This window comes from Pipra filicauda, unplaced genomic scaffold (genome assembly GCF_003945595.2).
Source record: "Pipra filicauda isolate LSUMZ 115617 unplaced genomic scaffold, ASM394559v2 scaffold68_size4259465_pilon, whole genome shotgun sequence".
Classification (NCBI taxonomy): Eukaryota; Metazoa; Chordata; class Aves; order Passeriformes; family Pipridae; genus Pipra; species Pipra filicauda.
Window position 1 is genome coordinate 2,589,112 of NW_024104853.1, and position 121,896 is coordinate 2,711,007.

The following is a 121,896-nucleotide window of genomic DNA, read 5'->3' on the forward strand; positions in this document are numbered from 1 at the left end:
CTGATACAGTGTGGGGTCCCCTGGGTGTGTGCGTCACACGAGCAAACTGGGATTATTGGCAGCTGGCAGGGGAGCTGCTTATTCCTGGGCGAGCTGGAGTCTCCACACCTGGCATTTCAGTGGAGGCATAATGCGTGCGTTGTGTCCTGACTGTCAGTATTGATTCTTCCTGTTTGTCTGTTTGCACTCCTTTGGTGGTGGTTTTTTTTTTTTTTTTTTTTTTATTTTAAAGCTAGAGGAAGTAGAACTAGCTTATCAGTCTCTAAAATGATGGATGAAGACAAATCCTTCCCAGTGCTGCTTCCTGAGCTGCTGAAGGCAATCCTAAAGTCTCAAGCAGGAAAGTGTTTAGATGCTGGATTGAATGTGTTTCTTCCTAGCCTCATTTCAACTTTCACTTCCTAGATATATCATGACATCACAGCCCTGCTAGGCCTCTCCTCCTCTCTTCTGCAGCTGCTTTCGGGTGGAGGAAGGAGAAACTGGAGCAGGCCATAAACTTAATTGATGTGGTTTTAACAAACAAAATCCCCAAAGCTTTAGGTCATATTTTACAGGTATGAAAAAGAAAATGTGTGAACTTATTTGAATGTTTAGCTTGCTTGTTTTTTAAACTTGGCCAGGTGCTCTAGGGTGTCTCTTAAGTCTTCCAAGTAGGTTAAGACAAGCTCAGATGGAGATGAGCTAGAGAGCATGTGTGTGGCCCGAAGGAATCAGTTCCTTGAGGATAAAGATGAGTGATCTGTGTTGGTCTTGTTGCTTTGACTGGATATGGATATTTACAATGCAGAGAGAGAAAGGGAGGATGGCAGCCTGTCACTTATATGGAGCCTATTCTCAGAGGGAGAGGGCTGTACTGAAACCATAATTTAGAGTGGCAGAACAAATTTTAGTCTGTCTAAAAGTGAATTACTGAATCAGCACTTGGAATAATATTTTTTAGTTTTAGAGTAAACTCATCAGCTAAAGCTCAACAGGTATGAGACTTTTTACCCAGTCTACTTATATGGCACTAACTTTGAAAACTAAAAGGAGGAAAGTCAGGATATAGAAAGACTTGATTCAGAGAATAGCCAGCCTTGTTGCTAAGGAGGTGACTGTTTTTAAGGTGCTGGAAGTAGGCTCAAGCTAATAGACGAGGCTATTACAGCATCAACAATCTATCTCTCTGGAGTAAAAAAAAGTGTGTCGTTTTGTGTGTAAAACTTCTTCCTTTTCTATAAAAGTCTCTTAGAAACCAGAAGAATCAGTGAGTTTGGGCTGTGCTAATGAACTGTGTAAGCCATCAAATTAGGCGCTTAATTTTGTACTGTACAGCCTAAGAATGGCTATTTAATGTTTAAGACCATTTCTTGCTCTTTGCAGCCTTATCTTTCACTGGGCTTTTTTAGTATATGCTTAATACATTAAACTAGGAAAGCATTAGAGTCACTTCATCTTAGGTAAAGGAATACTGAGCATTTGGTACACTAAACTTGTTGATTCCAGTTTGTACTGAGTGAGACTAAGTGAGCATTAATGCAGTAGCTTTAAGTGTTGTCTCTGATACCTTATCCTGTTGTCTGTTGTTTTCTCATTTCTGATGCATCACATATACTTACTTATTTTACAATGTGTGTTTGTACACAAAGTTAAATTGAAGTCAGTTGGAAAACTTGTGGCATGAAGACTCCTTCCTGTTCATCGAGTCCATTGAATTGTATTCTGAAGCCCGAAAACCTCAACTCTGAAAACGGATGTGCTAAGTGGTCTTTTGATGTTAATTTCCACCATTTGGGTTGGGGATGTGTTTCTGATTTTAGGCTTTCTTACTCAGTGATGCAATTCTGGTTATATAGTGCAGTTTTGCAAGCAGGTTTGGTAATTGTCTGTAGTTCTTGTAAACTATCCTCTGTATCTTCTTACAGGTGGGTACATCTTGCTGCTCAGACACTCCAGCTGTCTTCCTGTAAACTAATGCCATTCTGACATTCTCACTGTAGGCAGAAAAATGTAGACACACTTGTGTGCATGTTTGTCTGATTAGGGATGTGGAGAGAGGTGACTGCTAGTGACAGCTGTGCTGGAAGAAGCTCTGAAACGGAGGGGTTCCTCCAATGAAACTATTTCTTCTGCTTCTATTTCTTCTTCTTCCACTTCTCAACACCATCGCTAGTTGAGTCTATTTTAATTATGTTCTGATGGCAAAATATAATTACTATTGATACTGTCTGCTGGTGTAGACCTAGGCAAAGAGTAATATGATGATATCCTAGGGCCCATATAACTCTTGTGTAATAGCCCCAAAAATGGACCACGTGGTAGAAAACTCTAAATAGAAAACATTATAAAATTCTGATAGTTGAACTGAAATTAAGGAAAGTATATGAATTTGAGGGGCCTTTTCAGTTTTCTGCATGAATTTATTAAGTGAGGACAGAAGTTTTAAGGTATGCAAAAATTAATCAAATTTAGATTGCATTGTAAATCTGCTAGAAACTCTGTAATGCTTGCTAACCCTTAGGTTTGGAGAACTGTGTGAAGATTACTTGTGGTGCAGTAGAAGAACCAAAGGATCAGTTTGTCTTGAAAACAGAAGGGAAAAGGATGAATATTCAGTTTCTTGGTGCTCTAGGATTCTTAGTCCATGAGAATAAGTAGAGCATGATTTATTCCAGTTTGTTATTACTGCATCAAATCCTGAGGACTTGTTAGGTCTTGTTGTGTCTTTGGGCCATCATGAGAGTCCCCTTCTGACCAAATGTGGGAGAGGAACTTGGTGATGCTCAGCTCGTCTCAGCCTTCTTCAGCTAGGTTTTCACCTGGAAGATAACACTATGTTTCTGCTCCTGGTCTCCCTTTTCCTTTCCTACCTTACTGCCTTCTGTATGACTAACATTGTTTACATGTGTGACCAGAGCAATAACTTCAGCAGTAACTGAATATGGGTATGTACAGACAGGAACTCGGATTTTGTGTCTTGTGATGGCAGATACGCTCATGTGCTGTGACCTTCTCCGCACAAGAAGAAACGCGAATAGCTGCATCATCTTTTTTGCAGTTGTCTCATGTTTGAAGAAGTAGGATTAGAATAATTATTACCATAATGGCATTTAGAGCTTAGAGGGACTTTCCTTCCCAGATGATTTTTCCTTTTAGAAGGAACAAGTAAAGTTTTGTGTTATGTCATCTGAGTTGTAACTTAACTGCTTTAGTTGATAGGAAACATGCAGCGATCATTGTTATATCGCGCTGTGATGACCATACTCAAATGGTTTAAAAAACTCAGAGGTTTAACCTTCTACATAAATTATAGATAGTTTTTTCTTAGTTACCTTACATTTGAAGATCCTTCAAGAGTGGTCTGAGCTGATTTGGACATGTTGAACTGTCTAGATATTGTTTAGGTAGTCACTTTGTATTTTATTTTGGAATATGAGTAAAATAACTTTTTTTTTCTTTAACTAAGTGGTGAAATATTCTGTCCTTAAATCCAGTTCCTGGTGCACCAGAAGAACTACCACAGTATTTCTCAAAACGTAGTTGATCAACTGAGAAACAGTCAGCAGGTTCATATTAACAATATTTCCAGTTAAGTCAGGTATAGGCATGTAATAGCTTCCTTTCTTCTTCCTCTTGTCCTGTCTGTAGTATTTGGCAATGGTTTGCTGCTCAGAAAAGTATGACCATTTTATGCTATTATGGGTAGTCTGGAAGAGCAGGAAGATTACCAAGAATAGAATGAAATGTGGATTCAGACTCTTATATTGGCCAAATTTAAAGTCAAGGTGTGCAGGAGATGCTCCAAGATGAGAAACTGTATGCTAATGACTGGAACCTGCACTACTCTTTCCACCTTGTCTTGTTATGCACAAATCTCGAAATCTGCTGGAGGGTAACTTCAACAAGCAGTCTCCAGAGGATGTTGCAACTCACTACTTCAAGGCACCAAACCCATGCAAGTATGAATTTGCAGAAGTGTCTAGGCCTGGGAATGCACTTTTCTTTCTTATTTCCTTTCTGTTAATTCCCCTGCTGACAAAAATAACATTTAAAGCTTCTTAAGTTTGTGTGCCTGCCCTATAGCTGCAGCTTTTAATGTCACTGGGTCAGCAGCCAACTCTTGTATGTTATCATCTGTATATAAGTTCATAACTGAACTGCCATCTGTTGTGACTTAGAGAGATAGGGAACAATTTTTTGAGAATTATATTTTAAAGGGAAGACCTTAGTGTAAGTGGTTTAGAAATACTTCACAAACTATTGTTTGCTCATCAACCTAGACACAGGTAACTAGGGGAGAACTGTAAACTGTTAAGAACAGCAGTACCTTCTCGTATTTGTGGAGGTGTATCATTCTTGACTGAAACTCCTTTCCTGATGGACCCTGTGAAAAAGCCTTGTTAAAACAGGAACTCATACCAGAAAGAGTTCAAGATGTTGGGATCCTTGGTGATTCCAGGCACAGTTACCACCAAAAACTCTGAAGGTCTAGTACTCCCAAGTCTTCTTCCCAATGGCAGCTGCCTAGTTTTGATGCCAGTAAACTGGATGATGGTTGCTGAAGAGATATATGTCATGTGCAGCTTTCACGTCTAGTCTCTGACCTTCTTGCAAGGCAAGTGTTTGCAGGAAGGAAAGCTGCCTAATACGCCTTGCACTTGTTGCAACAGGGTGTCCTAGATTTCAAAACAACCATGACAAACTCTTGTTTGCTCTCACTTCTCTCCTTTCTTTATTCTTAAAATCCTTGCTCCTTAGGATTTTTCCTCTAGTCCTTTGTAACAGACTTCTCACCATTGTTATTGCTGATAACCAAAAATGAGACTTCTGTACCTGTTTTGAGAGGGAAGAATATTTGTGTAAGCGGGGCTTTTTCATCATCATATGTGGTTATTCTGTGGAGTAATTTCGGAACCTGTGCATAATCACTTCTGTTAGAAGGTTTCAACTCCTGAGCATGCAGGACAACTCCTGCATGTCTGTAAATGTATGGTTCTTACCTACTCCAAAAACTCTTTACATTCATCTGAAAGCATTAAAAGATGCCTCTGTGAATCCTGTCATCCTTTGAACTTATACCAGCCTGGGGGGAAAAAAAGGCATTTAAAAATCTGTTAAGGGCTGGAGAGTAAAGCATCTGTCTGGGTGAGATGGGTGAATTTGGACAGAGTTTTTTGAAACTTTATCCAAATACAAAGGACAAATAGATGAGTTATCAAATAGTTGATTTTTGCTGACCTGCCAACTGCTTAAGATTTTATAGCCAATGATGCACCAGATGAATGGGTAGAGAAATTAACATAGCCCTGGTTATGGTTACATGAGACTGCAGATGTTACCTTTTTATGGTGGTGTTTTTTGTTTGTTTGTTTGTGGGTTTTGTTTGGTTTGTTGTTGGGTTTTTTTTTTGTTTTGTTTTGTTTTGGTTTTTTTTGCTATGTTGCTAAGATAAAGCTTAAGAAGCATATAGGGTTGACCATCAGGATAAAGAAGGTGGTTGCAGTGATTTAATATTAACCTGTCGATGATACCTGAAGACTTTAGAGATGGTGAGCATGAACTAAGAAGGCCAGTGGCATCCTGGCTCGTATCAAAAATGGTTTGGCCAGCTGGACTAGGCCATGAGCTGTACTTGGCACTGGTGAGGCCGCATCTCGAATCCTGTGTCCAGTTCTGGGCCCCTCACTTCAAGAAAGACTCTGAGGTGCTGGAGCGTGTCCAGAGAAGGACAACAGAGCTGGTAAATGGTCTGGAGCACAAGTCTGATGAGGATCAGCCAAAGGAGCTGATGTTGTTCAGGCTGGAGAAAAGGAGGCTCAGGGGGGACCTTATCGCTCTCTACAACTACCTGAAAGGAGGTTGTAACCAGGTGGGACTCAGTCTCTTTTTCCAAGTAGCAAGTGATAGGACAAGAGGAAAAGGTCTCAAGTTGCTCCAGGGGTGGTTTAGATTGAACACTGGGAAAAATTTCTTCATAGTAAGAATTGTCAAGCTCTGGAACAGACATCCTGGGGAAGTGGTAGAGTCGCCATCCCTGGAGGTATTTAAAAGATGTGTAGATGTGGATTTGTTTAGTGATGGACTCAGCAGTGTTAGGCTAATGGTTGAGTTTGATGGACTTAGAGGTCTTTTCCAATCTAAACAATTTTATAATTCTATGAACATGTTAACAACTGTTGGATGCATCCTCAGAATCATAGTTCTGCCTTTATGCCTCTTTCTCTGGCATATTTCTTTTACCCAGGGGAAGTGATATATTCATATCTGCTACAGTCTATTGGGTTACCCCCTTATCTCAGGGGCAATAACCCAGTGAGGGGGGAGAGTGTTAAATCTATTTCGTCAGGTTTCACCTATCATTCAAGTTGTGTCAGGGCAGAACTCTTAATTCATGTCAGGGTAATAAAATGAAGCTCCTGAATCTGATAATAAACTGAAATTTTATCTTTAACTTTCTTTCTCAAAAACTCTCATTTGAAACTGTCTGTAAGCTGTGAGTTTGTTGACTAACCAGTGTTTTTCGCCTAGACCTAAATAAAAATGCAAAGTGAAGGTGAAGTTTCACATATATCTGCAAAGGCTACTGGAAGGTAAACATATGTAAGTATTCTTCCCAAGAGTGCCAAGGCAGTGGAAGGATTAAAAAAAGGTTTATTTCAGATGCAAGGACCACTTTTTTTTTTGTGATGCTGCATGCATCGGGCCCCAGGGGCAAAAGGCAAGTTCCCACCCCCTCAGGGGCCTTTTTATTCTCTCTCTTTCTCCCGACGTTCCCAAGGCCTCGGTGTATCTCTGTGAGGGCTATCTCTCTCTTCTCACATACCAGAGAGCAAGGTTGAGAACTTGTCTTGCTCTTCGGGGTGGGGGAAGCATTGAAACTGCCTTTGAGAAAGAGTTACCATTTAGGCAGAAAGCCTTCCTAGCAAAAACCGAGTTCTATCTTTCTGTTACAAATTCTTCTGGAAATGTATCTATTCCTACGTGGCTGTATAGGATGAGCTGGTGCTGCTTCAGAGGCTTTGTGGAGCAAAGCAATTTAGAAGGACATGCTTAGGTTCCAAATTTCAAAAAAAGCTGTAAGCTCTGGAAACACTGAACTTCTCCTTCTGAAGAGAAGGAACTGTTCCTCTGTGCCTTGTTTTGAAGGCAGTAAGCCTGTCTCCAAGGGTAATTTAAAAAAATCTCCAGCATACAGACATACACAAACGTACATAAATGTTCTAGGAGTTGTCTGGGAAGAAGGTATCCAAAACCAATTTTGATACTTGTATTCTCAGGTATGAGAGAATATGAATGTAAATATCTTGTATGTGGATCAAATATGTAACATTACATGAGGCTAAAGACCTTGGAGAGTTTGAATCCTAAGCATACGGTATGACTGAGTCTCCATGTTGTGTCTCCCAATTTTATTTGTAACTCTTCCAACTAACTTTCCTAGATGTGTACTAGTGAGGAGAGAATTCTAGGAAGCTATCTTCATTGTCTCAACTTCCATTTTATTTGGAAGATTGATCAGCTGAAAATCTCCTTTCCTGTCTGGATGTCAGATGTGTTGTGTACAAGGAAGTACATTTTATCAGGTGGTAGACACTTCTAGCTTCCTTTAGCTGCTCTGGCCAAAAGCTATGTAGGCTGAGCTGGTTTAGTGAATGTCTGGCACTAGCCCATCCTGGTTTATGCCTTTTGCTGGTCTCTAAGTATCGTCTGAATGTTTGACATGCTGGGGAGGAGGAGTTTCTTTCACAGAAATTGTTGTAATGCATGATAACCGATTATGGTGCAGCAAACTTTAGGGCCATCAGGCTGATATTCAAATAGCATGTTTGTGGTCTTGTGTCAGGCTCGTTCAGGTACTTGTATACTTCCAAGTGCTATTTTAATAAGCTTTCACAAGAGGGCGGAGTAGAATTTGCTCCAGGAATTGTAATTGTCTGGAGACTTAACGTGTAACTAGAAGTGAACCAGCTCAGATTCCTTCAGTGTTACAATATGGGCTGTATTATTCATGCTTTCCACCTGTATCACATACAATCCTGAGTGCTGTGTGGCTCTTCAGTCACTGCTCCCCAACAGAGTGTCCCAGGGACAGCCACAGCCTCTCTCAAGTGTTCCTCTGTAGCGCGGCAGATGCTGCAGTGTGGAGGAGAAGAGGTCTGTAAACATGCCCCCTGCACCACCACTGCCAATTTTTGCTTCTTGGACATAGCTAAAACAATCTCGTATTTGTTAGCACAAAAATCTTTTCATTGTTAGCACAGGAAAATGCTGTGCTTTAGATAAGCAAACACTCTGTAGTTTGCAAACATAATAGAGGAGATACTGCTTGACAGCAACAATGTTTCCATGTTTCCTTGCAACATGTTGAGGTGTTGTTAAATATGATCAAGAAAGCTACTCAAAAAGGAAATACTGTGTATCCCCAGCTTTATGAATCTGTATGTTGGACAATTTATTTATTACAGTTACTACTCTAAAACCCAGAACCATCATCCTTCTTGAAACAGTTCAGAGTCCATAGAAAAAGCTAGCTCACCCCCCCTTTAATAAAGAAAGGACAAAATTATTTAATTGCTTTGTTTTGTTTTGTTTTGTTTTTTCCCTGGCAAATCTCAGAAGTATAGTTTCAATTCTTTGTTGTTCCTCAGTACAGTGTATTCCAGTAGTTTAGCTAAAAGAGCTACTTCTGATCTTTCATCACTCTTTGAAGAGTCTTCTGGAGTTTGTCCTGCACAATTCAGTCGTACTTCAATTAATGCAAGTCAGTTGTCATTTAGCATTGTCATATTTTCTGTATGTGAAGATTTTAACCTTCTTTTTTTTTTTCTTCCTCCCTCAGATTGACCCCAAAGATTACACTTTTTCCGGACTTAAAAATGAAACTGTGGGTCGACTGCCTGGAAAAGTAGCAGGGCAACAATTTGTCATTCAGGACTGTGAGAACTGCAGTATCTACATATTTGACCATTCTGCTACAATCACTATTGATGACTGTGTAAATTGCCAAATCTTTTTAGGACCAATAAAAGGCAGCGTGTTCTTCCGTGACTGCAAAGATTGTAAATGCATAGTTGCCTGCCAACAGTTTCGCACTCGGGACTGCAGAAAGCTGGAGGTATTCTTGTGCTGTGCCACCCAGCCCATTATTGAGTCCTCCACGGGTATGAAATTTGGATGTTTCCAGTACTATTATCCTGAGCTGGCTTTACAATTTAAAGATGCTGGTCTGAGTATCTTCAATAACACATGGAGCAACATCCATGACTTTACCCCTGTGTCAGGAGAAAACAATTGGGGCCTTTTGCCTGAAACCGCCGTAGTCCAAGATTATGTTCCTCTGCCCAGCTCTGAGGAGCTGAAAGCCGTCAGAATTTCTACTGATGCTACAAAGAGCATAGTACCAATAACTCGAGGGCGGAGACAGAAAAGCAGTGATGAATCATGTTTGGCTGTGTTTTTTGCTGGTGACTACACAACTGCAAACGCCAGGAAGTTAATTGATGAGGTAAGCAACCTTTGTCTTCATTCAGCTTTTTGAATTCTTCATTAAACTTTCCTCTGGACAGCCTTTAATGCTCCCTGAAGGGGAAACACACAGGCTCTGTTTGTTTACTGACCGTACTGATCAACTGCACTGTTTAAAACCTTAAAGTATGATAAGAGACTGAATCTCATTTGATCAGTCAGTTGCTTTACAGCTGACATCCTGTGAGTGGCACCTCTATCCTCTAATAGTTTCAGTATATTTTTCCATCGTGGCACAGCAAAGCAATGTTCTGAAGAAAATGTGTAGTTGGTCAAATGGTGAACTTGGTCAAATCAGTAAGTGATTGACAGTGCTTGTGAAAGGGATGTAGCTGATTAACTTGTTAGCTTACTGCCTTACAAAGTCACAGCTAACAAAAGTCTGTCCTAAAAGTTTTTCTGTGCTAAGAGAGACTCTGAAAAAATAACGTGTTAAAATGTGTCTCCTGTGACATCTAATGTTGTAATTTTTTGTTCTGAAAGAGGCCGTGAGTGTTTGTCATGGCTAGTCAGCTGTCTTCGATTACTTAAATAGCTGGTGTGGTCTTTTTTTTTTTTTCCCCTTCTGTGTGAGGCAGCAGCTTCCAAGCTCGGCTGAGTTTGTACTTTCCTGGGGCTAAAATTTGAGTGTGGCTGGCTGCTTTTAGCACCCTGAAGTGTCAGGGTAGCCATGTAGCCAAGTAACCATGGGCTACAGCATCTGAGAGAGGTATCTGCAAAAGCTGCTGATCACAGTGTTGTATGATTCACTAAACAACTGGTGGAGCTCTTTCCCTTGGGTTTTTAGCTGCAGGGTGTTTCCTTGCCTCCCCTTTGCCCAGTTGGACTTTTGTGGAACTGAGTTACTAACAGCTTCTTGAATGAAGGGAGATAATGATACTTATGGTGGGGTTTTTTTTCTAGAAAAGGAATAGCTACAGTAAAGAGGATAATAGATGTGTTCTCCCATATTAGTAGTTCTATAGGTATTAAAGTTAAGAAGATGCTAAAAGACTAGTTAGTGAGATTCTGTAGAAATCTTACTGCTCTGTAGATTAATGGATGCTTTGGAAGTACAAATGTATTTGCTGCTTTTCCACATGCTTCTAGTTTCATACTAGATTTAGAGTAAAAAGGTATGTGGAGTGTGTGATGTGTGCATGTGTTTTCAAAAATTTGTAACTATTTTTCCAAGATGGAAAGCTTCAACAGTGGATAGATGAGAGGTTGAGCTAATGCTTGACTGAACTATTGCAGACTAATGAGAACTAACTGCTTGATTCCAGATGCTGAATGCTTTTAATTCCCATTAGTTTCAGCTTCTGAGGGATTGTGGGGAAAAACACACAACCCTGAGCCATAATATAAAACAAAACCATTCACATTTATTCCTTTAGGTGCACTAGGGCAGAGGAGAAAATCTGGATGAATGGAATGAAAATAAACAGAAATGTAGAAAAAGAAAATGGTCTTTGAAAAGAGCAGAAAGGGTCCCTTTGCTCTGTGGTTTAATGTGTATGGGAAAACTGGGTATATTCCAGTGTAATCTGGATAATCAAGCTGAACTCTCTGCCTTAGAAGCATTTTTAACATGAATTCTTTCTCTGGTAACAGATGACTGGTAAAGGCTTTCAACTGGTACAAACTAAAGAGGTCTTAATGAAGGCAGAGGATGCGCACAGAGTTTTCCAGCAGCATGCATCAGAATTCATTCCACTGCTTGAAAAAGGTGAGTTTGTGTTGTTTTCTTTCTCCTCTTGATATAGGAATCTATCACCAGAGAGTTCTGGAGAAGAAAGCGATGTGAAGGAGAAATTTGTGTTTCAAAGGCATACTGTAAAACCTGTTGAGATGAGTTCTGGAAGCCTCAGTGAGGCCCTAAACCGGCAAAAACTCCTGAAGGCATCAGAAACGTGTATTTTGTGGCTCTGCTCCCCCTCTAGTGGTCCCACCACATAGCTCTGGAGCACTGGCAATGCAGGTCTGCCTGGAGTGGTCAAAAGAAGCTCATGCTCTTAAACTGTTTTTAACTTATCATCATTCCTGCTCGACTACAGAGATGTTCAGAGTTTCTGTATAAATATTTAAGTGAACCAGTATAGATGTGCATAGAGCAGACAAGCATTAAATTCCTGTTTATAACTGGTGTACTGTCAGAGTATTTCAAAAGCCTTTCTATTGATTTAACTGCAATTGGGTTTTGTCTCTTCTTGCAGAAGTACTGACATCTTGTTATCTGTTATATGTTAAAGATCAATATTCACTCCCAAACTTGGCAGCAGCTTGCAGGTTTTTTCATGGTGAGACAAGGGGTCTGTGATATTCATTGCAAGAATAGGACAAAAGATGAAAGTCTAGTTTATGGTCTGTTTTGCAGCCATGTGGGAAGAAATACCATGTTCAGAATGAAACCAGAGAAAGGGGATGTGCAAATAGTGGGTGAGAAGAAGTCTAAAAATCAGGCAATTTGCTATCTTGGGACCGAGGCAATAATGCCTGAATGACTCAGTCCTACTCCAGATGTCTGTGAAATGGCTCACTATTTGAGCAGTATAGTCTGACTCACTTCCACGATGCCCAGCTCTCCTTAGTGTTTTTGTGCTATTGCTGTCTCTCAAGAAGTAAAACTGGAATCCTGCCAAAATCCCTGCAAAAAATGAGCATGGAATAGCTGATACTTTTTTCTCAGATAACACTGTGCTTTTTTTTTTTAACGTGTTTTAAGTGTTTTCAATTCTTTATCCAGCATTATGGGGCTGCTTGAGCAAAAATTATAAAATGCTTCTTGTGAGCTTCACAATTCCCTATGGATTGAGAAATCTGCTGTTTTGATGCCAGGCTTAAAAGTAGTATTGATTTTAGATGAAACTATTTTCTAGGTCCGGTGGTTGCTTTGGAGTTCAATGGAGATGGTGCTGTGGAAGGATGTCGAAGCACTATAAATGAAGTTTTTAGTGGGACCAGGGTAAGCTGACGTATTGCTTTATCGACAGAAAATATTACGGAATGTCTGAGCTACTTCATGGTCAAGATGTAGTGTTGACATACTAAAAAATCTTTTTAGGTTCATGAGTAGTAAAATCTGAATACCCTTTGGTGGTTGTTGTTGTTTTGGTTTTTTGTTATTTGTTGGTGGCAAGAAAATCTTGTCACTCCTAGGAAAGCAAGTTTTAAATCCCCTATCCATTGAAGAATAGACAATTTCCACTTAAAGTGACAAACCCTTTGCTTTCAGGCAGCTGTTCAGAGAACACTAGAATGTCTTTTAGACAAAGTGTCCATACAGCTCCTTGTTGTCTTTTGGTTCCTTTCAAAGACTTACTTGGAACTAGACTGCCCAGTTTCTGAAAAACAGTCTTCTTGTAGTAAGTCGTCTCATTCAATTTTTTGACTGAGGCTATTGCTTGCATGATAAACAGCTACAATGCTATCTTTTACACTGAACTGTTTGGGTATTGCCTAAGACAATTGTAGTTGATCTGCTGAAAGCTTTCAAAGGTGACTCTCCTGGAGCTTGGACTTCACATGCATTGATAAATTTTGAAAAATGCAAATGTAATTGAAGTTATTTCAAAAAAATAGTCATCTGCTGAAGAAGCAACTAAGTTTTTTTGAGAGGAATATAGCACAAGAAGTCTTTCTTACAAACTCTGCCTTTCTGTTAAAGGAAAGTGGTAGTCTAAGGATTTCGTGTATTTATTTTAATAAATACACTTCTCCTGGACAGAATTGACTTTACCAATCAAAATACATCTAAATGGACACTAGCTGAAGCTGTGACCCCTGAATAATCAAGCCTCAAACTTGTAATCAGTAGAAGGCAAGGGTTAATGCAGCTAGCATGTCTGCTAGGAAGAGGTGATGGTAACAAACCTCAGGGCTGAGAGAATTCTAGGACTGTTCTGTCATACAGTGGAAACCAACAGAGTTGTGCCCCTCATGAAATGCAAAACTAAAAATTAGCATTACTGATTCCAAATGAGCAACGACTGCTTTTAGTGATGCATAACTATTTTCTTGTTTAACAAAACAGGTTTTTGTATCGGAAAGCAAGGTATCAGCGTCTCAAGATGTAGACAATTTCTACAACTTTGCTGACATGCAGATGGGAATGTGAAGTTTAGCATGAAGGTGTCCACGTATGGTTTGTCTTGGCACTTGGATGTCACTTGGCTTGAATATTGAAGTAGTTTTGTCATTTGGTTTTGTATTTCTCGTATATCCTTTTTATAAAGCTACTGGTGGTTTTAATACCATATTACCTGAGCTGGAGTAAATGGCATAGCCCTCCATGTGCATTGTGTTTGAAACTTATGTTTCAACTCCAAAAACAATTGAGCTTTTCTACTAACTTTTTTACAGTGATTTCTAAACATCTGTCGACACTTGAATGTTTCTTGACAACATCTAGTGGTTACAAGTATTTAAAAGTGCAATGCTGATCAAAGTTTGATGCAGTAGTAATTGTTACCTTTAACTCAGACACATTGTTTAGAAAGTGCATTTATGTGAAACTTGACGCTCAAAACTTTCCCACATGCAAATTTGTCTTCACTGGGGGTCCAGGAAGGAAGCTGTAGTCATTGACTTTTTCTGAAAGCTTAGTCTGAAATGAATTGTCCTTATAGCACACTTTCAAAAATGGTTTTTGACTTTGGCTTACTCTGCTTCAGCATATTTTTTGAATAAAGTTGTTTGCAGCAGCATTTATGCCGAGCCTTGTCACAAAAGCATTCTGGTAAGTGAGCACTTGCCTGGCTTTTCTGCTTTGAGGTGAATTCTGAGCATGAGTGCTCTGCTGAAGCTATTCTAAGGTCCACTCAGGTTTTCTGGTGATACAGCTGCCTCTGGCATTCCCAAGTCACATATGAGATATACATGAGGTTCCCTTGGACTCAGAGCAATAGGTCTCTGGCACCATTGTTGCTTGCTAGAAGGGACACCCAGTAATCAGTAGTCAGAGAAGAGCTCTGATGGCATTTAAAAACCCCTTTTCTCTGCTATACCCCAGAAGGCTTTTATATTCAGCAGTACTAAAAATTGGCTGTAAAGTGCTACACACTGCTGTAGGGTTTATTTTATATTAATTCTAAAAACAGACCGAAGAAGTGCTACTAGCATTTTTTGAGATGCATTTGAATAGTCATCAGTAAGAATCCTTATTGCTAAACAGTGGATAGGAGAATGCAAATCTATATGGATATTAAATACATGATTGATTTATTTTTGCATATTACATCCTTATGGATTTTTCTACATGAACTTAAAGCTTACGTCCTGGTTTACAAGCCCTCTGTAATACTTGAACAGAGTGTGCATGCAGACACATAAAACCAAATTTCATAATCAAAATAGTGGCTTGTCAGTTTGCATAGCTTTTACAATTCAGTGAATGGATTTGGACTGTGTTGAGGTGCTAAACCATTTCCTCATTACGGTCATCTGTCAAAAGGGAAGATCTTGCACATCTTAACTGAAAATGAGTCCTGACTCATCATTTTCACAGCTCTGGAGCTCCACAGTGGGTGGCTAAAAACACGTCTAATTTTTTGGAATTGGCACATGAAAGAATCTGTTCTTCTGGAATTCATAATACTGTAATGCCGAAGAGAGGTCCTGAACTATCATTTTGTTGCTACTAGGCAAATGCTTGCTATTAAACTAGAAAATATGTCCTTAGGACTTCTTGTTACAGTTATGCATTGATTAAATAAGGAAGAATATCTCCTGAATAAACTAAACTAAACCAAGGTAAGAAAAATGCTACTTCTCTGAAATGTTTTTATTTGACAAAATGAAATAAAATCAAGCCACTACCAGAATCCAGCTGGTAGTAGAAATTGCCATTTATTTACACTTAGCCAGCCAGGATTAATTTATTTTTATTATATGTCTGAGGAGAGGCTGCGAAAAGAACTAGAAATTTTAGATTGATCTCTAAAGTACTAGCACAACTCATCAGTCAACATTTGCAAGAATTAATCTAGATACATACAGTAAATGTATTATTTTGGTATGGACAGTGCATTAAAATTTTGTAATGTACTAAAGAGCTGTCATTGTATAATTTATCTAAGCAGTGCAGATATTGGACTGTTCTAGTTTCTAAACTTTTACATATAATATTTCCAAAGTTATACCTTGACACATGATTATGTTTATAGTTTACTTTTTATATCATCATTGCTCTGGAAACAAAGTGCTAAATGGATTTTTGTGACTATTTTTACTGAAGGACAGGATGATTAATTGAAAATTAATCTAGGCTTGCAACAGTGGAAAAACTTGTCTATGTGCTAGGAAAGAGCACAGTGTTGCTTTTTTTTAAAATATTGATAGTCTGCTTATAAACATAAAGAATTGTTAATAAAAAACCCCTAAATAATGAAGGAGTTTCTCAATCCAATTATTTGTCTTTTGACTTCCATTTTTTGCTAACAGGTGTCAAGAACACTTTTATCCTAAGAGTCAGGTATTATATGCATTACAGAATGGTACGTGTTTCATGTAGTCTTTGTACATTTCATGTAGTCTTTGTACTTGTCATTTGTATAGCTTTTTATGTAATTTGTATTGCACTGTGAATGTGATTCATAATAAACATGGGAAATATCTAAACTCTGGATTGTGGAAGATTTTTTAAAATTATAGTATATTGTAAAACATAATGTAATTATATTAAGTATAAAAACTGATTTCCATGTTTCAGCGGGGACTTTAATTAGATACTTACAGCTTATTGAAAATAAACATGAACTCTGTAGTCAGCCATCCTCCAGAAAAGGTGATTTTTTGACAGCAAGGATTTTTCCTTAGTCACTGAGGACATGATTAACTGCACACTTCAGTTTTCCTAAGAAAATATAGAAGGTATTCATATATCAACCTGTACAGATACAAGTACAGATATTCCTGGATGGAGGCTGTTAAAGGACTTCTCCCTGATCTCTGTGTACATGTGGTGGTTTCTTTTTGTTTTGTTTCTTGGCTTTTTTTTAAAGTTGTAAAAGTTTTGTGCATTTTAAATGTTCTTACCTCTTTGGGTACTAGATGCATGCTAGTGATGTGGTCATAGCAAAAACAGATTGTGGTGGTTATACTAGTATAGTTGTTCATTTAGAAAGCAATTCCTTTGTATATCCCATGTAACATCTGAAAACAGGTAAACATTTAATAAATTTCCAAACTCAGCTTTAAACTGGTCAGAAATGAGAATCTTCCAAGTAGACATGGTCTAGGGCAACCCTCAGGAAGTTAAATGTTTGTAAAGAACATGAAGTACTGTATCAATATAATTTTCTTCTGAATATATTGAGTTAAATTGTGAAGCTTTAAAGAATCAAAGCTTTTGATTTACTTTTAGCTATTATTGTACAACTTTACCATTTAAAAAACCTCCTGTTACCCCAGTTGGATCCATGTTCCCTAGCAGTCTTTTTTATGTAGTGTCTAAGTCATAGCAAAGCTGCTCTTGAGTATTTTCACCATTTTTACCAATCACATCCTCAATTACTAACATGCAGAAACTTTGTATCTGTGCCCCAGTCTGTGTTAGAAGATCACCCACTTTTTTTTGGTCATATCCAATATACATGCATTTTATGCGTGATTTTAAAAGTAATCCACATACCAGGCTGCACTTTTGTAACTGGGACAGATTTTATTTTTTTTTCAATTCCAAAAAGCAGCCTAAAACTTTTTGCTACAAAATATGTGTATCAGTCATTTTGACTAATAAGGGTAACAAATGAGTTACACTGACTTAAGCATGAGTTAGAATTCTGTGGCTGCATATTTTCTTAAAGGATGTTTTCTAAGTGTTTAGGTTTACTCATGCAGAATTCAACTTTCTGCACAAATTTAAATTAGCATTGATGATAACATCTTCTAGAAGGTGTTGATTTCACAGGCTTTTTTCCTAAAGATTTAATGCAAATCATTGTGAAATTAATCTTTTTAAGACCTAGTAGCAGCCCAATTCCCTCCTGAGTAGTTCCTAAATTCTAGGTCTTTTGCTATCAAGTTCCACACTGACTTCTTTGCATCTTTGTGCCATTTGATTTTTGATTTAATAAGTAAGCCTTCTGAATCCATAAGGGTGACATAGGTCTTTGGAGGTCTGCAGGAACAGCTCTTCCAAGGCATGTTTAAATCTGATCCAAAGCATGTAAATTCTAGTCCAACAGTTTTAAAAGCTATGAATAAGTGCTGATTATAAGTATTGTCTCTAGCATGCGTAGATTTGAGTGGGATGGTGCAACTGGATGTAGCACTTCATTAAGCTGCATGCTGTAATACTGCATTTTGCTGCTGTATATGTTGGAAGGCAGCTGTCTCTGGTGGTCCATCCCTTTCCCTGGACATCGATTGCAGAGCTCGCAGTACAAGGTATAGTAATTTTCTGAGGATAACAATTTCTGAAACATAATTATTTGCTGTATTGCTGGCCTGGAAGTTTTTCTTAAAGCTATCAAGTCTGAGCTCTGTCTCTCACCACAGCCACTAAGTAGGGGGAAAACTTTGCAAGCATTGAACCTGGTAAAAGCACGATGTACAGGAAGATTAACTAAATGGTTGAGAGTCACGGTGTGTGTCCAATTCGATAGAAGAATGCCTGTTATTGCTTTCATGTCTTCAGAATGCCTGGACACGGTAAGACTGTTGCTGGTAGTGTTTGTGGTCACAGAGTCTTCCTGGTGCACATGTAGTCATCACTGCTTCTGAGTAAGAGAGAAGAAAAGGAGGGGGAAGTGAGAGAAGTTGTTAAAAAAGCTCTGAAGTTTTCTGAGTACATAAAGAAAAATGTTCAACTGCTCATTCCTTTTTTTTTTTTTTTTTTAATAATGCATCTAGTGATAATTCCCAGCTATGTACAATTTCATGGCCAGGGAGAGTATCTGAGTACTTTTCCAGAATGTATATTAAAAAATGTGACCAGCATCTGTCAGATAGAAGTCATCCCCTTTCTGGAGGATTGCTCAAGGCTTTAGAATTGCCAGTGCTGCAAGAGTCTAAGAGATTTTTGAAATACGTGGGGATTTCACTCTTATGCTTTTGCTAAAACAGCTGTTTTAAAGTTTGTCCTTAAAACATAAGGTAAAGTTGATAGATAGGAAATTACAATGAGGTTAAGAGGCTCTTGGACAGTGTTTAAATGTGTGTTTGTCTGATGTTCCGAAACTGCAAAGGCTAAAAGCAATGCACTGTTAAAAATTCTGTCCAAATGATGAGGCTAAATTTAAGGCTAGGCATCTCTGGAGTAGTAAGATCTCAAAGGACTCTGTGTCTGGATGATAGTGGTATGTGTCTCTCTCCTTTTCCAACTCCATTTTATCACAAGTATTGTGGTAATGAAATCCCAGTTCATAGTCATGTGGGAATCCACACTTTCGCTTTTTCAGGAATGAGGAAAGGTGGAGTGACCATGGAGCTGTGATTTCTGGGCACTGAAGGGAGCAGCAGCCCTACTCCTCCTTACTTATGTGGATGCTGTCTGTTGTATGAGAGATTTCCCCCAAACTGCATGTACGGAACCATAGAGGCAACAAACTTTCCAGGTCTTTTAGGCAAGATACACGGTTTTTTCCTCACTAATACAAGCATAAGATGTATTCTCTGATTCTTTTTTTTTTTTAGGTACTTCCTTCCATGCATTTAAGGTACAGAGCTATAATACTAATCTGTTCTGAAAGTTACTGGCAGCCCTCTCCATTCTGTGCTACTGTCTTAGAAGGAGAAAGATAAATCAAAGATCTCCCTAAGCACAAAACTTTGAACTTGTCAGATCCTGGGAAGTGAAGCTGGCACATTTTGCTTTTAAGAGTGTAAATGGCTCATGATTGTGGAAGTACATTTTTTTTTTGGTCTGAATGTGCTGATCTTTTTAAGAAGGGAGACCTTCCCCTCCATTTCTGAAGTACCTCCATAAAAAAACCCAAAAAACCACTTCAGAGGCTTCTTTTTAAAGGGTCCTGGAGATTAAATGGAAGGGCTGTGCTATGACCTGAGGGCATCTTTTGATAGCTGCCCCAACAGGTGCTAAAGGACTGGATTCAGTGTTAAAGACAATCTTCTGAAGCTCTGAGTGCTCTTTTCTTCTATTTCTAATAGTGAGTAAAGTTTTTAGTCGTTATTTGAGATTCTGTTTTGCATTTTTTTCTGCAGAAGAATGAAAGTTTCTCCGCAGTGATAATTAGTGCTCTCATTTGCAGGTGTGTGTGTGCTTTATGGTAACACTTCAATAATTTTGCTCACTGCGAAAGGAAAATAAGGGAGGTAAGCTTTCCTGTCTCTTGCCAGTAGCTGCCAATGCTTGCTATGGTTTCAAGAACGTTGTATTAAGGTTTCCTCAGTGGTATCTGCTCTGCTGATGACGTTTTATGCAGCAGCTACACATTTCAAAGAAAGGTGGTATGCCAGGGTTTGGTCTCTGTGTATTTTATTAGAGTCAACTAGAATTGCTGGCCGTGGACGCTTCTACATACAGGCTGGGAACACCACAAAGACTTGAAGGTAAGGCGTGTGAATTAACCTCCTAGGCCTTTGCAGTGCTTATTTCCCCCTTCTACTCCTTTCTGATACTACAGTGTATTTGTTGTCCTTTGCTTTTCTGGCATCTGATCATTGATAGCAGTAGTAGTGCAAAAAAATACTTTTGTTGTTGTTGTTGTTGAAATCCACTGAAATACTTCTAGATATTTCAGTTAGAGATGCTTCTTTTGTGGCTCAGATCCATGTTAAACTCTGCATGACCCTACTTCACAAATGTTAAACGCTACTTCAATGTAACTTTCTTAATATCCTAACATACCACGGGCAGTTTTTGTACAGCTGAATAAGGACTTGGTTCGGCTTGGGTATGGTGTACATGTATATATTATTTTACCCTGATCATACCTCTTCTAGTTTCCAGAGCTTTCTACCCTTGGGAAGACTTCCTGTTTGTGCTATAATTTATCAACATGTTAACATCTGGCTTTGTAAATTCCTTATATTCCTTATATTCTCCAGGTGCATAAGAGCATCTGTAGTTCATCCTTTTGGGAGCAAATGTGGAAACTGTGTTGCATATGTCTTTAAAAAGAACAAAAGTGTACAATCTGCTTCCTATTTATTCATGTTGCTTGGTGATCCTATAGAAATGCACAGTAAAAGTAAAGCATTTATTGAAATTTGTAGCCCCACAGACTTCCTGCCATAGACTTTCCTATGTCACTTATCTTTTGGCTATGAGCCCACCATGTAAAGCTGTGGATTTACTATAGAATTAGAAGTTTGGGTGTCATCATCTCCTGACATGTGACAGCCAGTGCAGGGAGGTGTGTGTGATCCCAGGCATGGGAAATGAAGATAGCTGCTAAACACCTTCCCTGGGTTGGGCTGTGTCTGCTCCTGATGAGGTCATTCATATATAAAGTAATCTGGCAGGAAGCATCTCATAGGAATGTTTCCTTCACTGATGGGAATATACATTCTTTATTGTCCTTCAGAATCATGGAGACTTTAAACACCATATGTTTCATGGACACACAAAAAATAGAAATTGTTTTAAAATCTGAATGAAGATACTGATACTTGAAAATGGTTTTTGCTTAGTTTAAATCAATTGGACTTTATTCCTTTTATGAGTTGATAACAGATCTTTAGTGCATGAATGTGGTTTTATCACTCTGATTTCCTTTCGTTTTGGACTTCAAATCTCTTGTCTAAAAATCAGTTTTGCCTGCCCTGCTGCCTGGTCCATCCAGTTTGATACAGAGGATTCCACAAGGGGCAGTGGTAGGAGGAGCATTCTTGGTATTTTACTTGATATTGTGATTTTCTGATGCTGCTCAGAGTGCTTTCCTGGCAGGTAAATATTAATGAAGAGAAGGCAAATGAGGTGATTGCTGGGGTGTGAAGGAAGTCATACATGTCAACACTGCTGTTTGGTTGTGGTCTAATTGCATTTGTAGAAAGCTACATTTCATATTACACTAAGAAATATTAACCAGTTATTCAAAAGAAAAAAGACTCTATTTTTTTCTTTTTGCAGCAGGTAGTAGATGCATGGAAGTCCTTGCCAGCAGTGATTTACAGGCAGAAGCTGCCATGGATTCAGTGAAAGCTGACTTGGAGAAGTGCTTGGAGAAGTGATCTGTTGAGGGTTACTAAGCAGATGCATCACATCCTGTTTGGAAAATCTGATTAAGTAGTTGGAGGTTTGTAGAATACTTGGGGGAAGCATCTTACTGTGAATTCCCACTTGGGCCAGGAGGAAGTCAATGCAGGGAGGCCGTGACTTGGTAGAGCAGGTAGGAGGCTAGGTTGAGCTAGATGGAACATATGGCCTGAAGCAATGCCTCCTTTCTTATGATCTGTTTCTCCTCATCTTATGGCTGCTGTCTGGAAACACTACAGAAGTGCAGCTCAGGCATGCCAAACTATCCCTGCCATGCTTGCTGCTCATCTCTTCATTCCTTTTCCTTTGTACTCCTTACTATAATCTTGCTGTTTCTTCTCTGTGCCTGGCCTAGAGAGAAGGCCTGTACCCCACATTTGAGTCCCCAGGTTCCATTTTTTCTCTGCCGAGTTTCCATAGTCCTCCCATGCTGCAGTTAGTGTGTGCATGGAAAAATGGGGCTGCAGCAGCTGAAGAGTGACCTGCAGCTAAATCTCTTTGCAGCAGTCTTTCTGGGAAGGAAGGCAAAAGGGGTTTCCACTGTGTTTGACACAAGTGATACTTGGTAATAGCAGTATGGGAAATGAGCGTGGGTGTGGGGCGTAATAACAGAGGTTTGCTGAATTTTTCCTTTATTCTGATGCTGCCTACTGTACTTTCTATCAAATACTGTTTTAATGAGAAACTTTGTCATGGGCCAAATGATTAAGATTGATGGTTGGCTAAAAGCTGCCTTAAGATAAACTTTATGCTCATTTTTTTTTTACAAGTTGTGCCACTTACACAAAATGTTCTCAGTTTAATACTGGACTGGGCAGAGATGGGTGTGCTGTGCCCTCGGAAACTGCTGGAAGGCAGGAGGGATGTGGTGAGGTGCCCAGCCGTCTCTGCCCTTGCTGCCAGCTGCCCAGCCCAAAGCTGGGTCTTGATAGCTGGTGGTTTCAGGGGTGCAGACCAGGCATTGCCCGTTGGCTTATCATCTGTGCTGGGCAGCTTGAAGCAAGAGGTAATACCCAGGAGCAGCAGGAGCCAGCTCTGGCCTCTCACTCGGTTCTAGGTGCGGTTCGCTCTCCTCAGCCCTGATGCCCACTGGAAAGGCTGGGAGTGAGTGGGGCCTTCCCCTGGGGCGCCTTCACAGAATCACAGAATCAATTAAGTTGAAAAAGACCTCTGAGATCATCGAGTCCAACCTATAACCAAACACCACCACATAACTAGACCATGGCACTACGTGCAATGTCCAGTCTGTCCTTAAACACCTCCAGGGACAGTTACTCCACCACCTCCCCGGGCAACCCATTCCAATATCTAATCATCCTTTCTGTGGAGGAATTCTTCCTGATGTCCAACCTAAACTCCCCTGGTGCAGCTTAAGATTGTGTCCTCTCGTCCTGTCACTGGCTGCCCGGGAGAAGAGACCAACCCCCACCTGGCTAAAACCTCCTATCAGGTAGTTGTAGAGAGCGATAAGGTCACCCCTGAGCCTCCTCTTCTCCAGGATAAACAACCCCAGCTCCCTCAGCCGCTGCTCACAGGACTTGTGCTCCAGACCCTCCACCAGCCCTGTTGCTGTTCTTCCTTCCCCTGCGGCCGCTTCCCGCTCGCTCCCCGGGCAGGGGGCGGCTCTGCCGGCGCAGCTGGCAGGAAGGCCCGGCGCGGGCAGGGAGGGAAGGGGAAGAGGCGGGGCCTGGAGCCCAGCAGTGTCAATAATACAATAGGGCTCTTGTGCGGCCGACGCCGCCGGAGGAGGAGCGGGCCGGGCTGCGGGCGCGCCGAGCACCCGGCACGCAGGGCGGGAGGTGCCACCGGCCACGGGCCCGGGCGGGCGGGCGGGGGCGATGCGCGGCGGCGCCGGACGGCACCAGCAGCAGCCGCCGCCACTGCCGCGGCGGGAGCGCCAGCCCTGACGGCCGCGGCCGCCCACGCCGGTGAGCACGGCAGGAGCAGGAGGAGGAGGAGGCGGCGGCGCGCCGGGCCGAGCCGGCGGCGGGAGGTGAGCGCGGCCCGGGCCGCCCGCATGGAGGCGGGGCGGGGGGCGGGCGTCGGGGCCGCCGCGCCGGGCCTGTGCGCGGGGGAGGCGCCGGGCCTGCGGCGGCGGCGTTTGGCGCCAAGGCCGGGCAGGAGGGAGGAGGAAGCGGCGGCGGCGAGCGCGGGGAGGCGGCGGGTGCTGCGGGTACGTGGAGCGCCGGCGGAGCACGGCGGAGGGCGGGAGGGCGGGCGGACAGCATCCCCCGGGGCGGCGCGGCGGGCAGCCCGTCCGGCGTGGGCGCTGCGGCCCCGGCCGCGTCCGGAGGGAAAAGTTGCGGCGGCTCCGGAGCCGGGCGGGCGCTGCGCCCGCGGCGGGCGGCAGGAGCTGGGCGGCCACCGGCCAAGCGCCCTTTTGTTCGCCGCAGCCCGGAGAGGCGGCGACCCGGCGGTGCCCGAGCCGGCGGGGCCCTGCGGAGCGCGGCTGGGCGTGGCGGGCGGGCAGACAGACAGACAGACAGACAGACAGACAGACAGACAGCCGGGCGCTTGTCCGCCGCCGAGCACCGCTCCGCCGGTGTGTCGAGGAACTTGCTAGAACTGAGTTTGACAATGAAGCGCTAGCGCAGCCCTACCGCCTGCCCGGCCCGGCCCGCCGCCCCGCCAAGGTAAGTTTTATCCTGGGCGGCAGGGGCGGATGGCGCCCCAGTGCCCCCGTGCCTGTAGGGAGAGGAACGGGAAGGTCCCGACTTCAGTTCTCCAAATCAAACCTTCCTCCCTTGCATCCTGTTTGCTTTAATGCTGCTCATCTTTCTGCAAAGGCATGGCTTCGTCCTACGGACGTACAGCGGCCGGGGATGTATAATAAGTAACACTTGCAAATAATAGTGTGAATGATTAATGGGAGAACTGGGTACAGGGCATCTTAAAATACATCCTAACAGGTAAATAAGCACCGCTTTTCCCCTTTTTTTTACTATAGTTATTTTATGAAGAGCATTTGTAGTTATTTGAGGAGTTCAGCTATTGTTTGCAAATTGTTATAATGAGTGACTATGTAGTTTAATTAAAATATCACTAAATTAGCGCTGTACTTTAAAGCCCTGTGTTTTTTTCATGTTCAGGAGGAATGGGATGCTGGAGACAACATCCAGTTGTGATTAGAAAACCTGTGATTAAGATACACTAGATACTTGAAAGCTGTTGTGCCACTCTCATAATGTAAAAGAGCCTTTGCACTAAAACTGAAAAATTAGGAGAACTGTATTTTGTCGCGGTGGTTGCAAAATGTTTTATCAGCAGCCAACTTTTTATGTCAGGTCGGTGCTTGTTGTGCGCTGTTCTGTAGAGCATCTCGAAGACACCTGCTCATCTCTACACAGCGAGACTGTATCTTAGTGATGGTTAGAGAGCTAACCTGAGAGTTAAATGGGCTAAGAGAGGAAAGGATAATGCGGCTGAAGGCACCTTTGCATAACTTTCAAGCTTGCTACAGAGTTCCTTAAGGAGACAGCAGAAGAGCCTTCACCTGCACTTTACCAAAGGGAGAAAATGCAATTTGAAGTTGCTTTACTTAAGAAAGTACCTTTTCAAATTAGAGTCAAGTTAGTACTTTGAATATCCCAAGTTGGTGTTGTTTTTTTTTTTTAACTGAACTTCTGACCTCTTTCCAGACTAGACATGACATGCCCTGTTTTTATTGCAAAGAGGAGGAGAAGAAAGCTTTCTTTAAAAAACTTGGACTTTAGATGCAGTAAATGTAATCAAAATAATGAGAACTGTTTCTATTACCTGTCCTTCGTTTGATGTTTCCTCTTTCTAGGTTCCTATTACAGAACAGGCCTCCCTCCCTCCGCCAGCAGGAAAAAATCCTCTGAGTTGGGTTAGACTGTAGGTCTTTCTTTTGTTTTATTTGTTTATGTACATGTAGCAGATACCTGCAAAGGTTTGCTAGGGAACATATGCGGTGGCATTTATTGGTAAGGACGCATGTTCATTTGGGATCTTGTTAAAACCATGAAAATCCACTGTGAATGTAAAAGCCTGGGACAGAGGATTTCAGTGTAGTGATAGAATAAACTGAGCTTTTTCCTTCTGTGCCATTCTGTGGACTTCCTCTCAGCAGCAGAAAATCAGGAAGTTTATGTTTGGGTTTTATTGGAATACCTGAGATTATTGTGGGCTTTTTGTTTTGATTTTCAAAATACACATAGTTTTCACAGAACCGGGTGATTCACTTATGGAGAAGAATTTACAAAGGCTTCTTAGCTCCAGTTGAGTATTTTTACCTGTACAGCTTTATTTAAATATCTATACATGTGGGCAGGCACGCATGTGTGGTCACTGTACTAGGTACCGTGTGCTGAGTGCTGTAGAGCATTTTGCCAAAGAGCTTGCTGCAGCTGGCCTGGGGGATGTCTTGACGGGTGAACTGAACTCTGCTGGTGTGACAGCAAGCATCCAAGACCATGGAGAAAATGGCTGGATTTGTTAGACCTGTTGATGAGAAGTGAAGTTAAACCCTGTACAAGCTGCCTTGAGCTTGAAATTGATACCCTGTGATCTATTAGGTAGCTTATTTCAATCTTTGAAATTAATCTCTGGCCATCATGGCCCAGTGGGTGAGGAGTGCGGCATGGTGTCTGGGCATCTTTGGTTAGCTTGGCAAGACATGGGATGTGTCTGGAGAATGTGTACCCATTTCTGGACTGCATCTTTTATGATCCGTGAGTGAAAATGTCATGTAAACATCCATTTCTGTGGTTTGTCTTTCTCCTTTAGTCCTTAGAAATCACCTTCAGAAGTTGATATGTGGTTTGGGGGGCTATTACCCAAATAGGTTTGGTAGTGCAGATGCTCACTTTTCAGAAAATACCAGGCAATTTAATAGCAAAGAATGTTTTACTCAACTGAAATTTAAAAGTTAATATTTTGTTAAGTATGGGTATCGTTCTCTCAATGCGTTTTATAACCAAAAACTTACTGTTTTGTCTAGATCAGTGGTGGTGTTGTGTTTTGCTTGGTGCCTTCTTGCATTATGGACAGAAATGGACTGAGCCAAGACTCGCTATTTGCATGTGCTGCCTAATCTCTTCCCATTCCCACAATTTTTATGGGAGCTACAGCTAAGTGGACGTGAGGGCTTTCAAATTCTATGGAGAGGGGAACCCTTCCTCTGAAATCATGTGGTGTTTCTCTTTTCTGAAGACTTGAAGTGCCCATAGCACTTAAGGCTTTGTGTAATTGGAGACATAAATGCAGTTTTTACATACTTTACTCAAAATGGAAACTAAGAAGTTAATAATAGCTCTTTTCAGGGATATTTATGTAATGGAAGCCAACAGATGCTATTTGCATCTTGAAGAGCTGATGTACAAAATGTTATGTCAGGGCCCTGGCAGGTTTTGTGCTGGCAGAGGCTAGGTCAATGGGAGTGGGACATGCCAGAGATCTGTAGGGCTTGATGGCACCTCTGGAAAGTGAGATAACTATATGAAATTTTGCATTTTAGCACACAGCTGATTTTAATTAATCACTGACATTAAAATGTGTGATAATTGATTTCTTTTATATTTATTCATGTTGAATGATCAATTACACCTGTCACTTTAAAATTACTTTTCTTAATAGTATCTTCTAGCTGCAACTGCACATCTGATGTTCACAACCCCTAAAAAGCCTGTCTACAGAGATAGTATTTTTCATTGATACTTTGACTTATTTTGGCTACAAGAAGGTACCTGGCAAAGAAATTTTAGAAGTGTAGTGTGACAGTCTGGATGTTGCCTTCTGTGTAAAGATGCTGATGTAATTACCAAGCACCTCCCTGTTTCCCTGGGCTGTTCACACTTTCATATTTATTTGCTTCCAAGTCGCTCTTTTCTAGATGGCATCTGAACTTTTTCAGCACTTAATATTTTGTTTCAGTGTGTAGGAGACCAAGAATGTGGGGGTTAGAGCAATTTGGGATGTGTGATCTTGGACCTAACGAAAGCTCCTCCATTTGTAGAGCTGTAATGCGAGTTTTACTTGGACTTAAAGAAGTGGAAGAGACCCTGAGCTGTGAGTGTGACTGCGGAGGCTCCACTGGCACTTGCTAAGTTGCCCTCTTCAGAGGAGCAGGAGAAGGTGGGAGGATAAGCTCATGACTGCTGATGTTGTTTGTTATAACTTTCTCCGGGATTAAATGCTGGGATGCTTGCCTTAGCTTGTAAAACTTTGTTTGAAAACTTTGGAGTGTTTTCCTTCTTTAAAGTACACCTGTTACAGCATTAGATTATGGAACTGTGTTTCTTGCTTATTGGATTGAATGCTGAACATAACATATCGTATTGTTAATGCCTCCTTGTGTTTTAATTAGAGCTGTACGGAGATATTAAAAAACAAGTTTATACACATGCCTGATTGGTTGCTAAACTGAATATGCTTGTCACACAGTCTTGAGGGAATTGTGTAGTATTTTGCTAATCTACTGTCTAGGGCTTCCCCAAGCCCTCTTTCTTCTCAACCTTGCTCTAAACCTTCTTCCCACCTCGTTCTAAAAAATTCTTGCTTCAGTGTTTTCTGAGAGTCTATCTTATCTGCTTAAAGCTCCTGACTGTGTGGTAGCCTTTGCTGGTGAAAGGCTCAGGCCCTTGCTCATGTCCTACAGAGCAGTTTCACGCCTGCACAAGTGGTTTGATGCACAGCAAGTCCAACAGCTTCTGAGGGTTAGTGGTGTGCAGTGGGTGAGTAAAGGGTGGGAATGCTTGGGATCCTCCAGAGGGATGGGTGGTACTCCACACACCAAGTGGTGTTTGGTTAGTGCTTTTTCACCTTTCTGGGCCAAAAAAGAAAGGAAAAAAGATGAAAAAACCTGTGGGATGAAATAATTCCATATTTTTATATGAATAGAAATTATGCAAGATGATTTTGTGTATTCACCAAAGTGAAACAACTGACCAGGAACATTTATGAGAAATAGTTCTGTGTGACTCTTAGGAAGTGTTTTCCAAGCTGTGTTTTACATTTTCAGGCAGTTCTTGATCTGGAGTATGCTGTTGGGTTGATGACAGGATAGCAAGAGGAAAACTTCTGCATAGAAGTTCTGCCTGTGTGCTAACTAGCTTTTAATTGTGCTATATAGTTTATCACATAATACTGGATGACTGAAATTCTTTAAATATGCAAATAAATTATGTATTGGCTACAAATGTTAGACAAAAGTGGTTTTTGCCAACGATATTTTGGCCTTTTTAGCCACCAGCGCGCTTGTAACAAACGTGGGTAGAGCCCTTCCCAAATCTTCGTTCGCGAAGCCATGAATGAATTTTGGTTGTTAAATCGCTGCAGTTTGGTTGGTAGGCTGATACAGTAACACGAGTGTTCACAAGCACTTGAAAACTATAACTAAGATATGACCTTTCATTCATTCTGCTTAAAAAAATGTAGGTATTGGCTTAACAGACCAGACAGTTTTTAAATAATCCTTTCTCTAAAGACCATGGTGGTATTGAGAAAATGATTACTTTTAATGTGCAAATATTTAAATCTTCCCGTATGTATCAAGTGTAGCAGTATAAAATGGCAGTATTTTCTACCTGCTGACGTGTAGAAAACCTGACGTCTTGAACTGCAGGATATGGAAATGTATAGGAGAAATCTGCATCCTTTCAAGGGAGGAAAAAAATGGCCCTATTGGGATTCCTTGTGTTAATTCTCTTTATTGTTCTGCTTTTAACTGCTTGTATGTATTTAATATTCTTTCAGTGTCAATTTGTAGGCTTTGATATCAAAGTGGCTGTAGAGGACTCATCATTGGAAACAGTACTGTGTCCCACCCAGGTTTTGGCTTCAATGAAAAAAAAACCCGAAACCAAAGACCTTGTGGAGCTCAAATCCTCGGAATGTGAGCGAGTTAAGAGACACGCAGGAAAATGGTAGGCTCAGCAATTGTCTGCTGAGGAGGAGCCTAAGCAGAAGGAGAGGTAGCAGTAATACCTCTCTCACTTTTACTAGTACTTGCATGGGAAGAGGAGTAATAAACTGGTACTCCTCTTCCTGATTTCATACAAATAGACTTTTTCCCAGCCGGAAAGTAGCGACTGATGTAGTGATTACTCAGCAGTGCAATGTAAATCTTGTTAGATGTTATTTGACAGGAGAGAGAAGAAATGGAAGAAATGCTCATTTCAAGCACAGGAATAGCTGCCTTTTTTTTTTTTTTTTTTTTTTTTTTTTGGTAGGAATCACTGACCATTTCTCTGAAAAGGGAAAGGTTGTTAGTGTTGCTGCTACGCTTTGATAGTGTTAACCTTATTTGGGGGAGTTCTAGCAACTCTTCAGCTTTGGCCTAATTAGAGAGCAGTTGTATTCTTTTACAAAAATCAGATTGCCTGTCCTTTAGGCAACTGAAAGGCAAATACTTAAACCTGATAATGAAGTTGCAGTCTTTCCTATGTTAACAACATAATCATTTCCAGCGTAGCATGAAATGAGCAATCTTAAGAAGTAAGTGAAGCATTTTGTCTGACAAATTTGAACTTGCAGCTTTGCAACAGAACGTGCTAAGAGTGAAGGAGGAACCAAAAAGTTGATCTTAACACAAGGTGCATGTTTATGGAAAACCAATATCGTAATGACTGTTGGCATATATGGGAAGTAAAATTCACTCCTGTTTAATGGTATTGATTCTTTTATGGAAATTATTTTTTCAAAATATTCTGCCTGGGTTACAGATACTACTTTTCTTCACTCTGTTTGGTTAGTGCTTTTTCACCTTTCTGGGCCAAAAAAGAAAGGAAAAAAGATGAAAAAACCTGTGGGATGAAATAATTCCATATTTTTATATGAATAGAAATTATGCAAGATGATTTTGTGTATTCTTTGCAACTGATATCTATCACTTTAGGTGATTTCATTTTGGTTTTTGTTGGTTTTGTACTTTTTACAATATCATACTGTAATTTCCAGTGACATTTTATGACAGTTGTGGAAATTGTAGAAGTTTTTCTTTATTCAGGTATTTTTCAGATGCCTAAGTTTGTTGAAGTTAGTAGTAGGCATAATCTTGATACAGATACTTATTCATACACCTTGGGTACAAAGAGTTTACTTACAGTGGCAATTAAATGAGATTTTGCCAGTGACTGGCAGGTTACATCTATGTATGTTTCTGCAGTTTTGATGGAGCTCTGACTTGTTTTATTTGGTTGTATACACCTATACAGAGACAGAATAACTGTGGTACAACTATTGTAGAATGTCAAGACTTCTTTGTTTCAGTACTTAGTATTGCGTCTTTCCTCTGTTGCTTAAAACTGAATACATATGGTTCTTTGCTAGATCTGATCTGTGGTGTTTTCATTTTTCTTCCTTTATAAATGCCATAAAACTTCAGGAGGTGGGACATAAGTTATTAGAAAGCTTACACTCCAATCAGCTCAGTATCAGTCAGAGCCCCGTGACTCCCATTATATGGATTAATCTGGCTTAAGTGCTGTCTTAGATGCTTTTTTTGGTGTCCTCTATGTACTTGTTTTAGATTTTCAGAAGCCTCTATATATAACAACAAACAGGGATGTGCATTAATTTAGGTTACTGAAGTCTAATAACTTTTGAAGATGACATTTTATTCTCTTTTTAAGGTTACTGAAACAATTTTTTTTCTGTGTGTTCACTTCTGTGTGCTTGACTTCCACATTTCAAACAGTCCATTTTTGAGGTATGAATGAGTTGGAAAAAATCTCTGAGGTAAAATAAAGAAGAAAAAAAAAAAAGCCTAAACTGCAGATGATAACTTGAATGTGATTTGTAGTTCCTACTTATCTCTCCCAACCATATCTTTGATGCCTTTGTAGTCTCCCGTCGACTGTCTCCTTTTTGCCTTAACTTTTCAATTTTTTCCCTGTTGTTGGAGAAAACAGCATTTCTAGTGAGTTCCTTGCAGTCTTCTTAGGACCCTGTAAATCAGCTAGGTCGAATTAAATTTGTCTCCTATACCAGGCTACAGACACTATAGACTTCTACATCATTTGCAGTTGGCCTGAATGTATTTTGGTGGACTTTTTGGGTTGGTTTTGTTTTTTAATAAGATTTGTGTAGGCTTGCTTAGTCTGATGAAGGGAGCCTTTTCCTTCATCAGTGTTTTTATGTGAGGCTTTATTTTTTCTGTCTGGTACATTTGTGGGGGGTTACATATGTGTAAATATAAAAGCATCATCCACTGAAAATCAAGTTGTATTTTTTAATATTCATAAAAATAAAGTATTCCTGTATTTTTCTGGTGAATGCTGATATTGGTCTGATGGCTACTTAGCTAGTGTTTAACAAAAAAACTTCTGCGTTATTACGCCTGTACATGTGCAAGTTGTGCTTGGTTAAGTAAGTTGAATCTGTGTCTTTGGCTTAAACACACATCATCAATTGTATTTAGTTTTGTACAAATAATAAGTATGTTTAAAAAGCAAACTTGCTTTTAAGTATCGAGGAAATGCTGGAAAAAGCAGGACAGTGACAAAGCATTGGTTTAGTGGATTTTGAAACATTTCAGTGCATCCTGATTACTTTTATCAAATCTTTTTTAGCCATTTGATACCCTATGATAATTTTTTTGACAAAATGCTTTTGTTTCTTTCCTACTTGAAATAATTTTAGGGAGTATATATTAAACTCTTTCTATCAAAGAAACCAGCTTTTATGACAATTTGAAGGTGTTGCACTGGTGTAACTATTATAATGATCTGAGTGGTCATATATGTTTAATTCTGAATAAATGATGTTAGTGCCAGCTCTTTGCACAAGGACTGTAGAAGTTGAGCCTGTTCACTCCTGTTCAAGACTCCTTTGGCCATAATAAAGCATCTTTAGATCTATCTTTTAGAGGTTTTAATGCCACATTAGGGTGCTCTATGGCACCTCTGCCTGTTCGAGGTCTCTTATAGACTTGTAAAAATCTAATCAGTCAGAATTGTGGGTGTAACTGCATGATGGCAAATCTCAAAGGAGAAAATGCTCAGCTCCTTTGTTTACTTTGCTTTCGAGCTTTCCAGATCTGAGAGGATTATAGAGGTTTTTGTGCTTCAGGTAAGCAGAAGTAATGTAAAACTCTCAGGGTGCAAACCTATTAAAGTAAGTTTTCTCTTCTATTTTTTTTATTAAATACCAGTGTGTTGTGAGAGGCAGCGTTACCTGCTGTCCTCCTTGGAACTGGTGGAAACCCATCCATAATGATATGAGTGGCAGACTCTCTATTTTTATCCCTTGCTATACAATGTCAAAAGCTTTACTTCCATAAAGGCATCAGCTTTATGTAGTAGAAGTCTTAATTTAATAAACTACAAGAAATCATAAAGGTCTGAGTATTTTAGACTATTCTATTAAAGGTCATGTTTTTCCTTTTGACAGTAAGTTTTCCTGGCAGCAGGTGCTTTAAAAAGGAATAGTTATCTTGCAATACGACTTAATCTTGCAACACCCCACCCTTCCCTAATATATTTGCATCAGGAAATTTTGAGAAGAAATAAACTCAGTTTTGTCATTTACAAGTTCTGCTCACAGATTCTTCAGATAAATGCTCTACTAGTTTCTGGCCTTGTTTTGGTGCTGACTTTAATTCCTATTGACTCCACCAAGACCAAAGTTTCCCTGCTTGTTTCTCAGAGCTTGTCATGTGTTTTGTCTGACTGAGTGGGAATGACTTTGGAAAAGGATTAGTTAGTTGACACAGGTTTTTCTTTCATAGCAGTAAAAAAACTGCAACCCTTTCCAACCATTTAAGATCACCTTCAAGGAAGAAGTCATTTTTGATTGCTGCTATGGAGTTTGCAGGCACAAAGGATGAAGTCGATAAAATCTTGTTTACTGTGTTTTCATGTCTGCTGCTTCATTAATTGTCATTAAATTGTGCTCCAAACCTTGTGTTTTGTGGTCTAAGTGCAAAGCTTGGATGCTTTGTTTATTTATAGAGTTTCCCCCTTCAGGAGAAGGTAACAGTTTGAGTCCTGGTGTGATGTCTGACCAAGAAAGAACAGAGGAACTTTCCTTATGAAATATCACAAATGCCAGTGTCCCAAGTTTCATAAAGGATGTCAAAAGAACTTTAAATCACTGCAATGAGCAAGTGAAGTTAACATTGTTACTTTTTTCTTGCCCTTTTGCTTTTTTTTCTCGGGGAACTGTTTTGATGTGAGGCGAGCTGTTAATGAGGGTTATTTTTCTGTGGCCACTGAGACTCCCTTCAGGGCCAGGAGTATTCAGTATATCCACACTGTTTTACTCAAATTCTGCATAGCCAAAGCAGTTGAAGAAACTTGAAATTGCATGCTTTGTGGGCTGTGTGAATCCCTGTATTGTACATTGGTGAGTGTCACAACTTAATATAGCCAGAAAAGGAGACAAGTTCTTTCCTTGACTACTGTCATCCAACTGCGAGATAAAACTGAGATAACCTTCCTTCTGTAATCCAGACATATATTATTCTTAATCTTTTTTTTTTAAGGTAACAGATGTCAATCAGTTATAGGTGACATTTTTGGTTTTGGGGTTTTTTTTGTGTGTATGGGGTGGGTTTTTTTTGTTTTGTGTGTTTTTGTTTTTGTTTGTAGTTTTCTATTTTTCCTAGTTGCATTGACCGTGATGGGAACAGAAGCTCAGAAGGCTCATTTGTTTTGTAAAAGCTGGTAGTGGTTTGAGGCATGAGCTCCTCCTGGCACTACCCAGCAACTGGTGGTCATCCTACAAGTAAGTGGTTGAAGCAAAATAGCACAACATAGATAGGAAAAGCTTGCGCAGACCGGTCTTCTGGCGGAAGTGATGGGAATGACCATAGGTGTTTGTGTGCTCTATGTAGGCAGCAGCAGTGTCCTGTGATGGAAAGGGGTTCAGAAGAAGGGAAAAAGCATTGAGGCTGAATCTCTGTGGATGGGAGAGGGCTGGAAAGATGAGGTGGAAAAAGAAGGATGGCCTTTGCAGGTGTGGCAACCACTGACACGTTACACGATGCTGAATTTGATGCCTGAAGAGTGCATGTGAGGAGAGGAGGAAGAAAGATCCAAGCATGTATCTGATTCCTGAAGGTATCTATTTACAGGGCTGCAAATCAGCAGTTGAATCTGTGAGAGGAGAGATTTCTGGCATCATTCTGTCTTCGGTCTGTGAGCTGGCTGTCCTGAATGTGCTGGGCACTTGGAATCTCACTGTAAAGACCTTTCCATTTGATGCATGGGGAGTTCAAAGGCTTATGAGGTTTGCTGTTTCTTGTTCCTGAGCCAGAGATCTAACTTGAAGGCATTGAAGTGCACAGTTTGGTATTACTTCAGTCTGAAGTTTAAATCTGTCCCTTCATATTTTATATCGTCAGTGTGTGGAGGATCCACACACTGCTTTTAGCATTTGTGACTCTCTTGTGTTTGTGGTGGGATCATGGGACTTCCTGTGGAGAGTATGAGAGTGGCATGGCTGTGCCATCAGAAACATAACATCTGTTATCATACCGTGCTTTAGAAATTCTCACACTTGGTGAATAGTTTTGTTTTCTATTTTAAGATCTCCACTAAAGGTCTGTAGCTGCACAAATAATGGAATTCAGCTGTGGAAAAAGATGCTTCTAGGTCATCTAGATTATGGCTTCTGAAATGTTGAACATCCCTTCAGAAAATAGCATGAAATAGTACTGCCATCAGTCAGCTGTAGGAAAGGCACACGAGCACATCTGTTTAGTACAGGTAGTACAATTGGAATGAGGTGGGTTGGTAGTTAATATCCAACTGGACAACATGTGGCTGTGGCTAGTTTTCAAGCTCCTTGTAGTAGGTATCACCAAAATACATTTGTTCTTTCTGCCTGTACCTCATTCCAGGTTTGTGGATCAGAAAGCATCTTGCCAGTTCTGATATTTTTATGTCAATTTAGGCCTTCTGTCACATGCATTTGTGATCTCTTTCTGTTACGTTACTCTGCACTGAAATGCAACCTGCTGCAGAGAATACCCACTCTTCAGAGAGAGATGCACTCTGCACCAGACTAAAGTAACACATCTCCTTAGTGTTTTGTCCTGAAAAAGAGGAGCAGGTGCCTGAGCTGGTGTGCGCTAGCTGTCCTTGCATGCAGCTGTACACCACAGCATCCGTCAGGTTATAAATCCCTCAGTTTCTAATGCAGACAAGAGAGACATAGTGGTGGAATAGCTACCTGGGTTTGCTTTCCTCTCACCAGCACACAGCAATATGTACGTATGCTGTGGAGTAGCTGAGGCACAGTACTTGCTGCTCCACACCAGCACGTCTGCATGGTGAGGTGCAGTCCTCAGTGCAGACAGGCTGAACAAACCACTTTGTGCAGTCCTCTTTATACTCAAGTCCCATTTATTGTTGCCTTGCCCTCCGGCTGGTTTGAGAAAAGCTGAACTCTGTGGAGCATGTTGTCTTGGCACTGCAGCAACCAGGACTCTTGTCCAGTCTTTGTTTAAACGTCAAGAGCTGCAGCCTCCAATCCTTCCCTTGGGGACGTGGGTCAGCAGTTCTGACTCTCAGGCCGTTTCCTTAATGCTAAGCTTAAACTTTTTGTTTTTTCTTAAATTTGTCCCATTACATCTTACCTCTTTTGTTTGACTAATGCTAATATCCTACTGGTATATGAAGAATGTTAACAACTTTGCACCTTAGGTTAGGTGTTTAAATTAAATCCTGCGTGTATGTTGGTATTGGTAGCCTTTCCTTGTGAGGGTAGTTGTTTCAGCCCCTGACTCACGTTTTTGCATGTATATGTTAATTATGTTGTGTAACAAGCAATTCCAAGCAATGAATAAGAAGTTTTGAGTATTTTGCAGGATGGCTGGCACTACACAAGCGCTGAATAACTACTGCTGTGTTGGGTCACCATCTGAGCGCCTGGGGCCCGGGGCTTCAGAGTATTTCGTAAAACGTCTTGATGGCAGTTGTTAGTTGTCTTATGAAACCTATCCTTCTAGACATCCTGCTGCATTGTTTGTCTGAAAGTGGGGTAAGCTGCTGTGGGAAATTGTTTTCCCAGCAAGTTTTAATTGGTTGCTGGGAATTACTAAATCACTGCTATTATTAAGAGTAGGCTTGTTGCTGTGTAAAGGTATAATGAAATATTTTTGTGAAGGTGCTAGAGAGTTGCAGTATTTACTAGGTGCTTTCCATGTCTCAGACTTATCTGAAGATGAGATGGACTATCTTTAGATTTTTTACAATGACATTGTGAATTTATACTGAATTACTTTATTGGCTAAGCCAGTGTGGAAGAGAGGTAAAAATAATGAACCTGCAGAGTACTCACTGTAGTTAGACCTGTTAGAAACTGGTGAAGAAGAAGCAACAAATCCCGGTTTATTACAAGGAAAAATCCAACACTGTTTGCTATGAAGACTTAGTAAATATTTTAGAAGACTTTTCTTAAAGCTTAATAACTTTTTCTTTTTTACTTCTAGGCCCTGTAGGATAAGTATTGCCTGGAAATAGCTCTTCAGTTAAATATGATGGATACTGTTTTGGTATTTGGATACTTGTTCCTATTATGAATTTTTTCCAGAACTATAAAGGGAAGAGTACCATTACCTTCGTGCTTCATACTAGACTTATAATCTCAAAACCTACTGGCTTTCTTTCTTATGCTGTCTTGATAGTATTAACATTTTGATCTACCGTTTGTAAGAGGTCTGTCTAGTGTTACTGGTAGTCCACAGGGAGCTGTCTGTATGTGTTAGATATCTGAAACAGTCTGTAAAAAAAAATGGAAATAATAAAATGATTTTCTAATACCTTTCCCACATAAGCAGTGTTATATCTGTGGGATTATTTATGGGGAAGGAGATGTGAAGCATCACAAGACCAGCTTTCTAATTCAGTTTTCAAAGTCATTTGTGAGGTAGGAATTGCACAGTAGATGATGCGAGTTACCAGACAAAGCATGTTATCAGAATCAAGCTAAGGATATACGGATTACGTGAAATGCTCTCAGGAATGCTTGCAGCTGCTGAGAAACCTGAGAGGATAGTTACTAATGGGTTTCAAACAAGACAGGTGAATTAATACTTGCTATTAATTGATGTAGGTGAAGGAATGAGGACTGTTCTTTCAATACCCAGATGAAGCTGGGTGGAGCTGCGTGTCTATTTGAGAAGATGCTTTGAACTTAGTTACTTTGACAGATTGGAGAAGGAGTCTGGAAGGAGGGGTTGGATAGGGTGGAGGGGCAGCTCTGTGGCAGGAAGTTTTGGCTGTATTCCTGCAGGCTGTGCGCAGTGGGCCCAGCAGCAATCACTGCTCACAGCCAGGTCGTGAAGCAAGAGAGTCACCCTGTTGCAAAAGCAAATGCACTGGAGTTTATACATAGGATTATTATCTGAGACTCATGTAAGAGTAAAGGATATTTTTCTGTAGAAAGGAAATAGTCTTTTCTGTGTGGGGAAGGATTTAGCTGGGAGACTTTGTCCAGATTTGGGCATCACCTCATACTGTTTTGTGTGGAGGGTAGCAACTAGAAGAATCAGAAATGTAGAAAACATGTCATCTAAGCAGAGGGTGAAAGAACCAGGTTTTATTTAGTTTGGAGAAACGACAAGGATGTACTGACAAAAGAGTTAACCTCAGGTTTGAACACTAAGCTTAACTGTGGAAAGAAGAAAAGGATGATTTCTTCAGAGTCCAGTGCAGAGAGAGACTTGGTAAAGGGCTTGAACTGCACTGAGGGAGATGTGTACTTAAAGTACTGGGACAAGCTTTCTGGCAGTAAGGGTTGCACAGAGTGGTAGGGGCTCCCGTGGAGAGCCTCTGTTATGCACAGTCTGAGCTCTTGGTCCTATCTAGCTGCCCTTTTCCAGGACCCTGGCACATCTTTTTTCTGTGACCATCTCTGTTTTTTTAAAATCGCAGTGTAGTGTGTGGGACAGTTGAAGAGAAAAACATGAAGTGCTGTTTTCAACCAGCACAATTCTTGTTTTGGTGGCTTGACTGTTGGTAAGTACTATGGTAAATTACAGAGAGAGTGATAGTATAACAGTAGTGATAACTGCAAAAATAGATCTGTGTTCCAAATGGCCTTCTGTTGTTAAAAGTTGTATTTTAAGAAATAAGTCTTGCTGATGCTTTTTTCCCTGGTGACGCTTAGTTTCCAGGCAGTATTTATGAAAAGCTACTGTGCATTTCTATGTTTTATTTTCTGTGTCTACGCTCTTCATTAGTTCCTATAATTTTTTATTTGTTTGTTTTTCTGTTTCTTCTTGCCACAGTTTCTGTTGCTGACCCCTTACTTTTTCAAATGCACCTGGACAGTGCAAGTGTGATGTCTGTTGGCGCAGCATGTGTGGAGGGGAGGGTGAGCATCTCCCGTGCATTCTTCACCCTGCTGTTCATGGGGAGGTTGGCACCATTCCAGGCTGTAGGGCACTCTTCCTTTTTTTTATCTACTGGGGGAGAGCCCTCAATCATTAATTTGAGGTGACTTAGTTTAATGTTTCTCAGTTGATATGTTAAGACTAGTTTTCAAAAAAGGAAGGGGGAAAGGGTATTTTGTGGGGGAAACTGTACTTTTCATCCTATTTTGTGTATTTTTTTCATGCTTGTGAAATAACTAAAGTTGAGACTGAAGATTATGACTGTATACTGTAAGGATTAGAGAAGGAAAAAATTTTTATCTTAACCTTTCAGTATTTCAGAGCTCATCTTGGCATTTAACTGAGCAAATAAATGTGTTTTTAATGAAGAGTTCAAAAATGTATTAGTTTTGTGGTTCAGCTGGGAGGCAAAAGCTGTGGTTTTGTTCACACTTGAAAGTTGTAGGCTGTGTTGCATTTTAATGATGCCATTTGAGCTGCCACAACCAGGGCTTTGCTTGTGTTTCTATGGAAAATATACATTAAATGGGTTCAATTGGAACACTAAAGAATTATCCCATAATGAAACATCTCATAAGAAAAATTTGTTCAAAGTCACGTGTGGAAAACTTAGCCAGCCATTTATTAATTATTTACTTATTTTCTTCGCTTGCCCTCCCTCCCCCAGTGCATTTTGTGGGTGAGGCTCTTGGCATTTCTTAGCTGGAGGGTAGAGGCAGAGTACCAGCCAGAGTAATACCAGGCAGAGCAGCAGTTCGGCCTTTAAAGCGAGTCCCTCTGGTCACTCCCACTCCCTGTGTGTCTGTTGGGCACACTGTCTTTCTGCTGCGCATGAGCTGGGTCCCTCTGGATGGAGCCTGGAGGCTCCCATCGATGCTCCTGCCAAGTGCACTGCGTCTCCTGCTTGTGGACCCTGCTGATTGCTTCAGGCTCTGTGTGTGGTGGCGGCGGTGGCAGAGTGTTTATCTCGAGTTAAAAACCCGACCCACGTAACATGATTCATGTTTCAGCAACCTTGGCTCTGGTACTGCTTTGATCTACAGATCTTCTTGCATTGCTCAAAGTTAATTGCTTAATGTGGGGTATAGCCAGAGAGTGTCAAGGAGATGGGAAGAGGAACCTAGGATGATTTAAAAAAAAAACCAAAATGAAAAACCCCAAACCAACCAAGGACTTCCTGCCTCCCCCCCAAAAACCCCCAACTAAACACAAAAACACAAAAGCCCCAAAGACAAAACTAAATCAAAGAAAATTAATGTAGCCAAAACTTTAAAATTTTGTACAGTCAACATACAGGAGCTATAATATATTGTGTGTTCCCCTTCTTCCTCTGCCTCCCCGCCTCCCCCACCTCAGATTCTAAGGAAATGTTTTCCTTTGATGCCACAGCTTAAGTTGAGCAACAATAGCTGTAATAAGTAATGGGATCTGTGCCACTCCTCAGTGGATGGGTGGTTGTATCCTTTTCTTGTACTGCAGATGGGTGGAGAAGCACAAATGTTAGAGCATGGTGCTGACACTCTGGCCAGAAACTGCCTGATTTTGGTTAGAAAAACGTCGTCATCTCCCCCGTTTTTTATTCTTTTTCTTCTGGCAGGGTATACAGTTATTGGTTCCTTGGTTTTTACTTGAATTTTTGCTCTCTAATACTTTCTTCCCCAGCTCATAGCTGTCCTGGTTTTTTGACTTTTTACTCCAAGGCATGGGGCAGACTGCCTGCTAGGACAGACCCTGGTCGAGCTGCTGACATCTCTGAGGAGCTGCAACTAATCTGTTGGGTGTAACGACTTTAATGCTTTTGCCATGTACATTACAATAGGGCACAAAACATACATGTGCTGGATCCTGCAGGAGGGGAATGGGGCAAAGATTCCTTCTATTCCCTTACTTAGTACTGCTCAAGTCTTGGGACTAGATTAAAAAGGGTGAGTAAGCAGAATCCCTGCCAGGGAAGCTGAGCTATCTGGGATTGTCAAGGAGAGGTCTGAAGGAATGTTGTGAAGAATTAAACAAGGAGCCACATGGAGCTTTCCCTCTATACTTACTTTGTTTGTCCTCTTAAGCATTTATAAGCACGCTTGATTCATAGAAGACCCTCTTGAATGACGAAAGCATCAGTGTATTTGGAGAAATCAACCCCTTAAGCCAGCTGAATAAGTGTGCAGCCATCTCAGCTATCTGAACGTGCTTGGTGTTTTGGGTTTTGGTGGGGGTTTTTTGTATTCTCAAAACAGGATAGAGAACATACTAATTAAAATATTTTGTTGGTACTGGTAACGTTGGTTCCCATTCAGGTTAGGAGGGTGACAAAATCAACTTTGAGGTTATTCTTACAAATTTATTTTTAATTGTAGTACTTACTGCATTTATACTGTAGTACGTGCACATATAGCTGATACATTTTGTTTTTCCACATATTAAAGTGAGAATTATGGAATTTAAGGCTTTATATTACGGATGTGTCATTTACTTGTGAAAGTTGCAATAAAAAGATAATACACCCTTCACTTACTTGCCAAAAATTAAATTGTAGCTCAAACTTGAAATGCCTGTTGTCACTCCTACTACCTAAATAGCACTCCTTTCATTTTTTTAGGAGCTTGTGATGTCATCAGCGGAAGCGAAAACATCTACCTCGTGACCTGGCATGTAAGTGAAGGAGGAACTGATACCTAAAAATAAATAAATGTGTGTGTTGGTGTTTACAATGTGTAAATTGAACCTATATACCTTCACCTTTCAGATATCACGTTTTAAATGAAAGCTTTTTGAATTTTAAAGAAATAAAAGTCTTTTAAAGGGGAGAAAGTCATAAAAGAAGCTGTTAACAATAAGATTTCAGCATGCAGAACTCTGTGTAATAATCTCAGTTAAAATCTACCTTGATGTATCCCATAATACTTGGAAGGCTGGTAGGCATAAATGGAATAATTTTATCTTACCACAATATTTACATGTGCTGCTTCTACTCCTTTTTATTCTGTTCTTCTTTTCTGGATATAAATTCTGATAGTTGTGATGAATGCGTAATATACACAGTGATACCCTTCCTAAAATTAAAAAGTCTAGTTGTGCAGAAGGTTTAGATTCTTTTATGTACTCAAGGCACTTCATAGTGAACTTTCTGCAGCTTTGTGACACTTCTATTTTTTTCCCTTAAGTAAGCAAAAATATTTCAATCCTCTGCAGAGGCGTTTTCAGAGATTCTTTTTTTTCTTTTTTGTCTGCCCACTCTCTGCTTTTCTTTTATGTGGCTTAGAGGATTAAAGTGCAGTCAGTGCTTTGAGGGGCCGATGTCAGCGGTGAGCAGGGTTTTCCTAATTGGTGCCAACACCTGTCCCTCATTATGAAGCCTCGTTCAAGCTATCCGGTGAACCGAGGTAACCAGTCTCCCTTACATGTCTCTAACGTGATTATAAAGCCCTCTCCTGATACAAGTTTTATTACTTATTCAACTTTTGGAGTGGTGTGGAAAGTGAAGCTAAGCTGAGCCATTTGGCTGGCTAACAAAGATCATAAGGAGTAGCAAAGAGAAGGATGCAGTCATCTCAATTTCGAGACTTTTTGTTCAAAGCTTGCTTCTACTTTGACTGTTTAAACTAAAACAAAACAAAAAAAGAGCAGAGGGGAGTGTTGTGTTTTTTTTTTTCCCTAGTTTTCAGTGTCAGATACTCTGAATTTAGAGACCAGATCTACAGATTCCAGCTGAGCTGTGAACATCTGAGTGCAGCTGCTATTGTGCATAACCCATTGATTTTCTGCAAATAGAGCTTTGGCCTTGACTACTCTTGCACCATCTCTTTGTCTTCAAGGGGTCAGGGCTTAGCAATTCTTTTCTACACAAAACCAGTATCAGCCTCTCCTCCCACCTGATTCTGTGATGCATTGTGCGTTGCCATTGCAGTTGGAAAGTATGACCTCAGACAGAGGAAATTAATGGCTCTGATAAGATGGATCACTGTCATGTTTGGGCTTTACAGGCAAAGTTTAAGCACATTTTTCTGAGTAGCTTAAGTATGTTTTTAAGAGTTTAGCTTGCAGAATTCAAGCATGCAGCAGTACAATGCTGGCTGGAGGTTTTGGGTTATTTCCCTGTGAGGGAGGAGAGAGATGGAATAACTTCAGATGTGTATCTTGGAAAGGTTTGAGATAATAAACCTGTAAGAATCACATGAGAATGCTGTGCTAGTTATCCAGATCTGGAAAAATGGAAGAAAATGAAAGTGTAGTTGATTCTTAAACTTCAGACATGGAGTCAGAAGCCTAGTTATTAAAGGGATTGAACCTCTGCAGATTCGGAAAGAACCCAAAAGAAAATCCTGAATGGATAGTGCCCTAAGTTGCATGTGGCATATATTTTTACAACATGTTTATTTGGTTCCTCTTTAAAAAAAAAAAAAAATCAACAACTCAAGCACACTGAGAATTATCTCATCTTTTACTTAATAGTTTTTACCAAAATAGCTCTTTACAGTGAACAGCAATTAACAAACTCTTCAGGGCAGCAGTATGTCAACTGGCAGAATCTCTGCTAGTTGTGCTCATCAAAATCAAAATATTGTCTGATAAACATACTCATTTCAGTATTTGTCATGGCCCTATAGACCACCTATCTGATCTGTAGCCCACAGAGGTCAAGTTAGGAAGTGATATATTAAAAAACAATAAAATCCATCCCACAGAGATGAATTAGGAGTTATGAGTATGTCTGGTTTCAGATGAGCTCCCTTATTGCATTAGGCCAATGGCTGTCTCTGATAATGGTCAACCGTGGAAACCTAGGGAAAGAAGGCATTATAAAGCTCTTATAGACTCTGTTTCTTGTAAAATTTTGGCTTGAGGATTTCCAGCAGATTGGCAGGACATGTTGTGTTTAATAGTCCTTGTTCTCCAGTTGCCTAATTTTCTTCAATCTACTTGCTTTTCAACCTCTTCAATACCCTGTAGCATGGAGTTTCTCTAAGTAGTTTTGTACAAAATGGCTTTTTTTTTCTTTTCTTCACTTAATTACTTTCCTTTGAAGTTTGTTCTGTAACGTTTTGTGTGCCTTGTCTTTGGGCCATGAGAAGCAGTGAGCAGCCTCTTAATTCTGTTTGCTTCTCTTTGCCACTTATGACAGATCTCTCCTGTTCTGCATCCTCCTTTTTCAGCTAGTCTCAGTCTGTTTAATCTCTTACCTTAAGGCCATGGCATGCTTTCCTTACAGCTGTAGCTGGAAGTTCACATTCTGCAAATACTTCTCCAGTGGTGGGAAGGGGAGCTACAAGAGGCTCCCTTGCTCTTAGCCCGAATGAGTGATCTACTAGTGTTGCTCATCCACAAAGCTTTCTCTGTGTAGCCAAGTGGGCGTAGCAAATGAAACCAGACAGGCTTGTATTGGTATTTGTCACCTTTGCTCTTAGGCCTTGCCAGAAGGATGCCTCTCTTGCATCAGTGTACAGTTCTCTCTGCTGTTCTCATCCTGCAATAGTTTCTGCTACAGGTGATTTTGGCAATGCCCAAGTATTTTTAGAGGTGTTCAGTTAATGTGTGTGTTTTCATCTTCTTCATACCTTTTAAAAGTGTCTTGCAGATGCTGTGGTGTAGCTGTGAGTGCATTAACTGGAAGCCATAGTTCGTGTTGGGATAGGCAACAGTACTTGGCCTCCGTGGCAGGGATGTCCAAGGGAGCAGATGGACAGCACCTTAACTGCTCCCAGATCGCAGCTTCAGTGGGAATGACCTGTCACTTGTGCTGTTGCAGAGCTGGGGAGGTGGATGGCAGAAGAGGAGTCTTGGGTGGCTTTATTCTGCCTCAGTCTGTGTGCAGGCTTGGCTGTGCCTTCTGTCAGCTGCAGAGCCCCTGATAACTCATAGAGCTGCAGCCTGCCCCATGTCCTGTGGCTGTGCGAGGTAAGAGCCTGCAGAGAAGGAAGCTTCTTTACATCTTGATGAAAACCTCACCGACCAGGTGGAGTTGCACGTACAAACAACTGCAGGTTTTATGTCGCATCACAGTCTTAAGAGCGATGCTGCTGTAAAGGTGGTTTTGTTTGTTTTGTTCAATTTTATAGTTGTACTTTCAGTTGGAATCTTTTCTCTCCCTGTTTCTCAGCAGAGATTTTATTACTACTCTTGACAACATGGGATTCAGTTGCAGCAGCTGCAACGCCTTGTCGCTCTTACCTATGAATACACATATGGTGAAACACCTCCCTACTTCTGTGGCTTGCGGGCATTTCCATTATTCCCGGAACAGGACTGCGGAGTGGACAAAGAGACCTGCTTTGGAGTCAGACTCCTTATCTCACACCCCAGCTGCTTGGGAAGGTCAGCTGTGATAGTTCCTTGTCCTCACAGGATGGAAAGAATAGCGTTCTCCTGTATTTTCGTACTCCACCTGTTCAAGTCCCCATGCTCTGTGATCCACCCTGTGGTTTGGCACCTTTTCTCCTGTGCCAAAAAAGCCACCTCCATCTACTTATCAGCTTCAACACAGCTTAAGGAGGACATGTTTTCTACTGGGAACAGTAGATAAGCGGTGATCTAGTCTTACTCATTTAAATCTTGTTTATTATTTCAACTGGAAGGAAGAGGAGAGAGGAATTTAGAGGAACGTTAATGGTCAGTCCTGATCAGTGCATCCCCTCATTAAAAAAATATGGAAGTACTATGGATTCAGCTTGGCCGTTTGATGAGAAACTGAACCTTATGTGGTTTTCAAGATGCATCTCTTGACTGCTTTCCCTAACAAGACAGGACATTTTGGAAACCTTGGGCAAATACAATCATCCTCTGGTTCCTCTTTTTGGGGCAGCGTCAGCCCCAGTGGGCAAGTTTGCTATTTATTTAGTCAATGCTGCACCTTGTGTTATGACAGAGAAAAATAGTAATTTAATTTTTTTGCCTCTACTCTTTACATAAAAATGGCCAAACGTCAATTGGCAACAGTATCTCTTTCATAATGTTTTTTCCCATCTCAATTTGGTGATTTAGAGAAACCTGGAATGGTATTTACGTTTTTATAAATCTATTTTAAATCTGTTTGACTAAATGACCTCTCAATGTCCTTTGACATGTATATTACAGATTGTAGAACATAACATTAAATTAATTGACCAGATATTAAAATTAATTTTAATTCATTAGTTATTAAGACAGATTTTGATGTCTCTTTAAAAAGTTTTTTAAACTAAAAAGTATTTTAAGAAATCTTACAGTAAATGTTTGCTCATGCTGTGATGTTTTGACATGGAGAACCAAAATAATAGTGGAACCACATATATACATATTATGAGAAATGCTAGAAAATATAGTAGTATCTTAGTATTCAACCAATGATTTGAAATATTCCAAATACTGTTTAGAGTTCTGGCTGTGACAGTACATTCCCTTTAATTGTTTCTATCCAGTGATAGTGCACCTTCAGTGCACTCTTTTTACTTGAGGAAAACTTTAGTATCCAGGTTGTTTATTTCAACTTGTAAATGAAAACTATTTTTTGTCAGATAAGGAAAGAAATTATCAACTTAATGTTTCCTATATGAAAATATTTGTGTTCTTGCTTTCTTTGAGTAGAGTATAAAGATGCATCTTCATGTTTTCTGCCTTTCACAATCCTCAGGTTTTGTTAGTGAAGCAAAATTTTCCAGTAAAGTGGTTAGCCTCTTCAAAGCATTATAAGTAAGAAATAAATGAGTCAAAACACATAAAATATTTAATGCAGGCTGCTGTTGTTGATTATTTTATTTGAGATTTGGGAAGAACAAAACAAGAACTGTGAAAATTAACTGATTATTTTAAGCAAGTATCTTGTAGGGTATGAGAACTTTTGCCTATGCTATTAAGTTGTTTTTCATAATCCCAAATAGGGGCATACATTTCTAAATCCTTCCTTCTTTGATAATATTTCTTGCCTGTGTTCCTTACCTGTCTTTTATCATGAAAGCATGCATTATTAGTACAGCTGAAGAGCAGAGAAACAGATACAAGTGGGCAACTGCTGGCAGCATCAGGCAGATGGAGGAAAGTGGAGCTTCACTTGAACTAGTCTAATACTGGTTATTGCTTAATCTTCAATTAAGTAATGACACTTTGGTGTTTGTTTTTGTGGTTTTTTTTTAATCCCCATCTCCACTCCCACAATTTTATCACTGTGCAACAACAACAGGGCAATACTTAGTGACTTAGTGCATCACAGGGATTTTCCTGATTTTTCTTTTGTTTGTTTCTGCATGTGCATCAGCAGGAAGGGCAGTGAGTGGCAAGGTCGCAGGATATGTGTTTGGGAGACCTGGATGCAGCTGCCTGGTGTGCCGGAGGCTCCCTGCATGATGTATGGCTGCTCTGTGCTGCAGCTCTGAAATGTCAGGGCTTTCAGTGCTTGCTTAACATGAGCTTATCGTGCGGGTAGATACAGTAAAGACTGCAAAACACTTAGAGCCAAGGTAACGTGAATCATATCAGTTCTTAAAATAGAAAGCCCAGCTAAACGCTCAGAGGTATTTCTGCTCAGTCATATTGGTGAAGCGTGTGCTGCTCCTGCTTGGTGCGCCCATGACTGCAGTCTCCTTGCAGATACAGGACACACGGCCGTCTTTGAACTGCCTGGGCAGCCAGCTACTTGTCACACTGGGTGTGATGACCTGGTGCTGGTCCATTTTTAGTGGCAGTACATCCACATCAGTCTTTCTTCAAAGCAGACATTGTCATTAGCTTCATTTCATTGAGTAAGTGGGCTTGTGGGGTTTTTTCTTTTGTCTCTTCTTACCAGATGCCTCAATGTTAAGTCAGGTATGAGATTTCTTCTGAGGAAACCCTGTAAAACAGACAACACACAATCAGTAATTGTCTCCTGTGCCGAGGGCCCTTTCAAGCAGACCAACACCCTGAGCACACGTAACTGGCGTAGGCGCTTTTCTCTGGCACTTGGTGCAGGTGCATAGTTAGAGGGCCTTATACAAGTTGGCCCCTTCTTCCTTGGCATTTCCTTTGGGGATCATGTATCTACCGTGGAGTTTCCAACAGCCTGACAAGAGACAGTTTGTGTGATGCTGGCCTGAGGAAGTGAGAGCTGTGATGGCTTTACTTTGTCAACATGATGCTCCTCCCTGCCCTGTGGGTCTGCCTGCCCTGCCGGCCCCTTTGACCTCTGGCATTGACTGCCTGTGATGGCTGAGGGGTGGTGCCTGTGTATTTAATGTCACTGTGATTTTCCCGCTGGGAACTTGCTCCTTGTTTCGTCGCACTGGGGACCTTGTTGGTCTCCCAGGGAGAGGCCCACAGCAGTGAGATGGGCCTCGCTGGAGTAGCAGAAAGGGGTGTGACACCCCACTGCTGTGCAGGCAGCCATACCGAGCACAGTACCTTGCTGAGGGCCGTGGCTCCCTTTCCTGAGGGACATGCCCTCATTTTAGCACTTTCCCTGCCTGGGAGTGATGCCGGGAGGAGAGCAAGTCGCTGGGAGGTGGGTGAGAAGTGTTCACCGGGCTGCAGCTAGGCAGACACGCTTCAGACTGTGCGTGTGGCGATGCCAGGCAAGACCAGACTGGTTGTGGTTCTAGAGAAGGAAGTGCTTTTTTCTTCTTTTTTTCTTTTTATGTTAAAAGCAGGTTTTCTTTCAAACTCAATGTGGTATTTTGAAGGAAATAAATTTTTTTTGTGTCCAAATCTCTACTGCTGTTTTAGGAAAACATTAATCCCGTTAATAAACAGCTGGTGTAAAACCAATGCTGTGTTCAGGACCAGAAAACTGATAATGAGGACTGAAGCAGAGTACCTCAGAACCACATATTCAGTGGTGTATTTGCTTGAATTAATGACAATCTGATGTTGTTTATATTTTTTTAAATTAATTCTGCCCAGATCAGTATCTTTTTCAGGATGCTAGTGCTAAAGCTGCAATGTTTAATGAACAGAAGTATTTCCGTGTCAGCCTGGCCTACCTGGTTGCTCTACGTACAGGCCAACATGTGCAGCTTGCTTCAAAGATGAAAATAAGGCTGCTGGTTCACTGCTGGGTGTCAAGAAAGCACTGGGAAGACAGCACAATTTAAATTCTTTCTAGCCTCTTGGAGAGTTTCTGCTGAGGTAATGGTAGCACTGCACGTGTTGCTGGTGACTTGCTATTCTGAGAAGGATTTCTGATTTTTAACAAGCAGCTTGGCATGAGGCAATTTAGCTGAAGACCTCTGGTGTAAATCTGTCCCCCTGCCCTCGCAGTGGGTGAATGCATGGACGCAGCACCAGAAATTAAAAGCTGCACTTCTGTGCAGTTGAACTTGGGGTGTGCTGTATTTTATTGTATTGTCAAAGCATGTTATAAATGTGAAGTAGCATCACTTACCCTCTTTTTATACACAGAAGGCAAAATGATGGGCATTAAGTGCTTTGCAATAGACTGAATGATGGATCATTGTGGTAGAAGGGTACACAAAATATTGTCAGGATTCCCTTTTGGCCCATAATGCCTGAATGAACGTGTGCAGGGGATTATATTTGGGATTTCTTCATCCTACTTTTATGATCTATCAGCTGACTTCAGTCCAGGATTGTACTATTTCAGGTTATAAGTCATGCTAGAAGATGATGTTTTGGATTTTTTTTTTCTTCTCATTCTTAAACCCCCAGTACCTTCGTGGTAGCTGCCAAATTACTTTATATAAAAACGTAACATACAAGGAAAACAAAGGTCAAGACTATGTCTTGTTGCTATTGCATTTCATACAGATCCATGTTATTAGCCAGATTTCTGTAATGTGTGCTTCCTTGCCTGCTACAATTATTTATTGCCTAATGACAAAGGAATTGGCTATTGCTGGTGCTGCTGCTTCTAAAACCTGGTGTATCCCCCCTTTGCCGAATTACAGATTAATATGGTAATCAAGACTTAATATGAAATAGTAGCAAGACAAGTTTTATTTTGTGGTAGGCCCAGTACAATCTTCAAAGAATCATTGAATATTTTATTTTGGGCATGAGGGAGGGATAGGATAGATGTAGTCACTCTGTTATGGGGTTCTTGAATAGGGTTGGGGTATATTACTAGATTTTAAAAATTTTCTAGTTAGAATTAAGTAAAGAAGCAATCACAGAATGGTTAGGGTTGTTAATCCTTTTGCTGAACATCATTTACTGTGAATTGTTTAACCTTTCAAGCCTTTTCAGTGCAGCAAATATTGCTAAACCGGGTTCCAAGTGAGTGTTTTTTCCAGTTTATGTAGCCTTTTTGTGAGATTGGATAGGATATTAAAAAATAATAATAAAAACCCCAAACACAAGTGATCTCTCTTCCTTTAGTTATTTGAAAGGTTGTATTAACTCTATTCGTATTTCATAATTTCCCTGGCAGTTGACTATGAAATCTGACCTATTTAAATGGTTTTACTGTACTACATTTCCTGGAGACCTTTCAAGATAATTTGCTTCCTAATCTAAATTTAACAGTTACATAAACCACATTTTGGAGACTTGGAAATTGCTACCTACTGTCTTTGCCTTTTTTTTTTTTTTTTTTTTTTGGTAGACAAGCCATATTGTAAAAATGTAAGTACAGAATTTTAATCTGAAATTTGCATGTAGCTTGTCATTTGGTTTTCATACATAGATGCTGTTTTTCTTTCTAATAAGATAAAGAAAGTAGGTTATTTTTTGTCCCACTTGAAAATTTCCATAGTGCTGTGGCCAATTCCATTTTTGTCAGGCTATTTTAAGATGTGAAGAAATAAAATCTCACAGGTCTAGGATATATTTGCTTCAAGTTCCTTGAATTTCTTCATTGCTTTTTCCTTCTGTATAGGTCCTAACAGGTACTGAGTAGCTTATGGATATGTTTAACCTTTCTCTGCAACAAACTGGAGCCAGGAGAGATACTGGCTACTCCTTGGAGATAGTGTTTTGTTCAGAAGTCTTGGCTGGCTTTAAGGATTCATTTTGTGCGCTTGTCACTGATGTCTTGCCTAATATGCTGTACAAATTCGGACTCTACAATATCTCATCCTTATTTCTGCTGTAACTGATGAGCTATCCTGAGGAATGTGTCAGAAAAAGGCTAAATTTAATAGTTTATTTGGTAAATTTAATTGTTTATTCCAGTGTAAACTCAAAAGGGGAAAATATTTGTGGCTGTTTCTGCAGGTATTTGAAATGAGGTGTTGCTTTGGGTAAGGCTCTGAAATGTTGTTAACTATCTGCTATTTGTGTATGGTGCTTGACTGTTTTGTTTTGTTGCTGGTTTTTTTTTTTGAGTAATGCATGGTAACCAGGTTTTCAGAAAGGGGAAGTGCCTTGAGTCAGTGCAACATTGATTTTCCTTAATATGAGAGAATGGTGGTAGAGGCAAGTGGCTATTTCTTGTTCACTTCAACAGTGCAGACGTCTCAATAAGCAGAAAGGAGCAAACATTTTAGAAATCGTTAATTATAAAACATATCCCTTAGATTTTTGGAAATAGCAGTGTTACGCTCTTAGTCAGATTCTTGCACGTGCTGGCAGAGATACTGGTTACTCTTAGCTTGGGCTCCCTGTTTAATTTCAGCTAGGTGAGTACAGTGTTGCTTTTTCCTGGCTTTCCTTAAAAGTGCAGTGATATATTGGATACAAGCATTGGTTCTGGCTCCAGGACAAAATTCCCAGTGTGTAAAGTAGCCTTCCAGAAGCCAGGGAAAGCTGGCAGCGCAACGTTGCTGTCTGTAGCTGAGGTTTTCCCGGGATTGTTTTTGGTTGAACATCTGAAAGGGTTCAGGGCATCTTGAGCTGCATTTGTGTGTTTAGGTGACAGCAGGGAATGAAGCCATTTTCTCTTTTTTCAAGTTGTGGTTCTTGTCTTAAGCTGTTTCGAGCAGATTGGGGATAACCATGCAGCCATGGCTTGCCAAGTCAGAAGTGCAACAGGTGTTGAATGTGGTTCAAGTTTGGGAATAACTCTACTAATTGATATTAAAAATGATGCCAGCAAATGTTCCATTGCAGTAGTTGCCTGGAGAGTTGAGCATCTTTTTCCTTGGTACATGATGATTTCTTAATGTCACTTCTGTATTTCGATTTTCATATACAAAATCCCTGGAGGTCAGCATCTTTGAAATTTCTATACGTTGTCATACAAGTGATTGATAAACTGTTAATCCTCCTGAGGATTTTTTGGTGGTTTCTTTTTTAAAGGGGGGGAAAAGTGCTTTAGATCAAGGTATATTATGTTTGTATTTTTAAGGTAATCTGTGCTTCACTGTAAGACTTCAGCATTCTTCAAATCCACAGCTGAAGCACCCCTGCTTACCTTCTAAGGTAGTGAGAATCATGAATCCATGACTGAGAAATAAGGATTTTTGGGGAGCATTTTGAGGAGGCTGGAGCCACTTACCTCTTTTGATCTGCAAGAACACTTCAGTGTTGAGTTGCTTTACATTCTCTGGTTTTTGTAGCTTTTATATTGAAACGGCCAGAAAGTTTAAGTGCTAAAGCTAGAATTCTGGAAATTCAAACAAGAAGTTCAGCATGCACATTTGGAAAACACCTGGATAAACTGAAGGGTGCTGGACTGCTTTGGGGGTGTTGGACTGAAGATGGGAAAGGCTGACATCAGTTTTCGCCATGTGAGGGGCTCTGGCTTTGCATCTCCCATTTTCCTGAATTGAGAGGCTGCCGATTCTTCCGCATTCTACAAAGGCAGGAGAAGTGATGTGGGACCTTTACCACAGAATGGATGTTACTTTGGGATTCCTCAGTAGTGGTGAGGGAGTGGAAACATCATTATCAGGGAGCCTTTCTGATGAGCTCTCATGCTTTGGGGTGGAAGCAAGCTGGAAGGTGTGTGAGAGTCCCAGTGTACGCAAGGATACAGCAAAGGGGTTCCCTGTTAAAAACAAAAGTGAAACCCCCTGTAGAGGTGCTCCTGTTGAATGGTGGTGAGGTGTACTCCTCCTGCATCACGTGGGGGCATACAGTGAACTTGTATCCTGTTGGTCACTTTAATAACCTGTCTTGCTGAATGCAGCACACCTGTGATTTGTTGTAGCTCTGTGGGCTTTTATTCGCTCCTGTCGTGGTTAATATTGCTGCAAGAAAATCAGCTGGAATCCAGTGCTATTACTATTCAGGGCTTTTTACCCTGAGTGACTGCTTTTTCTGTTTCTGTCTGCTATGATGGAGGTGTAAATCTCTTGCCTGAGCTGCTACAAATCCAGTTCTGAAATAACAGCTTTTTAATTTTGTTTAGTTTTGGTTTCGGTTTTTTTCCCCCTCCTATGGAGTTGTTGGCAGAGGTGTGCTTTCTGTTCTGAGGTTTTTGTTACACTTGCCATTTCTGTGCAAGCTGTCTTTGAAGTAGCCATCTCTGCTGTTTTTTCCCAGTTGCCCAGGCAGAAGTCCAGGCTTCCTGGGTGTTCCCTCTTGTAGTTGTCTCTCTCAACGTCATGTTCGACCCTAATTTAATTGAATGCTCATGTTGTGCTCTAAAGATAGCTGTCTTTAGTACAGAGTGAAAAGGTTTTATTACTTGATGTTTATATAGACTGTAAGAGATGGGAATCACCTGCCATAAGCTTTCAGCATCTTTTAACAACTGCTCAAAAATTCATCTGAACATAAAAACAAAGCAAGCAGCAAGCACTTGCAGTTCTTGCAAAGAAATGGAAGTGGAGAATACTGCTCAGCACACCTAGATGTGTCTTTATGTTGTCTCCCAAGGTCTTGTATGATGCCTAATAGCCTGTAAACCAGGCTTTTTGGAACTGAAGGCTGCCAGCAGAGAAGGTGTTGCCATGGGCAGAACCTCCTCTTTTTAGGGAAAGTTGTGTGCTTCAGAGGGCTGAGTTTGGCTGCTGGAGTACAAGCCCTTGAATAGGCAATACTATTTTATTTGCTCTTGATTAAAATCCATGCCTTTAAATTTCATGAGCTGGCAATATGAAAGTAGTCTTCTAGACCTCCCCTTGCTACCCTGCAGTAAACTTCAAGTCTGGTACCCCCAAAACAGGTACAAAGATAAGTCCTTCTGACCCAAGTACCTTCTACATGTAAAACAGCTTTTGTCCAATAGATTCATGGAAGTTTCTTCATCTGCACAAGCCACCTTACATTGCTAGCTGGAAGTGAAGTCCTGTGGTGTTTTGGGCATTTCATTTTTGGTGTCACTCTTTTCTTAGACAGTGGTCTTCATATACAGCATGGCTGCCTTGCTTCCTCCATGTTGCCTGAGCTCTGAGAAGGTGAATTAATGTGAAATTAATTGTTATGTAATGGACTTTTATATCTTGCTTAAGTGGTGCAAATAACATCCTTTGATGTCCCATGCACAGTCCTCTGTCTGTCTGTCTTCTCCCCCAGGTTAAATACCTTATTCAGAAGTTCTTTATCTGCTTGCTTGAAAACTGCATGTCCTTTTTCCACTTTCAGGAGTGTGGGTCATGTCTTTTATAACAGGCCAAAAGGATTGGTTTAAACTTTGAGTGAACATTGCGTTTAAATTCCATAAACTCACTCTCTTAAATACAAAGACTGCTGAAATTTTCCACTAAATTAAACACTTTTGCTGCAAACAATTCAGTTTCAATCTCTTCAAAGCCTTTGGGCAGGCTTCTCTTATCTGGAAATCTTGTTTATCCCATGGTATTTGTATAATCTCAAGACCCATTGTACAGTAACTAATGTGGAGGTTTTATCAAATAGGATATTTAGCTGTGTTGCTTTTTTCATGACATGTGGTTATGTTTAAGAAATGAAGCTGCTTACATTTCAGGTGTGGCCAGACTGACACTTAGGGTACTGCAGGCATTTCAGGTTCAGCTGTGTGTAACCTACTTGTGCATATCTTCTGCTTAAAAACAAACAAAAAAGATAGAGTTCTCATTTATTCTTGCAGAATAATTTTTTACTTCTCTTGTCTATTGATTTTATCATTCAATCTATTAAAAACAGAGGTGATTTTAGTTTACTGCAATTAATTGTAAGCAGTTATTGAACCTTACTTAACAAACTAATAAGAATGTATGTGGATTTCTGTTGGCACTTGTTTAGAGTATATAACTGATCACTGGTTTTTTGTTTTGTTAAGTAGAGGTGCAGAAATTTCTTCTTCCCCACTCTCTGTATGCATTACATGTTCAAAAATGAATTTCAAAGTTCAGTATCTTTTTTTAATGCAACTGAAATGTGCCACAGAAATATTTCTCAGTGATACTGTTGATCAGTTCTCAAACTTCTGAAAACCATATTTCTTGTGAACTAAATGGTAATCAGATGATTAAATTAAATGGCACCAGTCACTGTTTTCTATGATTGTCTCTATTTGAAATCTGCCTTTTGCTTTGCATGGATGCTTTTGGGGGGGGAGGGGGTTGTGGTTTGGTTTTGGTTGAGTTTGGTTTTTTTGGTTTGCTTTTTAAGGTGGGTTGTATTTCTAAATCCTTGCCTTGCTGTGCATCCACCTTATTTCCTGGCCTCCACCCGTCTCTCAGCTAGTGACTGCCACCATGGCAACTCTTCCTCCAGCTGAACAGATGGGACATTGAGTCTCCTCCGAGAGCAGAGCACCGCTCACGCCCTGCCGGGAATCAGTTGGCAGGTTGCACTTCTTTCTGCAAAATTAAAAGCAAGCTCTGCCCAGCAGAGGCATGCTAGTTTTGAGGGTGCTCAATTTCACAAATAATACCATAGTCTAGTAGTTGCTTGAAGAAATAAAACATAGTGGCTGAACTGGGATTATTTCTATGCCTGAGAGCTCTTCAGAGGAGCTTTGCCTTTAGTGTGAAGAACTTGGCATCAGCCAGCAGCCCGTGGTTTTCTGGTAGAATGGTTGCTATCAACTTTTTTTTTCTCTTTAGGATGCGTCAGGATGAAACGCCACAGGCATCTAAGCACCAGTGACAGTTCAGACAATGAGAGTAAGTAATACCTGCTAGTTTTTCTTTGGTCTATCACCCCCTTGTGGTTTCCTTCTGTGGTTTGAGGGCAAACCATTTCACCTCTTATAAATTAAAAAAAAAAACAACAAACTTTTTTGCTTGATTTCTTTTTGCATTTGTGGTCTTTGGTGTTCAGAATTGTGTTACAGGAGGAAAATGGGGCGAACAGTCTTACAAATCTAAGGGGTGTTTTGAATCTATGTAGAATTTCAAGAGAAACTTGTATATCTTTGCATTCAGAGCTGCAAAGGAGAAATTTGTAATTCAAGTGAAATTTTACTGCCCAGGGTCCTATTCTGTAATTATTTTTTTAAAAAGAATCCTGCTGTCTTGTGTTGTGCAGAGCCTCATCTTTAAAATAGGTGGGGGTGGCAAGCTATTAAAGCAGCGATGTGAGAGCTGTAACCAGTCTACTGATTGTTACATTACCTTGTACTGGTTCTTGATCTATTTCACTTTAGTCTGTTAAACAATTTAGTAAAGTTACATTTTAAATGTTCCTGGGCACACACCTACCTGAAGATCTTCTGTTTTTCTCTGCAAAAAAGCCAAAGCAGAGCAACCCTTTATGGCAGGGTCTTGTTTGTTTCTTATAAACCCGTGCCTGTCTAATAGCTCTACACATAATGATGATTCATTGTCATATTCCCTGCGAGTCATCAATGTATCTTCTTCTGAAATAATATTTTGCCCAGAAACGTCTAGATATCCCTCTGGTTTTTTGCGTTTCTCTTCAGCACACTTTATCATTGTTTTGTTCTTTAGAGGTTGTTATGGGCACTTGCAAACTCTGTCCTCTGTTTTGCTCCTCCTTCCACTTTGTTAGAAGGGTACTAAATGAAGGAAAGCAGTCTGCCTACTGGTTTCTGTTTACTCTTGCTTGTATTGGGCAGAGCAGAATGTACCCATAAACTCAGTTTGCTGTGGTTTTAGAAAGAATGAGTGGAACAGGAGGAGCTGTAATTAAGCCTGCAGGCTGCCTAAGAGTTTTTTTTGCCCACGTCTTGTCAAAAAATTATAATTCAAGAGATTGGAGTGCCTTGTGTTTTACTGAAAAAAATAAATGAATTGAACTGAACTATAGTCGTCCTTTTTATTTCTTTTTTTTTTTTTTAACAGGTCCTTCCACTTCCTTTTCTTCTTGTTCTAAATACAGGAGCAAGTCAAAAACACCAGCAAATGAACAAAAGAAGCCTGCTGAGGTAAGAACTAGGGTTAAAGGTTGGTTGCTGGTAGTTTTTAGTCGTGTAGTTTTCACGTTTCTAAGCCTTGAAATAGTGACATTTGAACCTAGTGCTGGTGACTGCTTTTGTCACCTGTCAAAGTCTGTGTGAACCTGTATTTTCCCCACTGTGTGAATATTATAGGAGCTCTGGTGTTTGATGTCCCAAAATGACTTAAGGTGTGTGCAGACAGTAACATGTGGTTCGTTCTTCCCCTGAAACTTAGTATCATTTTGAAATTGGCAAAAGCTGGGATGGTCGTATGATTTGAGAGCATGGCACAGAAAAACAGTTTGTGTGTATGTGTTTGGGAAGGATACTTTCTTTCTGCTTTAGGATGAAAAGAGCAAGACACTTAAGTGGGCAGGATATGTATAAGTAGTGCTTGCTCAGCGTCTGCTACTTTGTTTTTTACTTTGGCTTTTTGCTTTCAATAAGGTTTCTTTTTACTCTGCCATCTCCACCTGTTAGAAGCCCAACAGGTATCATCACTGTCACTGGACCTGTATTGACCCATTTAATAAATTTGCATTTATGCACAAAGCAGTGCTCAAAGCCCTTCTGTCAACTATTCCACTGGTAGGCTCTCTTTGTGGAAGATTTGTCGACTGCCTTCTCCAAATTTTATGCTTGCTTTCTTAAGGGCTGAAGTCAGATACTAACTGCAAATAGGATAAATATTTCTGGCAGCTAATTCCCCTAACTTGTTATCACATTCCCTCTGAATGAGTCCTTCAGAATTTTTGTATGACTGCTGATGCCTGAGGTTGCTGGATAAAGACTGACAAAATCCACTTTGTTTCCGTAGAATTTAAAGTTAAGTCTCAGAAATTATTATTTTGTGTACTATACCAGCAGCTTTTTACCTGTGTGGTTACTGCTGTGCAAGGTTGCATGAACTATATAGATTGTGCTCATATAGCGAAACCTATTCAGCAAACATACTTCATGCTTCTTTTCTAAATGCTGTTAACTAGATGGGCTTGGTTTGGTAAGAACAAGGAAAATGACACAGAATGTGTCCTTTCTTTGGAAGCTTAATTTTTATTACAGGTTAATTGAAGAAAACTCACTGATTCGTTTCTAAAATAAAATCTTGTGTGTTTCAAAAAAGCAAAACTGGCTAGAACTAGCTACATAGTGTTTTATTTGCAGCCACCAAGAAGGTTAAGAAAAGCCTAGTGTGCTTTTTACCTTTAAAATATTCGTATGAGAATTATGGTTCTGTAAAAATTTTAATCTTAAAACAGCTTGTGGCTACTGAGATCTTGTAAGTGTGTGCCTAGGCAGTGGCTTTGTTACTAGCCAAGCTGTGCAAATGGGAACTGAAGCACATACACTGCCAGACTTCTTGCTGTTTCAGATACACCTCAGTGCTAGTCCCTTACCAATCCCTCCTTTCTACCCAGCCATCCACCTTTCTTCTTGTATCCCTTCATTTTAGGGATTGTCCTGTTACAGTTTTCTTTGAATTTGCTCCGTTCTGTCTCTGTGTGCATATGTACCTTATAAACAATAATTATGACGTGGTCCACTTATGTAGCATACAAGTGTTCACTTTATATAACTTCTAGCAATTAAAATTAGCAGTGTTTTCAGTTCCTCCTTTTGAGATCATCTTTGCTGCTTTCTACCTGTTCCAAGACAAAATCTTGATCCCTTTAATGCTTGGAAATAAGAAACTTTGAAGAACAAAATCTGGAATACACACCTGAAATTTAAAAAGTGTATTTCATAACATAAAAAGTGTATTTCAGTAATACTGGAATCTCTTTGTCATCTTTCATTTAAGATGTCTCTACCAGGGGAAAAAAAAAAAAAGAGAAAGAAATAAATCTCAAACTTTAGAATATGTCCTCTTCTGGAGGAGTGTCCTGCGTACAATATTTAAAAGAACCCTTAAACAAAAAAAAAGTCCTTTGGGGAAGTGAATGGAAGGGAAGGTGGCAGTAATAATGTGTACCCCTTGTTTCTAAGACTTTTGGCTATCAGCAAGCACTGCTTCCAACCCCTTGAAAAGCATATGCTAGAGACTGTATTGCACGAAATGCTGTTGTCAGCAGAGCATCGAATTGATTATTTATGCACCAGGTGGTAACAAGGGTGTAAAGTGCAGACTGAAAAGGGACCCCACCATACACCATTCCAAAACTCATGGAAGGATATTTTTTGTAGTAATAGTTGTGTTTATATCTATTAGATAGAAATTAAAAAGTTCAGGCTGACAGCATCTTTAGCAAGGCCTCTCTTTAACAAGTTGGCACTGCTCTCCTTTCATTCACCTCTGCTTGCCAGGCACCAAGCTGTTTCTTGAGTTAGTGATGCAGAAAATCTAGAAGGTCAAAGCTATAAATAGCTATTTGGGAATATTTTTGTTCATGGTCTTCATACATTAATTTTTCTTTCATGCCAGCAAGCCTGGCTTTTTCAGTTAAACTGCATATGAATACATAGGCTATTTCCCCCTTCCTCAACCATACAGCCCAACCAGAGTACTGAGATTGTTCCCTCTCCAAATAAAAGCTTGGGTTTGGTACTCTGACCAACAAGCAAGTGGTGAGTGTGTGTGTCACTTGCTTCACAGGACTTCTCTGTATATGCCAGGATCCTCTGTGGTTGCCTGTAAAAAGTGACAACTGGCTGCAGCTGAGGACTGCTCTGCCTTGAATTGCTTCCCAAGTGCTTTAGAATTGAGGTGGGTGTGGGAATGACCCCAGTGGAGTGAGGTCATCTGGTGTTACTGCCAGGCCGAGAGGTGCACTGTTACAGTGCAAATGTCAAAGACTGTTCCCATAGCCTATATCAGTCCAGAAGGGATGTTACTCGGTTGGACCTGGCGTCCACTTACTCCAGTCTCCTCTTCGGAGAGAAAGGTGAAAATAAGGCAAGCCTGTAATGATGCTTCTGCAGACCATGGTGCTGCTCCATGTCATGTCAAAATCAAGGCTGCATCTCTTTCTTAGATTACAATCTATCACTAACTACTGAGATGGTGACTTAAAAATTTTGTTATCCAATTAGCTTTAGCATTTACTTTGAATAAATAAGTTTTGTTAAGATTACAGGCACACCAGTAGTATAAAGTCATAGTCATTTTTGAGACCTTTATATGAAGATGTTGACTACATGCCATTTGTGGTGTTGCCCCTCAGTGGATTAAAATGTAGACTGGGGGGGCTTGCAAGCCTAAGCAGTAGGCTGTGTGGGAGTAGCAGGATAGGAGGCATTTGGATGTCTGGCTCAGCGTGCAGCCTCTACTTAACAGTTTCCTGTCTCTATGAAAGCTGAAGCAGAAATTGATGGTGGAATAATGGGAATCATTTTTGAGGGGAAAACCTATTAGCTGGAGTGTCCTGAATGACTACCCTTTTCTTCTCCCTTATGCTAGTGGGGTCACAAAAGAGTGTAAGAGATCTTTATGACATTCAAATTCATTTTTTTTTTTGGTCCTGTCTCTCTCTTGAAACGGTAAAGAAGTTAAGTTAGTATTGTGCTGGTTTTTTAAACCCTTCTCATATAAGATGGCAGTATTTTACCTCTCCTTGCAAATGGAGTTTTGAATCTCACAGCAAGAGTAGTTTTTAATCCCTCATTGCTGATTGTGACAGCTGTGTTATCATGTGAAATGCAGCTTGTCTTCCAGAAGTAAATGGTCTGCTTTCATTACTTGGGTATGTGAAACTCGTTTTAGTGGCATTTAACTACCACATAAATCATAGGTCTTGATCCTGAGGAGCACCCTGGAAGACTAGACTCTTGACAGAAAATGGATTCTTTCTGCAGTTTGAAAGTGTTTGCTTTTGGTCTGTAAATGAATGGGTGACATGGTTAAATCATATTGCTTTGCATGTACCATGCAGAATAAGAGACTGTTACTTTTTTTGTGTATGCTTACCTTAGAAAATTCTGAATTAACTTGTGTGCGGTCTTCTCAAGACCTCTGGCAAACATGCCTTATCCATGAACTGCTTCTTAGCCTGCTTGGATTAGTTGATTTTAAAAAAATAAATTGCAATACTTTCGTGTAAGTCAGAGGTTCAAACTCATTGGTTATTTTGAGATATTGTCTCAGGCTATTTGAACTCTTTAGAAAGAGGTGACCCCAATGCAGAAGGGTGTGGAACAGCTTGCTTGTGAAAGGGTGAGCTATTTTACCTTTGAAGTCAATGAGCAGGCATAACTGTAAAGTATGAATGGAAACAGCAGAGCTGCAGAGCTTCAGTCTTGCCTGTCCTTGTGATGGAAGAACTGGGGAGGAAAGGCATCTGGGGGGGCAGGGCAGAATTTGATAAATGAGGCCAAAAGTTAGAAAATCTGTAGCAATTAAAAGGATATCCTTTCCATGCATCATGTAATTAGACTGTGAAGCTCATCTGCTACAGGAGGTTGTTGAGACTATGAATTAAACAAGATTAAAAAAGGAATTGGACAGATGATAGCAAGTACAGATTTTTCTAAATATCTGTATAAATTAATACCCACTTTAAAAATTGATTGTTAGGATTAATCCCCAAATCCAAAGCTTATGTCTGATTAGCAAGCAGAAGGAAACTTGACATGTTCTTGCACATTCTTCTGGCTCATGAGATACTGTCAGAGACATGATGTTAGGTAGGGTTGATTTAGTATCCAATTTCCTGGCTTTTCCTCTACATGCTTGTAAAAGGAGGCTAGGGAGATTCATGGCTACTTAAAAGAAAAGTACAATATTTCATTTGCTTGAGTCCTGGATAATCCATAAAAGCAGTTTTAGGGAGTAGGGATTTTAACATTAGGATTTATGGCATTGCTTGTCCACATTGTGTGAATGTTTGAGAACTACAAATTTAATGTTATACTTGTTCCTGTCTATCACAGCTTTTTCTAACATTTTAAGTTTTTCAGTCCAGTTGGTATATATGCCTGGAACTGTAGTTTCATTTCCATTTTAAAATTATGTTGCTTTTTATTTACTTTCTTGCCAAAACCCCCTCAACCAACCCAAAACCTAAGTAAACATGTCTTAAGTTTCCACACTTCTCTATAATAAAGTGCCTTATTTCTGAAACTTCATGTCCAGATTTTAATGTATTAATAAGAAAAACTTTACCTTTCCAGGATGGCCCCTGGAATTCAGTTTTTGGAACTTCATCCCTTGTAAATGGGCAGTCTTTTGCACAAAGTGTAAAACATCCATACAAAGATTAAACTATGCTCAGATACTATATTGCTATATTACACTTGTAATAGGTCATATTAGAATTTAACTTTTGTTTTATCATTTACGAGGTGATTTTAGGTGTAAACCTGCTGTTTTGTAAGTGTGTTACAATTTTGCTGAGGACCTGTACTTACTTCAGAGTTTAAACAGCAGAGTAAGCTTTACTGCTTGCAAGTGCTTACGGGAATAAAGAAGTTAATAGATCCTTTCGAAGGAGAATAAAAAAAGATGATTTGACCCTCGTCATGACAAAAAATTCTTGTATAATTCACACTTTACTGTTTCTGGAGCAGTCGGCCTTCTTAGTCCCTAAGCAGTGGGCATGAGGAACTGAAACGCCTGTTGCTGACTCGCTGGGGGTTCTGCTGGGTGCAAGGAAAGCCTTAGGACTGAAGCAATTAGATGCAATCCAACAGTCGCACTTTGATTGTAACAACAGAGCAATTAACCCATCATTTACTTAAGCCTTGAAGGTGTGGTTCCCAGTCGTGGCCTAGACATCTGTGGCAAGTGGCTTATCCTTGCTGGGAGTTTGTAAGCAGTTGGTCAAAGTACCCGAAAGCTCAAGAAGAAATACCAGTTTTCTTTTCATTTCTAGAAGATGGCACAATCCATTTATTTTTCCTTACACATGCATTTGAGCAAGACAAGGTGAATGAGCAGTGGCATCAGTCAGCTTCAGTAATAGGTTGCAGAGGGGTATTGGAAAAGGTATTTGACTCATATTTTTCCTTCTGTTAATGTGGTTTCAATTTTGCAGTAGTCATGAACAAAAGGTGCCTGACAGTCTGTGCAGGTCCGATATTTGAATTGTTCAAGATAGGGTTTGTAGGAGGCTGTTGTACCATCAAGACCCATTCTCTGTTTTCAATGCTAGTATTTTACTGTAATTCTCTACAGCTTTACTTGTATTCTCCCTGAGATCTTTAGTGGATAAGGATACTTCACGCTATAAATAGTGTTCTTTGTTTCATAGGCTTGATTTATTCTCAGAGTAAGCACAGCAGGGTCCTGTGAGGAAGATTATATGTTGGATTTTCATAGAGTGCTTCCAGAAGGAGTTTGAGTTCAAGTCACAGACTGCTTTTGGTGAAGCATTTATAAATAGATTCCAAGAAGTTAATTTTCCTTGGACATACTCTTCTAACATAATTTCCAAATAGGACTCAGACGTCTGAAAAACAAATAAAACATTTGGGTCATATCTTCATTCCACAGCTCCATGATATCATTGTTGCTTGGTGTGTTAGTACTGTGGGGGGAGCAGAGCATCCATATTTCTGGAAAATTTTTGTAGAATTTAGCTTTCAGAGGCTTTAAAGACGGCAGTTTGTCTCTGCAGAGGTGCCTAGGAAGTTCTTAATTCCTCAGCAAATCCAGGCAGACTTTTACTGCTTAGCAAAAAGCTAATCTTGACTAAATAGCAAGGTGTTCTCTTCTAGATTTAAGCCCCAGTTCTAAAGCATGAAATAAGTAATAGAAGTTCTCGTTGAAATGGTTAAGATTAGATGATGATGACATAAGCAAACACATTTCTGATTGATGTCATTCACTGAGTGCTGCACTGTTGTCAGCTGAAACTAAAAATTCCTGGCAGCAAAATGAAATGACAAGTTCAGACCAATTAGTCTTGCATGGTAGGCAAGGCTAAAACTCTGACTTCTCATGCTTTCAATTGCTAAAAATATTTTTTAAAAATCCCACTGCCACAAGAGTAACTACTGTGGAATGCTCTCAGTGGTGGGGAGTTTCCCACTTGTGCGTGTATGCAGCTGGCTGTGCTAGCTGTGGTTGGTTGTAGCTCAGCTCTGCAAGGCCCTTCTCTGTCCTGGTAAAGATACTCAGCACGAGCTGAGTCTGCTCTTGAGGAGTGATGTGTCTGAATGGGAATACCTTATTAGCCTAGACTTGGCATGCTCATTTTTCAGGTATTTTCAATATGTATGATATTACAGGTATTAAAGCTGAAGGTTTGTGTTTGCTTATGGTAAGAAGTAGACCTGCTTTTGGGTGACTGAAAGATGACCACTGCATTTCATGGCCTCACTGGAAGTGAAGGTGGTCCTTGCCAAGAGGAGAGTATGTGCTGTGGAGTGGACTAGCTGTTGTTCTCTGCGCATAGTAAAGGAGCTGCATTGTTTTTCAAATAAGTGTCCAAAAAGAAACAACCATGAGGAAAAACTGGCTATCTGAATCCTAAAGGTGTGTCTGCTCTTTGTGTAGATGGCTTAGTTCATAGCCTTGAGGCTGACTGCTGAAGTAGAATTTACTTGATTTGTCAGACAAATTTTTTGGGTTCCCTGGGTGTTTTGGTTTACTTCTACAATGAAGGAAATAGAGTGAGTATTCTCATACATTGTCCTCTGAGAGTATTTTACTGTTGGAAGACCCTGCTTGGCCACATGTGAAGAAATGATGAATGATGGGAGCTAGGGATTGTAATGATTCAAGTGTCTGCAAGAAATCTTCAATTGGACTTATCACAAGTATGAACAGGCAATTCTTAGGAAGCCTAAGTTGAGTTTTGGGGTTCCTTAAGGTTTCAGCATGTTTTTATTGGTTAAATTTTTGACCTTAAGTGGTACCTGTATTATAAATTTTATTAATCTGAAGCGGAGAACTTAATATTGCAATGATGGTGTGGTCAGTACTGTACAACAGTCAAAAGAAACCCAAAAGAAGTCCATGCTCCATGGGGTTTGTGCTCTAAAAATAAAGATGATACAGTTCACATACATAATGGATGATCAGAAGACTTGCTGCTAAGCTGTGTAGTTAGAATACTGATGGCTTTAATAGCACTTTTCATGTAGTGTTTAAAAAGTAGTGGGTTTGATATGAAGTACTCCACTTCTATATTCTGTCAGTGGCTTAAAAGGTATTTTGTAAAGCACTTAGCTCAGATAAGTTCTGAGGAATATCTTTTCTGATAATTAAACCAGTCATTGCATTTCTCATTTATCAGACTTTTTTTTTTCCTACTGGTGTTCTTTGGAATTGTGCCATGGTAGTGTTTCTCATAATCATGGCTCTGTACCTGTAACATAGAAAACTAAGAGGCCTTTTAAGTGGAATAAATAATTTTATATTTTATTTTTGGTGTGTAGACATACTGCCTGAAAAAAACCCCGGCTTCTTGTAATCTTAATGCTTTTGCTCTTGTTATTCAGATTGTCTGCTAGGTACCTGAGGAGTTTTACACAGAAGGCAGCAGTGAACAGTCTGTTATGAAACAAGGCTGATAACACATTAGTAGCAAATATGAGAGCCTTGAGTCTGTGCTTTTGAGTTCCCTTGGTCAGCTTGCTCTCCTGGCAGCCTATGTGAGATGCAGCTGTAGGACATAATGAAGTAACACTGAGTTCCAGGTCACAAGCAGCCTATTTCAATACCTGTTTTTAGTACAGAGCCTTTTAAAATAATGTTTACTTGATGATTTCAAAGAACAGCTGAGAATTTTTGCAGTAGGCATAACCGGTCTGGTGCTGTCAAATTGAAAAGGGTACACGAAGATATTTGGCTCTGAGATTATTTTATTACTCTTCTGGCTATAAAACTGAATTAGTAAGAAGAGAGTTCAGCCTGTCACAGCTTATTGCAGGGATATTTTCCGTTTCATTTTATTGCCCTTGGAGGATATGATTTCTCATTACGATAATTCAGTTAATTAGTTGTGATGTCTCCCTAACACCAAGCCACAGTCACTATTTTGCTTTTATCAACATTAAGCTGGTGCTGTGTAGCAGTGGAGGAAAAAAAATCAAAAGCCCACAAAGGACGCATATGCCCTTTAGTTAAAGTGTATGCACCTGTAGTAGACAGACACTGACATTAAGTAAGTCTTGAGATGACTGATAATCATGTTTGTGTGCTTGTAAAAACTTAATCCTCATGAGCCAAGAGTCGAATGTTATGGCTGGAGATTTGTCACTGGTGGGTTTGCTTTGTTTGAGGGTGGTGTCTGGTTGTACAGGTTTGCTAAAGGATGCCGGGGCTGGATTGTGTCGCTCTGCCTGCATTGAGACTGCTTAGGCACAGAGCAACACAGGTCTCGTGTTTCAGCAAAGGCAGCTGTTCATCTTTGATCTTTGAGATCCTGACCACTAAAACTTCAAGTGGTTTTAATAAATGAGCAAGTGTCTGTGCATCGGTTTTACCATGGCAACTGTTCGTAGCCTGTGATGAATATGACAGTTTAAAGTAGCTAAACTGAATGAAACAAAAGGATATGCTACCTTGTAACTAAGTTGGGCTAAAGCCTACAGTCTGGCAAGTAGAATAAGTTAATTGAAAGTGATAGGGTGAAGAGTCTTGAATCAGATGTAGGCATCCTTTTCCCTCTTCCTGGTCTCCTGTAACAGCCTTCTTCCTTCTGATTAGCTGTCGGGCAAGAGCGTGGTTTTGAATTAGTGTAAACTTCTTGTCATACTGCACCTAATATGCTAAGAGTTAATAATATAGGTAGTTTCCAATTGACCTGTTTGTGCTGGTACTCTCTAAAAAAGTTATCAGGTATGTGCATTGTTTCAGTGTAGATTAAAAAAAAACCCCATACTGCTTTCTTTAGCACAATGCTCTTTCTCAAATCATTCTTTTCGCTCCTGTGTTTCCTACAGGTGTTCCGCAAGGATCTCATTAGTGCCATGAAACTACCAGATTCTCACCATGTCAACCCTGATGAGTACTATGTCTTTGCGGACACGTGGAAACAAGAATGGGAGAAAGGGGTTCAAGTTCCAGCCAGTCCCGAAACTATTCCACAACCTTCTCTCAGGTAATGATGATCAGACACAGATCATGTGCACAAAATGTCAACTCAGAGAAGATGGTCTCTCAAAAACAGATTGTCCAAATGCAGTCAGCTTTTCTCTGTTGTTATATTTAAATCTTCAATGCAGCAGCCTTCAGACGTGTTCTTAAGCCACACAAGTGCCAATTTGGAAAACATGTCTGTGGCACTTCAGCCACAGATCTCATTCTGTCTGTACACTGTTATAGTATCTACATCGTGAATTTAAAAAGATCTTTTTTCCAGATTAAAAGCTGTTTTTTCATTTGAGTATGGTAAGTTGAATAAATTACAAACAAACCCATACCTTGTACACGTTACTTAAAAGGTTTCCCTATAAAGCTTGATAATATAGAGCACTAGGCATGCAGTAGTTACTGCTACCTGCTAAAGTTACTAATTTGTTCATATAGTTTAATTTTGGCTATTGTTGCCAAAGCTTTAACCCTTTCTGCCTTCTCTCACCACAAATGGCTGCTTAACATTGTAGAAGTTCAGTGATCTCAGTTTCAGGAGATAGATAGGTTTTTTTCTCTCACACTGTACCTAGACTAGGAAAACATAGTAATGTAATCCTGCAACTCTTCTGTGCATACTTCAACATAGAAATGTTATTGCCAGCATGGTCTTCAAGACAAAGATGAATGAATTGTCCAGTGAAAGCGCTGATGCCAGCATAATTTAATTTTCACTGAGGCCATTGTCAGTACCAAGTTATTAAAAATAAATATATTGCATCTCATACCAGCAGTATTATATTAGAAGAGAAAATTGCTATAGATTTGGCTGGACTAGAGAAAAGAAAAGCTCACAAGGGAATGAGAGAAAAAAATGATCAGGGTGAAGCAGGAGGAAGAATGGCAGAAGAACATTGTTTGTGTTAACATTGAGAACCCACGTTGTCCAGTAAGAATTATGTGGGATACAGCTTGACTACTGCCTCCTCCTCTTTAATGCCTTATTTTCCACAGTTTTTCTCTTTTCCTTGTCCTTGTAGAGGGTTAGCTCCAGATAGCATGCAGAGCTGCACCACTCCGTTCTGTATCTCTCTGGATTCCTTTTTTATATAGGACCTTTTGCACTGAATTTAGAGAAAGATTGACTTTATCTAGTTTATTTTTTCCATTCCAAAATCAAACTAGTCAAACACTGAGTTTCATCTCTGAAAATAATTGAGAGATTGAGAATACAAATCTTTTTTGCCTTGTTTCTTGGATGATTTTTCCCCTTTTACAATTTTGCTTGTCATCATAATGTTTCTTGCATAACAAAAACAATGGATTGTAATGTGGATAAAGTGTCATTTACAAAATAAGTATAGACAGTGTATCCCAAATGGAGAGCAAGGATTTTTCCCACACACACAGATACTACAGTAGAATAAATTAGCTTTCATGAAAAAGCTGGTATTTTCAAGAAATCGGTTGGTGAGATTTCCTTCTATCATTTAGGAGGAATATAGAACAAAGATTGTAGTGATTTTGTGCATAATACTTCCTGTGGGTTTCAGAAACACTTGCTTCATTGCAATAATAGCATTTGTTAAATTGAAAATCGTATGCACTGGCTTACATTTTAAAAAGGATTCTGTGAATGTAGCAAACCTTGGAACATTTTGTGTGAAAAAATGACATTTACAAAATCTTGTCTCCCTAGCCTGGCTACACTTACTGGATAGTTTAAAATCTGTGAAACACCAAGTTTCTTTGCACTTATAGCAAATATTTCATGTCTTTCAAGGGTGAATCTTAAAAAGCTGTAACTATTTCTTGTTTTATTTTCACTCTAGGGTTGTAGCAGAAAAAGTGAAAGAAGTACTGTATACACGACCGAGGAAATACATCCACTGTTCCAGCCAAGAGCCCACAGAACCAGGTTACATCAACATTTTGGAACTGGCAGAATCTGTGTGTCGCTATGACTTGGATGATATGGACATCTTTTGGCTTCAGGAGCTAAATGAAGAGCTGACAGAAATGGGTAATTTCACAACTCGTTCTAATTTTAAAAGCAGCAGTTAATTTCTGCCGTTTGAATTGTAGTCTGCTTGTGAGGTCTTTTAACGATTGCTGAATGAGAATTGAATACCAATGCTAAGAAAAACAGGAGATAAAAATGTAATTAAAGTAATTACTTGCTTGATCTGTTAATGTTTTATATTTTACCTGTTGGGCCTAAAAACTTTTTCACATCCAAAATCATGTGCAACTTCTGCAGACTGAAGCAGGAGGGAAAAAGCCACACCAGGTGAAATTAAGACTTCAAAAGTTTAAGGTTTTTTAAGGAAAGCAGATGTTTTCATATCTTAAGTTTGAACGTACTGCTACAAACTCAGAGTTCTGAGGAGCTTGCATGCTGGGTTCTCAACAGAGTAATTGAGTTTCACACATGTTAGCCCATTTAGAATCAGAAAAGTAAACATTCTTTTCCATGCAAGTTGTTGGTATAGAGGGCTATGAGCAGGAGTGAGCTATGTAAAATAACCTCGGAATTATCACTAGAATAACTATGGTGGAATAACCTGTATGTCTAGTATTCTTCCATGGGTGATTGCAGATCCTTTAGGAAGGACAGGTGGACAAAAGAGGGAAATATTTTGCATCTCCTGGATTCGCTGTTACCAAAAAAAAGGAAGAACCTGTAGGGATGTGATAATCAACGGCAGCATTATCTGTAATAGCTATAAAATAGTGGTAACTGAGATCCTGAGGGGAGTGAGGAGAGGAAGTAGTTTTTCTGGTCCTGGGCTTCAGGAGAGCAGGTTTCTACTTATTCAGGTAACTGATAGGTGGGATCTGAGAGGCAGCTCTGAAGTGCCAAAGGATGTGGATGTAAGAGGTAGAAGCCAGGACAAACTTCCCAGGCATACAGGAATGCTGTTAGCAAAAGCTGTTAGCTTTTTGGCGGAGCAGATCTCCATCTGTGGAGATTTTCAAGATCTGACTAGATATGTCTCTTGAGCAACAGCCTTTGCTGGATTTCCTATTGACTCTGCTTGGAGCCAGGGACTGGGCTGAAGCCCTCTAAAGGACCCTTCCCACCTGAATGATTCTGTAAATCTTTTAATTCTGGAAGTGAGAAAATACGGGGGCATGAGAAAGAACAGTTTAAGAGCAGAAGGCACTTTTTAACAGCAGTCATTTATCTTTTCCATCTCCATGTTTATCGTTTGTAAAGAGGATTCATAGTAGCCTTAGTTAAAATATTAGCCTCTGCTATTAATGGCTCATGAATATCCCAACATTCAAAGGTCTAAGTAAATAGTGAGCTGTGAGCATCATCATTATTTTTGACAAATATTTTGATAAGATGCAGGTGGGAGATTTACAACTATGAGCATTGTACGGTTCCTTAGCCTACGTCCTGAAGCTGCAAGCCGAGGACCAGTCTCATAGCAAATCCTTGGTCCTTCTTATGCTAAGTTTGATTAGTGGGGAGTGTATATAGCATGTCTAGTGTTCAAGTGAACAGATAGTATGGATTGCAACAGTATATTTATCTACTATTCTATTTTTAAAAACCCAACAAAAAAAATAAAAACACTTTTCATAACTGTCATGCTTTAATCACTCAAGTAGTGTACTAGATAGCAACTTCTGTATCTTTATAAGATATTAAGTGTTCTTGGTAAGTTTTATTTCTTAGGGAGTTAGCCTTCAGAAGAACATACTGTGTGGTTTTTGGATGTCATCAGTGTTTCTTAAAGTGCAGGAAGGGTTGTATGGGAGCCTCTAGCAGTTACAGCAACTGCTGTCTGTCGTTTATGTTGTAGTGTTTTCTTCAAGGTTCAATCTTGTGGTTTATGTACAGTTTAAACTTTTACTCCAGTAGTAGTTCTGCTGATATTTATAAAACAATGCTACAATTAGTCTGTGAGTGAAAAAGCTTTTCTATTTTATTTTTAGATGCTGTGTCTACTGCAGTAGTTGCTAGAAATTGTCTTTTTCTCTTCCTGTTTCTCTGACTCAATCAGAAGCACCTGACTGTCCTCTAACTCCCTCCCCTTCCTTTTCTGTGTTGTAGGATGTGGGCCCCTAGATGAAAACACAATGGAAAAGACAATTGAAGTGCTGGAACGGCACTGTCATGAGAATATGAACCATGCCATTGAGACTGAAGAGGGGTTGGGTATCGAATATGATGAAGATGTCATCTGTGATGTGTGCCGGTCCCCCGACAGTGAAGATGGGAATGACATGGTGTTTTGTGACAAGTGTAATATTTGTGTCCATCAGGTTAGTGCCTGCAGAAATGTTGACACCATCCTATGGTCTAAGTTTACCTAGGCAAGTGTGGAATTTGAACTGGTATTCAATGTTAATTGGAGAACTCTTTTCTACGTATGAAGGATCATGCAATACTAAGGTGACTTTTTTGACCCTAACAGTTACAGTAGATTAAGTGGCCTAGCTTAGTTAATAGGTGGACAGCTGCAGTCTAGCAGGAATGCAGTGTGTTTTTGGGACTTGCAAGTACTTCCTCTGTGACCATAAGCAGTTTTTCTCGTTATGACTAAACCTGCTTTTGAAGATAAACAGAGCAGGAAATACTGGCTTGCCTATTTGTGAGAAATCTAAAGATTGCTTGTTTCAGGACTGTCCAAATTTAGCCATCTTAAACCACATGTGGCACTTTAAAGAGTGATCTCTTTTAGAAAGCATCACCACCTGCGATAACCATGCTCTTGGTCTGAATGTTGCTCACATTTATAGTGTTTCAGAAGTAGCTAAAACTTTACACTGACTGAGCTCAGTGGAGTCAGTCAGAGGTATCAGAAAAGGGATATGAATCCTGTGGTTTCTGTGCATCCTGTTCTGGAAGGGAGTTTTGCTGTGAATTGAAAAGAGACCAAGAAGGTTTTTTTAAAAATGTATTTTTCTACTGACTGCAAGCAGTACTCGGAAAACATATCTGGCTGAAAAAGGACCTGTCATCTCCTTATTCTCAGTGGGCTGGCTGCCAGCCCAGCTGCTTTCCTGATCTGATTCACCGCGTGAAGCAGCCACGTGAGCCTGAGTTGCCAGCAAGGTGGCCAGTGACAGGAGTACAACCGGCATCTGGGCTGCCTGCTTCAGTCTTTGCTTGTGCCTGTTTAGAAGTAATGATGGATTTGCAGTCAAAGGCTCATGGTTGCCTGCTGACAGCTGAGCTTGAGCTGATGGTCTGCTGCCTCCTTGCCCCTCATTCTTCCCCACGCTGAATCTGCCTGAAACCAACTGGGGAACATGTCTGGGCTAGAGCTAATCCTAACAATAACAACAACTCATCTGATTTTTAATCTGGATCAGCTTTGGTTGAACAAGTAGCCTCAGGTCTGTTTGTCATCACACAGTTAGGAGGTGGAGGGCAGGAGGAGTGTGAGAAAATTCCTCCTTTGTGGTACCCTCTTGTGCTGGCTCAAACACGTTGTGAAATTACTGGTTTGGTAGTCTGGGCATCCTCCTCTTATTAGTTGGTTTAAATTAGAAAATAGTTTCAGTCCACTTCCAACCCCCTAAATGTGATCTTAGGTGTAATGCCACTTCTGCTGTAGTAACAGAAAGAATTCTGTTGGGAATGTGCCGCAGAAGAGGAAAAAAACACTTGTAAAATTTAGATTACAGCTCCCCCTGTTGGGCTTTTACAACAATTGTCACATAAAAAAAGCATTTAGGTTAGTCAGTCTTGCCGAATTTAATTCAGGAAAGTTCCCCTTTCCATAAGCCTGACATAAATGTGCAGTGTTTTATGATATTGCTTCATATTAAATACTTAAATACTGAGATCTTAGAAAGATGAGAAGGTAAGTGTGGTAATTTTATACTAGATTTAATCTGAAAAAATTAACGATCCTTTTCTGTTGAGTCTTCCAATGTTACTATTCCCAGAAATAGTGAGGTTTCCTCTGAAATCCACCCTTTTGATAAAACTTTTATTTGGAGTGCTTGAGTGGAATTAGGCCTTGGTGGCAACCAGTTGTTTCAGACACACTCAGTTTAATAGGTGTGTGTGTGTAGGTACAGTAGGATCCATTGTGATTCCATTAAGAACCATGAGGAATTTGAATTGGAAAGAATTTTTTAAATTCTCAATCCTAGCAAAACTTAAGAAATTTCTCATTTTCTACATGGTTAAGAGCAATACTTGGGATATAGGCATAAGACCTGGCACCTCATAATTTCAGTACATGCTATAATTTTTGTTGCAATATTATATAAATATTTGAAGTAACAAACAATGCACAGAACCGTAGCCACAAAAGTAATTTAATGTTGCTGGAAACTTCCTTCAGTCAAACAGCTTATATCCCTTCACATCTGAATAGAATTTTGTTGGAGTGTAAAGTTTTTAGCAGTAGGAAATTGTGATTTTAAAAAGTACTGAATGCAGAAGCTAACTTAAAGAAATGTCAATGTTGTTTGCTATGGAAATTTAAAAATCACTAAAAGAAAAAACCGAAGGTTCTTAACACCAGGGCTGTTGAGCAGTCACAATGGATATGTTTTACATTGAAAACAAGTAATACCAGCACACATTCTAAAAAGAAACCAGGGTAAAAAGATTGCTTTTGAGGCTGTTTATCTCTTTGATCACTTGACTGATTTTAAGGTGAAGAAATCACAGAGGGATTAAGTGAAGGCCAAATTGTGCCTTTGCTTTTTGAAAGCTTTGCTCTGTATGAATATTAATGCTTGTGTGTGAAATAATTTCCACATAACGATTTCAATATCTGTTCTTCAAGGCGTGCTATGGAATCTTAAAAGTACCCGAAGGGAGCTGGCTGTGTCGCACCTGTGTCCTGGGAATACATCCTCAGTGCCTCCTGTGTCCCAAAAGAGGAGGTGCCATGAAAGCTACCAGGACAGGGACCAAGTGGGCACATGTGAGCTGTGCTCTTTGGATTCCAGAGGTAAAAACCTAATTTCTGTCTCTGTCCTCCTCCTTCTCGTTCCCTTCTCTGCCTTTTTATGTTCTCGTGATTTAAGGTATCTGTCTGGCATAATACTGGGCTTTACTCTGATGGGTCTGCACAGTCTGTGAGGACCAGGAGAGAGTCCAGCTTATGTTCTATTAATGAGTCACTTTGTCACCTCCATTTACTCAGCAGTCACTTCTTAGTGACATTGTGGTACCTGAGTGACCTGTGAGAAGGGGTTACTGATGTAAGCTGCATCTTACAAATACAGTTTTATTGTCTCTTATTTTTGATAAATTTGTGTGCTCAGGTACATGTATAATTTGCACAAATACCTCTACTTTTTTCTTTGTGTTGTTTTGGGTTTTTCTATTATTATTTATTTAAAGAACCCCCCTTTGCATTATTTCTTAAGGATGCATGCTAAGATTTGTAGCTAAGGTTTCTTTGAACTAAAATTTTTCTGAACAGTGGGGGAGATGTGACTTTTTATCTCTGTTATATTTTATAAGTAAAGGCTTTTTTGGTATATCTGTGTATACATATACAGAGAGTTTCATAATGAAGTTTTACACTTCATTTTGAATCAAGTTTAGCATCACAGTATAATTCTGTAAAATTGAATGTTCACTTGGGTATATAGAGTTTGCGTTTAATTTTGCACTTGGAATATTTATGCTTTCTTTCTGGTAAGATTCACCAATCCATTTTGGTGAGTGATTTAATGTGAGGCAGTAGCCAGATATGTCAGTGCTGTGACATCAAGGAATACCGTATTTTCTGAGCCTTCTGTTCCTAAGTGCAGCCAAGCCTCATGCATGCAAAACTTTGAGGAAGATGTTGGGATTCTGGGTATTTTTTTGACTTAGCAACTAGATGCAATCTGTAATTCCTAGCTGTCTTGGGTATATATTTGCTTTTTAAGGAGGTTATCTTTGAAGTTGCACTCTTCCTTTTGGGCCTCCTTGTAGTTCCTGGCATCTCTTCTACCTTCAAGGAGAAAGGAGTTGAGAAAGAAAACCCATAGATTTATTTTCAAATTAAAAAAAAAAAATCTCTTTTCCTCCTGTACTTGGGATGTGACTTGGCTGGAAGCTTTCCTGACTCTGAGCAGACTGGTTTTCCTAAGAGGTCCTTTCAGTGTGTGATTGCCTTGCTGTTCTCACTAGTGGAAGAGGAACAGTGAGGTTTGGGAAGCAGGTGACAGCAGGGCAGGAAGCACACACTGGCTTCCTGCCTGTCCACCTCCCTCTGATGAGGGAGAGAAGCCACTGGGAGAGTACCCAGGTGGGAGAACTGGAATCCGGCTTCTTCCATAGCCCATTCAGTGAATCTCAAGCCTTGGGCACCTCCTCCCCTTCACACCAATGCCAAGTGTGTTGGGTGTAGTGAGGAGATGGTACCTGCCAGTAGGGATGGGAAATACCTTTTGGATTCATTCTATCTCTCAGGCTTGTGCATTGTCACTTGTAAAACAATTCAGTCACCAGAGAAACCTTTGTGAATCTTTGCTAAAACAGCCCATCAGTTCCTGTCTGGAGAGTCAGTGTGGCTTTACATGCTGCAGGGGGGAAGAAAGACATAGAGATTAAAGACCTATGTATGGATGCTTTAGAGGAGAATGTGTATTCTCATATTTTTCCTCTTCCCAAAATAGTAGCATGCTGGAACTCCCCAAAAAGAAACGGATTAATTATAAAGTCACTGTCATTTCCTCTTGTGGCCCTAACAGAGTAGAACAAGGCATTATGCAGAGAGGAAGGGGCTATAAACATGTCTATCTTCTAGCAAAAGGTTCAAAGAGGCTTCGTGAGTCACCAAGTGTAGTCTAGCATTGTTGCAGTCAATTGCAGCAGGTATTTTCCTTCATTAACTTATGCATTAAGTTTCCTTCATTAACTTTTTCCTTCGTGCCTTCCTTGTGATTTAATGGTGTTTAGAGGCTTTCTTGACCCTCTCTTTCCTGATTGGGGTGTTCGAAGATTTTTACTTTCCAAAGCGTGCTCATTGTTGGTTTAAAACCATTTATTCTTCTGCCTTTACTGTCCTTTAGTCTAAATGTGTGGTCTATTTCATGTTTTCTTAAAAAGCATTCTTCTAAATAAGAAAAGGAAACACTGATACCAGAAAACCTATGCTGAGTGTTTTGAAATTCCAAGTCTTTCTCTGCCTTAGATAACCCATTACAGTTACATCCTCTGTCAGTCAGTGTGATGTTGGCTGAAGCAGCAAATGATAACCCTCCCAGCTGTAGAGGAAAGATAAAATTTACTATCCTGTTGTGAGTGGCCATGCTCATGGCACTGAGCTGCCCTTCCCAGCCACTGACATAGATCTGCAGCTGTTGGTGGCAGGTTAGCAAGGAAGCAGAAGACAGCAGGGGGATGATCATGTGCATGATAGTTGCAGATAGTAGGCTTCACAACCTTCACAAACCTTTTCACTTTTGCACACTCTTAAAACTTCTTCGGAGTGTAGCAGTCAAGATGTAAGTCAAGGTGAAGAAATAGAGAAAACAGCTACATCTTACAGCAGATGGATCATTTCTGCCTTGGGGTGGCAGTTTTTGGGGAATGAAGAAGTTGGCCTGTCTGCTCTCTGGATCCTTTGTGAGTAGCAAAGTTCAAACAGACTTTGCCTTGACTTCTCTCTTTGAATATCAGAAACGTGCAGATGGCACGAGGCCAGTATAAATAAATTGCACCTGACTCTGTAAGTGCCTCTTTGTGCTTTTACAAAGTGGAGTAATACCAACAGCCAGCATTACAAGCTGAATGGGCAGTATTTCCAATATAAATGTTTCTTGACCTCCTGAGTCTCCTCTGGGGAAGGAGGAGGGAGAGCATTAAAGAGGGCAGAGAGGGACAGGGAGGAGGTCTGTGTCAATATCCAAGTCCTGCTGGGAAGCACAGTGGAAGCTGGTATTACTCAGTCTCCAGAAGAAATCACTGAAGATTCTGGTTTCTTTTTGAAATGAATGTAGACAACCTGACAAATTGATAAAATCCCTTAATTCCCAAAGGAAATCTTGCCTCTTAGCGTAGTGGTAACAGTCAATCTTTGTACAATATTGTTTCAGAAACACCTGTGTGACTTGTAACCAGCTCTGTTTTGAGCAAGGTGAAGTTAGGTTCATGAAAGGCTCTTTCCTTTAGGAAGCAAAAAAGCTACATTTGTTGATGTTTAAAAGTGCTGGGCATGATTTGTCGAACTATAGGCATTCCAGGGATAGCCTCGTCACTTTTCCACCAATTTACAGAAAGGCCACAATAGGTTCAATTGCTTCTCATCTCTACCTGATGAGGGCATCACATATTACCTTGTGTTCTCCTTCTTGTCTGGTAAAAGTTGAACCCTCTCTAAAGCATCTCACTGTATTCCTAATGAAGACTTTCAGAAGTGCCATGCAGCAGGTTGACTATATTCCAGAAGATGTGGGCTTGCAGTTGGGAGATGAGAGGGTGAAGTACTGTAACAAACATATATCTTATTTGAGTCAATTTATTCATTAATTCGTGAACTGCTGGTCAGCTGTTTTTTTTAAATGTGGAAATGATGAACCAAGTAATCTCTTGAAAAGCTGTTTTTTCCAGCTACTTTAATGATTTTTAAAGCAATGCATGATAAGGAGAGTAGCAAAAATACTCTGAGCATAGCAACTATGACTTAGCACTGCTATCTTTGGGTAAGTCTACCTCACTGAGGAGGTCTGCTGAAGCGAAGCCTTTCCTCCTCAGGGATTAAGCAGGTTTTAAAATGAATATGTGTGTCAAGTCATTGATGGTGTACCCCCAAAGGGAAGCTGGGAAGTTCCACTTTGTCTACTAGCTCTTGTAAAGTCACCGGTTTAATTATCACGTGTTAAACTAATTCATAACCTGGATTTCCCTGCGTGACTCTTACCGTGAAGGTAGTCTATGAAAATTACTGTAGCATAATGCTCTTAAAAGTTTTCTAAAAAAACCAAAATAACTGTTCAAATCTCAACCTTAACTGTTTTTTTTTTAACTAGCGAGCTTTATTCTGTCTCATAGCGCCACAGAGCATGACCTAGGAACCTCCTTTCTTTGAATTCTTAGGTCTGACCCCTTTGAGAAGAAGCCCCTCTCCCACCACAGGAAATACGAGTCTGCCCCTGTTCAGGTGAATTGTTTCTAGGAGGTGTGGAGAGCTTCCTAGCTAGTATTAGCATTTTCGTTTGGCTTCAGACAGGTAGCCTTGCAAAGCACACAACTGCTTCTTCAAAAAGTGCTGTGTAACTGTCAAAATGCTTGCTTCTGGAGACTGGTGTTCTTGGGACACAGTTATCCCACTGAAATCTTCTGCTATGTGCCATTCTCATACTGGCCCAGTTCTGCATGTTGATCATTCAGAGCTGGCCAAGTTTTTGTTTCTTTGCCTTGGATAAATCCTGTTTGTCAGGAGTGGCTCAGGGATGTCTAGAGATATAATTTATGTCTGTTTTGGTGTCCTAAACATGGAGGACAGTCCTTGTTTCCCTGTACAGACAACAGGCAGTTGAGAAACTTCCATCACAATGGATATATGGAAGTTAGTATAACAAAGAACAGGAAAGGGTATTCTGTGCGCATCTGAATTTTTTTCTTTCTTTTAGTAATAACATCCATTATCTGGTCTACCAGGGACAAACAGATCATCCAGACTAAGTATGTGAAAACTAGCACAAGAGAATATATCGTGCTTTGCAGTAAGAGAAGTTTGTTGTATTCTTTCTCAAATTATACTTGATGCAATCTGTAGTTAGGAGAGTGTTTTAGGATCATGTCTTGCAGTGGGAGTGCTTGATGGAGAGGCAGAGCTGGGAATCGAGGCTTTCCCTGGCTGCTGACTGATAAATCCGTTCTGCCTCAAATTGTGAGCTGGCAGAAGTAGACACTGTAGCAGATCTGGGGCTTTTATAGAGGGAACTTTTCAGGAAAGCGTTCCTATGTTGTTCTGAGTAGCTTGTATTTTGGTACTTTTTAAGTTAGATCTGTGAAATGGCACAGAAAACAAACAAAAAACCAAAAAAACCCCAAAACCCCACAAGGGAATGGAAATAAACTTAAGTACTTACCACTTACTGCAGTCTCTCAACAGGTTGTTGTGGTTTAGGAATGGTATTCCCCAATTTAGTGTTCCCCCTGAAGCACTCCAAACCATGTGCTGCTTGCTCAATCCCCCTTCCTCCTGCTGTGAGCTGGAGCAGAAAATTGGAGGCACAAAGGTAAAGATCACTGGTTGAGATGAGAACAGTTTACTGGATACAGCAATGGAATATGAAAAACAAACAGTAACAGCTATGCTCTTGACAGAAGGAACTGACAATACCCAACTGCCATGCTTACCCTAACTGAAAGAGAGCCCTTCCCCCCATCCCCAGAAAATGATGTGAGGTGGTTAGAAACAGGACATCATCCATTCTTTACAATCTACGTCATGCCCAAATCCTACACCTTATAACTATACTATATATATATATATGTATATATATTCCAGCATGTCTGGCGCAGCAGCGCTCAGTGGTGGTGCAACTTCATTCAGGCCATCATAGAGCACTGTCAGTCTCCACTCTCCAGTGGACTTATGCTGGCTATATAGGACTATTAAAGGGTGAGTGAGTCTTACTGACCACTCCCTGACTCTCCAGTTCATGAATCATCTCATGGATGGGAGTCATGGAGTCCCGGTTAGTGCGGTGTTGCACTGTTGTGGTAGTGCTTGGTACTTTGTTGTTCTTCGACCCTCAGCAGTCCTACAGTGGAAGGGTCATCTGAGAGATCAGGCAAGGTACTCAACTGTCTAATTTCTTCTGTCTCCACAGCAGCTATCCCAAAAGCCCAATGGTGCCCTTAGATTACCATAGAGGTAATCTATGCCAAGGATACATAGGGCCTCTGGCCAGTCACAGTGGGGGTTTTTTGCCAGTCATTCCCAGTCAAGCTCACTTCAGCTTCCAGTATAGTCAACTGTTGTGATCCCCCATCATCCCAGAAATAGAGATGATTCTGCTCCTACGTATCTTGCTTGCTTGTTTTTATTGTCTTGGTAACTGTTTTCCATGCTGATTTTTTTGTTTACAGGTTAGTATTGCTTGCCCAGAAAGGATGGAGCCAATCACAAAGGTGTCTCACATTCCACCAAGTCGATGGGCTCTAGTGTGTAGTTTATGCAAACTGAAAACTGGTGCTTGCATTCAGGTACGTACTTGTCCTGTAGTGACTCTGCAGGGTAAGTCTGTGTCAGAAGGGCAATTTTTGTATTGCATTTTGTTCTTCCAGTGTTCAGAGGTGCTTTACAATGCAGATGACCACTGAGTAGATATCTACTTCTTCATAGCTCTTTTCTATCAAATTAGTTGACTAGCACAGAGATTTAGGAATTAGCCTGGGTTGCCTTCCTTTCAATAAGACTGAGATGTCTAAGAACCACTACTGTGTGCATCAGAGATGGACAGAAAATTCCTTCTGTTGAACACTTTGCGAACAAGAAAATACTAAATCGGGTGAAGCCAACTTCAAAGATATCAACAGATATTTTTAAGACTGCGTAGAAAATAGGGTTTTGTAGGGATGGACTTTCATGTAATTAAGATAATTATGTCCTTCTTTTCTGGTTTGTTGTTTTTCTGTTAGTAACTGAGGTCTTTTGTTTTATTTTGTCTGCAGTGTTCCGTGAAAAGCTGCATCACTGCCTTTCATGTCACCTGTGCCTTTGAGCATAGCTTAGAAATGAAGACTATCCTGGATGATGGGGATGAGGTCAAGTTCAAGTCATATTGTCTAAAGCACAGCAAGAACAAACAGAATTCGCTGCCTGATGTTGAGGAGCACCCCAAGAGCGTGTCAGAGCAGAAGCAAACAGAGAGCGAGAAAACGAGTTTACGAGCCCAAAAACTCAGAGAGCTGGAAGAAGAATTTTACTCATTAGTTAAAGTGGAGGATGTTGCAGCAGAGCTGGGCCTTCCTAAACTTGCTGTAGATTTCATCTACAATTACTGGAAATTAAAGCGAAAAAGTAACTTTAACAAACCATTGTTTCCTCCCAAGGAGGACGAAGAAAATGGCTTGGTGCAGCCAAAAGAAGATAGCATTCATACTCGCATGAGGATGTTCATGCATTTGAGGCAGGACCTAGAGAGGGTAAGAATTTAACTGGTAAAGTTTTGAAAAACTATTTGCAGGTGAGCAAGGTCTTTGTGGATGAAAGTGGGAGCGGGGAAAGCAAAGGGAGATGATTTTAAAAATAACTATTTAAAAGATTAAAAAAAAAGTAAGGCCTTCAATTTCAATCTTTTGATATGCTGCACTGCCTGCTGCAGATTTTCAGAAGTTGTCCTCTCTCAGTCCAGTGAGAGATTCAGTGCTTCCTGACTTGCTTAGAGGTTATTCCTTTATGTATTTTAAAATGCATGTTTCTGTGCACAATGTACATATTTAGTAATTGACTCTCTGATTTCAACTTGAATTGTGTAAATGTTTAAAAAAAAATGAGGTTTTTCAGCATTTGCCTGCATGGTTTGGAGTCAAGTAGGTGATATCCTAGGTGCTTAAATTCCATGGGGACTTTTTGGCTCCACACATGCAGAAGCAGAATGCTGGACCTGTACTCGTACCACTTCCCATGACATCTGATTCAGGAGTCTTAGTCACATCTCTTCCTCTGGTGTCAGGTTGTCCCAGGTAGCAGGCAGACTGAGTAACTCATTGCCCTCTAGACCTAGATGTTCTCACTGCATGTAGCTGCCTTAGGTCCTAGAGCGAATTAGCGGTCTTAACATAACCCTCTGTGTCTGCCACTGCTCGTGGCTTTACTGAGAAGGAGGTAAAGGAAATTATTTTTCATCAGTAGCTAGCTGGGCTCTTACCAGATTGCCAGCTAGACAGTAGTTTGGAAAAAAGGAATCCATCAGCAAAAATCAGAGCAGAGATTATTAGGAAGGTATACAGAGTGCATTTTTCTGGCAGCTGATGGAGGAGGAAGCCAGACTTGTTACCACTTGGAGGCTGCCAATTAGGTTGGCCTGTTGGGTAGTGGTCAGCTGCAGTTTTCAAGTGCTTAGAGATAGGTAGGAAATGTAAAAAATAAAATAGATGTACTAAATTTGATGAGAGGAGGGGTAGCAAAAGCAGGAGAGAGGTAATAGTGTTGTAAGAAAAAGGGGAAACAGTATTGGGGAGAGAACAAAATGAAAATACAGGGAGATGAGTGTTGGAGCCAAGATTTGTACTTGTCAGTGTAACTGTTGTCTTGAATCTAGTCATAATCAATCTCAGATCTTTTCCAGGACTAGTTTGGATATGGAACCTTATTTTAAAAAAGAATTAAAACCCGTGCTTCAGATGGAGGGTTGGTATTTTGGGGTGGGTTGTTTTTTGTTTTTCAAGAGACCATTTCAGGCTTTTGTTTGATAAATGTTTGCTTTGCATCGAATTTTGTTGAAATTGATGTACTTATGGAGGTGATTCACATTTTGAAATGCCTGTCTCAAAGTTTTTGAACTTCCCATGCTATAAGATTTTCTACTCTGTTTTATTTTGGGATAAATATAAATTTGGGGATCTTGGAATTTTGTTTTGGGGTGGAGAGGTACCAGTTTTGAACAGGTGGAACTGAATGCTGGGTAAGGTACATTTGACAGATACCTTTGAACCAACCCCTACACTGTTTCTCTGTTTTGAAAGGACTTTTAGGTGTTTATCAAGAATTTTCAGTGCCTCTTCCTATTCTGATTACATTAGGTGAAAATGTTGCTATTAACTCAAACAAATAGAAAAAGTAGAATTACATGGAACTGAATCACAGAATGGTTTGGGTTGGAAGGGACCTTGAAGACCATCTAGTTCCAACCCCCTGCCTTGGGCAGGGATACCTTCCACTAGACCAGGTTGCTCAAAGCCACATCCAGTCTTGACCACTTCCAGAGATGAGGCTCCCACAACTTCTCTGGGCAAGCTGTTCCAGTGCCTCACCATGTTCACTGTAAAAAATGTCTTCCTTATGCCCAATCTAAACCTACTTTCCTTCAGTTTAAAAGCATTGCCCCTTTCTCTGTCACTACAGAATCTGTTTTCTCTTTCTTATAATCCCTTTTCATATATTGAGAAGCTGCAGTAAGGTCTCCCCAGAGCCTTCTCTTCTCCAGGCTTAACAACCCCAGCTCTCTCAGTCTTCAGAAGAGAGAAGTTCCAGCCCTCTAACTATTTTTGTGGCCCTCCTCTGGACCTGCTCCAACAGATCCGTGTCTTGTGCTGGAAATGCCAGAGCTGGATGCAGGGCTACGGATGGAGTGTCAGCAGAGCAGAGCAGAGGGGCAGAATCACCTCCCTTGACCTTCTCCCATGCTGCTTTTGCTGTAGTTCTGAGTTGCAAGTGCACATTGATGGGTCCTGTCCAATTTTTTACTGACCATTGTCCCCCAGGTCTTTCTCCTCAGGGCTGCTCCCTATCCATTCATCCCCCAGCCCACACCGATCCTGGGTATTGCCCTGACCCAGAAACAGGACCTTGCGTTTGGCCTTGTTGAACCTTATGAGTCAATTCAATGGAGTCCAGAAAGAAACTGTTAAATGGGTCAGCCAAAATGAAAATATATTCTGTTGTCTTGTGAAATGTATTCAAGGCATACATTGAATTGACAATTAAAAAAAAAAAAAAAGGATTTTTTTTCAAAATTGATAGTTATGTATGTTCAGTAATATCCACAAGAACTTTGCCAAGGGATTTTTGCACATACTGTTGTTTTGATTCTGTTTATGATATACTTTTTAAATTATGTCAGGGTTTATTTTCTTATGGCCTATTAAGTCTCCTGTTATTCCTCCGTAGGTAAGAAATCTCTGCTACATGGTAAGCAGGAGAGAGAAACTGAAGTTGTCCCACAGTAAAGTACATGAACAGGTCTTCAATTTGCAAGTCCAACTCATTAATCAGGAAATCGCTGCAGGTAATCATATAAATGTAAAATATTTACAAATTCTGCATGTATTTAAACTAAAACAGTGTGTTCTCTGTGTGTTCCTGCTTAGTGTTTTTAACACATAAAACTGCCTTGAAAAACTTTCTTCAAGTACACAATCAATGGAAGTAAGAACTCACAGAGAACTCTTTAATCTCTTAAAATATTTACTTGAATATTTCTTTATTTTATGGCTGTTCCCAGTATATGCCTATTGCTTATTAATCACTGTGGTATCCAGATAGCAGAAAGGAACTGGTGATGATCTCTTTTTGCTTCCTTGGGCTGCTGGTCTATGGCACTGGTTCCCCACAACAAGCTCTGCACTGGTACTTGGTTCTCCAGCTGAGAAAGCTTTTTTTTCTTGCTGTCAGAAGTTGTTTCCTTCAGGCAAGAGAGAAGAGTGACTGATAGGAATCACTGCTGTTCTCGTGGTGCCTCACGAGCAGCACAAAGAGGCATTTCTTAGCTTACCATCTGCAGTTGCTCTCCTTCCTTCAAAAAGAGTTTAAGTACTCTTGTTATTAATAGTGACTAGTAACTGTTTAGGAATGCTGAGGTGCCAAACCCCATTCTGCCCTTCACTTCTATAGCAACTTTTTGAAATAAGGAGCACATTTCGAAAGAGGAGAGTATGCATTACAGTGTAATTACTGTGGGATTTTTAATAGGGAGGGCAGCTATTTTTCTATGCCAAGTTAAGATCTCTCTGGTCTGTCAAAAAACATATTGTATTTTTAATGACTAGTTTAGGATGAAGTCTTTGTGCTTTTTTTCTCTACCCCTGAAACATGGATAGGTTTCATTAATACTGATAAGATAGGTTTTTTGACCTGTTTTAAATAAGACTAGTGTGCTGTGGAAGCAGCAGTACTCTGAAGCACTTTGATTTTGTGTTAATGTATTTTAGTAGAAATATCTACTGAATTTATTTTATGTCTTTACAAACACAAGTGATTTTTTTAATGATTATTAGAAAAGCTTGATAACTACTTTGCAATGGGTGCCATATGTGTATAGTATCATAACAACTAATATATTGGGGTGAAAAGACTTTTCAAGCATAGAGAATTTTATAATACAAAGCAGAGAGTTGAACTCAATCCAAATTGAAACTCTGTTTGAAGCATCGTTTTTTGTTCATCCAAAACTGAATATGAACCTTTTTTACAGCTTTGTTGGAACTACTTCAGTCATATCTCAAAACTAGTTCAATTCACTGGCTGAAAGCCCTGTAAAAAGGGCACGTCATTGTTTTTAATGGAAATGCTTAAATGCTTACCTAAATTCCAAAGTGGTGGTTAATTTGGTACAGTTTTCGTTATCCCAGCTTCTCTTTAATGTCCTAAAATCATTTCACACTAATTGTTTGCAAATGCTTCTTACTGTTGCATGACCCTATAATGGACTATAAAACTTGTTATGGATAAAAAACCAAATTACCCATTTTAAAAATGCCTTTTTTTTTTCCCTGCTCCCTCGTCTCTTTCTCCTGTAGGCCATACCCTGACAAGTGCACTAGAGAACACACTGTTCTATCCACCTCCCAGGATCACCCTAAAGTTAAAAATGCCCAAATCAGCATTAGGAGATTGCAAAAATAACTCACTGAAGCCTGGCAACAGACCGCTTTCTCCTGAAAACAACAGTACTGTTTACAGCAAACGGAGTGTGCCGATGTCAAAGGAATCATTTGAAATTAAAGCAAAATCTTACACCAGGTATCAGCACGACAGCAGAAGTAATGGGTTGCTGGCAGGGATCGGCAAGCCTCGGAGTGAGGCAAAGGATTCTGGCCCCGCGCAGATGATGGAGTTTCACCGGAGTCAGCCGTCCGGGAAGCCTTTAGCGCTCCAGGCTGCTTTGCATGGACAGTCTTCCATTGGGAATGGGCGGGTGCAGCAGGAGAACTCAAGGCTGATGGCCAAGTCCAATGGTCTGATGGGCAGGGCTGGAGACGTGAGCCAGAGAGACAGCTCCAGCCAGACACCCTATGAACAAGAGTCCATGCTCACAGCTCACTTGGCCAGCCAGAGCGGTTTCAGAAAATCCACCATAGAACATTTTAGCCGGTCCTTTAAAGAGGCTACCAATAGTCTAGTGAGGACCACGGAAGATCTCCGGTGCTGTGAAAAGCCAACAAGAAGACTTGCAACAAAAGATCGCTTGTGGAGCAAGCAGACACTTGAAGGTGCTCCATACCAGGACAACGATGGGTACTGTCCTGACTTAGAGCTGAGTGACTCTGAAGCAGAAAGTGATGAAAACAAAGAGCAAGTGAGGTTAAGACGAAGTAGCTCAGAGAGAGAAAGCCCAAGTAAGGACTTTGGAAGAGATTGTCACAATAGAAACAAAAAGAATATGATTTCTCACAGTTCGGTACAAAGGTGATTAGAAGCCCCCACGGGGTAATTCAGCCTTTATGTAGTCCCGTGTACCAGTGCAAAGCTCGTTATCAAAAGGTTCCAGAAAATATTCTAGGACCTATGTTAGGAAGAGCTGCAGTAGGGGATGGGGGGAGGGGAGAGAAATCAGAGTAGTTTTGTTCAACTGTGAATTGGTTTGCAGTCTTCGCAAGGTTAGCTCAGTTGTCCACAAAGTCACGTGGAAATCGTGTGTTTTACTAGAGGGTAACATCTGGGAGAGCACGAAGTGGTTAATCTTTGCATAAATTCAGGAAACCGCTTCCCCCTTGCCAGCTTATGTGCGAGGCAACGTGTTCGTGTGAAGTCAGTGTTGTGATGGTGGACAGATTTTAAAGAAGTCCTTGCATTGCTCTAATTTGTTGCAAGAGACTGCAAACGGAGACACTGAAACTGCATTCTTACAGCACCTGCAGCATGGCTTTGATCCAGCAATGCACTTGTGGATGTGTTAGGAAGTTAAGCATCTGAAAAGTCCTGCTGGTTTCCCCGGGAACCATTGTGCTCAGATCTCCGAGCATATGCTGGTGTGCTCTGCTGGATCAGGCCCTAAGTGACTACTAAGTGACGATCCCCTTCTGCAGGAGCTTTGAACTGCAGTGGCATTTGCAGGCTCCTTGCAGAGGGTGGAAGCAGGCGTCGCTGGCGCTGCCAAACTTGCTGACCTCTAGACATGCCCCCGTTCCCTGCTTTTGCTGAAGGTTTTGTTTCTCTTCACAATAACTTGCTTATTTTGTAAATATAAAACTTCTAGTACTTCAGTTTTTTTAATCTCTGTACATAGTTGCTTGTTGTGGGATGCACTTGTAAATATTTTACCCAGCTAACAAGTACAGATGGCTAATTTTGTGGATAGTGTTTACAAAAGTAGATGTACTACTTCAAAGAAAAATGCTATTTGACACTTACATTTAGGCAATCACCGGTGATGCCAGGTTCCTCTTGAAACTGAGATTTCATATCCAGAGGTGTTTTTACCTGGTATTTTTAAAGTTGGCTGAATTTGAAATAATTTTGGCTGAATTTTTTTTGCAGCTGCAAATTTTCAACCCTAGTTGCCTGAACACAGGCATAGGAGCCTTCTGGCATCTAGGTCTGTAAAATTTTAGCCAATCAACATTTGGAGTATGAGTTTTTTAATTGCTGAAAATCTACTATTTTATTAAGCTGCTTTTCAACCTCTGGATCAGTTGCTGTTTCCCAGTCTAACACATTTTTAGTGTGTCCTTTAAAATCAGCAATTGTTAAATAGTGACTGAAGTTCAGCCAGTATTGAGGAAGCGAGAAGGGAAGAGAATCCCTTTCTGTTTGTTTCAATGACAGGGGATTTTTCTTTAAATGCAAACTAACTTCTTGTTTTCCAGATGATGTTGTGTTGATCAACGAAGTAACTGCACTGTTTTTCTCTGAAATGCTGTACATTTCATAAATACGCAACATCCTCTGTCCCCACATCACTGGCTGAAATGGCCCATAAGTTGTATAGGGCATGTCATACAGCTCCTTTCTGTTGAGGGTTCAATTTTGTCTGGAAACAAAAGGTGTTCCCCACCCAGCGTGAAGATGACTATGCAGAATCCAAACAGCAACTTGTTTTTCTTCATGGTTTTAATTTATTGCTTTTAGCTTGGGAAATGGCAACAACATTTTCAGATTTGTTTTAAACTTTGAAATCTCCCTAGTTGCAATAGGACTAGCAGGTCAGGGGCTGGAGGACTCTTCAGTAGTGAAATAATAAAAAAAAAAGTATACTTGGCAAACCTGCTCTTCATGCATCTTGATTTTTTTTTTTACTTTTTGATTTTATGTATATTTGTGTAATTGATCTTTCTAGAGCTGTATCTTCAAAATTATTTCATTTGGTGTAAATATGCAGTAGCATTTTAGGTTTCCACATATTTTATTTTAATGGGAAATGCTTTGTGTTCTAAGCCATGGGTCATTCAGAAAAAGTAAACAAATATCTATTCATTTGTATTCTGGTTCTGATTCTCTTAGTTCTCCTTCAATATTTATTAGTAATCCTCTCTCACTGGTCTTGAAATTTTACGAAGCTTTTATTGGGAACACTTACCTGGGAGGTCAGCAAAGTGTTCATATTATTTTGTGGCTGGAAGCATATGACAGAAGAGAGGGAAAATGGTGCTTTAGCAAAACTCAGCGTTTCTGCTCTTCTAGGGTTATCAATTCAGTTGTTTCCAGACTGGGCAATGGTTTTGCTAATTTTTACATGATCTTAATAGACATATGAAGGAGCCCTTGGTTATGTAGTTCTCAAGTATTGTCCCCAAAGTGCATTTGCTAGTTTTTATTGTGCGTTCGGTGGCTAACTGTTTGAAGTATTACCTCTTAACTTTATTTGTCAATTTTTTTTTGTGTTTTTGCATTTTGTTTTATATATATAAATATATATATATTCAATTTTCCAAGATGGACTCGGTCTTTTTCAGATGTCCCCTTTTTACAAGTACTTTTTCATTAAATTATGAAACTGCTAACAATATTTTCATTTGTTGTGATTTATTCAGGGCTTTTCCCTCTGTGTCTGGCAGGTTGTGAAACTCGTCAGTACTGTGTCCATCAGGAGTAAATTATTTCTGCAGATCTGGCAATGCTTTAACAAGTTAAGTATCCAGGAAAACCCTTCCCCTTCAGCATCCCAAAAAAGAGTCGCTGAGCACTAATTTGCTGTGTATAGCAAATAGTGCAAGCCTGGCTTTTGTTTCTGCCTAGCTGAGCAAATGTAGCAGACTATTTGCTGCCCTGGCCTCACTTTTCAATGTATTTGCTTATGCTGTAGTATGGCTGGTTTTCCCTGGTTGGACAAAGTGGGTTATAGAGGAAGAGCTGTAGCCAGGCCTTCTGTCTGATCCCTCTTCTTCCCACAGACGTGCACAGCTAAACACAGCCCGCTATTGCCCTGTATGTGCAAAGGACATCAGTGCAAGCAAGTTCCTGGGTTGATGTTTCATGTCAGTTTAACACCGACTTTTGTAGTTCCCCCTGCTCCCACAGGCTGGTGCTGTGATGTACCTTGCTGACAGAGAGGAGCTGGTCCCTGTGCTAGAGCAGGGAAGAAGGCAAGAGGAAAGGGAAGGTGGAGAGAAAGGAGTGGGTGTAGCCGCACAACTGATCCGATAGCATCCTTTGTGCTCTGACCGGCTCTGCAACTGGCAGCATCCAAGAGGGATGGGGAATTGGCAGTCTGGGTGTTGCAGGCAGCAGTGACCCTCCCTGCCAGCAGTGGGTCTGGCAGCAACAGAGTGAGTGGAAAGCTGAGCAGCCAACATGCTTGTGGCCTGGTGTACAGGCAGGAGTGACTGAGCAGGTGGCCCTAGGCAGGCTGGGACCGGAGCTGAAGATAGGCTGGGTGAAACGGAGCTCAAGTCCCTCAGCTGAAAAGCAAACAGGAGGTAAAAAAGGGTGGAAAGGCGGTAAAGGTGCAGACAGAAGCGAAGAAAAATCAGAACTAGGAAGAAGCAGTAAGTGTCGGACTGTCAGCTGTTTTTCAGGACCAGGATTTCTTCTTCCCTGAAGGCGATCTTGCAATAAATTCTAGCAACAGACTTCCTTTTTTTTCCTTTCTGGTTGGTGGCTTCTAATTCCCTGTGCAAATACAGTCTGCTTGTGGCTGGGAAGTGGGAAAGACAGGGCCAAGAAAGGAAATTGGTATACTCATTATTTTGGAAACAGTTGCTGTTGGTTTGTAGAGTCTTTACAAATAGTTGTGGTTACTGGTTGTTGGAAACTTGGGCCAAGCACTAACAGGGGCTATGTGGTGATTCCCAGCACCATCATTTCTGCATTTGTGTTTCTGTCCTAAGAGAAATGTTTCTTGGTTATAATTTGCATATGTCATTTGTGGAATGTTTTCTTTGCACCATGAATTCCAAACCGTAGAGGGAGAAATTACAAGTGTTTGGATATTTAATGTAAGCCTGAAACATTCACTTGATTTTGATGTGGCACCGCTGACGACTCGGCCTGGATATACAGGCTGTGCTGCAGACGCATGATGTGTGTCTGATACTGGGAGGGACCGAGCCTTACCAAGTGTTCAAAGCCTGCCTCTGTGAGCTGCAAAGATAATCCAGTGAAACCACTCATTTTGATCGTTGGGAATTTTGATGATCCCAGTGCTTGTAAAGGTTTAGCACTGCAGGGAATTGACACATCTAGTAGGAAAACATGCTTTTGATGTGAATTAAGGAACAAAAGGAAGCTGCTTGCACAACCTGGGAGCTTGGCATGTGAGGGAAAAACACCAGGGAAGGGCAGAGATGGAAAACAATGGAGTGCCTCAATGCAGCTTCTTTAGGAAGAAGTGAAGACTCACAGAATTCTGTGTTCTGGTTTCATGAGAGATGCCATGCTACTGCTGCTTCTGAACCTTGTGCCTGCTTCAGAGCTCAACAGGCTATTACCCCTCCTGGGGTGCAACTCTGCAACATATCCCTCTTGCACAGTTGATCCTGGGATAACTGCTGCCAGGCTCTGCTCCTAACCAAGTCAGCACATCTGTAGGGATGTGACAGAAGTGGATTAAAGTGACTGCAAGCACAGCTTTCTGAAAGAAAATGTTACATAGCAGTGGGGGTAAGTTGTTTGAAAATAGCAGATGTGCATGCCTATTTCTGTTCCTCAAGTTAACCCCTCTGCAGATAGCTTGGATAGGTTTGTGACTACATGGTTAAGGAGAAGCAGCCTCAGATATTTGCTCATTAGTTTCCCTGCCTCTGCATACAGCTTCCCCGTAATCTTTCTTTTTCCAGTAGGCTTCTTTTGTGTGGGACAACCTCCTAGATCCACCTTGCCCTGCCCTTTCTTGGAGACTCTTCTTTTGTTTCAGGCTGAGCAGACCCTCCCTGCTTTCCCATTGCTTTCTCAGCAGCCCTGAAGCCGGGTATGTACCTCACCTAGGCTGCCTTATCTGATACATTGTTTTAAATCTCTAGGTAGGCTCCATAATGACACCTTTATGGTTGCTTTTGGCTTAACCATCCTGAAGACATTTTTTCCAGTTTCTGTTGTTTTTCCCCAAGTGCTGCCCCACCCACCCTCACCCCAGCCAGGGAAGAGCACTGGGCAAGGCAGGACACATTAGGGTGGACAAATTAGTGTGCTGAGGAAAGATTTAAAACCTAACACAGCAACAACATTAAAGGAAGATGCTGTCAGGAAATCTGGTCATCTGAAAGATCTTGAGCCTGTGACACAGACATCAAGATATCACAGAATGGTTTGAATTGGAAAGGACGTTAAGGCTCATCCTGTTCCAATCCCCCTACCATGGACAGGGACACCTTCCACTAGATCAGGTTGCTCAAAACCCCATCCAACTTGACCTTGAACACTTCTGGGGATGGAGCAGCCACGACTTCTGTGGGCAACCTGTTCCTGTGTCTCACCATAGTCAAGATAAGCCACTCTTTTTATTTTCTGTGGTCTCAGCAACTGCAAGGAGACCACTGGAGTAGTATCTATAAAAAGAAAAGGTGTTATATGCCATATGGGAAAATGGCTGTGGTTATACCTTTGGAAGTGCAGGCTCTAGTGAGGGATTGAGTCATCAGAGGGGGAAAAACATCCCTAAACTAGCCCACCCACTTTGCCTGAAACCTCAGTGTCTGGTTGCATTCCTTTGTAGTTCCATCTCCCTTATCTCAGAAGGGAGGTGCTGAGTAGTTTGGGATTTTAGGCTCCATTTGCATCTGGTTGAATAAAGCCTGACCAAAGTACTTTCCTTCCTTAGAACTGATGGCTCAGCTATTGTTCTGTTGTCTCCTCTGGAATGGAGTAGGGGCATTGTCTTACTCTTTTCCTGATTATTCCTTCTAGAACAAGCCAGATGCTCCTGGCTTAAGGAAGCACAGAGGCCTCAAAGCTGGATGAGCCAGGTGATGTAAGATACTAATAAGCAAGTTGTAGTTTACACTCGTTAGAAATGGCTAATACATAAACCAGACTTTCCTCAAATTGTCTAGTTTAAATTAAGCTCTGAGCAGTCACCCTAAACCTGCAGTTAATTTGAATATTTCTGATTTGGACTAGGACAACTTGCATGCCTGTAAGCCACAAACACTGAAAGCACTGTTGCTAAATCAGCTACTTGAATGAAAGATGCTGCCTTCCCTGAAGTCCTGGCTCCCTTGCATGGCTTCTGTTGTGACTGTAATTTTGCAGCTGCTGTAGCACAAATCAATGCTCTTTTTCTTTTAACCTGAGGCAAGCAAAATGCAAATCCAGGTCACGTGGGGTACAGAGGGCAGAAAAGTAAGGCATTAATGAAAAAATATCTTGGCTGTGCTTCACTGAAGAATAGCTTTCTGAAGCTCCCTGTTGCCTGACTGCTCCTGGTGCAGAGCAAAGGCCAGGAACTCTGAGCTTTGTGAGGTAGCTTCAGGTGGCAGGACCTGGCACTTGTGGGTGCTTCTGTGACAAAGAAGTTGGAGGTGCATCTGTGACAGTGTGAGGGTGTTCATGACAGACTTGAGAGACTGGCTGCACTGGAAGGGGTCATGATGTTTGCTCATAGCACTACATTCTCAAGTAAGAGACGGTTTTTCATGAGCCTCTAGCCAGTACATAAGAAATTATGCTGAAATAAGTCTGCATAATAAACTGTGGTACCGCTGCTGGTTCTGAGAGAAACTGGACTATAAAGGCTAAATACTTCAATACGACTTCATGGTAATTCGGTGCAATCTTTCTTAGGATTCCCTGTTTGAGATTCTGAATCCATTCTGCATTAACTTGTGTGACAGTGGTGTTAGACACATAAATTAGTCAATGGGCACAAGTTTGCTGCTGCCACCTTCTCCCGAGGACACATGTGCAAACAGGAAAAGGGAGTACTTTGGCAAATGTTTGGACTGTTATGAGTGTTTAAATACACAGTTGTGATCATCCGGACTAGTAAACAGTTGAGACTTCTCAGCAGTTTGATTTCTCCTGGACCTACTTGTTGCTTACTAACAAATAAAAACTTGATCTGGACATGCAGGTCAATTCCAAGAACTATACTTGTCTGCAAAGAAGTGCCTGGCAGTGCTAACTCTTGCTTTCCAGCCAACTGATTGCAGTGACTGATTTTGTATTTCTACCTCTGCTCTTGCTTGGCGTTTTTTGGTTTGGCTTGTCCGTCCATCTGTCCCCCCCTCAAATGCAGTGTCATCTGCTAGTGGTGAATTCTCATGTGCCTGAATGGATTTAACAGCAGGATTTAACAGGCTTGCACTGAGGTAGTGGCTCTTTGGGCTCCACTGTCCTTGGCTGCACAGTCCCTGCTCTCGGCTGCACCTTGCCCATCTGAAGAGAAGGCTTGACAGACTCCCTGTTCAGAGGCAGCTGTTAAGATACAGACATCTGATATGTGACATTTGCACTTCGTACCAGGCATGGATAAGGCCTAAGCCCTCTCACCTTCCAGCAGGGAGGAGAGGACTAACAGTAGTAAAAAAAAAAAGACTAAAGGTGACAGAAGAAAGAATACTCTAAAGATGAAGAAACAGCAGGATCAAGCTCATAAAAGCAGAGAAGAACAACTGTGACTTTTCAGGAATGAGCATAAGCAAAAACCAGTCTCTTTATAGCCCCTGAATTAATCCACCACCTCTTTTCGCCTACAGTCCTTAAAGGTGGGGGGATTTTTCCAGCTCTGTGGCACACTAGGCTGTTCTCCAGAACTGCTGATCATTTCCTGACTGGCAAGAAGGGTAATGGCTTCTGGCAGGCTCAGGGAACCTGTAGGCTGGGGGAGGGTTGTCACTTCACCTTACCAAGGCCTCCTGCATCACAGATCTACTCTTTCTGTTCTTCATGGTTGTGGATGTTAAAATTCCACTTCCTGTTCCCTACAAAGCAGGAGGAGCAAGCATATGATTTATCCATATGGGATAAATGCTGACCTTCCAGCCACTTCCTTCAGAAGCCATGGAGGTACTGTGTGTGCTCCATCAGTCAGATTTGGAGGCCACAGAGTAGCCACTGTGACTGCAATGCAACAGTGGGAAGTTCCCAGTGGGGAAGGCTCAAGGAAGCACAACCTTTGGCACCATCTCTTCTCTGCTCTTCTTTCCCACAGTGAACTTGTACTGGCAGAAGGCCACAGCTGATGCTTTCTGTGAAGGCACCCCCCTCCATGGATTCCTCTCTGCTTCTACCTTTCAGCAAGCCTGGATTAGCCATTACAGAGAAGACAAAGCAGGAGTACTGTCCTGTGTAACTAGAGATCCAAGTTCAAAATACATGGCACAGAGTTTGTGTTGTAACCTGGTGCTTGCAGAAGCTGTTAATTTTCTCCCAAGGTATGTGCCAACACACAGCTTGTTTTGATGCCTCCAAACCATGCTGGCAAATGCTGAAGTCAGCAAGGAGCAGAGAGACTGGTGAGGTGGGTTGAGGGTGTGAGTATCTCCTGCTGCTACTAGATTCAGTAAGCTGTTGTGTTGGCCAAGTATCCCAAATGGCCTCATAGTATGCAAGGACAATGGGAGAGCAGCAAACATGGCTAAGCTTTGTAAGAATCGATAATTGTGCTTCATTGTACTTAATGAATTCTTTGCATACATTTTTTTAAACCTCTGGATCTTCTTTCCTAGTTGTAAAATGTATAAAGAAGGAGAGATGTGGCTTTTTTTTTCTGGATGTTTTTCTATGTTGGCAGTTGCTGATAATTTGCTTGCCTCACATTTGAGATGAAATCCTTCTGTCAGGATTGTTGTACGACACAGCAGTAGAGACAGAAAGAGAAAATTCAATGCTAAGCACTGAAGTAATGCCATGCAAGCCTGTGAAATAAAAGCCTAGCTGCTCAGGTAAGGTTAATAAAGTTAATAAAGTTAATAAAGTTAATTAAGTTAATAAATATCACATTAGTTGTCCATTGAGAGAAGCCTACATGAAAGATGTGCTGGTAAGGTCATGTAGGCCCTGAACTTTCCAAATATACCACTAAAAGAGAAAAATGTGACCAAGTGCGGCCTGGGCTGTGAGCACCTGCTTTATGAATAAAGGCAACTGAGTAAAAATCTTTGACAGGAGATAATTGCCGAGAGGAGAGTGTATGTTAAGGAACAGATAAAATCTGTAACAGGAGTTGTGCAGGCAGCTACCTGCTAAAAGACTATGGTTGTGTGCAGTGCCCCTCAAATAATGGGGCTGCTCCACATGCCAGCTCAAAACAAGAATCTGGACGTGGGAGAAGCAAGTTTTGGAGCAGCAAAGTTAATTCTCGTTTGTGAGGACAGTGGTGAGCCAGCCTGTGCCTGATTGGTGAATCCTGAGTTGCCAGGAGGAGACACACAAGACACGGAGGAGTGAGACTGAAGTCGCTTGACATCACTGATCCCTACAGGGATAACCGAATCCAAGTCAAAAGGCAATATGTCGTGGGGTGCTGAAGAGGAGAGCTGGGATTTAAAAAGCACCCTTTCCTTTATGATTTGAGGCCTGGGAGGTGGAGGGGTCATAGCACAGAGATAAGCAGGCACAACAGAGAACTGCACCTGGAAATTTTGATGCCAGCTGTTTGCCTTGCGCCTTTGGAAGTCATAAGGGCTTTACAACACAGGGAGTAAAAGAGGGCTTGGCACATGGAAGGCCCAGGATTTCTGGATAACCAGGGAAATGCTGCAAGAGCTGTGGAGAAGGATCCCTGGTGATGGAAGTTGGGGCCAAGGCCAAAGCACAGCAAGAAGGCAGACAGAAACCAGGCCTTTTGGGAATCAGCCTCTCGGGGAGCCGAGAAACTTTTCCACCGCGATGGGAAATCTCTTCTCCCTCTTTTTCCTCCCTGCAGCTCTTGGAGGCGGGGGAGCCGAGCCGCTGCTGCTCGGGTAGCCGCCGCTCCCAGCTCCCCGCGCTGGCCTTACGGCATGGAGACGAGCTTCCCGAACAGCCCGGCCTTCGCCCTCCCCGCCGGGCAGGGCAGCCTGGCCCGGGCGGGGGACCCGCCCAGACGAGGGTACCCAAGGCGCGGCCACCGCCCTTCTGCCCTCCCCGCTATAAGAGCGGCGGCGGCGGGACCTCTCCTGCGCGGCTGGAAGCAGGTAGGGCCGGCGGCGTGCGTGTGCATTTTGTGATTATTCATTATTGCTGTTAATTATGGTTAATTATTGTTGTTACGCTTCTCTCCCCTGTCCATAGGCAGACGTATAGGTAGGTACACACGCGTGTGTTTGCACTGCACGGCGGCACCCTCGGCAGTGATGCCGCCGCGCCGGGCGCTGTGCCCGCGCATCCGGGCGTGCGGGGGCGGGCCCGCCGGCGGAGCGGCCTTGGCCTTTCCCTCCTGCACCCCCGATTTAATTTTTGCCGCCCCTTTATTACTCCCCCTCTTCTTTTTTTTTTTTTTTTTTTTTCCCCCCTTCTTCTTTCGTCCCAGCAGGCCGGTGCGGGGGAGGAGGTGTGGAACTCGCACTGAGAGTCGGTGACGATTCCCTTCGCAGGCATGTCGTCCGTCAGGATCGAGTGCGTTGCCAACGAGGGCTACAGGATCGGGGAGTCGCCCGTGTGGGACGAGAAGGAAGGCGCGCTCCTGTACGTGGACATCTCGGGTAGGAAGGTGTGCCGCTGGAGCCCGGTGACCAGGCAAGCTCAGGCCATCACCGTGGGTAAGGAGCCGCTGGAAAACCCTCTGCTGCATGCGGGAGTTGTGTGTTCTGACTCCGCGCCGTGTCCCTCGGCAGCTGCATGGTGCTCATCTTCTGGAGACCTTTCCTAGGCCTACAGGACACTGGGGCTTTGCACAGACACTAGGGACAGGCCAGACTTAGTCCTGGGGACTTTCTTTATGGTTTTGTGGTACTGGGTTATGTTTGATCTACATCTTCTTACTGTAAGTTGTCCACAACTAGCAAGTTGGACAAAAGTCCTCTTTTGTTCCACATTGTCCCAGAGGTAAAGTTCTGCTGTTGGTTTCTGTTGTAGTTTTGTTCTGATTTGAATGAGCAATGCTCATAACATTTTCTGTATTGTAAAAGATTTCCACTAGCAAATTAAGAAGTTGTTATATTTTAAGGTAACAGTATCACCAGCTAGAGTCTCAGTAGTTTTAAGTATTTATTCCAGAAAGGAAGAGATATGCTAACTCTCATGAAGAAAAAGTTGCAGATTTGCTGCTGGTGTGATAATGTAAATATTTGTCTGTCTGAAGACAGCTCCTTAAGTGGTTTCAGTACAATTTTGTTCTCATGTTCAGTAACACTTGGTGAAAATCAATTTTGCCTACCCATAAGCTACTGACATTATTCACAAGAAATTGATCTGGGCTTATCTGCCCTTCAGATTACTGTAGTTAGCAGTTTTAGGGTGAGGGAAGACCTGATATTAATTTGGGAAATGTTGCTTTCCAAACTTATTTCCTCTTAGCTTAGCTGAGCCAGTGTGCTTCTCCCAGCCTTCCTCCCCAACTTGACCTGCTCTCAAAGGTGTAGTCTTTTCATATGGCCTCCCTGGAGATGTGGAAGGGATAGAAGCTGAAGTAGCTCCTTTTTTAATTTTTTTTATTGTTTCCTCTCTTTAGTAATAAAATAGTTATGACTAATAGCTGTGCCTTTGGGAATACCATGGCTAAAAGACACAAAAAAAACCCCACACAGCCTAAGAATGTCATACTCAAGTAGTGGGTTTCCAAAGTGGAAACTAAGAGAGAAATTACTCGTTACTAAAATGTACGGAGAATTACAACAACCACATACTTAGCAACAACGTCAAATGCCCTTTTTAACTCCTCAGGGAAAACACCGCTACACACATAACTGTACCTGGAAGGGAGACCCTATGGTCAGTTTTCTTTTTGGTATGAAATGGTGCTACAAATAAATCAATTCCTGCAGATGCTGCTATAACAAAGCCCTGCAGTGTCGCAGTGGACTGAGCTGGCTGCAAGGGCCGAGATGCTCGCTTGCACTGTATTTGTGCAGTGAACAGCAGGGTGTGCAGTGAACAGCAGGGTGTCTATGTCTGGATACACCCCTTTCCTCTGCAGTGCTTATTCAGGAAGGTATGGGGCTGTTCTTGTGTAGGGGCACCTGGGGAGCCGACACCTCCAGGAACAGCCAGTCAAGGGTGTGTGGACTGCTGTGCTTGGGGGCTGCTACTCCCTGGATAGGAGGAAGGCCTTGGGGGCTGCCCAAGTGAAAGGGCTTATGGGAGCCATGGCCCCAGGTGTTTTCCTGGGAAAGCAAATGGAGAGTTGTGTTCCCATGTTCTGCTAGCAGAGGCCCTACTGGTGGTACAGGCAGGAAAGAACTTTTATTGATGTGGTTACTGGCAATCCAAAGAGCAGCAAAATTACTACGTGTGGCAGGTGCCACACGGCTGATGGGACTCTGCTGACCTCTGTGCTGGCACAGGAAGAAGAATTGGCACCCAGTCACCCAGTGTAAATGAGCCCAGACCACCAGCAGCCTCCGTAGTGGGGTCACACACCTCTAGGACATGGAGCTGCTGGAGTTGAGCTTGCAGTCAGGTGGGCATCTCGAGTGCTGGCAGTAAATAGCATTCAGATTTCTGGCACAGCGGTACCGCTGCCAGGGCTCTAAAGGGAAGGGACATCCCGAGCCATGAGCAAACAGCCAGAAAGGACCAGTTCCTCTTGGCAACAGTGGTGGCTGGTGGTAGTTATATAAGTATTTGTGAAACTATTACCTAATTATACCCCTGCAAAGCTATAAATACAAGAAGTGTTTTATTTTTTTTAATTATTAACTTGGTGATTAGTCTCATGTATATAAAATATTATACCAGACTTTATTGCCCTGCCTAAAGTTATTATTCCTTATATTGCATCTGATTGTAGGCTTTTACAGAAATGTTATCTTCACTGGGTTTTTTTACTAATTCATTTATAATAACCTGCAATTGAGGTTTTATGCATAATAGCTCAAGTGAGTGTAAATTAACTGTGGAGTATACACTAGTTTTCTAGTGTTTCCCTTTAACTCTTGGGAAGCTCCGCCACTCCTTGGTGTGGTTTTGGTGCTGCTGGAGGCATATTTGAACTGCACAGCAGAGTGTGGTGCAGGGGAGTGGCTCTTCTGCCCAGTGTGGCTTGTCCCAGTGCAGAGATACTCTTGCCTCCATCAATGTAGGGCTGATTTATGCAGGAGCTGTGCTAATCAAACACAGTTGCTCCAGAGCTCTTGTGGCAATTGATTTTTCCTTTGTGTGGGGGGGAACCCACACAGTAACCTGATGTAAAAAGCCCTGTCCCCCCTTTAATGCCTGGGGTTTTTTTTTAAGCATCTAGCTGAACCAGATGCTGGTAATGATTATAGCTCCTGGGAGCAGTGGTAATACTTAAGTTTCTTGAGTTTAAATGTCCTAATAAATGGTGATACCCTTCATAGCAACTTGCTGTATACATTAAGTATGCACTCTTAGCATGACCTAATCTGTTTCTATGTATTTGGACTTCAATTTGTTTGGTAGAAAAGTAGGTTGTTTCTCTTGCCTGTGGTTTCACTGAGTTCAGTTTGCATGTCTAAAGTGGGCAGAAATATCTTGCCATAGCACATCCCTCTTTTCCATTTCACCCTGTTTCTAGATGCTCCTGTGAGCTCTGTGGCTCTTCGGAAATCTGGAGACTATGTCATCACCCTGGGAACCAAGTTTGCTGCTTTGAAGTGGAAAGAGGAGCAGGTAACCACCATTACTCAAGTGGACAAGGACAAACCGAATAACCGATTCAATGATGGGAAGGTGGATCCTGCAGGGAGGTATTTCGCAGGTATGCTGCAGGGCGGTTCCTTCCCGCTGGTGCTTGTTAGGTTTTGGTGATAAGATACAGTGATCAGTTGTAGATGCAGCAAGTTTTCCTTCATACTTAAGTGGTGGGGGTGTTTTTTTGTCTTCAGAGTTTAATCCCGTTTACAAATCTGTTTGTATCACCTGGGCACCATCTAATCAGGACTGTTTTTTTTAAAAAGAGACACACTATTCAAAGTCTGCCTAGTTTAAGACATGAGCTTTGCCTTCTCCCTGTTGGCTGCTTGTTTTGAATACTCTCAGGGTGCCAATAGAAAGTACTTTTCCAGTTAGCAAGTTATTATACTGTGTGTTTTGTTCTTCATAAATCAGAATTTATAGATTGTATTTCTAAAAACTATGTGACTGTTTATACTGGAGAAGAGAAGGCTCAGAGGGATCTTACCTGTGTATAAGTACCTGATTTGGGGTGGTGGTGAGGGAGTAAAAAAAAAGATGGAGCCAGGCTCTGCTCAGTGGTGCCACTGATGGGACCAGAGGGAGTGGACACGAACTACAAATCAGCAAATTCTGTATGTACATAAGAAGACTCTTCTACTGAGGATGATCAAAGAGCGGAACAAGTTGTCCAGGGGGGCTGTGGGGTCTTGATCCATGGAGATCTTCAAGACCCAACACTGGCCTGAGGAACCTGTGGTGTCTGACCCTAGGCTGAGCAGGGGGTGAGGTGATCCTGGATGATCTCCAGAGGTGCCCTCCCACCTCAGCTGTCTGTGATCCTGTTCTCCTGTTTTTTGAAACACCGTTCTGTGCATTTGCTCTATAGTTCAGTCCCCAAGCTTACCTTAGCTTGCATTTACCCAGCCTCTCAAGAGCCAGTCTCAGCTGCCAACTTCAAATTGCAAAGATGAGATTTGCTTTTGAAGAGGCTTTAATGTAAGACTCATTGAAGGAGGAGGTAATTTTTTTCCAGTTTCTCAGCTCTACAAGACATTAAGATTTGTGGGAAGTTAAATGCTGGCCACACCTTTCTTAATATATGAATGACTGAATAAAACATTTTGCGGGAATCACGCTGCACACTATTTCTGCTGCAGTTCAACAAAACCCCAGAGACTATGTTCTGTCATCTTTTGCTGAAAGCAAGCACTTCAGAAATCTACCTTTCTTTTGCTTTTAACTCAGTTTCTTCCTCAAATTTCAGAAGCCCCCTGCGCTGCTCCCTTCTACATTGTGATTATCATCATTGCGAGGGGCTGCCACCAAACCTGGAGGAGAGTCCATTCGCTCTGAACCTGCTTTCTCCCCTTTGGCTCTGCACAGGTACAATGGCTGAGGAGACTCGGCCTGCCGTGCTGGAAAGACACCAGGGCTCTCTGTATACACTTTTCTCTGACCTCTCAGTGGTGAAGCACTTTGATCAGGTGGACATTTCCAATGGGCTGGACTGGTCGCTAGATCACAAAACCTTCTTTTACATCGACAGCTTGTCCTATTCGGTGGATGCCTTTGATTATGACCTCCAAACTGGAAAAATTGGTATGAATGACTGTATTCTAAAATAATTGGTTGTACCTAAAGATTGTGATGTTTGTTCCTGTTCTGGTTATTATATAGAGATGATCAGAGCTTTGGGAGTGCTTCTTCAGTAACCTCTTGAGGGCAAAACAACAGAAGCCATATTAATGCCTATCTTCGCCTGCATAGGCTCCTGGCTCAAACTAGTCAGGATCTGTTGGTGGGTCTATAAAGTATTTAAATTGCGTGGCAGTTTGAGTAGTGATCTGTACTACTGTTACTAAACACAAGGCATATCTGATCTTCCAATTTAAAACCAGCAAAGTGTTTCTCATTTGTCAGGTTTCTGTGGCTGTGTGTTTCTTGCTGCTGAAAGCGTAGGCCATCTTGTAGTCTTGTACAAAACCTCTGCCAGCTTCTCTAAATATTTTTTTCACTTTTCACTGTCTTGTTTTTTAAATATAAGCTTTTAAATGAAGATTTTGCAGAAAGAACTGGGCAACAATGGGAAAGCAGTAACTCAAATTTCCTTCTTTTATTTAAAACAAAACAATGCCTGAAGGGCTTCTGCAAGCTTGGGCAAAAGAAAAAATTCCAGTGACTTGGACTAATAATTTGCTTTTGAGTACATGGACTGCGGTATTTTACTTTAAAAGAACCTAGCCAATTTGATGTTGAATTTTAAAACTGAATTTAAAGTCATTTTGGGCATAGAATCCTGTCCCAGTGTCTCTGTGCTATGGCTTACAACTGAATTTTTCTTTAGGAAATAGGATGCTTCTCCTCTCTCTCTCTCTCTCTCTTTCACACTCTGTCTTTCTGTGGCAATCTGACAATCCCCAGGAGCAAAAAGGAAATTCATTAAAAATATTGCTGCATATGAGAAACATTGAAGTTGTCAGAGCATAAAATAAACAATGTTGGAAACTTGTGTTTAATTTTCTTTAATAACAATGGATAAAAGTTCAGATTGATTTGTTTGGTTTTAGGTTGATAATATGCCTTTGAAATTGATGCTTTTCCTAGCTCTTGTGTTTATATAAACTCTGAGTTTATAGATCCAAAGGTCAGTTTTGTGTTGAAATAGTGATTATTGGCATGTTGCAGCAATCTGTTTGAAAAGTCTCCAGTTGGAGCAACTCATACTTCAAATTATCCAAACTGCTTTTAGAACAAGTAATTAATTTTATTAATATATGTAACATTAATTTATTCAGTTATTCATTTGATATTGTAAGTAGGGAACATGAGTGGTGCACTAGAAAATAATGCCAGAAAAAAGGATTATAATTTCAGTGGATAGAAACTGATCCACAGGCTTTCATGCTGGGAAACAACTATCTCAGGAAACAAACAGAGCAGCAGACACAATCTATTTCCTTTATAAGAAAAAAACTCAAGGCTTCAGCACAGCTTTTGAAAATAATAGTACAAATAACTTGCTGGGCTGTGACTGATAAAAATTTTAACAACTGTCTCGCTCAGTTGTGTGTTTTTTCCTACCCTGCAGGCAACCGTAGGAGTATATACAAACTGGAAAAAGAGGAGAGCATTCCTGATGGGATGTGCATTGATACAGAAGGCAAACTTTGGGTAGCTTGTTATAATGGTGGGAGAGTGATTCGTCTTGACCCTGAGACAGGTAAGCCCTTGCAAAACGTGGACTGGAACTTTGTGTTCAATAAAAAAAAAAAAAAAAGAAGAAATAAAAGCAAAGAATGAGAGGATTTCCCCCCCCTCACAGAAATGATATATCTGCTCTTTTTAAAAACAGTACTTTTTTTTAATTATTATTTTAAACAATTTCATGCCCCTGCTCTCAAAAATTACCTTTGTAAATAAGTCTTCTTTGTTCCCAGCATCTGTTGTGTTGGAAAAGGTAAAGTTGCTAAGGAGATCATCATTATACTTGTGAGTTGTTTGAATTGACATTCTCTTACATCCTCCAAACTTTAGACCAGTGTTTACTTCATCGATAAATGATGTAAATGAGTAAGCCATGAAATATCAAAGATGACTAAGCCATTTTTGAGCCTTGTTTCTTCAGCATATTATATTATTTTGGATGGCCTACTGAGTTTAATACAATTCCCACATGACACTGATGCCAACAATATCTTTTTTATTGTTGAAAATAATTAAAAATATTTCATTAATTCCACAGCATTTTGTCATTCACATAGTAACATCTTGAGTGTGCCCATTATCTGAGCCTGTTGTTCAGTCCTACTCTCATTTGGACTTTAGTGGCGTGCCAGAGATGATTTACTATGGGTAAAAAACATGTAAAGCACTTAAGGGAAGCTGAACCCCATTGCCTGCAAGGGGGTAGTGGGTGAGAATAGGAGTGTGATTTTGACAGATCCCAGGAAACACAAGTTTGCATAATGCAGCAGAGAAGCAACTGCGCTGAGCTGCATCTGGAGTCTAGTAGAAGGCTTAATGTTTTGTGGGGCTGCAGATTGAGGGGTGCCAGTGTCCCTTGATGCATTCTGCCTCTGCAGTGCACAGAGGCACTGGCACATGTGCACCAGGCGGGTCAGGCTGCAGCCTCACTTCTGACTCTACTGGAAGCTCTTACTTGAGTCTCAGGCTGTGATTTCCCCGTCACCTTTTGATCTCTATCCATGCAAGGTCCTGCCAACCTGCTTGACTTCTGTTCTGCAGAGTCTGTACCCCAGCTTTAGGAAAATGAAGCTCCAGCTGGGAGATATCAGCAGCTCTGCGACTCGTTTCTGGTCCCACATCCTTCCCCTTTGGTGGGCAGAGTACTCCTTGGTGACATCCACCAGCCCTCTGAGTACCCTCCTGAAGCAGTCGACTCTCTCATTTTTCCTCTCTGGTTCACTGTTTCTGTCTTCTTCCTCGCTGGCCTTCACCTTCTTCCTTTTTTCACTTGTTTTTCTTCTCCATTTTGGAGGTGTTTTCTTATGGGAAAGCTAGAGGGAACAGTGGCCATAAGCAAACGCATAGGGATACTAAGAATATTGACAGCAGAGTACATACCCCTAGTGCACTCCCAGTCTCTAATTATGCTCACAGCTGGATGAAATACTGACGTGTTGATAAGTACCAGTGCATTTCTCTTCTGTGAACCTGTCTGTCTCCCCTCACCCATGTAAAACTCATAACATCTTCAGAGAATAGCAGTACAAAGTTTCACAGGTTCAGTGTCCATGCCAAAAAGAGCCACCTTTTTCATGGATATCCCATGCTTACCTGCCCTCTCATGCTGTCGTTTTAAAGTGATTTCTAAAAATCTGCAATTTGCTGAATTCTGAATGAATTGTAATTATTTAGGGAGATACCCAAGACATGTATGAAGAGAATTCCATGAAAGCCGCTCTTTGAATGCAAAAGAGCTATTAAGTGTGGCTTGAATGGCTGACAGCTTGTTGCAGATATATCTAATGATAAAGAGCTCATCTAAAACACATGAGGGATTTTCAAGTTTTAGCGATGTTAAAGCCTTGGGAGGTTTTTTGGGAGATGGGGTGAGGAAACTTGTTTGTTTGGCATCTTTACCTAAGTGAAGGTTTTGAGGTTCAGGGTGAAGCAGCTTTTCAGGTCTAGGCTTCTTTAGCATAGGTGGTTGCTGCCTTTAGATTCAGGATATGCTACAGGGAAAGACTGTGGTGGCTGATCCCACTAAGTTTGCAAAGGGCTCAGAAAGGATGTCTAACTTGTATGTGGCAAGCCTTGTCATACCTTTTGGTGACCTGCTATTCTTATGCAGTCATGTCTTTTAATTAGAATCCTAGAATCATTAAGGTTGGAAAAGACCTCTAAGATCATTGAGTCCAACCATTAACTCAGCACTGCCAAGTCCACCACTAGACGATGTCTCTAAGCACCACATCTACATCTTTGAACATTTCAGGGAACATGAGATTAGCTCAGTTGGTTAGAGTATGCTGCTAAATAATGCCAAGGTTACAGGTTTGATCCCCACAGAGGCCATTCACTTAAGAGTTGGACTTGATGGTTCTTGTGGGTTCCTTCCAATTCAGAATACTCTTGTGACTCTATGATCATTCCACCACTTTCCTGGGCAGCCTGTTCCAGTGCTTGACAACCCTTTCAGTGAAGAAATTTTTTCTAATATCAGTTTAAACCAAATATTTTACAGTTCTTTCTAGTGAATGTTTTTAGTATCCTTTGAATTTTAGCGTCTAAAAGATTTGCTAAGTTTGTCTCTTCTGTAGATACTAAGCACAAAGGAATATTTCAGGTAGATAGTAGAGCATCCAGGTGCAGATTTTCTTGAATCTCCAGGGAGACATTGCTCATCTCAGAGCTTTGTAAATTATATCTTCCAGGCTGTTATCCATTGAGACACATCAGGGTCTCTCCCCTTGTCTTTGGGGCTCATGCCTCTTCTCTCACAGTCCATGTTTTTTTCCCTTTGAATGCACTTCCCACCCATTTTCTCCCAGAACTGGGGTCAGCCAATTTCTAGGGTTCCCAACATACATCAAAGTTACTATTTCAACACATCAGTAAAGTTAGTTACTGTAAGGGGACCAAGCCCTTTATATATGCAGTTGGGGGAGCAGAGAAATTACAGGTTTTGTAAGGAGATTCATGTGCTCTAGCGTATTTCTAGAAAGAGAAATTCAATGCTAGGTAAATAAAATAAATTTGATGGGAATAAGCATTCCAGGATTAGCAAGAATTTTAGAAAAATCTGCTGTAAGGTGTCTTGACAACCTTCTGGTTAGGGCTGGAGGCAGTCTGTTCACTACCACTGTAATTAAGACAGTAGCTATTTGTTGATGTAATAAATGAGTAATATTAGTTATGGTAGCACTAGTTTCTTCTAAACTTCAGACGTGTCCCATGATCCTTATTTTATGCAAGCTTGATTTGAAAGGCTATTGAAATTTCAGGAAAAAGTTCTAGGAATTAATCTTCCTTGACTGCAGGCACTAGAGGTGTAGCAGGAGGTACGCCTCCGCAATGCTGCACGAGGTCTACTCCCTCCAGGCTGCCTTTGTAATTAAAAGTAGAAAAGTCAGCAGGTCTAGGGTGTGATTCATGTGACCTGTTTTAGAGAGGAATTTTATCTCATTTCCATTGACTCCTTGGGCAGTCTAGGTGACGAGCTCAGATGCACTGGACGTTTGTGTTTAACTAGAGGACAGACTGGGATTGGGGTGGGATTTGTTTGTGATAACTGAGATTTCTGAAATGATACATCATCAGTGACTTTGTCACAGAAGTCTGGTTTCTTCCTTGTTGTGGTGCTCTGTCAGTATGCTGAAAGTCAGCGTGGGTCCTCCCCCTGCCCTGGTTCCCACTTCTGAGGAACACTTGGCTCCACAAAGGTTATTCGCAATAATTTGTTTAAATTTCTTGTTATAAGTAGACAAACAGGAAACATCATGCATGTTTTCCTCCAGGGAAAAGACTCCAGACTGTGAAACTTCCAGTTGACAAAACAACTTCGTGCTGTTTTGGAGGAAAGGATTATTCAGAAATGTATGTGACTTCTGCCAGTGATGGGATGGATAAAGAGTGGCTTTCACGACAGCCACAGGCTGGTGGGATTTTCAAGGTGAATGATGCTTTTTTTCTGTAATTTTAGATTGTAATTTTTTTGCTCCTGTATTTTTCAGGTAGCAAGCCACTTGGAGTGGTAGGAAGCAGGAAAAGGGCGGTTGTTTGATGATTGATCATATATGTTAAACTATTGTTTGTATTTTTAGTTCCTGTTGCAGTATGAGGAAGTTAAATGCATTTAGAGATTTGAAAATAGTTTTGGGTTTAAACTTTGTAACAATGCTGATAGTGTAAATTTTCTGTGCCATCACCTCTTTATCACTATCTCAACACTGTTTGCATTTTCTATTTGTTGTGGAAAGAATGGGTAAATACTCATGTGTCTTAATCAATGACAGATCCACTTCTATTTACTTTCTCATTAATTATAACTAAATTACCTCTTAAAAAATTTGTTACCTTGGGATTTGTTTTAAAGCCCTACTCTTCTCTGTGTGCATGCTGAAGGTTACATTGTGAACTGCAGAATTAAGGCTTAGTAGTATCTAAGAGAAGAGGCCTTTGGGGGATGGACTCTGACCTGAGATTATTGAGCTTTAGAGAAAGAGCATGTGTTGAAATTCCTGGCTGTGATGTGCTGATGTGTGCAAAATAAAATAGGAGGGCAAATTAGAGTACACAGTCCTTTTCAAATTAAAGCATGTCCAGTTGTGCAAGGAAAGCAAGTGTCTGATAACGGTGGATTATTACTCTAATATTTTTTTCTCTCTGTTTTAATAGATAACAGGACTGGGGGTGAAAGGAGTCCCACCATATCCATTTGCAGGTTAAATACACACTCTTCAGAATGTATTAGAGAAGACCGATGTACACAGGACAAGTCTGAAGGTCTTATTCTGGTGTTCAGCATCTTTTGCTTTGAAACCATAACACCATTATAATAGTTCATCAAGAAAGCATGAAAAACTACTGAAATGCATGGAATATTTTAAAACTGATCTTTTCTCTCCCTTTAAATTTACTTTAAATATGTGATGGTACTTTTTCCTGTTGTGCTAAAAAGATTCGTATCCTAATAAGCTTCTATTGTAATTCTATTTTATGATTAAAAATATTTTAATATCGTTTAGTTGTTTATTCTTCCATCTCATTTGCAACTTATGCTATATTGATTTCTTGATTGTACAAGACACTTGTACTGTCTCTTTTACATATTTTTGAAGTTGCTTATAGAATCCCCTTTGGTGGTCTTAGCACTGCTTTAAATGTAACTTCATTTGTCCCATGATATTCTTAACAACTGAAACATTAATACCTGTCACTGTGCATCTGCAGCTTTCTTCTTAGAGCCCTCAGCTGTGGCTGTGCTTAAATTAACTCAGTCTGGAACTGATCACCATCTCTTCCCAGCGCATGTCACTATGTTGCTCATTTTGTTAACTATAAACCCAGGCTTGGGGTGAAGAACCATATCTTTGTCCATCCTTTGAAGATCTCAGCCTATTCTGGGGAGATCCATGATGACAGGAAAACGTTAAGCACTCATGACCATTTGTGCATAAATCTGCATATACCTCCTCCTGAACCAAACTCCCCCAGAGCACCCAGAGAAGCAAGGTGGGCCCGTGTGCCCAAATGGCCACTGTTTCAAATGTGGAGGGAAAGGAAAAGGAAGTTTTATTACAAATTCTTCACAGCACCTGTTGTAAATGAAAGGTTTATTTACTGGATTGCTTTTTTGCTGGTAACTTCAGGCCTATGTGTGCTTTAACTTGTGATGTATCTCAGTCAGAAATTAAACTGGATTTTTGCTCTGTGCCCATCCATCTGTGAGAGAGTAACCCAGCAACTGACTGCCAAGAGGGCCAGTGGCTGTGTGTTTTCTCTCCTGGTAGCTCCAAGAATCAGCACACCATGGTTTGCCACTGCATCTCTGCAGGCCTTGGAGTTTGAGTTAGCTTCTGATGGATGGGCTTGCCTGCTGTGCCCTCGAGTGTGCAGTGGGTGACTCAACTGCCTGGCCCCTGGGTCACACTGAGGCCTTGGTGTTCAAAGGTGACTTTGTGCACGTCACTGTTTCCCATCTTGAAACACTGCAGGGGAATGTCTCAGCAGCTGGGAAAAAAAGAGATTTAAGCAGCCCCACTTCAGGGTAGATGAGTGTGAGACAGTGCAGGAAGCAGGGGCTTGTTCTTTGGAGTGTCCACCATCCTTCATTTACTTTGCACTACAAGGCAATCTCAAAGCACGTTATTGAGAAAGTTTGAGTTGAGGATGATTATGAATGTGGCAATTTTAGGACTCTGATCTCACTGAAGTGATGAACCCTGAGATAACTGCAGCTCAGGAACCGTGCTGAAGGGCTGCTGTGGTTGATGGCTAATGGAGATCTGGAAATGCAGCAGAAAATAAGTGGGCATAAACACAGATAAGCTCCCTCTGCTGTCACTATTGAAGTTTTGTACCTGTGCTCACCATCACACCATCGCAGTGGCAGTAGGGTGATTGCCAGCACAACACAAAAAAAAATGCCGATTTTTTTTTTTCTGTTGCTGTTGCTACACTAGAAAAGTAAGAGCAATAGCTTGTACAGGCATGAAAGATTTGGTCAAAGATTAGTTTATCACAGCTGGTCAAGAGGCACCCATGAAACACAGGGAGGATATGGCTGCTGGAATCCCTCATCCATGCCATCTGTGAGTGGGTGGCACTGGGCAAACATCTGAATAACACGTCTCTGTGCATGGGAGCAGAGGCAGGTAAAATAAGCTGCTGCAGACACTTTACAAATGAATGCCACCTCCCCCTTCTGCAAAATCACCTGCTTCGCTTTGCTATGCTGGTTTCCTATGCTTCACATGGGCAGGAAGAGCCAACTCTGCCAGGAGAGTTGTATTTTTAATGTTGCCGAAATGCCCTGGGAGCGCGTCTCAACGCAGCCTCCAGTGCAGAGGCTGTAGCTGCTTTCCACGCCCCAGCCCCAAGGAGCCCAAACTGGTGCTGCTGGCATATTTTGAGTCCCATGACAGAGCACTGGATCTGGCAAACTGAGCGGTTGCTGGTTCCCTCAATTAGGAAGGCTTCCTCACTTTTGTTTAATCCCTTGCTTATTAATGGCGCTCACCTCTTTGATCAAAGACCAGCACTGATTTCAATTAGGGTTGAGCAAGAACCCAGTGACAGGAAAGGCTGTATCAGGAGGAGCAGCTGCTGTGCCCTGAAGGATTTTTTCACCCTCATGACCAAAATCTATAGTCATAGGTGAAACGTAGTTATTCCCAACCAAGGTGGAGAAAGCTCATGTAATCCTTTGCTGGCAAAATAGCTCTGCTGAAATAAAAGCAGGCGGCACTGACTGCCTGGGGAGCTCCAGTTCTTCCCATCTTGAGCACAGGGGAGGGACCAGACCCTTCCTACAAAAGGGTGAAGCCAGGAAGAGATAAGCCTTGGCTTCACTTTTGAACAACACTGTTGAGTGGGGTATCGCTGGGGTGAGTAGCTATACCTGTATCTGCCTGGGGTTTTTAATAGCTGTGTCTTCATTAACTCTAACCATGTCTGTTGTCATCTCCAAGAGGGAGGATGACTGTCTAGGTACATAAAAACTGTAAGAGATCGGGACAATTGAATAACAAACAAAGTCAAGTTTCTAGACTACTGAAAGATGGGATGGACCCTCAAGGGGAATAAGCAGCACAAGTATATTTTGGGGAGCTGTGGGGGAAAAAGGGGGAGCAATGGATTTACTAGATATTTGCAAAGCCACGGGAACAAATTCTGAGCTATTATCTGAGCACATGCCTGTGGGTAACAAGACAAATACAGTTACTTAAATACCACATTATGTGTTGTGCTAATATCCTGATGTGCTCTCCCAACTACTCTATGTTGATAAAAACTAGGGACTATAAAAAGAAGCCATAAGAGTTGCATCAGAGGAGATCAGAGCAGTGGGAGAGAGGAAGCTACCCCAGAAGGAGACAATGCAGGGGGGTGTCAGCCAGTGGTACAGGGATGCTCGGCTGCCTTTGGCCAACTTCACTAGAAACTTCTGCTTTGTAAACCAGCAACGCTAGAAACAAACAAAGTGCATGGCAGGACCAGGCTCTTTATGTTGTGGAAACAATTAATAGAATAGCTGGCTGCCTAGCAAATATATGCATCTGCTACTGCAGAGTTGCACCACTCATCAACAACATCCACAAAGTCTTTGAGATGTGTCTCCTCCTAAAGTGACCAACTTCTGGAAAGGCAAACAAGACATTGCCATTCTGCAGCATCCATGGCATTTGCCATGGATGGTAAAAGTCCTTCTGCATGTGTGCTACAGGCAGCAGTTTGGAGCTCTTTGATGCTGTGGGATCAGCCTTTGCACGTTCAAGGTGAGGAGCTCTGCAAGGAGAGCAGGTGACTTCACGCACAAGAAGGTTGTGGCATAGATGGGAGTAGGAGCCAAGTCTTAATGATGCTAATAAGCCCTAATCACAAGAATATTTTTTTTTTTATCACTCAGAGTACTACAAAACCCTCCCCTGCATCTTTTGTTAACCTTCCCTTTTATCACCCTAAATTTGGGAAGACTGGGCTAGCCCTTGGGGCAACTGAATGGTGCAATGCCTCAGTTTTCCTCTCTTACTCTCCTGACATGAGAAAAATACTGAGCAAGGATTTTTTCCTATCACATGTCCTGCTGCTGGCACTGCAAACCAGACCATTCAGAAGGGCTTTGGTCCCTGCCTCATCATTCATGTGACTGCTGACTGAATACAAAATGTAAAAGGTTACCTGCTCCATGCAGATAACATCAACTGTTGCACATTTTTAACCGTCGCTGAAAACAGCAGCCAGTTTCATTGGACCAGTGCTGGAAAAGAGTCACCAACTCAGGTCTTGCAATATTGTCCTCAGCAGGTGCGTTGATGTGATGAACTGCAGTTTCGCATAGGTGTCCTCCAGCTTGGTAAAAATATTCATCTGCTTGACTGAGGGGAAAAGGGTTCTTAAAATTCTTTGGTTTATGCAGATAATTGTTTGTATATTAAAAGTTTTAGCTGTCTGCCTGCTTATTCAAACTTCTGCTTGTCATGAAAAATGAAATGTGTGTTTGCACGGGGGGAGAGCGGGAGGGAAACAGCAAAGAAATGTTTTAAGGCCAGTCATTAATTTGTACTTTACCTATGTCTTTTTGGGGATACTGAAATGACCAATTTTTGTCCAGATCATTTGGAAAGAGATGTGGACTGAGGTTAGAAAGGCTATTTTCTAATAGCTACCAGAGAGAGGATTTAGTTTGTAGAGCAGACAGGATGTTTTTACATTAGTTTTTCATTTCTAACAGGAAATTTTTCTTGTGGTCTCCAAATTCTGGTAACTTTAAACAGTTTAACTTGGAAAATGTTTCAGTGACACCCGTCAGCCCCTTAGTCTCCATAAGGGGTTTAGGCATGAGTCCAGGAGGCTGTAAAGCCAACAAAATATTGGAGAGAGGATATAGGCAGGGTGAATGTGACATGCTTTTCTGCAGGGATTTTGTTTCTGGAGAATATGGTGGGATTTGATCCTTTTTGATTGGAATTTCTCTTGTCTTTCCTTGCATGCTCATCTCTGATGGGTTAATGTTGTGCCAAGCAGGGTGTGAGGTGCCACAGAAAAAGGTGCCAGGTGGCAGGATGCCTGGGGAGCGATTACACTGGGATGTTTTGAACCAGGGTTTTTGGGGTCATTACCTCATTTTTCCCTCTGAGATGATGTATTTGGTGAAATGCTGCTGCTTCTGCTGCGAAGTTCCATAGGGTGCTGACAGAGAGGGTTCGACAGGAGGTGTACCACTGGGTGGAAGGGGGACACAGGTAGGATGAGACCAGGGCTGCCAGTTTGTGGGGACTCTTCTGGAGGGCAGTGCTGCCTTTTACGGTATGACGACCCTTCCTGTTAAAAACCTCCATTTTCATCTGCTTGTAAAAACTAGTGAAGCCTCAGCCAGCAAAGCACAAGTCTTCCCTTCCAATTGCCCTCTTCTTAAAAAAGGGGAGGGCTGATGATTATTTGAACCAAAATATTCATCAGTGTGAAAAACTCCACAGCTGGAGTAACACACAGGAGCTATTTCTTCGGTGAAGGGGATAGATGCTGAAGCTGAATGTGCAGACGGGGAAGGAGGACACACACTGAGGCTCTGTGGGACAGGGCAGGTCTCCACAGCATTACTGGGGGGACATGAGAGGGGTGAGCAGACAGCTGGTGCAGGTAGATTGGTTTCTCCCCTGACTGTGCCTTGTGAAACAGTTGACAATAGTGTGATTGTGTACTCCTCATGTGGCATGTGGGATGGGCTGTGAATCAGTATTTCACCACAGCTTATCTGCCAGGCCCCTATTTTGGTGTTACGGAAGTTGGAGAAGGAGGATGTAAATGAAACAGGAGCTGGTGAGAAAAGAAAGCTTTAATAAGGCTTGGTTGGGTCAATGAAACAATGGCCAAGACAAATACACACTGGCTGCTGCAGATCTGGAGGCTTTCTGCCTCTGCAGGAACTGCACTGCTGCCGGGCTGCTGCTGAATGCCATTTTCCCACAGGGGTGGGAGCAACTCCGTGTTTTCCAAGTCATGATATAATAAAGTCAGCATTGTGTCTCCAAGCCTCGGGTCCCACATATGGCAGCCACATGACACAAAGCTTTAACCGAAGAGAAACTCACTCCGCCAGCTTGAGCATGGTTTAACAGGTTTAAGGAGGTTAAAACCTGGCATCTTATTATATATCCTCATCTATACTTTAGACTGATGCTGTTTGCCTGTGTGGAGTAGCTTGCTGCCCGGACTCTTGTGGCCAGGTTTTTTGGAAGGGAGTGGGATATAGTTGATAGATGGGTCGATTGAACCTTACCTTGGTGGTGTGACTCATTTCAGGAAAGATCCTGTGCCCCAGCCCTGGCATTTCCACTCACAGTGATTGACTGGCTCTTCCTACATATTTTGAAGTGCATTAGTGCTAATTAATTATCTGTAAACCTTATCACCAGCTCACCTACTAGGAAACAATGCCTGCTTGAATACAGTAATCCCTAGGACTAATGTTATGTCAGGGATTGGCTGCCTCCCAAGAAATATCTCCCCAGTCTGTGGAAAAAATGTGCTGAGGCTGGTGGGTGCTGGTGGGGTGCGGCTCCATTAGCTTTAGCGGTGACTGAGGCAGCGAGTGGGCCTCTTTCTTTTGTAAGAGCTGAATGGTGGAGGATATTGCTCACATCCCACTCCACAGCAAGGGCAGGGCAAGCCCAGGATCCCTATTTTGGAGGGCATCAGTGGGCTCTGGACACAAACCTGATGGATTGTGCACCCCATGCCAGGGCTATGGCTGTGTCCCTGTGGGCACCCTGCTGCAATGGGGACAGGGGGATGGGGTAGTTAGGGCATGAACAACTCCTGGCAGAAGCAGATGCATGGAATGAGAGGTTCACTGGCGTCTTTGCCCCCAGAGCAGCAACTGGGGTAATTACACCCCGCAGCCTGGCATGGGGCGAAATTCAGATTCTGTGGCAGGGGTTGGAGATGAAGCGGGGGTGGTGAGGGGGCTGATGAAGATGAAATGCTTAGAGAGAAAGCAAAACAGTAGGATTTCAAAGGCAGGAGATTTCCTCAGTGTTTGCATATTCACACTGACTTGGTGTGGGAAGAGGCACCTGGTCTGGCCCTCGTGGCAGACAGCAGTCGGTATTACGGGTACATATATGTCTTCCTGTGGAGAAAGCCAGTGCATCTGCATTGGTAAGGCAGAGCCTTGTTTTCTCACAAAAAGACTTCTGACTCGTTTGTGCTGCTCCCTGTGGTCTGGGGGACCCTTGGGACCACTGATCCCCAGACAACAGCTGGGTGCCAGCTCAGGGCCATGGCCCAGCACTCCCTTGCCTGGAGGCAGGTGCTTCATCAGCAGCTGTGGTTTAGGAAAGTTTTGCTAAGGAGAAGCTTTGGTGTCTTGAGCTCATTTCTAGCCATGAGGCCATGGAAATGCCATAGGAACCTCCTAAATTACTCTGTCATGTGGGATTTGGAGTGCTTTGCCATTTACAAACTCTGCTTTTAAGCATAAACATGACAGCTTTTCATTAAATCCATTATTAACTCTCTTCCCCTCAGACCATGTCCTCCTCCATCAAAATCGAATCTGTCGTGAAGGAGAAGAACCGGATGGGAGAGTGCCCGGTCTGGGAAGAAAGGGAGAACGCACTTGTCTATGTAGACATTAACTCACAGAAAGTTTGCCGCTGGAGCCCAATCACCAATGAGGTGCAGAGCGTGTCTGTGGGTAAGAGTCTGTACTCACTTCATTCTGGGAGTCACTCTGCCCCATCCATCCCTCCTGGTAGGAGTCCTGCAGCATAGTGGTGTCCCTTACTTTCCATGGGGCCACATGCCCTGTCCTCCCACAGCGTGTTGCTGAGCACGGTGTGGCCCAAGCCAGCTGAGCAGAGGGGAGTGTGCTCAGGTGTGGAGGACCATGTGCGTGTTGCCCTTGATAAGCCTAAATGGGAATGCATGTCTCATTTGGGACCTGCAGAGCCAGACATACAGTCCTAATGACTGTGTCTGCCCAGAAAGTGGGAAAATCTTTGGAACACAGAGCTAGTGAGATGTGCTAATGATCTCAGGGGAGAAGGATCTTAGCATCAACTCAGCCTTTCCCAGGTCAGGGATGTCCCAGTGAAGCCCAGATACCCTCGGTGAGTGCTGACCGATGGCCTCAGAGCTACCTGTCATCTTCTGCTCCCTCTCACCCACAGATGCCCGTGTTGGCTCGGTGGCACTGCGGCAGTGTGGGGGCTACGTTATTGCCCTGGGAACCAGGTTTGCCTTTCTGGACTGGGACACCCAGGCAGTCACCACCATCCTTGAGCTCGAGCAGGATAAACCCAACAACAGGTTCAATGATGGGAAAGTGGATCCAAAGGGGAGGTTTTTTGCTGGTAAGTTCCTGGCAGAAATTTCCCCCAGAGCAAAGGGAAACTTATTACAGTGTATTTTATATAATGTATTTTATTCTTTGTTATTGATTCCTCAGTTGAGTTCCCTACAAAACCCACTGTCACAAGCATGAGCCATTTTGTGAACGCTCTGCTCAGTTACTGCCTGATGAAGGAGGACAAGGGACCCAGCATTCTCTGACCTAAAGGAGGAGAGAGGCTGTTGGCAAGAGCCATCCAACAGGAAGGCTCTGCTACTTGGTGGATGATGTTTGTCAGACACCTACCTCTGTAGAAGGTGAAAAGCCAGTGAAAGGCTCATGTAGGTGGGAAGTTTTCTGGTGGTATAGAGAGGGATGCAGCTTCAGCCTGGAGAAGAGGAGACTGAGGGGAGACCTCACCGCAGTCTACAACTTCCTTGTGAGAGGAAGAGGAGGGGCAGGCACTGATCTCTTTTCTGCAGTGACCAGTGACAGAACACAAGGGAATGGCCTGAACTTGTGTCAGAGGAGGTTTAGGTTGGATATTAGAAAAGGGTTCTTCACCCAGAGGATGGTTGGGCATTGGAACAGGTTCCCCAGGGAAGTGGTCACAGCACCAAGCCTGACAGAGTTCAAGAAGCATTTGAATGATACTCTCAGGCACATGGTGTGATTCTTGAGGATGGTCCTGTGCAGGACCAGGAGTTGGACTCGATGATCCTTGTGGGTCCCTTCCAACTCAGCATATTCTGTGATTCTAGAACAGAACATGAGCTGCAGCTTGCATCCTTCACATGCAGCCTCTCCCAGTTAGCCTGTGGGAAACAGGGATGTGGGGAGAGATCCTCAGCCTCCTGAAGGGTTGGGTATTACAAAAAGCATCTTTAACCCAGAGGATGGTCAAGCACTGGAACAGGCTCCCCACTGGTCATGGTCCCAAGCCTGCCAGAGTTCAAGGAGTGCTTGGACATCGCTTTCGGGCACATGGTGTACACCTGTATTTTATGATCATAGACCATTTAAATGATGAAAGTGGCTTACAAAGAGCAACAGCAAAAAAGAGCACATGATGCTTGCCTGCATCTTAGCTTGTACTGTGAGCAGAACCTGAACCCCTGGTGTGTCATGGTGCTCCTTTGGGTCTTTGGTGTCTGTGACTTAAACCTCATGGCAGTGCAGAAACTCATCCTTTCACTGGCCAGGATCAGCTCTGTGGGAGGCATCTGCTTCTGATGTGTTCCTTTTCCTCCTTCTCATCAACCTCTCAGGGCCTGATTAGACCCTTCATCATAGAACTGTAAAATTGTAGAATCTTGTAATGGTTTGGGTTAAACAGGATCTTAAAGACCATTTAGTTCCATAAAGACCACCTAGTTCCAACCTCCCTGCCATGGGCAGGGACACCTTCTACTAGACCAGGCTGCTCAAAGCCCAGTCTAACTTGACCTTGAACGCTGCCAGGCATGGGGAATCCACACCTTCTCTGGTCAACCTCTTCCAGTGTCTCACCACCCTCACAGCAAAGAATTTCTTCCTAAAAATATTTTCTTTTTAGGAAGAATAAAAAAATCACAATGCTGTGATTCTCCCTAGGACCTCTTGGTAACAGTCAGAGGAGTGTTTTGATTAAACACGATGAACAAGCTTCTGCTTTCTTCTAACTGTGCTCCATTTCCATTTCAGGTACGATGGCTGAAGAGACAGCACCAGGCGTCCGAGCGAGGCGGCAGGGGGCTCTCTATACCCTTTTCCCTGACCATTCCGTAATAAAACAGTTAGACCAGCTGGACATCTCCAATGGTCTGGATTGGTCCCTGGACCACAGGACCTTCTTTCACATTGACAGCCTGACATACGCTGTCCATGCCTTCAGCTATGATGTGCACACTGGAAAGATTGGTACACGTGCTTTTTAAATTTGGTGACAAGTAGCTCTATTGCTCTTTCTGCAGCAAGACCTGGGCCTGTGAGGTGTGGTTATTTATTTGACAGATCTCATATCTTCTGCTTACAACTTGTCAGTAGGCTGACTGTGGTATCTCTCAAATTTAGCTACTTATCAGGTGTATTTGGTTAACAAACTTTTACCAGTCCTTCAGCTTACTTTCATCTGGAGAGATGGCTCATATTTAGACCCATTCAAGGAGTTCTAGGGAACAAGTCATTTATACTCCGGAATGAGAGGGTTTGCAGGATGCTATTTACTCTTGAGTGCCATCTACTGGAACACTTTGGTTGTACTAGCTCCATAAATATAGATGGAGAATGTGCATGCATATATATCACAGAAAGGTATTTGGAGGATCAAGTTATCATTGTGACTGAGGTTTCCCAATTCTGAAATTAAAATTGCCTTCAGATGTTGGCAAATTTCACTTAAATTCACTTTCTGGGTAAACATTTTTTATTATATCCGCAAAAAGGAAAATTTAGGTGCAAGAATAATGGATATAACTTCATTTCAAAACTCTGTGAAATACTTCTGTGCAGTATCAGCCTGATATACTCCATGCGAATTTAAAAGGCTGAACTACCTTTGTACTCTAATGAGTGTAGACTTTGTGTAATCACGGCTGAAAATTACACAAAATAACTACATTCACTCAGATTTCACTTTGCTGAGAACATCTGTTCCTACAGATTTTTAAGATATAACATTTCTAAAGAAGATTTTATGCAACTTTCCCTGCTGAAAATACAAAAATGTAATGTGTTTGAGCTTCCTAGCCTTAGCTAGGCTTGTGACTGTCTCTTTTTGGGTGGTGATAGCCAGAAGGTGCTGGGTCAGTGCAGGTGGTCCACTGCCCACGGGCCCTGCTCCATGGACCATGCGCGTGCCCTCCAATCCATCTGCACTGCATCCTAGGCCACTAGCAGCTGGCATCCAGTCTTAATCAAAACTGGTTGCTTGGTTGGCCATTAAAAAGTGAAGTTCTTGATCTTTAGCTGGGACCAATGGCTTATCACCAATGTTTAAACCCATGTCATTATTTATGTGACATATCCAGGCTACCATGACCAATGAAAGTCCAGGAAAAATTATCGCACTGGCAGCACTCATGTTGTGGCAGATAGCAAGTGGGTTCACAAGGGAGATGGGGGCATTTTGTTCTTCTCTTGGTAAAATAATAGGAGCCCTAATTCAGTACAATCCCAAACTGCAATGGCTTTGCTGGGGGCTTGTTTCTGCCTAAGAAAGGCTAAGTCTGGCTCCTAACAGTCTGCAAAATGCATATGTGATGTACATTTTGCAGAATGTCTTTCTCACGGAAAATGAATTTAGCTGTTTGCAAGAGCATGGAAGATGTTAGACTGGAATCTGATACAGAATCAGTAGCAGCCCACATAACACCAGCTTTGTATCTCTTCCCACAGCCTGCCCCAAACTTTTGTACCATCTGGAAAAGGAGGAGCAAATGCCTGATGGGATGTGCATAGATGCAGAAGGGAAGCTCTGGGTGGCCTGTATTGATGGCGGCAGAGTCATTCGTATAGACCCAGAGACCGGTAAGACTTCCACCAGCATGTGCATATGAACATGAGAGGAATGGCAGCCAGGAAGAATGGTTTGGAGGCGAGATAAGAAGGTGTAATTTATTGCCCATTTCTGCCCCATGGGTTGCCAAGAACATTCCTGGTTCAGTCCCCGATCATGTAAAGACTGCAGCTCCCTGTGCTGCCTCCCAGTGCCAGGTACCCTTGCTCCCATGGTTTGCTGATGTGCAGCACGCACTGTTCTTAATAATATAGCTAAATAAAAAGTGTACTGCATATCTACTGCAATTAAAAAAAAATCTTAGTGTTGTTTAACTGAATGTTTAACTAGGAAATGCTGTTAAGGAATGAATGATGGCCATCCTAGATCATGTGTTCCTGCCCTTCCTGGCCTCACATACTGTATTGCTGCATTTTGAGAAATGGAAGTGAAGCCCCACAGCTCCACAGGGGGAGAGCCTGAAATTTAGTTAGAGATGAGGCAGATGAATGAATTTGATATCCCCACAAACTATCCTTTAGAATATGGTTTCTGTCTGAAGGGGAGATGCCTTCTGGGTAAGTCCCACATCTGTGCCATGCACAGTACATTCATAATTACGTTCATAGTACATTCGTAATTACATGCTTCCTAGAAAATGGACATTAGAAAACAATTGTATGTTTTTCCCAGGAAAAAGAATTCAAACTGTGAGGCTGCCTACTCCAAGGATCACCTCTTGCTGCTTTGGTGGAAAAGACTACTCAGAAATGTACGTGACTTCTGCATACGATGGACTGGACGAGGCCACCTTAGCTAAGGAACCTCATGCAGGAGAGATTTTCAAGGTGAGCAGATTTTATTTCTTTCTTTCTATACATCGGACCTGCCAAACCTCATATTCTGAGAGTGTGTTGGTGTTCACCAAGCTCACATTTGTCTTGAATGGGCAAAGCATATTAAAAATTACTATGACTTGTTTTAGGAAAAAAGGACCACATATAAGGGCCACAGATAACATTTAAATTAGCAAAATTATTGAGTGGTGCTTGATAATCTTAGTGATCTTAACCTTAAGGAGTTTGAAAAAAACTCCATGCAATTACTCTTTTTGGGCTCCTCTTGAAGCAGGGGACCCTAGACATAGGAGTTGGTTGCTGTAATATTTGCTGTAATATTTGTTCTACAACATTTAAATGTTTTCATTATACTCAGTTGGAGATTTATCTGTTTCCTTCCTTTCTGTCTTTTTTCTTTCTTTCTCTTTCTTTCTCTTTCTTTCTTTTTCCTTCTTTCTTTCTTTCTTTCTTTCTTTCTTTCTTTCCTCCTTTCTTCCTTTCTTCCTTTCTTTCTTTCTTCCTTTCTTTCTTCTTCTTTCTCTTTCTTTCTCTTTCTTTCTTTTTCCTTCTTTCTTTCTTTCTTTCTTTCTTTCTTTCTTTCCTCCTTTCTTCCTTTCTTCCTTTCTTTCTTTCTTCCTTTCTTTCTTCCTTTCTTCCTTTCTTTCTTTCTTCCTTTCTTTCCTTTCTTTCTTTTTCTTATCTATTTATTTTTTTTTAACAGATAACAGGCCTGGGTGTGAAAGGGATCCCACAGAATTTCTATGCTGCTTGACCACCGACACTAAATAGCAAAGACGAAATGCTTGCATCTTATAGTAACTCTGACCAGGAGAAGTCAAATGAACTACAGAATTTATCTGTGTGAGGATTTGTAAGCCCACATTTGGGAGTGTGCTTGTTTGGAATTGAAGATATTTCTTCTTCTGTGGGCCCATGGCTTGATGCAATAGGTTAGAGAGGTAAAGTTAATCTGTGTTACAGCTTGATAGCTTTTGTGACTTACCATAAACCTCTTAATGCAGAAGCGCAGTTTTGTTGAACTTTCTGACGACTAGCTCTGGATTTTCAAGTCTATGCAGTTCCGAAGCGGAATCTGACTCCTCATTTTACAGTGATGTACCAGCAATGATATGGCAGATTTTAATAAACATTTTAAGAGTGGTGACTTGAACTGGACTGTTCTTTTGCTGTGGGACTTCCCCTGAGGTGTTTTTTTTTTTTTGATGATCAGACCTATCTGTCGTATCCAGGTTCTATTTTTAGATCCTTGTTAGCCTTTTTCCAGGCTGTCCTCTAAGACACAATTTAAGCTGCTGAAAATCAACTATGCAAATATATTTAAAAGAATGCTTACAGATGTTTTTTCTCTGCATTCAGATATTACCATACACAGTCAGTGCACAAACAGGCTGTGAGCTACCAGGATACAAAAAAGGATGCTCAGTAGAGTCGCCCTGTCAGGGGTCATATTTACACCCATACACATGGACTTCCCTTTGCTTTACATGTCAATCTCTTTATCTTGTGCATCTCCAATAGGGGCTTTAGCTTCTTCCTGTATCCCTTTCCTGTTCCCCTTTCTTCTGGTGCTATTCCTCTCC

The 121,896-nt window shown here is 41.4% G+C and overlaps 4 protein-coding genes across 10 annotated transcripts in view; all 4 read left to right on the forward strand.

Moving 5' to 3' along the window:
- RP2 (RP2 activator of ARL3 GTPase) overlaps positions 1-16,104 on the forward strand; it is a 16,701-nt gene extending 597 nt beyond the window's left edge. Inside the window, exons 2-5 of the mRNA XM_027726369.2 lie at positions 8,822-9,487; positions 11,101-11,215; positions 12,366-12,451; positions 13,520-16,104. Of these exons, the coding sequence (XP_027582170.1) occupies positions 8,822-9,487; positions 11,101-11,215; positions 12,366-12,451; positions 13,520-13,603 (951 nt within the window). The 3' untranslated portion in view covers positions 13,604-16,104. The remainder of the gene's footprint in view (positions 1-8,821; positions 9,488-11,100; positions 11,216-12,365; positions 12,452-13,519) is intronic.
- Positions 16,105-23,385: 7,281 nt separating this feature from the next.
- Positions 23,386-96,184, forward strand: JADE3 (jade family PHD finger 3). Of its 7 annotated transcripts, XM_039388807.1 has the most exons (15): positions 23,386-23,639; positions 27,621-27,739; positions 41,542-41,594; positions 55,742-55,801; positions 56,942-57,024; positions 66,862-67,019; positions 68,824-69,014; positions 71,058-71,269; positions 73,756-73,923; positions 80,013-80,129; positions 80,598-81,071; positions 83,758-83,875; positions 85,386-86,204; positions 94,394-95,126; positions 96,110-96,184. In XM_039388807.1, the coding sequence occupies exons 4-14, from the start codon at positions 55,753-55,755 to the stop codon at positions 94,642-94,644; spliced, it is 2,640 nt and encodes an 879-aa protein (XP_039244741.1). In that variant the 5' UTR covers positions 23,386-23,639; positions 27,621-27,739; positions 41,542-41,594; positions 55,742-55,752; the 3' UTR covers positions 94,645-95,126; positions 96,110-96,184. The 7 variants fall into 7 exon arrangements, with proteins under 7 accessions (XP_039244741.1, XP_039244736.1, XP_039244740.1 ...); XM_039388802.1 differs by lacking the exons at positions 94,394-95,126; positions 96,110-96,184 and having other exon boundaries at positions 23,391-23,639; positions 85,386-88,813; XM_039388806.1 differs by lacking the exons at positions 41,542-41,594; positions 94,394-95,126; positions 96,110-96,184 and having other exon boundaries at positions 23,391-23,639; positions 85,386-88,813.
- LOC113990701 (regucalcin) lies at positions 95,155-108,167 on the forward strand. The gene is made up of 7 exons (XM_027726362.2): positions 95,155-96,359; positions 96,759-96,923; positions 99,860-100,042; positions 101,344-101,559; positions 103,049-103,180; positions 106,941-107,095; positions 107,821-108,167. The coding sequence occupies exons 1-7, from the start codon at positions 95,972-95,974 to the stop codon at positions 107,869-107,871; spliced, it is 1,290 nt and encodes a 429-aa protein (XP_027582163.2). The 5' UTR covers positions 95,155-95,971; the 3' UTR covers positions 107,872-108,167.
- Positions 108,168-114,878: 6,711 nt separating this feature from the next.
- LOC113990702 (regucalcin-like) lies at positions 114,879-121,466 on the forward strand. Its single transcript, XM_027726365.2, has 6 exons — positions 114,879-115,345; positions 115,821-116,003; positions 117,665-117,880; positions 119,357-119,488; positions 120,150-120,304; positions 121,017-121,466. The coding sequence occupies exons 1-6, from the start codon at positions 115,180-115,182 to the stop codon at positions 121,065-121,067; spliced, it is 903 nt and encodes a 300-aa protein (XP_027582166.1). The 5' UTR covers positions 114,879-115,179; the 3' UTR covers positions 121,068-121,466.
- The last annotated feature ends 430 nt before the right edge of the window (positions 121,467-121,896 follow it).

Excerpts from the sequence above, each read along its gene's own strand:
- JADE3 (XM_039388807.1), top strand. The coding sequence starts at position 55,753 with ATGAAACGCCACAGGCATCTAAGCACCAGTGACAGTTCAGACAATGAG. Across the intron at positions 67,020-68,823 it reads ATTCCACAACCTTCTCTCAG|GGTTGTAGCAGAAAAAGTGA; the intron begins GTAATGATGATC and ends TTTTCACTCTAG. Across the intron at positions 86,205-94,393 it reads CTCAGAGAGAGAAAGCCCAA|TGAACTTGTACTGGCAGAAG; the intron begins GTAAGGACTTTG and ends TCTTTCCCACAG.
- LOC113990701 (XM_027726362.2), top strand. The coding sequence starts at position 95,972 with ATGGAAGTTGGGGCCAAGGCCAAAGCACAGCAAGAAGGCAGACAGAAA. Across the intron at positions 100,043-101,343 it reads TGCAGGGAGGTATTTCGCAG|GTACAATGGCTGAGGAGACT; the intron begins GTATGCTGCAGG and ends GGCTCTGCACAG. Across the intron at positions 107,096-107,820 it reads AGGCTGGTGGGATTTTCAAG|ATAACAGGACTGGGGGTGAA; the intron begins GTGAATGATGCT and ends CTGTTTTAATAG.
- LOC113990702 (XM_027726365.2), top strand. The coding sequence starts at position 115,180 with ATGTCCTCCTCCATCAAAATCGAATCTGTCGTGAAGGAGAAGAACCGG. Across the intron at positions 116,004-117,664 it reads AAAGGGGAGGTTTTTTGCTG|GTACGATGGCTGAAGAGACA; the intron begins GTAAGTTCCTGG and ends TTTCCATTTCAG. Across the intron at positions 117,881-119,356 it reads TGTGCACACTGGAAAGATTG|CCTGCCCCAAACTTTTGTAC; the intron begins GTACACGTGCTT and ends CTCTTCCCACAG.